This window comes from Oncorhynchus clarkii, chromosome 31 (genome assembly GCF_045791955.1).
Source record: "Oncorhynchus clarkii lewisi isolate Uvic-CL-2024 chromosome 31, UVic_Ocla_1.0, whole genome shotgun sequence".
Classification (NCBI taxonomy): Eukaryota; Metazoa; Chordata; class Actinopteri; order Salmoniformes; family Salmonidae; genus Oncorhynchus; species Oncorhynchus clarkii.
The window spans coordinates 27799099-27911132 of NC_092177.1; the positions used below are offsets into that span (position 1 = coordinate 27799099).

At 44.1% G+C, this 112034-nt stretch overlaps 8 protein-coding genes and 1 pseudogene across 12 annotated transcripts in view; 3 read left to right on the forward strand and 6 right to left on the reverse strand.

Annotated features, from left to right (window-relative positions):
* LOC139391122 (FERM and PDZ domain-containing protein 1-like) overlaps positions 1-3487 on the reverse strand; it is a 43622-nt gene extending 40135 nt beyond the window's left edge. For both annotated transcript variants that reach the window (XM_071138665.1, XM_071138664.1), the window contains exon 1: positions 3352-3487. The gene's annotated coding sequence lies outside the window, so the exon portion shown is untranslated. The remainder of the gene's footprint in view (positions 1-3351) is intronic.
* A 568-nt stretch (positions 3488-4055) lies between these two features.
* On the forward strand, positions 4056-4873 carry LOC139391036 (mitochondrial import receptor subunit TOM5 homolog). The gene is made up of 2 exons (XM_071138510.1): positions 4056-4301; positions 4628-4873. Exons 1-2 carry the CDS (start codon positions 4181-4183, stop codon positions 4660-4662), a joined length of 156 nt encoding a protein of 51 aa, XP_070994611.1. The 5' UTR covers positions 4056-4180; the 3' UTR covers positions 4663-4873.
* Positions 4874-10204: 5331 nt separating this feature from the next.
* Positions 10205-12622, forward strand: LOC139391143 (zinc finger and BTB domain-containing protein 5-like). The gene has a single exon (XM_071138702.1). It carries the CDS (start codon positions 10205-10207, stop codon positions 12323-12325), a length of 2121 nt encoding a protein of 706 aa, XP_070994803.1. The 3' UTR covers positions 12326-12622.
* A 1399-nt stretch (positions 12623-14021) lies between these two features.
* Positions 14022-32703, reverse strand: LOC139390442 (glyoxylate reductase/hydroxypyruvate reductase a). The gene is made up of 9 exons (XM_071137570.1): positions 32451-32703; positions 31820-31950; positions 20624-20696; positions 16779-16895; positions 16480-16568; positions 16231-16332; positions 15978-16113; positions 15735-15865; positions 14022-14690 (listed from the first exon to the last, which is right to left on the reverse strand). The coding sequence occupies exons 1-9, from the start codon at positions 32513-32515 to the stop codon at positions 14569-14571; spliced, it is 966 nt and encodes a 321-aa protein (XP_070993671.1). The 5' UTR covers positions 32516-32703; the 3' UTR covers positions 14022-14568.
* Positions 32704-33320: 617 nt separating this feature from the next.
* Positions 33321-55948, forward strand: LOC139390441 (protein phosphatase Slingshot homolog 3-like). The gene is made up of 17 exons (XM_071137569.1): positions 33321-33518; positions 34055-34228; positions 36006-36043; positions 36268-36454; positions 37170-37285; positions 37430-37498; positions 39363-39428; positions 41545-41727; positions 44236-44329; positions 44709-44837; positions 45380-45426; positions 45556-45702; positions 45910-46110; positions 47279-47441; positions 52213-52704; positions 52816-52914; positions 53009-55948. Exons 2-17 carry the CDS (start codon positions 34181-34183, stop codon positions 53201-53203), a joined length of 2274 nt encoding a protein of 757 aa, XP_070993670.1. The 5' UTR covers positions 33321-33518; positions 34055-34180; the 3' UTR covers positions 53204-55948.
* Positions 55949-56054: 106 nt separating this feature from the next.
* LOC139390889 (large ribosomal subunit protein uL18m-like) lies at positions 56055-57117 on the reverse strand (annotated as a pseudogene).
* Positions 57118-57486: 369 nt separating this feature from the next.
* LOC139391202 (V-type proton ATPase 116 kDa subunit a 3-like) lies at positions 57487-69466 on the reverse strand. Its single transcript, XM_071138816.1, has 20 exons — positions 69110-69466; positions 63364-63498; positions 63088-63166; positions 62680-62924; positions 62505-62569; positions 62217-62343; positions 62042-62121; positions 61828-61921; positions 61456-61668; positions 61132-61282; positions 60860-60999; positions 60607-60764; positions 60405-60495; positions 60192-60310; positions 59717-59930; positions 59374-59484; positions 59169-59255; positions 58900-59020; positions 58605-58776; positions 57487-58465 (listed from the first exon to the last, which is right to left on the reverse strand). Exons 2-20 carry the CDS (start codon positions 63478-63480, stop codon positions 58372-58374), a joined length of 2478 nt encoding a protein of 825 aa, XP_070994917.1. The 5' UTR covers positions 63481-63498; positions 69110-69466; the 3' UTR covers positions 57487-58371.
* A 6506-nt stretch (positions 69467-75972) lies between these two features.
* On the reverse strand, positions 75973-86846 carry LOC139390436 (pre-mRNA-processing factor 19-like). Of its 2 annotated transcripts, none has more exons than XM_071137559.1 (16): positions 86647-86846; positions 84831-84980; positions 84586-84662; positions 84325-84466; positions 84124-84197; positions 83936-84001; positions 83753-83794; positions 83462-83536; positions 83285-83360; positions 83085-83194; positions 82700-82855; positions 79298-79367; positions 79041-79214; positions 78667-78749; positions 78423-78528; positions 75973-78217 (listed from the first exon to the last, which is right to left on the reverse strand). In XM_071137559.1, exons 2-16 carry the CDS (start codon positions 84874-84876, stop codon positions 78120-78122), a joined length of 1395 nt encoding a protein of 464 aa, XP_070993660.1. In that variant the 5' UTR covers positions 84877-84980; positions 86647-86846; the 3' UTR covers positions 75973-78119. The 2 variants fall into 2 exon arrangements, with proteins under 2 accessions (XP_070993660.1, XP_070993659.1); XM_071137558.1 differs by lacking the exon at positions 86647-86846 and adding an exon at positions 85599-85811.
* LOC139390435 (uncharacterized) lies at positions 86647-90707 on the reverse strand. Of its 3 annotated transcripts, XM_071137554.1 has the most exons (10): positions 90578-90704; positions 89796-89850; positions 89374-89507; positions 89163-89298; positions 88700-88984; positions 88135-88470; positions 87726-87907; positions 87216-87311; positions 86979-87122; positions 86647-86889 (listed from the first exon to the last, which is right to left on the reverse strand). In XM_071137554.1, the coding sequence occupies exons 2-10, from the start codon at positions 89845-89847 to the stop codon at positions 86674-86676; spliced, it is 1581 nt and encodes a 526-aa protein (XP_070993655.1). In that variant the 5' UTR covers positions 89848-89850; positions 90578-90704; the 3' UTR covers positions 86647-86673. The 3 variants fall into 3 exon arrangements, with proteins under 3 accessions (XP_070993655.1, XP_070993657.1, XP_070993656.1); XM_071137556.1 differs by lacking the exon at positions 88135-88470 and having other exon boundaries at positions 89796-89871; positions 90578-90707; XM_071137555.1 differs by lacking the exon at positions 88135-88470.
* Positions 90708-112034: the final 21327 nt, after the last annotated feature.

The following is a 112034-nucleotide window of genomic DNA, read 5'->3' on the forward strand; positions in this document are numbered from 1 at the left end:
CAGAGCAACAGCTCTGGTGGCTGGGTGAACTCAGCTCTGGTGGCTGTGTGAACTCAGCAACAGCTCTGGTGGCTGGGTGAACTCAGGGCAACAGCTCTGTTGCAACAGCTCTGGTGGGGTGAACTCAGCTCTGGTGGCTGGGTGGAGCAACAGCTCTGGTGGCTGGGTCAGAGCAACAGCTCTGGTGAGAACTCAGGCAACAGCTCTGGTGGCTGGGTGAACTCAGAGCAACAGCTCTGGTGGCTGGGTGAACTCAGAGCAACAGCTCTGGTGGCTGGATGAACTCAGAGCAACAGCTCTGGTGACTGGGTGAACTCAGAGCAACAGCTCTGGTGGCTGTGTGAACTCAGAACAACAGCTCTGGTGGCTGGATAAACTCAGAGCAACAGCTCTGGTGGCTGTGTGAACTCAGAGCAACAGCTCTGGTGGCTGGATGAACTCAGAGCAACAGCTCTGGTGGCTGGATGAACTCAGAGCAACAGCTCTGGTGGCTGTGTGAACTCAGAGCAACAGCTCTGGTGGCTGTGTGAACTCAGAACAACAGCTCTGGTGGCTGGGTGAACTCAGAGCAACAGCTCTGGTGGCTGTGTGAACTCAGAACAACAGCTCTGGTGGCTGTGTGAACTCAGAACAACAGCTCTGGTGGCTGTGTGAACTCAGAGCAACAGCTCTGGTGGCTGGGTGAACTCAGAGCAACAGCTCTGGTGGCTGGGTGAACTCAGAGCAACAGCTCTGGTGGCTGGATGAACTCAGAGCAACAGCTCTGGTGGCTGGGTGAACTCAGAGCAACAGCTCTGGTGGGTGGATGAACTCAGAGCAACAGCTCTGGTGACTGGGTGAACTCAGAGCAACAGCTCTGGTGGCTGTGTGAACTCAGAACAACAGGTCTGGTACTGTATGAACTCAGAGCAACAGTTCTGGTGGCTGGATGAACTCAGAGCAACAGCTCTGGTGGCTGGGTGAACTCAGAGCAACAGCTCTGGTGGCTGGGTGAACTCAGAGCAACAGCTCTGGTGGCTGGATGAACTCAGGGCAACAGCTCTGGTGGCTGGATGAACTCAGAACAACAGCTCTGGTGGCTGGATGAACTCAGAGCAACAGCTCTGGTGGCTGTGTGAACTCAGAGCAACAGCTCTGGTGGCTGTGTGAACTCAGAACAACATCTCTGGTGGCTGGGTGAACTCAGAACAACAGCTCTGGTGGCTGTGTGAACTCAGAACAACAGCTCTGGTGGCTGGATGAACTAAGAACAACAGCTCTGGTGGCTGGATGAACTCAGAACAACAGCTCTGGTGGCTGGGTGAACTCAGGGCAACAGCTCTGGTGGCTGGATGAACTCAGAACAACAGCTCTGGTGGCTGGGTGAACTCAGAAAAACAGCTCTGGTGGCTGGGTGAACTCAGAACAACAGCTCTGATGGCTGGATGAACTCAGGGCAACAGCTCTGGTAGCTGGATGAACTCAGAGCAACAGCTCTGGTGGCTGTGTGAACTCAGGGCAACAGCTCTGATGGATGGGTGAACTCAGTACAACAGCTCTGGTGGCTGGATGAACTCAGGGCAACAGCTCTGGTGGCTGGGTGAACTCAGGGCAACAGCTCTGGTGGCTGGGTGAACTCAGGGCAACAGCTCTGGTGGCTGGGTGAACTCAGGGCAACAGCTCTGTTGGCTGGGTGAACTCAGGGCAACAGCTCTGTTGGCTGGGTGAACTCAGGGCAACAGCTCTGGTGGCTGGGTGAACTCAGGGCAACAGCTCTGGTGGCTGGGTGAACTCAGGGCAACAGCTCCATCACATGTTCTACCATATATCCCTAAGTCATCATGCACACTGCCTGCAGCACTGGCATAGCAGCACAGGCAAAGCACACACACACACACACACACACTTATGCTCATACAACCAAGTGTGCACACTCACAATGTGGGGCAGGTGCTCAAACTGAGAGAAAAAAAGTTACATGAGAGAAAGATAAAATAAAATTAAAGGTCATTAATTGTAAATAAAAATGCCACCATTCAAAAGGGCACCTTTTTTCATATGAGGGCAAAGGGACAGGTGCTCCAGCACCCCTCAAGCTCTATCTGGGCACGTGCCTGCAAACACATACACACAGATGGTATCGCATGCGCACAATCACACACACTGAGGAGTCACGCCCATAAGGCAGCACAAGACCAGACCGACAACCGTCCATGTGTGAGATGATGTGGGCTATGTGTGTCGGTGTGGGAGTGTAGGAACGCGGTAGTCCTACATATTTATATGTGAACATAGTAAGTTATCATTTTCTGTGACATTAAATACATACTCTCATGGGCAGCATGTACATTTTAGGTACAGAACATGTCTGGAAAATATACAATCATAATCAGTGGTCATATTAAATCATGTCATGAATTAAATAAAGGACCCAGAAAGGCTAAATGCATTGTTTCGATCTAGTTGTGTTGCGATCTTCTTGCTTGTCACCGCATTGAAAACAGAATGAACGTCGCATTTTCACAAACCTATGGAGACGCGCATGAGGAATAAGGCTGTTTCTGTGTCTCTTCACACCTCGTCGACGCCCATTGATAACAACAAGACATTGGCCATTTACTATAAAGGCGTTTTACACCACTACTAGAGACACCTGTCATCAGCGCTGGATCTACTACTCTCATTCAATTTCTACTATCGCCATTTGCATTAAGTGACAGAAATGTAATGTTGCACAGAATTCCATTGGCTGCGTATTAGCCATGCAAAATGCATGTGTTGAGTATCCTAGATGGATGAGGATTGGTTTGAACGAATGACAAAATAACTACGACCATAGCCACAAATGCATGGGGTAACAGTGGGCTGCTCAGCATGCAATAAAACGAAACACAGAATAGAATAACAATAGCCCATCGCGCAATAGCTGTCCACCTAATTCATATGCAACTTTCTCTACATCGATATACAATATTTAAATGTGTTATAACTCAGATATATCTGTGTATTATACTGTGTTGATATTTCATAGTTCACCCTCCAGGATCAACACTAACCCGAGATATAATCGGTGACAGCAGCCCTGCCAGATTAGCCCGTAAACAAAGGAAAAAAAGGTCAGTCTTTTGTACGATAGTCCTAATCCGATTAAGATCTCTCTACTCATCTCCGAAACAGGGGCACGTGGACCCACATGAGGTCCAAATCCTGCAGATAGGATAGATATTTTGTTTCTATGTGAAAAATATCGCACCAGATTCTTGCAATCAGTGCAAGGTGCACGCAGAATCATATACCCACCAGCTCCTCCAGCATCCGTCCAGACAGTTTGACAATAAAGAGGAGAATAAAATCACGAAAAAACTAACTCACCTCGTGTTCTAAAGAAAAAGACGGACCGGGGTTGTGGATCGGGAGGGTCAAATTAAGTGATTGAAGAGAGAGAGCAGACAGAATAGTTTGTCAGAATCGGTAGAATCCGTGTCCGGACGGTGTGGCGCGTGGGGGTTTAGGCTGGATGCTGTCATCGTATTGGGATTGCTCTCGACCGCTTAATCCCCGGTCCTGAGCTCAGAAATAACCCATCCCCTCCCTTCGTCTTCTCCTCCCTTTATTTTCTCAGCCTCTCCTTCACATTCATCATTGTTCGCTCCCTCTCGGTCTGTTTTGAAGACCCCCCTCACAACGCCAGTTTGATTGAAGGCGAGGGAGATCATGATTAACATTAAAACATTCAATAAATATGATATTACTGTATTAATAGAAGTGTGGGGGGGGGGGGGGGGTCGTCAACAAATTATAATTACAGTATATTGTAGTTTAATAAGCAATCATATAAAACAAACATAAAATATAATATTTAAATTTTATTGACATTATTATTCGTCTCTACATATATATTTTAAACAGACTTATACTTAGGTAAATTGGAAAGTCTTGAGTTAGTTGAAATTCCTCAGAAATAAATGTGTATAGTTTTGCCCTTCGCCTATCGTAGAGTTTGTACCTCTACGGCCATTTCATTTACAGTAATCCTTCAAGCGTAATTTCCGGTTTAAACAGTCACATTTCCGCCATCAAACACGCCGGTACTGAGAATCAACCAAAGAGCAAGCGTAACACAAATTTGCAGAGAAATCGCAGCCATAAAATCACAACCAGCGCAGGGGTTGGGTGTTAAACCTTCACAGACCACGGCGAGATGTTCAAACTCGAGGGGTTAGGGCCGAAAATGGACCCAGAGGCGATGAAGAAAAAGATGCGACAGGACGTCATCTCGTCCGTGCGCAATTTCCTAATCTATATTGCCCTTCTCAGAGCCAGTAAGTATCGGCCTTCATATTCCTCTCGGTTTGCACAGTATCTCACAATATATTGTGTAATGCATGTGTCACCCAACTGGTCAGTGCTCTGACCAGAGAATGTACACAGAATCAATGACATCACCAGACATGACCCTCCACAGATCATCCAGCAGGTAGTGACCCCCAAAATGGGTTCCCCTCGTTTGAAAGGGTGCCAACTGTGCATGCAAATGAATGGCCATTAATTTAGATAGCATCCCCGAGGTCTTCAATAGCACTTTTGACTGTAAACAATGTCTCAATCAAAAGTTAACATTTATGTATAATTTACTCTGCCTCCACAGCTCCATATTTTTTGAAGAAGTTGGACAGCATTTGAGACCATCTACCTCTACAGTATTCCCACACTCCATTTACTGCATCAAGCACAATGGACATTGCGATGACAGGGGAACAAAGGGACAAGTGTCGAGCTAAACACCATCATATGGATCCTATATGGAATACTTATTTATAGGCTTCAATGAAGACAGTGCGTTGTGTCCCACATAGCACTTGAACACTAAGTAGTTGTCAGTTATAGTTTTCAAGATGTCCTCTGTTTTTGTTTACAGTTAGTGCTCAGTAATAGAAAAACATCTGATTGCATTTTGGTTTTGAGTGATACTGTACCTCCATTTGCAATGGTCCCTATCAATAAATGAGAGTGTTGTAATTGAACGTTTGAATTTTGTTGGTCATGCGGATCACCTGCAATAAAAGGAAGACATGTTTAAATATTGATTGGATGTTCATATCATCAAGTATACCTAAATGTCTCCTGAAAAAGCAATGTCCAAACTGGCAAAAAAACCTTTAAGAACTATAATTTATGGGTTTTGATTTGAAGATATTCAGTGGATCCTAAGGTATACACTATTCTGCAAAAGGGTGGTAGAGGGCATTATGTCAAATTTGCTACACACAGATTATTACTTGCCCTCTGGACGCCACATCATAAAGATACACAGTATATATACTGAACACAAATATAAACACAACATGTAAAGAAGTGTTTGTCCCATTTTCCATGAGCTGAAATAGAAGATCTCAGATATTTTCCATACACACAAAAAGCTTATTTCTCACATTTTGTGCGCAAATTTGTTTACATCCCTGTAGGGTGAGCATTTCTCCTTTGCCAAGGCAATCCATCTATCTGAAAGGTGTGGTATATCAAGAAGCTGATTAAACAGCATGGTCATTACACAGGTGCACCTTGTGCGGGGGACAATAAAAGGCCACTCTAAAATGTGCAGTTTTGTCACACAACACAATGCCTCAGATGTCTCAAGTTTTGAGGGAGTGTGCAATTGGCATGCTGACTGCAGGAATGTCCAACCGAGCTGTTGCCAGAGAATTGAATGTTAATTTTTCTACCGTAAGCCGCCTCCAATGTCCTTTTATTGAATTTGGCAGTACATCCAACCGTTCCTCACAACCGCAGACCACGTGTAACCACGCCAGCCCAGGAACTCCACATCCAGCTTCTTCACCTGTGGGATTGTCTGAGGAGGGAGAGGGAGGGGGTGCTGAGGAGTATTTCTGCCTGTAATAAAGCCCTTTTGTGAGGAAAAACTCCTTCTGATTGGCTGGGCCTGGCTCCCAAGTGAAATGCATAAATTAGGGCCTAATTTATTTATTTAAATGGACTGATTTCCTTCTATGAAGTGTATCTTAGTAAAATCTTTGAAATTGTTGCATGTTTATATTTTTGTTCAGTATATTGCGGAAGTAAAGTCCATTACCTGAATATCCCACAATGGGGGCGCTCTTGTCCTGTTTTTGAGGAGTACATCAGCATTCTGATCATAAAGTTGACGATTTCAAATGTTTTTTGTCTTTATTCAGATAATGTGGCATAATATTGTCTGATATATATCTAATAGTTGACAGATGGGATGCATATACAAATGAAGAGTGTGGTTATATATTTTACCTCTTTGGGATGTCATTTGAAAACATAATGTTAACTTTCACTGCTATGCGGATGACACACAGCTGTACATTTCAATGAAACATGGTGAAGCCCCAAAATTGCCCTCGCTAGAAGCATGTGTTTCAGACATAAGGAAGTGGATGGCTGCAAACTTTCTACTTTTAAACTCGAACAAAACAGATGCTTGTTCTAGGTCCCAAGAAACAAAGATATCTTCTGTTGAATCTGACAATTAATCTTAATGGTTGTACAGTCGTCTCAAATAAAACTGTGAAGGACCTCGGCGTTACTCTGGACCCTGATCTCTCTTTTGAAGAACATATCAACACTGTTTCAAGGACAGTTTTTTTCCATCTACGTAACATTGCAAAAATCAGAAACTTTCTGTCCAAAAAGGATACAGAAAGATTAATCCATGCTTTTGTCACTTCTAGGTTAGACTACTGCAATGCTGTCCTTTCCGGCTACCCGGATAAAGCACTAAATAAACTTCAGTTAGTGCTAAATACGGCTGCTAAAATCCTGACTAGAACCACATTTTTTTTATCATATTACTCCAGTGCTAGCCTCCCTACACTGGCTTCCTGTCAATGCAAGGGCTGATTTCAAGGTTTTACTGCTAACCTTTACTGCTAACCTACAAAGCATTACATGGGCTTGCTCCTACCTATCTCTCTGATTTGGTCTTGCCGTACATACCTACACGTACGCTACGGTCACAAGACGCAGGCCTCCTAATTGTCCCTAGAATTTCTAAGCAAACAGCTGGAGGCAGGGCTTTCTCCTATAGAGCTCAATTTTTATGGAATGGTCTGCCTACCCATGTGAGAGACGCAAACTCGGTCTCAACCTTTAAGTCTCTACTGAAGACTCATCTCTTCAGTGGGTCATATGATTGAGTGTAGTCTGGCCCAGGGGTGTGAAGGTGAACGGAAAGGCTCTGGAGCAACCAACCGCCCTTGCTGTCTCTGCCTGGCCGGTTCCCCTCTTTCCACTGGGATTCTCTGCCTCTAACCCTATTACAGGGGCTGAGTCACTGGCTTACTAGGGCTCTTTTATACCGTCCCTAGGAGGGGTGCGTCACTTGAGTGGGTTGAGTCACTGATGTGATCTTCCTGTCTGGGTTGCCCCCCCCCCCTTGGGTTGCGCCTTGGCGGAAATCTTTGTGGGCTATACTCGGCCTTGTCTCAGGATGGTAAGTTGGTGGTTGAAGATATCCCTCTAGTTGTGTGGGGGCTGTGCTTTGGCAAAGTGGGTGGGGTTATATCCTTCCTGTTTGGCCCTATCCGGGGGTGTCATCGGATGGGGCCACAGTGTCTCCTGACCGCTCCTGTCTCAGCCTCCATTATTTATGCTGCAGTAGTTTATGTGTCGGGGGGCTAGGGTCAGTTTATTATATCTGGAGTACTTCTCCTGTCCTATCCGGTGTCCTGTGTGAATTTAAGTATGCTCTCTCTAATTCTCTCTTTCTCTCTTTCTTTCTCTCTCTCGGAGGACCTGAGCCCTAGGACCATGCCTCAGGACTACCTGACATGATGACTCCTTGCTGTCCCCAGTCCACCCGGCCGTGCTGCTGCTCCAGTTTCAACTGTTCTGCCTGTGATTATTATTATTTGACCATGCTGGTCATTTATGAACATTTGAACATCTTGGCCATGTTCTGTTATAATCTCCACCCGGCACAGCCAGAAGAGGACTGGCCACCCCACATAGCCTGGTTCCTCTCTAGGTTTCTTCCTAAGTTTTGGCCTTTCTAGGGAGTTTTTCCTAGCCACCGTGCTTCTACACCTGCAGTGCTTGCTGTTTGAGGTTTTAGGCTGGGTTTCTGTACAGCACTTTGAGATATCAGCTGATGTACGAAGGGCTATATAAATACATTTGATTTGATTTGATAGGGTTAAAATTAGTGTTATGTTTTAAGGGTAACTCTCAACCTCAATTTCAGCCTTTTCCCAATCCCTTGAAAAAAAAAAGCATTCAAATGAGAAATTGTGGGTTACTCATAAATATTCATTTTGGGGGTGGGTAAACGTAGTTGTACCTGATCCCAACACTTTCTCACTAAGGTTTACCATAAATCCACCGCCACGCTCTGATAATAAAATTATGTGCATAATGAGCAAATACGGCTCTGGACAGTTAGTTAGGTTAGTTTACAGTAGTAAGGTGCCGAGTTCCTGACATCTATTGCCACTTTGCGGGGTGCAAATTCGAACCCCCCACGGGTTGCAAAACAAATCTCACATTTATTGCGGTATTGTGATTGGAGGAAAAGTGCAATCATCACCTTGAAAATAAAGATTAGGTGCTCAATTCGGTCCGCATTGCAGTGTTTACACATTAGCTCTTTTTCCAATGGTCAAATGAACTCACAGATTGGTTTTGAGTTCTGTATAAAAACCTTCAACTGCTACCAGGGCGACTCCTCTCACAGGTATGCTTTCACTTTTCAGAATTAGAAGTGTGTAGGCACAGAATTAATTTAGTAAATAAAGGAGAGAAAATAATAATATGTATCCATGTGGGACTAGAATTCACAACCATTGGACTATGAGCCAACTGTTTTAGAGGACTGCGCCACCAATCAGTCATAAATGGTGGAAAAACTAGTTCAAATCACCATTATTGTCATCTATTGTTGCGATGGATGTAGCTACGAATGCGTAATCCTCATAGCCAACGTGTTTTTTTCTTCGTAAAAACATAGAGGTGTATGAAACACTAAGCAAAAACGTTGAATTTGGTCATATGAGGAAATGTGCCTTAACGGCCTTTAATGTGTAATGTCAGTAGTCTAGTCAAGGAAGCATCATGCGAAATACAGTATATTAGCACGTTCTATTACCAAGACCATGGCCAAGTAAGGCGCACTGTCACCTGCTTTCAGTGGTTGACTTGGCCTGAAATAGGTGCTGGTACTCATTTTGGTTGCGGTACTGTTTACATTTAGGTGCAGTAGAAAAAGCCACAGCAGTAGAAAATGTACGGTGCTGGTACTCAGCTCTGGTGAGCTCCTGGCAAAGTCAAGCACTGCCTGCTTTTATAGTAAACCTTAATGTGGTACCATGCAGCTCACAGATACCCTGCAGATATAGAAGGGTATGTATTTCATACCGAACCCCTCCCTTGAGATGACCTGTACGTCACGATTTCAATTGCAGAGTTGAACCATTAGGGGCAAAAACAGCCAGATTTACTACTAAAAGACCAACATATATTACTTTTGCAACGAACTGTCAAAATGAAGACCATAATTGACCTGTTTCACTATATCTAATCCTTAAACATCTGTTTTTTGATTATAAAAAAAAAAATCACATTTGAAGAAGATACATTTTTTAATGGGCGGGGTTTATGACTTTGTGGCTGTGGTAACTAGTGACGACCGATGAGAGCCCGCGTTCTTCCGTGTTTTTGTTAAGATTAGATGTTTGGACCCGCCTCCTCCCAGTTTACATCTTCTGCAGGCTAAAGACTATTTTCACATAAAGTAAGCCAAATATTGTAGTTTTTTTGCGTTGGTCGCTTTGTTACAATTTGAGAAGCTCGCTAGTTAGTGAATGTAGCTAACTGGGCCATTTTCATTCATTCAGCGAATGATACAAACGTAAAAGGAGGGCTGTACTGAACGAGTGTGAGCCAGCTCCTCTAATCTATATTTCAGGCACGAGCATGGGGACACTGCAAGATGATATGCCGGTTTTATTCCGTTTTTCATACTAGTAACTAATATTTGCAAGGACAAATGTGATATACAGTGTCAGACCTTTATACCAGTTAAGTTAGTCCATAGACATTACATTTGCATTATAGTTTTTTGTTACTAGCATTGAGTCTATTGTATGGACACTGGCCTGGGTGTAGTGCATTGAATGATTAGATTTTTTTTTTGTCAGCTTGATCACTCAGTTTGACTATTCCTCATGTTCATCCTCAGGCAAAGATGGACTTCCCAGGTCACTTCGAGAACATCTTCCAGCAGCTGAACCACCAGCGTGTCAGTGGTCAGCTCTGTGACTGTGTGATCGTAGTGGGGGGCCAACACTTCAGGGCCCACCGCTCTGTCCTGGCAGCCTGCAGTACACACTTCAGGGCCATTCTGAATGCAGTGGAGGGGGATGGTGGAGGAGCCAGTGTGATGGAGCTGGATCTAGAGGTAGTGACTCCTGAGGCTTTCTCCACCCTGCTGGACATGATCTACACCTCCACTCTCACTCTGGGGGTCTCTAACGTAATGGATGTGCTCCTGGCTGCCTCCCACCTGCACCTCAACACTGTGGTCAAGGCCTGCAAGCACCACCTCACCTCCCGCAGCTTCCCCACATCGCCCCCGCGTGGTTGGAGTTTGCCAGTGCAGCAGCAGCGGTTCAGCCATGCAGTGGACCAGCAGCACCTGAGGCAGTCTCCATCCCAGGCAGCAGCCATGGCCGGGGTCAACTCCAGGCAGCAAAGATCTGTCCTACTCCAGCAGCTGGGGCTCAGCCTGGTCACATCGGCCCTGGAAGGTAGCCTCGACGTTGGCGAGACTGAGTTGGATGCTAGCCAGGCTGGAGGCAGGGACGGAGGGGATGGAGCAGATGGAAGCATGGAGCAACTGGCAGCTTTCTCTGGTCGGCGTCATCACAAACGCAAGAGCTCTTCTCCCCAAATGTTTCAGGAAGAGAGGCTGAACAGCAAGCAGAGTGGGTGCAGGCTGTCTGAGGGGAATCACGGGGAGGGCTGCCCAAGGGTCTCCAGGAGTAATGGGGGTGATGAGCTTCACTCCCCTGACTCCCTGAAGACAGACGAGTGCCTCTGCCTGGAGAGGGGAAGTGCAGAGAAGCAGGAGGAGAAGTATGAAGGGACTTTACAAGAAGAGGTACAGCTGCCTAGCCAATCAGATTGTAATGTGGGAGGGACACAGGATGATGGGGGAGAGGATCACACAGAGGGTTCTCAGGTGGATGGAGGGATTGTGTTTAAAGTGAAAGTGGGAGAAGATGGAGAAGAGGAGGATCATAAGATGGATGTAGTTGTGAAGAGTGAGCAGGTGAACTCTTATCCAGACACACCAGGTGTGTCCAATTATCCTCCATTCCCATCCGAGGACACTGGTGGTCATCAGGATGAGCCAGTTAATGATGAGAAAGACATACTCAGCCCGAAGGGAAATGACCCAAGCTCATCCAACCCCCAATCTAGCTCCAATCCTCAGACAGACACACACCCACTCCAAGACAACACGGATGGAGGAGATGGGTTGTCTGATAATGAGGGCCTAGACAGAAACCAAGACCTGGGCCTTTCCTGCATTCTCAACCCCAGGAGTCAGCTTGAGGCATTAGGAGAGGACAGTCTCATTAACACCACCATCAGTGAGGCTCAGGCAGAAAGCAATGAGGCTGTTAGGTCACTTCAAAACTCAGAGGCAACAAACACCTCCTCTTCCTCCCTTATGTTCCCAGTAACCTCTGTCCCCTTCCAGCAGCTCCTCAGTAGCGAGGGGCACAGTTTCAGTGATGGATTCATCCTTCAGTCCACCCAGACTCAGGATGTTCTGGGGGGCTTCTTGAGGGGCATCAGGCCAGATGTAGGCACCTTGGGCAGCCTCAGTTTGAGCACATCACTCTCCCAATCATCCAGGGCTGAGATGACCGGAGTTGGGGGTAGCTTAGGGCTGCCAGTTTACCGTCGCATCGCTCCAAAAGTGAACCCCAACTCTGAGGGCCAGATAGATGGACAACCCCAGGATCCTTCCTCCTCCGGTCCAGCAGGGGGGGATACTGCTCCTCGCCCTGCCCTCACCAGAGCATCAGAGGACGTCCTTTCAAAGTGTAAGAAGGCAATGACGGAGCACAACGTCCTGGTAGTGGAGGGGGCAAGGAAATACGCCTGCCGGATCTGCTGTAAGACCTTCCTAAACCTGACTGACTGTAAGAAACACATCAGAGTCCACACAGGAGAAAAGCCCTACGCCTGCCTTAAGTGTGGCAAACGCTTCAGTCAGTCGTCCCATTTGTACAAACACTCCAAGACCACCTGTCTACGCTGGCAGAGCAGCCACCTGCCTGCCACGCTGCTCTGAGAGACCGGGAAATCAGGTGGAAACACTGTGAAAAACAGCCGGTGCTACCAGTCAGAAAGCTCATTGACATTTTCCATTTCAAAATGTTCTGCCATATCAGGGTTATGTTTGCCTGGTCATTGTTATAAATATTGTTGAAGTAGACACTTTAATATTGATGTGAAAACAAATGTTGACTGTGTTGATGATTTTAGAAACCACGCGCAGAATGTACTGTAGTTTGTCTAGACGACGACTACATGAAATGTGATGGTATCATCATAGAATAGAGAGAATGGAACTCTTTAAAATAATCTTTACACTACTTCTCAGTAGGATCACTATTGAACAGTGATACAAATTAAACTACATTGGAACCAAACTGATCCCTGACTATCTTTTAAATGATCTATTCTAACTTTGTTCATTTACGCATGGATCTAGAATTCTTCTTATGGGGGAAACATGTTCACACATTTCGACATACTGTACAACATTTCTACTTTATTCAACAAAGCCAGAATGACAGACCATGTTAGAGGGAGGGAGTGATCAGCTGGTTTGAAACAAACAATGATTACAGGCGAGGTGTTTTACCATAGATTAATTAGAGATAGTGTTTCTTAGAATTATGCACAAATAGACAATGGCGATCCATATCTCAATATGTTAACACAAAACTGTCATGAGAACAATAGAAAACATTACAACTACTGTTTTACACAATTCGATCAAGTGTTTCATAAGAACAAGAAGGCCAGTAATGAATTGTGTGCAGAGACATTGTAGTGCTTTTCTACGTCCTTAAAAGGAAGTCATGGCTGACCCTTAGGAGTACTGTTAAGTGTACTGAGGCATGTTCTCAAAACGCTAATACTATACACTTCCTCTTTCAAGTAACATTTTAGAAGTTAGTTATTTCTTGTAAGAGCAAGAGGCAGACGTTTACCTTCATGTTGGGAGAGCATGTTAAAGGAAACATTCACCCATTTTGAATGTTATACAGTTTTTGTGCATCTATTTGCCATTCAAGCAGGCATAAATACAGCTGAAAGGACGAATTTGACATCATACCGGCTGTATTTCTATGACACAAAAGACGTCATACCGGCTGTATTTCTATGACGCAAAAGACGTCATACCGGCTGTATTTCTATGACACTAAAGACGACATACCGGCTGTATTTCTATGACACAAAAGACGACATACCGGCTGTATTTCTATGACGCAAAAGACGTCATACTGGCTGTATTTCTATGACGCAAAAGACGACATACCGGCTGTATTTCTATGACACTAAAGACGTCATACCGGCTGTATTTCTATGACACTATAGACGTCATACCGGCTGTATTTCTATGACACTAAAGACGTCATACCGGCTGTATTTCTATGACACTAAAGACGACATACCGGCTGTATTTCTATGACACGAAAGACGACATACCGGCTGTATTTCTATGACGCAAAAGACGTCATACCGGCTGTATTTCTATGACACTAAAGACGTCATACCGGCTGTATTTCTATGACACTATAGACGTCATACCGGCTGTATTTCTATGACACTATAGACGTCATACCGGCTGTATTTCTATGACACTATAGACGTCATACCGGCTGTATTTCTATGACACTAAAGACGTCATACCCGCTGTATTTCTATGACGCAAAAGACGTCATACCCGCTGCATTTCTATGACGCAAAAGACGTCATACCCGCTGTATTTCTATGACGCAAAAGACGTCATACCGGCTGTATTTCTATGACACTAAAGACGTCATACCCGCTGTATTTCTATGACACTAAAGACGTCATACCGGCTGTATTTCTATGACACTAAAGACGTCATACCCGTTGTATTTCTATGACACAAAAGACGACATACCGGCTGTATTTCTATGACACTATAGACGTCATACCGGCTGTATTTCTATGACACTAAAGACGTCATACCCGTTGTATTTCTATGATGCAAAACATGGCATACTGGCTGTATTTCTGCATGTTTGAACAGCGAATAGCTCAGATACACATGAAAATCCCCAGGAATCGATAGAACATCGCTCAGAGATGCACAAAAATGATATAACATTCAAAATGGGTGAATCTTTCCTTTAATAGAACAGCAAAAATCTTAACACAGATTCCTTCCTGGTCACTTACGGCTTTTACCTTCCCTGGTAATGACTACTGATTGGTTGATAAAAAAATCATTCTAACAGGAGGACCGAGGCAGAATTGAGAAGTTGTAGAGCAGCACTAGAATTTGAGTTCGCTGGGCATGTCTGTGCCCTGTAGGCCTGCCAGCAGATTGTTTGCGGACAGCTCTGCCATGATGCCACGTGTGGAGTAGGTAGCACTGCCAATGTGGGGCAAGACCACTGCAGGTGGACAGAGGAGAGAAAAGTATTAGCAGGGATATGATCGGATTACACAATATACACTGAACAAAAATATAAACAACATGTAAACTGTTGGTCCCATGTTTCATGAGCAGAAATAAAAATGTCCCAGAAATGTTCGATACGCACAAAAAGCTTATTTCGCTTGTTTATATCCCTGTTAGTGAGGATTTCTCCTTTGCAAAGATAATCCATCCACCTGAAAGGTGTGGCATATCAAGATGCTGATTAAACAGCATGATCATTACACAGGTGCACCTTGTGCTGGGAACAATAAAAGGGTACTAAAATGTGCAGTTTTGTCACACAACACTGCCACAGATGTCTCAAGTTTTGAGGGAGTGTGCAATTGGCATGCTGACTGCAGGAATGTCCAACCGAGCTGTTGCCAGATAATTGAATGTTAATTTTTCTACCATAAGCCGCCTCCAACGTTGTTTTAGAGAATTTGGCAGTACGTCCAACTGGCCTCACAACCGCAGACCACGTGCATGGCGTCGTGTGGGTGAGCGGTTTGCTGATGTCAACGTTGTGAACAGAGTGCCACGTGGTGGGGGTGGGGTTATGGTATGGGGAGGTATAAGCTACGGACAACAAACACAATTGCATTTTATTGAAGGCAATTTGAATGCACAGAAATACCATGACTAGATCGTGAGGCCCATTTTTTAAAGGTATCTGTGACCAACAGATGCATATCTGTGACCAACAGATGCATATCTGTATTCCCAGTATTGTGAAAATCCATAGATTAGGGCCTAATTAATTTATTTAAATTGACTGAGTTCATTACATAAAACTGTAACTCAGTAAAATATTTGAAATTGTTACATGTTGCATTTATATTTTGTTCAGTATAAATCATCTCTGGGGAAAAGCAACTGGTTCATTTTAATGAGCAGACGTAAAAAAAAAGAGAGTATTCTTGATTCCCCTGGAAAGACCACAACAATGATTAGAGATGAATCATAGACAATAAAACAGAGTAAACTGGCTTCCATCCCTGTGTCTCCATATACTCACCACAGTTTTTGAGGGTGAGGAGGGGGTGGTCGGTGGGGAGTGGTTCTGGGGTTGTGACGTCCAGCCCAGCACAAGCTATCTGACCACTGGACAGAGCCTGGTACAGATCCTCCTGATTCACCACTGCACCCCTATAACACACACACCTCTATTTTTATAACTTTGAATGACTGTAACAGTGCTCATTTCCAAACTCAGTCAGTGTGGTTTGATTTGCACTGCTCTACGTGTTTAATGGAGTACCTGCTGGTGTTGATGAAGACAGCGGTGTTCTTCATCTTGCTGAAGAAGTCCTTGTTACACAGGCCTTGGGTCTCTGGTGTGAGGGCGCAGGACACCACGACAAAATCACTCTCAGACACCAGCATGTCCAAGGGCACTGCAACAGAGAGGAGGGGAGGAGAGAGGGTGAAGAAACAGCCAAATAAACACCTCATCTGATTCTCACCCTCTCTCTTATACTCCTGTTTTCCATAGCCCCTCCAACCCCGCTCACCATATTCTCCCTCCACCTCAGCAGCATAGGATTTGGCAGTTCTTCCAGAGTACAGGAGCCTTTTCACTCCAAACGGTTTCAGCCTCCTGGCAATGGCCATACCTGAGCGAAAACAGCATTGACTCCAGACAATCAATCAGTTAGTAAGACATTTTGTCCAGCCCTTTCAGCTACAGTATGGATTATATGGACCACAGGCCTAAAAGGCAGGAGTCCCTGAATCCAGTATCAATCAATCACTGTCACTACCTATGCGTCCCAGTCCAATGACACCGACAGTGCTGCCTGACAGACCATAACCACACAACCACAGAGGTTTCCAGGTGCTCCAGCCTCCACTGAGAGAGAAAGAGAAAGTGAGAGAAAGCGAGAGAGAGTTAAAAAGTGGGAAATGAGGACACACATTCTGTTTTGCTCATTTTAATTGTAGATAGAAATTTGGTTCAGCAACACATCCCTAAAGTATCAATGTACAACATGTCAAGAGTGATCATCTGAAACTGAAGTCTTATGTAGTAAATGCATCTGTGTTTTTATTGATCACTGACTTCTTAACCTCCACCACGCCCTCTGGTAGCCGCCGAGCTGTAGCCAGGAGCAGGGCGACGGTCAGCTCCGCTGTGGCATCAGTCAGGACGTCTGGAGTGTAGCCCACACGCACCCCTCTGCACAGAACATGGAGAAGAGGGCACAATGAGAGTTTCTGACTTAGATGTGAGGAAGGTATTTGTTCGTACAATCATTGCTTGAATTGGGCCGGAGCCGCCTGGAGCGCCATACTGGCACCTCAAATCTTTCCGAGAACTGCTTACCGGCTCCTCTATAAAACAAAGTGACCTATCAGCGGCCCAGATTCACACACAAAAGATTGATCAAAGTGGAGTGAAGGCGGGGTGAATGCTCGATCTGCATTGAATAGCAATTGAGAGTGGGGATCCATATCCTGATTCTGCTTTGTTCAAGTTTATTTTCCGCTAGTCTGTGAATCCGGTGTATGCGTGGCAGTAGACTGTTCCAGTTTGAGAATGTGCCAGCCTGAATGAGCAGGATGAAATGTTGCAAGTTGTCAAATTAGGTTTCTTAAGGTCATGAACATCCTTTTTTTTTTTTAACCCTTTTTCTCCCCAATTTCGTGGTGTCCAATTGTTGTAGTAACTACTATCTTGTCTCATCGCTACAACTCCCGTACGGGCTCGGGAGAGACGAAGGCTGAAAGTCATGCGTCCTCCGATACACAACCCAACCAAGCCGCACTGCTTCTTAACACAGCGCCATCCAACCCGGAAGCCAGCCGCACCAATGTGTCGGAGGAAACACCATGCACCCGGCAACCTTGGTTAGCGCGCACTGCGCCCAGCCCGCCACAGGAGTCGCTGGTGCGTGATGAGACAAGGATTTCCCTACTGGCCAAACCCTCCCTAACCCGGGCGACGCTAGGCCAATTGTGCGTCGCCCCACGGACCTCCCGGGTCACGGCCGGTTACGACAGAGCCTGGACGCGAACCCAGAGTCTCTGGTTGCGTAGCTGGCGCTGCAGTACAGCGCCCTTAATCACTGCACTACACCACCTTAATCACTGCAGGTAATTTAATTTTAATATTGTGATTTACTTCTCAAATATATTATAAAATCACTTAAAAATCAACATATCAGCCATACTAGAAGCTATCTCGCTAGTTAACTATATGCCCAAGAATTAAAGTTGTTGACTCATTGTTGCCTTTTCACCGACACTGTTGAGAAATAAATCTGACACCATAATTTGAAAGCTGTGATTCCTCTCTATTAAACAGTAGGCTAGCCATGTAAATACGAAAATGCAAAAAATATTTGAAGAATAGCCTAATTGACAAATAACTGATGCTGTGCATAGATCTCCCCTGAAACATGAATATTACAGATAAACATGTCTTAGTGAGCTACCTTGCTTTGAAGTAGCCTACCTTATCCGTTTTATCCCTGATTCACAGAATGAATGAGGGAATAATTTAATAAAAACATTTTTTAAAGTATTTGGTTGTAATGTTGCAATATTTTATATCGAGGGTGGCCAACAGCTACTGGGTGTGTTGGTTTTTGTTTTGAGCCCTGCTCCAAATTGTAGCCTAAACATTAGCTGCTCAACAGGAACTTGATTAGGAGACTTTGGTGCGTTTCAGGGCAGGATCAAAAACCTGCACACCCTGTAGCTCTCCAGATGGAGGGGTGACCACGTACATTTTATACAGTAGCCTAACAGTGCAGTTATTCTACTCTGTACGGGGTTAAGTGCCTTGATGAAGGGCACAACGGCAGGAAAGTGGCAAGAAAAAGTGGCAAGAAAAAGTATGTGAACCATTTGGAATTACCTGGATTTCTGCATACATTTTTACATAGATGAAGATCTGATCTTCATCTAAGTCACAACAACAGACAAACAGTGTGCTTAAACTAATAACACACAAATGGTATTGTTCTTGTCTATATTGAATGCAATATTTAAACAGTCACAGTGTAAGTTGGAAAAAGTATGTGAACTCCGAGGCTCATGACTTCTCCAAAAGCTAATTGGAGTCATGAGTCAGCTAACCTGGAGTACAATCATTGAGACAAGGTCGGAGATGTTGGTTAGAGCTGCCCTGCCCTATAAAAACACTCATAAAATATGATTTTGCTATTCACAAGAAGCATTGCCTGATGTGAACCATACCTCGAACAAAAGAGATCTCAGAAGACCTAAGATTAAGAATTGTTGACTTGCATAAAGCTGGAAAGGTTTACAAAAATATCTCTAAAGGCCTTGATGTTCATCAGTCCACGGTAAGACAAATAGTCTATAAATGGAAAAAGTTCAGCACTGTTGCTAATCTCCCTAGGCGTGGCCGTCCTGCAAAGATGACTGCAAGAGCACAGTGCAGAATGCTCAATGAGGATCCTAGAGTGTTAGCTAAAGACTTACAGAAATCTCTGGTAGATGATAACATCTTTGTTGACGAGTCTATGATACATTAAACACTAAACAAGAATGGCGTTCATGGGAGGACACAATGGAAGAAGGACACTGCTGTCTTAAAAAAAACATTGCTGCACATCTGAAGTTTGCAAAAGAGCACCTGGATGTTCCACAGTGCTACTGGCAAAATATTCTGTGGACAGATGTAACTACAGTTGAGTTGTTTGGAAGGAACACACAACACTATGCATGGAGGAAAAAAAGGCACAGCACACCAATATCAAAACCTCATCCCAACTATAAAGTATGGTGGAGGGAGCATCATGGTTTGGGGCTGCTTTGCTGCCTCAGGGCCTGGACAGCTTGCTATCGTCGACAAAAAAACTAATTCCCAAGTTTATCAAGACATTTTGCAGGAGAATGTTAGGCTATCTGTCCGCCAATAGAAGCTCAACAGAAGTTAGGTAATGCAACAGGACAACAACCCATTTGACAGATGTAAAATCAACAACAGAATGGCTTGAACAGAAGAAAATACGCCTTCTGGAGTGGCCCAGTCAGAGTCCTGACCTCAACCTGACTGACATGCTGTGGCATGACCTCAAGAGAGCGGTTCACACCTGACATCCCAAGAATATTGCTGAACTGAAACAGTTTTGTAAAGAGGAATGGTGCAAAATTCCTCCTGGCTGTTGTGCAGGTCTGATCAGCAACTACAGAAAACGTTTGTTTGAGGTTATTGATGCTAAAGGAGGGTCAACCTGTTATTAAATCCAAAGGTTCACATACTTTTCCCACCCTACACTGTGAATGTTTACACGGTGTGATCAATAAAGAGATGAAAAAGTATAATTGTTTGTGTGTTATTAGTTTAAGCAGACTGTGTTTGTCTTTTGTTGTGACCGAGATAGAGATCAGATAAAATGTTATGACAAATTTATGCAGAAATCCAGGTAATTCTAAAGGGTTCACATACTTTTTCTTCCCATTATAGTAGGCCTACATGGGCTAAGAGACCAGAAGCCTTTAATTATGCTGACTTTTTGCATGTAGGCGACAGGGCCGCAACCAATTATTGGTCATGGAAATTTGGTTAAAAGTCATGGGAAAGTAATGAAATTCCATCTGTCAAAATGTGTATGAACCCTTCCACCGCGCACAGCCAGAAGAGGACTGGCCACCTAGTTCCCTTCCTAGGTTCCTGCCTTTCTCAGGAGTTTTTCCTAGCCACCACTACATCTGCATTGCTTGCTGTTTAGTGTTTTAGGGTGGGTTTCTATACAGAACTTAGTGACATCTGCTGATGTAAAAATGGCTTTATAAATACATTTGATTAACAGATCTCTGAAGCATAATATCATTTGAGAATTTCTGTGAACATAGTCTAATGGACTGACTTAGAAAAAGACAGCTCCTGCACCTCTTTCCTCCCAAGTCAAGCTAGTTGGTAGTTAGTCTTACCGTTTCTTGATCTCATCCATGGCCATGTGGTCAAATCCGACAGACAAGGTACTTATAACCTTCAAGTTTGGACCTGAACACAAATCGATAGCTACGTGTTAGGAGAAGACAGAATGGGAACTATCATACAACACATTTACAGTATAATACATACCTAACAGCCTCAAATTACAGATTAAATTCACTTACTTATGTAGGCATATGTATGCTGCAATTCAGCTTTTAGCTGCAAATGGGTACAATTCAAAATAAACCTTAAATATACAGTACCAGTCAAAAGTTTGACACACCTACTCATTCAAGGGTTTTTCTTTATTTTTTAAAACTATTTTCTACATTGTAGAATAGTGAAGACATCAAAACTATGAAAAAACACATGGAATTATGTAGTAACCAAAAATGTGTTACACAAATCCAAATATATTTTATACTTGAGATTCTTCAAAGTAGCCAGCCTTTGCCTTGATGACAGCTTTGGACCCTCTTGGTATTCTCTCAACCAGCTTCACCTGAAATGTTTTTCCAACAGTCTTGAAGGAATTCCCACATATGCTGAGCACATGTTGGCTGCTTTTCCTCAACTCTGCGGTCCAACTCATCCCAAACCATCTCAATTGAGTTGAGGTCGGGTGATTGTGTAGGCCAGGTCATCTGATGCAGCACTCCATCACTCTCCTTCAACAGCCTGGAGGTGTTGGGTCATTGTCCTGTTGAAAAACAAATGATAGTCCCATCAGTATCACCGGCAAAGCACCTCCACACCATCACACTTCCTCCTCCATTCTTCACGGTGGGAACCACACATGCAGAGATCATCCGTTCACCTACTCTGCATCTCAAAGACAATGGCGGTTGGGACCAAAAATCTCAAATTTGGACTCAGACCAAAAGACAGATTTCCACCGGTCTGATGTCTGTTGCTCGTGTTTCTTGGCCCAAGCAAGTATCTTCTTATTATTGGTGTCCTTTAGTAGTGGTTTCTTTGCAGCAATTCGACTGTGAAGGCCTGATTCACGCAGTCTCCTCTGAACAGTTGATGTTGATATTCGTCTGTTACCTGAACGCTGTGAAGCATTTATTTGGGCTGCAATCTGAGGCGCAGTTAACTCAGAGATGGCCGCCTTGCTTCGCGTTCCTAGGAAACTATGCAGTGTTTTGTTTTTTTACGTGTTCTTTCTTACATTAGTACCCCAGGTCATCTTAGGTTTCATTACATACAGTCGAGAAGAACTACTGAATATAAGATCAGCGTCAACTCACCATCAGTACGACCAAGAATATGTTTTTCGCGACGCGGATCCTGTGTTCTGCCTTTCACCCAGGACAACGGAGTGGATCCCATGCAGCGACCCAAAAAAAACGACTCAGAAAAAGAGGGAAACGAGGCGGTCTTCTGGTCAGACTCCGGAGACGGGCACATCGTGCACCACTCCCTAGCATCCTTCTCGCCAATGTCCAGTCTCTTGACAACAAGGTTGATGAAATCCGAGCAAGGGTAGCATTCCAGAGGGACATCAGAGACTGTAACGTTCTTTGCTTCACGGAAACATGGCTCACTGGAGAGACGCTATCGGGGGCGGTGCAGCCAGCGGGTTTCTCCACGCATCGCGCCGACAGAAACAAACATCTTTCTGGTAAGAAGAGGGGCGGGGGCGTATGCCTTATGACTAACGAGACATGGTGTGATGAAAGAAACATACAGGAACTCAAATCCTTCTGTTCACCTGATTTAGAATTCCTCACAATCAAATGTAGACCACATTATCTACCAAGAGAATTCTCTTCGATTATAATCACAGCCGTATATATCCCCCCCAAGCAGACACATCGATGGCTCTGAACAAACTTTATTTGACTCTTTGCAAACTGTAATCCATTTATCCGGAGGCTGCATTCATTGTTGCTGGGGATTTTAACAAGGCTAATCTGAAAACAAGACTCCCAAAATTTTATCAGCATATCGATTGCGCAACCAGGGGTGGAAAAACCTTGGATCATTGTTACTCTAACTTCCGCAACGCATATAAGGCCCTGCCCCACCCTCCTTTCGGAAAAGCTGACCACGACTCCATTTTGTTGATCCCTGCCTACAGACAGAAACTAAAACAAGAGGCTCCCACGCTGAGGTCTGTCCAACGCTGGTCCGACCAAGCTGACTCCACACTCCAAGACTGCTTCCATCACGTGGACTGGGACATGTTTCGTATTGCGTCAGATAACAATATTGACGAATACGCTGATTCGGTGTGCGAGTTCATTAGAACGTGCGTTGAAGATGTCGTTCCCATAGCAACGATTAAAACATTCCCTAACCAGAAACCATGGATTGATGGCAGCATTCGCGTGAAACTGAAAGCGCGAACCACCGCTTTTAATCAGGGCAAGGTGACTGGTAACATGACCGAATACAAACAGTGCAGCTATTCCCTCCGCAAGGCTATCAAACAAGCTAAGCGTCAGTACAGAGACAAAGTAGAATCTCAATTCAACGGCTCAGACACAAGAGGCATGTGGCAGGGTCTACAGTCAATCACGGACTACAAGAAGGAATCCAGCCCAGTCACGGACCAGGATGTCCTGCTCCCAGGCAGACTAAATAACTTTTTTGCCCGCTTTGAGGACAATACAGTGCCACTGACACAGCCTGCAACGAAAACATGCGGACTCTCCTTCACTGCAGCCGAGGTGAGCAAGACATTTAAACGTGTTAACCCTCGCAAGGCTGCAGGCCCAGACGGCATCCCCTGCCGCGCCCTCAGAGCATGCGCAGACCAGCTGGCCGGTGTGTTTACGGACATATTCAATCAATCCCTATACCAGTCTGCTGTTCCCACATGCTTCAAGAGGGCCACCATTGTTCCTGTTCCCAAGAAAGCTAAGGTAACTGAGCTAAACGACTACCGCCCCGTAGCACTCACTTCCGTCATCATGAAGTGCTTTGAGAGACTAGTCAAAGACCATATCACCTCCACCCTACCCGACACCCTAGACCCACTCCAATTTGCTTACCGCCCAAATAGGTCCACAGACGATGCAATCTCAACCACACTGCACACTGCCCTAACCCATCTGGACAAGAGGAATACCTATGTGAGAATGCTGTTTATCGACTACAGCTCGGCATTCAACACCATAGTACCCTCCAAGCTCGTCATCAAGCTCGAGACCCTGGGTCTCGACCCCGCCCTGTGCAACTGGGTACTGGACTTCCTGACGGGCCGCCCCCAGGTGGTGAGGGTAGGCAACAACATCTCCACCCCGCTGATCCTCAACACTGGGGCCCCACAAGGGTGCGTTCTGAGCCCTCTCCTGTACTCCCAGTTCACCCACGACTGCGTGGCCACGCACGCCTCCAACTCAATCATCAAGTTTGCGGACGACACAACAGTGGTAGGCTTGATTACCAACAACGACGAGACGGCCTACAGGGAGGAGGTGAGGGCCCTCGGAGTGTGGTGTCAGGAAAATAACCTCACACTCAACGTCAACAAAACTAAGGAGATGATTGTGGACTTCAGGAAACAGCAGAGGGAACACCCCCCTATCCACATCAATGGAACAGTAGTGGAGAGGGTAGCAAGTTTTAAGTTCCTCGGCATACACATCACAGACAAACTGAATTGGTCCACTCACACAGACAGCATCGCGAAGAAGGTGCAGCAGCGCCTCTTCAACCTCAGGAGGCTGAAGAAATTCGGTTTGTCACCAAAAGCACTCACAAACTTCTACAGATGCACAATCGAGAGCATCCTGGCGGGCTGTATCACCCACCGCCTGGTACGGCAACTGCTCCGCCCACAACCGTAAGGCTCTCCAGAGGGTAGTGAGGTCTGCACAACGCATCACCGGTGGCAAACTACCTGCCCTCCAGGACACCTACACCACCCGATGTTACAGGAAGGCCATAAAGATCATCAAGGACATCAACCACCCGAGCCACTGCCTGTTCACCCCGCTATCATCCAGAAGGCGAGGTCAGTACAGGTGCATCAAAGCTGGGACCGAGAGACTGAAAAACAGCTTCTATCTCAAGGCCATCAGACTGTTAAACAGCCACCACTAACATTGAGTGGCTGCTGCCAACACACTGACACTGACACTGACCCAACTCCAGCCACTTTAATAATGGGAATTGATGGGAAATGATGTAAATATATCACTAGCCACTTTAAACAATGCTACCTTATATAATGTGACTTACCCTACATTATTCATCTCATATGCATACGTATATACTGTACTCGATCATCGACTGCATCCTTATGTAATACATGTATCACTAGCCACTTTAACTATGCCACTTTGTTTACATACTCACCTCATGTATATACTGTAGTCGATACCATCTACTGTATCCTGCCTATGCTGCTCTGTACCATCACTCATTCATATATCCTTATGTACATATTCTTTATCCCCTTACACTGTGTATAAAACAGTAGTTTTGGAATTGTTAGTTAGATTACTTGTTGGTTATTACCGCATTGTCGGAACTAGAAGCACAAGCATTTCGCTACACTCGCATTAACATCTGCTAACCATGTGTATGTGACAAATAAAATTTGATTTGATTTGATTTGAACTTCTCCTCTGCAGCAGAGGTAACTCTGGGTCTTCCTTTCCTGTGGCGGTCCTCATGAGAAGCAGTTTCATCATAGCGCTTGATGGTTTTAGCGACTGCACTTTCTAAGTTCTTGACATTGTCCGCATAGACTGACCTTCACGTCTTAAAGTAATGATGGACTGTCGCTTGTCTTTGCTTATTTGAGCTGTTCTTGCCATAATATGGACTTGATCTTTTACCAAATAGGGCTATCTTCTGTATACCACCCCTACCTTGTCACAACACAACCGATTGGCTCAAATGCATTAAGAAGGAAAGAAATAACACAAATTAACAAGGCACACCTGTTAATTGAAATGCATTCCAGGTGACTAACTCAAATCAAATTTTATTAGTCACATGCGCCAAATACAACCGGTGTAGACCTGACAGTGAAATGATTACTTACTAGTCCCTAACCAACAATGCAGTTTAAAAAAATATCGATAAGAATAAAAAATAAAAGTAACAAGTAATTAAAGAGCAGCAGTAAAATAACAATAGCGAGACTATATACAGGGGGGTACCGGTCCAGAGTCAATGTGCGGAGGCACCAGTTAGTTGAGGTAATATGTACATGTAGGTAGAGTTATTAAAGTGACTATGCATAGATGATAACCTCTTGAGAGGTTCACTGCTATGCGGATGACACACAGCTGTACATTTCAATGAAACATGGTGAAGCCCCAAAATTGCCCTCGCTAGAAGCCTGTGTTTCAGACATAAGGAAGTGGATGGCTGCAAACGTTCTACTTTTAAACACGGACAAAACAGATGCTTGTTCTAGGTCCCAAGAAACAAAGAGATCTTCTGTTGAATCTGACAATTAATCTTAATGGTTGTACAGTCGTCCCAAATAAAACTGAAGGACCTCGGCATTACTCTGGACCATGATCTCTCTTTTGACGAACATATCAAGACTGTTTCAAGGACAGCTTTTTTGCATTTACGTAACATTGCAAAAATCAGAAACTTTCTGTCCAAAAATTACACAGAAAAATTAATCCATGCTTTTGTTACTTCTAGGTTAGACTACTGCAATGCTCTACTTTCCGGCTACCCGGATAAAGCACTAAATACACTTCAGTTAGTGCTAAATACGGCTGCTAGAATCCTGACTAGAACCAAAATATGTGATCATATTACTCCAGTGCTAGCCTCCCTACACTGGCTTCCTGTTAAGGCAAGGGCTGATTTCAAGGTTTTACTGCGAACCTAAAAAGCATTACATGGGCTTGCTCCTACCTATCTTTCCGATTTGGTCCTGCCGTACATACCTACACGTATACTACGGTCACAAGACGCAGGCCTCCTAATTGTCCCTAGAATTTCTAAGCAAACAGCTGGAGGCAGGGCTTTCTCCTATAGAGCTCAATTTTTATGGAATGGTCTGCCTACCCATGTGAGAGACACAGACTCGGTCTCAACCTTTAAGTCTTTACTGAAGACTCATCTCTTCAGTGGGTCATATGATTGAGTGTAGTCTGGCCCAGGGGTGTGAAGGTGAACGGAAAGGCTCTGGAGCAACCAACCGCCCTTGCTGTCTCTGCCTGGCCGGTTCCCCTCTCTCCACTGGAATTTTCTGCCTCTAACCCTATTACAGGGGCTGAGTCACTGGCTTACTGGTGCTCTTTCATGCCGTCCTTAGGAGGGGTGCGTCACTTGAGTGGGTTGAGTCACTGACATGATCTTTCTGTCTGGGTTGGCGTCCCCCCGTGGCAGAGATCTTTGTGGGCTACACTCGGCCTTGTCTCAGGATGGTAAGTTGGTGGTTGAAGATATCCCTCTAGTGGTGTGGGGGCTGTGCTTTGGTAAAGTGGGTGGGGTTATATCCTTCCTGTTTGGCCCTGTCCGGGGGTATCATCGGATGGGGCCACAGTGTCTCCTGACCCCTCCTGTCTCAGCCTCCAGTATTTATGCTGCAGAGGTTTATGTGTCGGGGGGCTAGGGTCAGTTTGTTATATCTGGAGTACTTCTCCTGTCTTATCCAGTGTCCTGTGTGAATTTAAGTATGCTCTCTCTAATTCTCTCTTTCTTTCTCTCTCTCTGTCTCGGAGGACCTGAGCCCTAGGACCATGCCTCAGGACTACCTGGCATGATGACTCCTTGCTGTCCCCAGTCCACCTGGCCGTGCTGCTGCTCCAGTTTCAACTGTTCTGCCTGCTGCTATGGAATCCTGACCTGTTCACCGGACGTGCTACCTGTCCCAGACCAGACATTTACTCCTGAGGTGCTGACTTGCTGCACCCTCGACAACTACTGTGATTATTATTTGACCATGTTGGTCATTTATGAACATTTGAACATCTTGGCCATGTTCTGTTATAATCTCCACCAGGCACAGCCAGAAGAGGACTGGCCAGCCCTCATAGCCTGGTTCCTCTCTAGGTTTCTTCCTAGGTTTTGGCCTTTCTAGGGAGTTTTTCCTAACCATCGTGCTTCTACACCTGCATTTCTTGCTGTTTGGGGTTTTAGGCTGGGTTTCTGTACAGCACTTTGAGATATCAGCTGATGTAAGAAGGGCTGTATAAATAAATGTGATTTGAGACTAGGGGGCAGTATTTTGATGTTTGGATGAAAAACATACCCAAATTAAACTGCCTATTTCACAGGCCCAGATGCTAGAATATGCATATAATTGGCAGATTCGGATAGAAAACACTCTAAAGTTTCCATAACTGTCAAAATATTGTCTGTGAGTATAACAGAACTGATATTGCAGGTGAAAACCTGAGAAAAATCCAACCAGGAAATGCAGTTATTTTGAAACCTCTCTTTTCCACTGCACGCCTGTCCTCCATTTAAAAGGATATCAACCAGATTCCTTTCCCTATAGCTTCCACAAGGTGTGAACAGTCTTTAGACATAGTTTCAGGCTTTTATTCTGAAAAATTAGCGAGACTGATCACATCTTGTCAGTGGATAGCTGTGTGTCCCCAGAGTTTTGCATGCGAGAGCAGCTTGGAGCAGACCTTTTCTCCCTCTCTCTCCTATTGAAAAGTCTACCGCCCAGTTGAAATATTATTGTAAAAACAACCTGTGGATTGATTATAAAAAACGTTTGACATGTTTCTACAAACTTTACAGATACTATTTGGAATTTTCATCTGCCCGTCGTGACCTGCACGAGCCTGTCGATTACTCAACAAAACACGCCAACCAAATGGAGGTTTTTGGATATAAAAATCATCTTTATCGAACAAAACAAACATTTATTGTGTAACTGGGAGTCTCGTGAGTGCAAACATCCGAAGATCAAAGGTAAGCGATTAATTTGATTGCTTTTCTGACTTTCGTGACCAATCTACTTTGCTGCTAGCTGTTTGTAATGTTTTGTCTGCTGAGAGAGCTGTCCTAACATAAACGCTTGGTTTGCTTTCGCTGTAAAGCTTTTTTGAAATCTGACACGCCAGGTGGATTAACAACAAGCTAAGCTGTGTTTTGCTATATTGCACTTGTGATTTCATGAAAATTAAATATTTTTTGTAATTTAATTTGAATTTGGAGCTCTGCAATTCAGCGGATGTTGACGAAAATGATCCCGCTAAAGGGATCGGTGCGCCAAGAGGATAACAACAGAGAGTAGCAGCGGTATAAAAGAGGGGGAGGGAGGAGGTGGGGCAATACAAATAGTCTGGGTAGCCATTTAATTAGATGTTCAGGAGTCTTATGGCTTGGGGGTAGAAGCTGTTTAGAAGCCTCTTGGACCTAGACTTGGCGCTCCAGTACCGCTTGCCGTGCGGTAGCAGAGAGAACAGTCTATGACTAAGGTGGCTGGAGTCTTTGACAATTTTAAGGGCCTTCCCCTGACACCGCCTGGTATAGAGGTAATGGATGGCAGGAAGCTTGGCCCCAGTGATGTACTGGGCCGTTCGCACTAGCCTCTGTAGTGCATTGCGGTCGGAAGCCGAGCAGTTGCCATGCCAGGTGGTGACGCAAACAGTCAGGATGCTCTCGATGGTGCAGCTGTAGAACCTTTTGAGGATCTGAGGACCCATGGCACATCTTTTCAGTTTACTGAAGGGGAATAGGTTTTGTCGTGACCTCTTCACGACTGCCTTGGTGTGCTTGGACCATGTTAGTTTGTTGGTGATGTGGACACCAAGGAACTTGAAGCTCTCAACCTGCTCCACTGCAGCCCCGTCAATCTCCTTTGTCTTGATCACGTTGAGGGAGAGGTTGTTGTCTTGGCACCAAACGGCCAGGCCTCTAAACTCCTCCCTATAGGCTGTCTCGTCGTTGTCGGTGATCAGGCCTACCAATGTTGTGTCATAGGCAAACAATGATGGTGTTGGAGTCGTGCCTGACCGTGCAGTCATGAGTGAACAAGGAGTACAGCACGCACCCCTGTGGGGCCCGTGTTGAGAATCAGCATGGTGGATGTGTTGTTACCTACCCTTACCACCCGGGGCGGCCCGTCAGGACGTCCAGGATCCAGTTGCAGAGGGAGGTGTCTAGTCCCAGGGTCCTTAGCTTATTGAGGAGCTTTGAGGGCACTATGGTGTTGAACACTGCCCTTTCCCACCTTTGGTCCAGGTGGGAAAGGGCAGTGTGGAGTGCAATAGAGATTGCATCATCTGTGAATCTGTTGGGGCGGTATGTAAATTGGAGTGGGTCTAGTGTTTCTGGGATAAAGGTGTTGATGTGAGCCATGACCAGCCTTTCAAAGCACTTCATGGCTACAGACGTAAGTGCTATGGGTCAATAGTCATTTAGGCAGGTTACCTTAAGTGTTCGTGGGCACATGCATTCTTAAAACATGTTGGTATTACAGAATGGGACAGGAGAGGTTGAACATGTCAGTGAAGACACTTGCCAGTTGGCCAGCGCATGCTCTCAGTACACGTCCTGGTAATCCGTCTGGCCCTGCGGCCTTGTGAACGTTGACTTGTTTAAAGGTCTTACTCACATCGGCTGTGGAGAGCATGATCACACAGTCTTCACGGAACAGCTGGTGCTCTCATGCATGTTTCAGTGTTATTTGCCTCAAGCAAGCTTATGAGTAGTTTAGCTCGCCTGGGAGGCTCATGTCACTGGGCAGCTCTCGGCTGTGCTTCCTTTTGTAATGTTTTGCAAACCCTGCCACATCCGATGGTTCGTCTGAGGGCATAGCAGGATTTCTTAGAAGCTTCCGGGTTAGAGTCCCACTCCTTGAAAGCAGCAGCTCTAGCATTTAGCTCAGTGCGGATGTTGCCTGTAATTCATGGCTTCTGGTTGGGGTATGTACAGTCACTTTGGGGATGACGTCATCAATGACTGATGTGGTGTACTCCTCAATGCCATCGAAGGAATCCCGGAACATATTCCAGTCTGTGCTAGCAAAACAGTCCTGTAGCTTAGCATCTGCTTCATCTTACCACTTTTGTATTGATCTAGTCACTTTTATTGATCTAGTCACCTGCTTTCATTTCTGCTTGTAAGTAGGAATCAGGAGGATAGAATTATGGTCAGATTTGCAAAATGGAGGGCGAGGAAGAGCTTTGTGTGTGGAGTATAGGTGGTCCAGAGTGTTTTCCCCCTCTGGTTGCACATTTAACATGCTGATAGAAATTTGGTAAAACAAATTTACGTTTCCCTGCATTAAAGTCCCCGGCTACGAGGAGCGCCGCCTCTGGGTGAGCGTTTTCTTGTTTGCTTATGGCGGAATACAACTCATTCAATGCTGTCTTAGTGTCAGCCTCAGTCTGTGGTGGTATGTAGACAGCTACAAAATATACAGATAAACTCTCTATGTAGATAGTGTGGTCTACAGCTTATCATGAGGTACTCAGGTGAGCAATAGTTTGAGATTTCCTTAGATATCATGCACCAGCTGTTATTTACAAAAAAACATAGTCCGCCGTCCCCTTGTCTTACCAGACGCCGCTGTTCTGTCCTTCCGGTACAGTGTATAACCACTACTCCATGAAGCATAAGATATTACAGTTTTGAATGTCCCGTTGGTAGTTTAATCTTCTGCGTAGGTCATCGATTTTATTCTCCAAAGATTTTACATTTTCTAGCAAAACGGAAGGAAGTGGAGGTTAATTTGATCACCTACAAATTCTCAGAAGGCAGCCCGCCCTCTGGACCATTTTTCTCTGCCTCCTCTTCACGCAAATCACAGGGATCTGGGCCTGTTCCCGAGGAAGCAGTATAAAATTCACGTCAGACTCGTTAAGAGGAAAAAAGGATTCTGCCAGTCCGTGATGAGTAATCGCAGTCCTGATGTTCAGAAGTTATTTTCGGTCATAAGAGAGGTAGCAGCAACATTATGTACAAAATAAGTTAAAAACTAAGTTACAAACAAATAAAGCTCATGAAGCTGGTTGAGAGAATGTCAAGAGTGTGCAAAGCTGTCATGAAGGCAAAGGGTGGCTACTTTGAAGAATCTCAAATATATTTTGATTTGTTTAACTTTTTGTTACTACATGATTCCATGTGTTATTTCATAGTTTTGATGTCTTCACTATTATTCTACAATGTAGAAAATAGTAAAAATAAAGAAAAACCCTTGAATGAGTAGGTGTGTCCAAACTTTTGACTGGTACTGTATTGGAAAATACTCAGAAGTGCTGTTTGAGTTAATCTGGTCCAGATTATCTCCAGTGTACCTGCTGCTTCCAGAACCTCTGTGTCGATCTTGTCCGACAGGAGGCACAGCAGCCCATGGGCCCCCTCCACGCCCTTCAGAAGCTCTGCCCTCGGAACAGGCTCATCAGAGTCCCACAGTGACACTTTACATCTGTTTCCATGGAAACAGGGAGATGACCAGATTCAAATGAGAGACCAAGACAATTTACAACATTTACTTAATTGTACAGTACTCTCCACATATTCTGCATTGTCTGTGTGCTTTTTTTTCCAAGGTCTGTTTCCCCCCCATACCTTCCCCTACCTTTAATATTTATTATACCTCATTACCTAAACCAAATGTTACATAGACGTTTGTAAGTGTTACAAAAACGCCTTCAGAGAACCCGCTATAATGTGTGACCTGGAATAAAGGTCATAAACAACTCCAATGAACTTTCACTTTTAGAACAAGGTGTAACATTACCCTCCACTTCCTGTGTGTCCAATGAATTTATACAGCAAGAAGTAGACTAGCACTAGAATTAAGTAACACAATTATAACACTACTGGCATGTCATGCATTATAGATTAAAAGTGCCAGCGCATGAGCTACTCATTAGGCTAGCTACCAAGCTGATCATAGCAAACTATAAAGTGAAACCTGCATACACTCCAGCCTGTGACAGAATCTTCATTCCCTCCTGTGGGATGCGTCTTGTTATGAAAACCTTCATGATCTCTGTGCGTCCTCCGATTGACGGAAAAAGTCAGAAGTACTGCTTGAAATAACGACCCGAATCCTATAACAGATGTAGCTAAATTTGCGGATTGTTTAGTGTTCACGATGACATTTCAACGTGTGCACACGCTGTTGAACCAGGAAGTATGTTGGGGTCAGACAACATTGCACATGCGTAGTACTGCAATCGATTATAGACGGAGATGCTTCGCTCAATTGTTGATTTTGTTTTTGCATAATGTCAGGACGATATTCCTTGTTGTTGACCTATCTATCCTTTCACTGCCTTCACGTATTTCTGGACATCCAACGTCAAATGGATGAATAAATAGATAATCATAATAAAATGATCAATATGGAATAAATAAAAGTGAGTTGGAATTTACATTTTTTTATTTGTTTAATTTAAGAAGGCAAGTCAGTTAATAACAAGTTCTTAATTACAATTATGGCCTACTGGGGAACAGTGGTTTAACTGCCTTGTTCAGCGGCAGAAGGACAGATTTTTAACTTTCCAGCTCGGGGATTCGATCCAGGAACCTTTCGGTTACTGGCCCAACCACTAGGCTGCCCCAAATAAATGTATCAATATAGTTTGCTAAAGGCATACATCAGTTATACAACAATTAATATGGTTCTGGATAGTAGCCTACACTAGAAAAAAAAACCAGAATAACCGGATTGATGCAGATAATTCACACAAGTAAAACAACATCATTTTGAGATCGATTAGGATATTCTTTATAATATAGATCTTGTCCTTTCCCCTTTAAGATAACCATTCCTCCATGCCCCTCCTTGTAAGGACATGTTTACTTTTCCGTGCCGATATGTTTCTTCCTGGTTCCATTAAATAGTAAACTCTCCTTTAATTTGGATATCAGAGTGGAGCAACTTTTGCCAAAGCGAATGATTAAAAATAGCTGTCTATCGAAGCTGACTGCGTGTGAGGGAGAAGAGTCCAAATACAAAATAAGTAGGCATTTTGTCGGAAGCAGGTAATAGATGAACTCTTGCTCGGTCGTTCTCATCACTTTCACGCTTGTTTTTAGCTAGCTAGCATATGGATCAGTTGCCTATCGACTGTAAGTTACGTCCTGACTAGCTTGTTAGCTAGCACAGCTTGTTGATTTGTAGTCGATCAACAGCACTGTCAACTCAAACAATTGATGCCTTCCATATGACATGAACTTCATGTTCTAGCTTCTCAAATGTTGGTATGTTTCAGACACGACTAGTTAGCTATCTATTGTTTAATTGTAACTAATATATATATACACAATGTTTTGGGGAGGATCTTTGCGTGTGATGTGCACTCGAGCGCAGTACAGCCCACGATAATGTTATAACCATACGTGGACATTGTGAAGGAATGCTTGGCGTGTCACTACAATGGCTATCTTCCATGTGATGCCTAACTATAACGTTACGTTTTAAATGTCCATGTACGTCTCCTCCACTATCTAGGTTGTCTGCAGAGCATACTGTATCTTTAGAAACAGGTATTTGATAATCCGCTCCAACTACGTTCCAGATTTGTGATTACATCCTCGCCACCCACCACGCCCACCCTCCCACATATTTGAGGAACCCCCCCCCCCCCTGCCCGCGTCTCGCAAGGCGCTTGTGAAGAACCTGCGAACCGAGCCGTGTTTTTTCTATGGCTCTGCTGACCCTGCACCGTCCCCCGTCCATCTCCACGGCTCCGGTGAGTCCCCTTTCCCGCGCACATCTCAATGTAGAAATACTATACTTTTTATTTTCCATGATATTGCCTTCACATCATAACAGTGTGCGATTTGATGCACTGGCTAAGCCTGCTATTGCCTATTCATCCAGAATATATTTTATTTGATTTAATGAACAACAATCATTGCCTGAAGCTGTCCAGTGTCCTGCTTGATGTATGTATTATATTCTCGATGTCATCATGGCATTGTACCCTGTGGATGTCAAGGATCTTTGATGCTCCCTGGTAGAGAAGATGGCATAGCCTCTGGAAGTAGGAATACTGAGGGTGCTTCAGCACCCCCTGATAAATCACCATAAATTTAAAAAATACGATTTTTTTGTTATTTAAAATTGTTTCATATATTGTTCCACAATATTAGTGCTTTATTACTCCTGTATGAGCGGAGAAAACTACTCGTCAGCAGACGGAGAGATATTTCGTACCCCCCCGCCCCACCAAAATATTTCCTCTGCACCCCCCAGACAAATGTCAGCACCCCCACTTCAAAATATCGGCCATGTAGTGATAAATCAGATAACTAGAGGGCACAACATGCCATATATCAGTTCTTCCCAACCCTCTCCTCGTGGACCACCCAACATTTCATATATGTGTCGTAGCCCTGAACTGGCAAACCTGATTCAATTAGTCAAGGGCTTGGTGATAGTTGACTAATTGAATCAGGTGTGATTACGGTCAAGGTACATCATGTCACAGTGTATCCTTATTTGTGGGTGACTACAGTAGTCAAATCTACTCCTGCTGCCTAACCCTTGATACCACCACACAGACAGTGTTCCAAATGATAACACTCATCCTCCTTATGTCCTTATCATTTCTCCCCTCACTCTTTCTGTATTTCTCTTTCACTTCTCTTTAAACATTTTAGAGCAACTTTAACAGGCTCATTTAAACGCTGTTAATTCCATGGCCTCTTTGGTATGTTACGAGTGTGCCAATACATCAGGCACCAGTTTCACTTTTCTGTTCCCAGCTCCCCCAGGCTGGCGGACATAACTTTGCCCCTCTCCCCCCTGCATTCCACTGTCATTGAGTCTTAAATCTCTACTACTGTTAATTCATTTTTTTCTCCTTCTCTCCTCCTTTCAAACCCACAACGCTCCTCTCCTGTCCTCTCCTGTCCTCCTTGTCTCCAGCACCACTCTACTCTTTTTGTTGTGTCTGTCTAGACATGTCAGTTGCATAACAGGTAATGTTACTGTCTCAAGTTTCACTCACTCACACTGCTAAACCCCACTCCCTCATGCATTCTGTTCTTACTCTTTTTTCCCCCCTCTCTGTTTTGTCTTTTCTATTCCTCTGTTTCTTATCCCCATCTCCCTCCTTTCTCTGTGTCCCTCGGTCTTTAACTTCCGTAGTTGTTTCCTCTGCCTCTTATCTTTGTAGCTGCACATTTTACAAGTGATCCTGCTCATTCTTTCAGGACACGCCACTTTAGATTTCTCCTGTAATCAATGGAATGACTCTATAATTAAAGAGGTTTGTCACTCTGTAATCAGCAGACTTCATCATGTAACAAAAGATGACATATTTATCAGATTGTAGATTTTCACCGTGAAGACTTTATAGCCTGGTCCCGGATCTGTTTGTGTTCTTGCCAACTCCATTGTGGTCATTGTCAAGTGAAGTTTGGCATGGCAATGATTGACAGGGAGTTTGCATGATAGCCCAAACGGACTGGCACTGGCTAAAGGTTTAGTGAATTAATCATCTTTCAAATAATTTCTTGAAGGATGAAAGCATTCCAAGACGAGGGAGACTTCAGAAAAGGTATGCTTTTTGTTGTTGTTGGTCTTTTGGTTGTGAATTAAATGTTTCTATAGTTTGGATAAAATAACTACAGTTGTGATATGTATGTTGTGAACATTTGAACTTGCAGAGAAAATGTTTTTAATATATAAATATATTTTTACAACCATTCCTACACAATAACATAATATACAATTGCACAGTAATTAATAAAACAGAAATAATAATTAAATCCCCCATAACAGGGAGAGCTTTGCTCTGGTCAAGGGGGCCGTCCTTCTCTTGGAAGGAGAGAGGGAGGAGCCTCATGAAGAGACATCACCCAATCACTTTCCTTCACCCCTGAAGCTGGGGGGCGGAGCTTCAGACACACAGCACAGACATCTGCATGCCATGGTGTCATTACTGAGACCAGAGGACACTATCAAACTGGTGAGACCCATCAGATGTCACATGTCCACCGATAGAATAAGCATACAATGGATAGGACCGGCATTGTGTGACGGTTTAAACTTGGGTCATCTGTAGTCTACATACCACAACAATGTGCTAGTGCTTAGATAATGCCTGGGCATCAGCTTATGGGGATAATGCAAGTCTTCAGCTCTCTCATCAGCCAGGGTTACTCATCACTGTTACGTGCTTCACCAAACCACCTCTGTGACAATTGCATGACAATAACAGGCGCGATGCACTGAGTAATGTCACGTTAAAAGCATCTACTAACGGGTCACATTCATGTAATGCTTTTCACTAGGTCTCAAAGCTCCTTACATTATAGCAAGGATGGTATCTCATCCTATACATACCCTATACTCGCCACCAACATGTAACGTCATAGATCTGGTCCCAGATCTGTTGGTGCTCTTGCCAACTCCATTGCTCGTTGTCAAGCCCAAACATGTTTGGCATAACAAGGAGTTGGCGTGATGGCACACACAGACTGGCACTCATCCACTAGTAACATCCACCTACACATTCATAAATGCCCTTTACCTCTCTCTCACCCCTTATTATGCTTAACTGTTCGCTTATCTCACTGTTCTTCCCTCTCCTTCCTACCTCCCTCTCTCTTTCCTACCTACCTCCCTCTCACCTCCCCCCTCCCTCTCTTCTCCTACCTCCCCCTCCCTCCCTGTCCTTGCAGGCGGTGAGGTTGGAGTCAGTGAGTCCAGTCAGAGTGAGGTATCTGATCGTGGTCTCCACCCTCGGTAACAAACAGGAGAGCATTCTCCTGGGCATGGACTTCCCTGACACAGACAGGTGTGTTCCATGCTGTAACCATTAGCATGTTTCCATGGATACATCAGATGGGTCTAGACTAGAGAACGGCGTGTGTTAAAAATAAATCTAGTATATGTTGCCAAAACCGAGGGATGAAAACAGTCTGTCCTCTGTATGTTTCAGTGATCAGTGTACCATCGGTATGGTTGTGCCCATATGGAGTGCCACACAAGTGTACCTGGACGGAGATGGGTAAGAAGCAGGAGAAAACCCACTGCCATTAGAAACAGAGAGAAAAAATGCAGGAGTCAAATGAGGAAACTAGGAAATGGCTAGCTGAGCCTGTTCCACGGTTGGCCTGGCATCTTGGAGGCTGGCCAGACATAATAATACCAATGAGTAATCTGTCTCTGTTTATGTACCTGAATTACATCTGTTTCTGTCACTATGTCACCCCTTATGTCGACACTTTTAACATCTGCATTCATCACATACAGTGCATTCGGAAAGTATTCAGACCCCTTGACTTTTTCCACGTTTTGTTACAGCCTTGTTCTAAAATGGATTAAATCAAATTCTCATCAATCTTCACACAATACCCCATAATGACAAAGCAAAAATAGGTTTTAGAAATGTTTGCCAAAAAAAAGAAGGAAATATCACATTTGCATAAGATTTCAGACCCTTTCCTCAGCACTTTGTTGAGGCACCTTTGGCAGCTATTTGTCTTCTTGGGTATGACACTACAAGCTTGGCACACCTGTATTTGGGGAGTTTCTCTCATTCTCTGCAGATCCTTTCAAGCTCTGTCAGGTTGGATGGGAAGCGTCGCTGCACAGTTATTTTCAGGTCTCCAGAGATGTTCGATCGGGTTCATGTCCGGGCTCTGGCTGGGCCGCTCAAGGACATTCAGAGACTTGTCCCGAAGCCACTCCTGCGTTGTCTTGGCTGTGTGCTTAGGGTTGTTGCCCTGTTGGAAGGTGACCCTTCGCCCCAGTCTGAGGTCCTGAGCGCTCAAGGATGATCAATGGAAACAGGATGCACCTGAGCTCAATTTTGAGTCTTATAGCAAAAGGTCTGAATACTTATGTAAATAAATTTTCAAAAATGTCTAAACCTGTTTTCGCTTTGTCATTATGGGGTATTGTGTGTAGATTGATGAGGAAAATGTTTTATTTAATCCATTTTAGAATAAGGCTGTAATGTAACAAAATGTTGTAAAAGTCATTGGCTTTGAATAATTTCCAAATGCACTGTAAGTACTTTATAAAGGTTTGCTAACAATGTGTTGACTGTAAAGTTTATATAGTGCTTTTTTTGGCTGTTCTGGGATGTGGTCAGGATTGTGTTGCTCATTAACCTGAGTGTGCAGGAGTGTCGGCTCAAGCAAGAAGTTTCCTTTTACCACAGATCTAGGATCAGATTACTCCACCTCTGATCTTAACTAGGAGTATGAAAGAGCTTTTGAGGACATGTTCAGATCTGGAGCTAAATACCCCCCCCCAAACAGCGTTAAGAGTTTTGATTTTGTAGCCCTGCCTGTTCTGTGTAGTTGTAATGTAGAGATAATACGTAGGGTTGGGCTCTATCCAGAATTTCATACCGTTTCTGTACTATACTTGGGAGTACGGTATTACCATAAGTGTATACAAGGGGCGCTAATTAGTAAATTATAATAATAATGACACATATTTGACTCAACACAATTTAGGCAACAGGAAATGTAATGTCTCTGCTGTAACCAAGAAGCTTGATCTTGACACCTAGACACTTAGCTAGCAAGTTAGCAAACCAAATGCATAGCAGGAGCTCTGAACTGGATCAAATTTATTTGACACATCTTAGACTTCTTATTGTTTTTACTCAACTTTGTATTTTTTTTATCGGTATTGAAAATTATACCCGCTGTATTTTGAAATAGCCCGTTAAATGGTATATTCGGCCAAGCCTAGTAATAGGGCTCACATGATGTGTGTCTGTTTGGTACAAGACTGTCTTTGATCTGACACTCACAGACCGGTTTTCTGCCATCAGCAGGCTCACACAGTTAACGGTGTTCTCATTCTCACACCATCCATCTGTCTTGCACACGTTCTCTCTCAATCTCCCTCCTCAGTGGGTTCAGTGTCACGTCAGCAGAAGAGACAAGAATCTTCAAGCCTGTTTCCATCCAGACCATGTGGTAGGTTTTATTCAAGCCTGTTTCCATCCAGACCATGTGGTAGGTTTTATTCAAGCCTGTTTCCATCCAGACCATGTGGTAGGTTTTATTCAAGCCTGTTTCCATCCAGACCATGTGATGGGTTTTATTCAAGCCTGTTTCCATCCAGACTATGTGGTAGGTTTTATTCAAGCCTGTTTCCATCCAGACCATGTGGTAGGTTTTATTCAAGCCTGTTTCCATCCAGACCATGTGGTAGGTTTTATTCAAGCCTGTTTCCATCCAGACCATGTGATGGGTTTTATTCAAGCCTGTTTCCATCCAGACCATGTGGTAGGTTTTATTCAAGCCTGTTTTCATCCAGACCATGTGGTAGGTTTTATTCAAGCCTGTTTCCATCCAGACCATGTGGTAGGTTTTATTCAAGCCTGTTTCCATCCAGACCATGTGGTAGGTTTTATTCAAGCCTGTTTCCATCCAGACCATGTGATGGGTTTTATTCAAGCCTGTTTCCATCCAGACTATGTGGTAGGTTTTATTCAAGCCTGTTTCCATCCAGACCATGTGGTAGGTTTTATTCAAGCCTGTTTCCATCCAGACCATGTGGTAGGTTTTATTCAAGCCTGTTTCCATCCAGACCATGTGATGGGTTTTATTCAAGCCTGTTTCCATCCAGACCATGTGGTAGGTTTTATTCAAGCCTGTTTTCATCCAGACCATGTGGTAGGTTTTATTCAAGCCTGTTTCCATCCAGACCATGTGGTAGGTTTTATTCAAGCCTGTTTCCATCCAGACCATGTGGTAGGTTTTATTCAAGCCTGTTTCCATCCAGACCATGTGGTAGGTTTTATTCAAGCCTGTTTCCATCCAGACCATGTGATGGGTTTTATTCAAGCCTGTTTCCATCCAGACCATGTGGTAGGTTTTATTCAAGCCTGTTTCCATACAGACTTTTATTCTGTTTCCATAAAGTAAACACACTCACAGTATTATTTTTCAGCACTGTAATAGAATGACCTAGAACCTCTACGCTTTCACCTGTCATGGCTTTGCCTCTTCCCCTGTGTAGATCCTGCAGGGGTGGGCAACTCCAGTCGTCGAGGGCCTTATTGGTATCACACTTTTCAGTGGTGTAAAGTACTTAAATAAACATACTTGAAAGTACAATTTAAGTAGTTTTTTGGGGTAACTGTACTTTTATATTTTTGACTACTTTTACAGAACTACATTCCTAAAGAAAATTATGAATTTTTTACTCCAAACATTTTCCATGATACTCAAAAGTACTTGTTACATTTTGAATGGTTAGCAGGACAGAAAAGTTGTCTAATTCACACACTTAATCAAGAAAACACCCCAGGTTATCACTACATCCTCTGATCTGGCAGACTCACTAAACACATGCTTCGTTTGTAAATGATGTCTGAGTGTTGGAGTGTGCCCCTAGCTATCGGTAAAAAAAATATATAAGAAAATGGTGCCGTCTGATGCCAATTTTTCTCCCCAGTTTTGTGATATCCAATTGGTAGTTAGTCTTGTCCCATCATCGGAGGAAACGCCGTAAAAAACTGGCGACCATGTCAGCGTGCATGCGTCCGGCACAGGAGTTGCTAGAGTGGCCAAACCCTCCCCTAACCCGGACAACGCGGGGCCAATTTTGTACCACCTCATGGATCTCCGGGTTGCGGCCGGCTGTGACACAGACCGGGATCGAATCCGGATCTGTAGTGACGCCTCTAGCGCGGCGATGCAGTGCCTTAGACCGCTGTGCCATTCAGGAGGCCTACTTTTGATACTGAAGTACATTTTAGCAATTACATTTACATTTGATACTTAAGTATACTTAAAACAAAATACTTTTAGACTTTTACTCAAGTAGTATTTTACTGGGTGACTTTTACTTGAGTCATTTTCTATTAAGATATCTTAACTTTTACTCAAGTATGACAATTGTGCACTTTTTCTCCATCCCTAGCCAACACAGTTGATTAACGAAATTGCATTCTAAACTGAAGATCGTGATTAGGTGATTATTGGAGTCAGGTGTGTTAGCTGGGGCAAAACTGTGACTACAATCAGGCCCTCAAGGACTGGAATTGCCCACCCCTGCGCCTAATGTGTCTGTCGCTGTCCCCAGGTCAGTGCTGCAGGCGCTGCATGGCTGCTGTGAGCGGGCGGTGAAGGGTGCAGTGATTCCAGGCTGTGGGCTAGACTGGGCCCAACACTACTATGGGCATGTGGAGTCTACCCGCCTCTGTCTAAACGAGTGGGGCGCTATGACAGGCCTGGAGTCAATCAGGAGGGACAGCGCCGGACAGAGGTGTGTGCACGTGCCTCTATTTATGTTTGACACCCTAGGGGGCGCGGCAATGTTGCCTGACCCTGAGCTCACCTGCGTGAATTGTTTGTTTATATTGTTTTGTTTTTATAGTTATATCGTTACATTTTTGTTTTGTTTTATCGACATCTAAGTGCGTCGCAGGTTTAACAGTGTATTGTTCTTGGCATCTGTGACGACCTTAATCCTAATCGCTGTAATATGCGGAAAACTCTACAATCACTACCGGAGGTTGTAGAGATTCCGTGAGTAAATCATCCACCGTCACGTACTCTCATGAGTTTATGCTCACACTCCAAAACAGCATTGACTTGGTTGTTCTACAAAGTCAAAAAGGGGAGCTAAGAGCCGAGGCTCAAGAGGTGGAATCGGGAACACCGTATGGAGGCGGGGAAGCCGTCACCCGCTCTCGAGAAAGCTCAAACTCAAACAGCATTACCTTGCCCGATGATAGTTCTACAAAGTAAAAAAGGGAACTAAGAAGAAGCAAGGCTCAAGAGGTGGTATCAGGAACAGAGTACGGAGGAGGGAAAGCCAACACCTGCTCCCTGTTCCTGATACCACCTCTTGAGCCCTGTGCAATGTGCGGTCATTAAATAACAAACTGGATGAGTTAGCGGCAAGGGCTACGTTTGAAGAGGACTTTACAGAAACGTGGCTCAAGCAGGACCAGGCTGTATCACGACCGGTCGTGATTGGGAGTCCCATAGGGCGGCGCACAATTGGCACAGCGTCGTCCGGGTTTGACCGGTGCAGGCCGTCATTGTAAATAAGAATTTGTTTTTAACTGACTTGCCTAGTTAAATGTGAACCTTGATGGATACACTGTCTATAGAGCAGATCGAGACAAAACGTCACAAATAAATGTATTTTTGTAGATAATACTTGGGTCACGCTGTGTAATGTGATTGGACAAGTGTGCACCAGGGACCCATCGGGAACATTCTATCTACCGCATGAGTTTGGACAAATTACCATTATTCTGGTCTGTGCCTGGACCTAGGATAAAGTGGAGCAGCGGTCCTGTACAGGCAAGACAAGCATGGGGAGGGCTTAATGCAATAATGGGAAGAAAATTGAGAACAATAATATGGCAGACTGTTCATCCTTTGTAAATTACCTAAACTGGTTTTGTTAGAGACGAATGTAAACAAATATGTGCAAGTATCCCCAAATCCTCTCCTGTCCAGATAAGAGAACGAGGTGGCCTCATGCTTGTTAAATATTAAGCCACACAAAGCACAGGGCCCAGACGGACCATGGGGCAAAGTACTGTAGGTATGCGCCGACCGGCTCAAGGGAGTGCTCACACGACTGTTTCACCTCCTAATGAGCACCTGTACAGTGCCAAAGTCCTGGACGGTTTTGACCATTGTACCGGTGCCTAAGAAGTCAGGGGCCAAATGACTTTCGACCTGTGGCCCTCACACCACTTTTGGACAAATGCATGGAAAGGGTTGTTAGTAAGCACCTTAACCTTTCCATAGCAGATCAACTGGACCTGTTACAGTTTGCCTATAAGGCACAGAGGGGGACTGAGGATGCTACCCTGACCTTGGTGAACATCATGGCTAGTAACCTTCAACATGCACATTTTTTATTTTTTATTTTAGTTCAGCTTTTAATACAATGCAAATACACACTGCTGAAACGACTACTGGACCTGAATGTCAACGGAGGCCTCGCAGGTTGGATGAATAGGGCCCCCGCTATTGAACTGACCCTGAACACAGGGGTGCCCCAGGGGTGTGTCCTTTCACTGTTCTCTATCTACACTAATGAGCTGAAGATCCAAGGAAGCAATGTGAGCCTTTTCAAGTATGAGGATGACATGGCTCTGGTAGAATGGCTCTTTTTTTTTTTTTTTTTTAAGCAAGGTAATGCCTGTTCTTAATCAGTAAATTAAAGGGGTTTGGGGTCAGCCAGGATGTACAGCAGCTTGGTGCATCCTCACGTTCAATATGACCGCCTGGTAATCTGAGCGTGAGGAGCAAAAGCAAATTGACCAGAATAGTGAACACAGCCAGCAAAGTAATTGGTTGATCACAAGCACATTTGAGCATTCTGTTCCACAAGGCAACCAAAAAGAAGGCACCGGCTGTCGTTGGCGACCCCTCCCACCCTCAGTTTGAGAGGCTTCGCTCTGTCCGGCACTTCGTCATGGCCACGAAGAATGTGTCCAAACATTAATTTGTTCCTTGTGCTGTTGGAATACTAAATGCAAAGTAAATTGTATATGTACTGATCTATCCAGTGCAGTTGGGACAGCGGGCGGTTGTGTGTGAATGTATTAATGTCCTCAGTGTACAACATGATGGACTTACTGGTTTAAATGTGTATGATGTGAGAATGTATGTGATTATTTTAATGGAAAGTGATGCCAAAGTAAAATGTCCATCCTGGATAGACAAAGTTTTATTCTGTCTGTGCGTTTGTGTGTTGGTGAACTGTGTAAGGGGAAGTGGGTAGTGATACTCTGTCTCTGCACAGCTCGACGGAGAGGGTGTCTGTGGAGAGGCAGATCAAAGAGGAACTCCGAGACATCATGAGAACAGAGGACCTGGAGAACATCACCTCCAAACAGGTACCACAGAGAAGGACAAGACGATGGGATGTTCTATATTGGAACAAGCCCCAAAGTATGCAAGAAGACCAATACTTGTCAAGGTCACGGACAAACAATGGCTGACATAGCTGTCTGTAATACAAGTAGAAGTAAATAAATTGTCTGGTAATATAGAGGCAGTCTGTCTACAGTCTGTGACCTAAATTAATGACTTGAAGAGTCTTGTGTCCGGATCTATGACACCTCACTTGTAACACAAGCCATTTGAACCAGCCAAGTCACAACCAGAGCTCAACTGCCCCTTATAACCTTGGGGATGGATTGAATTCTCAGAGGGAGCAAACATGGTGTTGTGCTGTTGATCAGTTGGCCATCCTCTTCCTGTTTCCTTCCCCAGGTCCGCAGTGCCCTGGAGGCCAGGATAGGCATGGATATGAAGAATTACAAGGAATACATCGACAATGAAATGATGGTCACCATGGCGCAGATGGACAAGCCCTCCAAAATATTTGACTATTTGTTCCTGGTGAGTCCCATCTGTCACATTTGACCTTTGGCTTATGCCACTCAGCAGTAGCCCCTAACCACATCTCTGGAATCAGATGCCACTCAGCAGTAGCCCCTAACCACAGCTCTGGAATCAGATGCCACTCAGCAGTAGCCCCTAACCTTAATCATGAGGAGGTTGTAAAGAGTATATGACACTGGACCAGTTAAGTTGTAAGGAAATCTCCTCAGGGCTGATCATGACAGGAAGTACATTTTTAAATGTTTACATTTGAGCCATTTAGCAGACGCTATTTTCCAGAGTGACTTCCAGTAGTGAGTGCGTAGAGTTCATACATTTTGGTACTGGTCCCCCTGTGAGAATCAAACCTACAACCCTGGCATTGTATGTGCAATGCTCTATCAACTGAGCCACAGGGGAAGTGTGCTGCAACCAAGAGTATGTCGCATGACTTGAACTTCCCTTTTCAGAGCCTAGTGTTTACAGTTGTTGAATATAAAGCTCTGGCCCTCTAGTGTCCTCGTCTTCTGTGAATAAGGCTCTGTCTCTCTCTCTTTTAGGGGTCTGAGTGGAATGCTGCCAACTTTGAGGAGCTACAGAAAAACAAGTAAACCTTTCATTTACTGTGTTGGTGTGCGTGTGCTCTTGTTATTGACTTGTATCAGGTGCGTGTGCAAACGAGCAAGCCAAAGTGATGTGTGGTTGCTGGGTAACTAAGTTTCTGCTGATGTTTCAGTGTGGGATACATCCTGAACATTACGCGGGAGATCGATAACTTCTTCCCAGAGTCCTTCAGCTACATGAACATTAGGGTGTACGACGTGGAGGCTACAGACCTGCTGTCTCACTGGAAAGACACATACACCTTCATCAACACAGCCAGGTAGTCCCACCCTCCTCCCCTCTCGCTCCTATACGTTCTCCCTGCATTGTAATGTAACGATATGGCTTTGACACAGATTCGTTTTTTCTGTTTGAATGTTTTCTAACGTTGTGCCCCCCTGGATAAACCAGCGACAGTCTCACAAATTATGACACTCCATCGTAGTCGCACAATGATGACACAACACCTCTCTCTCCCCCTATACAGGCAGAGTGGCAAGGCGGTGCTGGTGCATTGTAAAATGGGCGTGTCTCGCTCTGGGTCCACAGTGGTGGCCTACGCCATGAAGCAGCAGCGCTGGCCCCTTGAGGTGGCTCTGTCCTACGTCAGGGACCGCAGGCCCATCGTCCAGCCCAACGTCGGCTTCATGAAGCAACTCCACACCTACAGTGGCATCCTTAATGCCAGGTCAGCATATTCATTTATCGTGTGTTTGGTTTGTGTGTGTGGCGTTTTTATTTCACCTTTATTTAATCCGGTAGGCTAGTTGAGAACAAGTTCTCATTTACAACTGTGACCAGGCCAAGATAAGGCACAGCAGATTGACACATACAACAATACATGGAATAATCAAACATACAGTAGAAAAAATAAGAGTCTATATACAGTGTGTAAATGAGGTAAGATAAGGTGGGGCTTTACCTAGCAAAGACTTATAGATGACCTGGAGCCAGTGTGTTTGGTGATGAATATGAAGCGAGGGCCAGCCAACGAGAGTGTACAGGTCGCGGTGGTGGGTAGTATATGGGGCTTTGGTGTCAAAACGGATGGCACTGTGATAGACTGCATCCAATTTGTTGAGTAGAGTGTTGGAGGCTATTTTATAAATGACATCGCCGAAGTCGAGGATCGGGTAGGATAGTCAGTTTTACGAGGGTATGTTTGGCAGCATGAGTGAATGATGCTTTGTTGCGAAATAGGAAGCCCATTCTCAATTTAATTTTGGTTTGGAGATGTTTAATGTGAGTCTGGAATGAGAGTTTACAGTCTAACCAGACACCTAGGTATTTGTAGTTGTCCACATATTCTAAGTCAGAACTGTCCAGAGTAGTGATGCTGGCAGGTGCGGGGAGTTATCGGTTGAAGCGCATGCATTTTGTTTTACTTGCATTTAAGAGCAGTTGGAGGCCATGGAAGGAGAGTTGTATGGCATTGAAGCTCGTCTGGAGGTTAGTTAACCGTGTCCAAAGAGGGGCCAGAAGTATACAGAATGGTATTGTCTGCATAGAGGTGGATCAGAGAATCACTAGCAGCAAGAGCGACATCATTGATGTATACAGAGAAGAGTCAGCCTGAGAATTGAACCCTGTGGCACCCCATAGAGACTGCCAGAGGTCCGGACAACAGGCCCTCCGATTTGACACACTGAACTCTATCAGAGAAGTAGTTGGTGAACCAGGCGAGGCAGTCATTTGAGAAACCAAGGCTGTTGAGTCTGCCAATAAGAGTGTGGTGATTGACAGAGTTGAAAGCCTTGGCCAGGTCGACGAATACAGCTGCACAGTAATGTCTCTTATCGGAGGCGGTTATGATATCGTCGACATCACCTGTATGTTCACTGTACTCTCCATTCCAGTCAGCAGCGCCACAGCGCTCTCTGGAGGCGGATGTCACGAGAGAAGAGAAAGAGGTCTGCTGCTTCACACAGCAACAAAGAAGAAGAAGAGGAGGAGGAGAGTGACGAGGAGGATGAAGAAGAGACGGAGAGTCCGGATGAAGTTGATGAGGCAGATAAAGAGGTAAAAGTTACACAATGTTTATGGTTAGGATTAGTGCTGTGGTGATCATTCCATTGTGTCAGTCAGTAACTGTCATGCGAATGACTGCCGGTCTCATGGTAATTGACCTCTAATTAACATAGACACGTTAAGCATCTCCAAAGTTTACAAACCGCTGATGCTCGCCTTTAGAACATCTACATTTTTTAAAGTCTAATAAATCCATTTAATATACACCATCACAGTAAATCCATTTAATATACACCATCACAGTAAATCCATTTAATATACACCATCACAGTAAATCCATTTAATATACACCATCACAGTAAATCCATTATTTTAGGCAGGCTGCCCAAACTGCTCCATATACCCTGACTCTGCTTGCACAGAATACAAGAGAAGTGACACAATTTCCCTTGTCAAAAGAAATTCATGTTAGCAGGCAATATTAACTAAATATGTAGGTTTAAAAATATATACTTGGGTATTGATTTTAAGAAAGGCATTGATGTTTATGGTTAGGTACACATTGGTGCAAGGACAGTGCTTTTTCCACGAATGCGCTTGTTAAATCATCACCCATTTGGCTACGCAGGCTGTGATTCGATAAATTAACAGGCACCTAATCGATTAAATGCAACGAGTAAATTAACAGGCACTGTATCGATTAAATGCAACAAGTTAGATAAACTAGTAATATCATCAACCATGTGTAGTTAACTAGTGATTATGTTAAGATTGATTGTTTTTTATAAGATATGTTTTTAATGCTAGCTAGCAACTTACCTTGGCTCCTTGCTGCACTCATATAACAGGTATTCAGCCTGCCACGTCTCCTCGTGGATCGCAATGTAATTGGCCATAATCGGTGTCCAAAAATGCCGATTTACCAATTGTTATGAAAATGTGAAATTGTCCCTAATTGAGCGGCCATTCCGATTGAATCAGCTTACCTCTAATTGCAACCTCTGCAGATTGCATCTGTCAGTGGTTAGAGGGAAAATAGAATGCAGAGTGCCAGGCCATTAGCGACTTAACGACCATTAGTAGCCTACGAAACCTGCTAACGCCCATCAGCACCTTTCATTTATAGACAACTGTTTTGGAGCCTAGTTACCTTGACTTAATGGTCACGTGGGATTTGACTGTGGTCATGTTTTATTTAACCTTTTATTTTTATTTTACTAGTCAGTTAAGAACAAATTCTTATTTACAATGACGGCCAACCAAAAGGCTTCATGCTGGGACAAAAAATATAGGACAAAACACACATGACGACAACACTACAGAGACCTAAGACGACAACATAGCATGGCAGCAACACAACGACAATATGGTAGCAACATGGCAGCAGCACAAAACATGGTACAGACATTATTGGGCACAGACAACATCACAAAGGTCAAGAAGTTAGACATCAATGCATCACGCAAAGCAGCCACAACTGTCAGTACGTGTTCATGATTGAGTCTTTGAATGAAGAGATTGAGATAAAACTGTCCAGTTTGAGTGTTTGTTACAAGTCGTTCCAGTCGCTAGCTGCAGCGAACTGAAAAGAGGAGCGACCCAGGGATGTGTGAGATTTGGGGACCTTTAACATAATGTGACTGGCAGAACGGGTGTCGTATGTGGAGGATGAGGGCTGCAGTAGATATCTCAGATGGAGAGGGATGAGGCCTAAGAGGGTTTTATAAATGAGCATCAACCAGTGGGTGTTGCGACGGGTATACAGAGATGACCAGTTTCCAGATAAGTATAGAGTGATGTTTCCTATAAGGAGCATCGGTGGCAAATCTGATGGCCCAATGGTAAAGAACATCTAGCTGCTCGAGCACCCTTACCTGCCGATCTAGAAATTACTTCTCCATAATCTAGCATGGTTAGGCTGGTCATATGAATCAGGGTTCGTTTGGCAGCTGGGGTGAAAGAGTGATTACGATAGAGGAAACCAAGTCTAGATATTAATTTAGCCTGCAGCTTTGATATGTGCTGAGAGAAGAACAGTGCCATCTAGCCATACTCCCAAGTACTTGTACCTCAAGTTCTAAACCCTCAGAGGTAGTAATCACACCTGTGGGGAGAGGGGCATTCTTGTTATCAAACCACATGACCTTTGTTTTGGAGGTGTTCAGAACAAGGTTAAGGGCAGAGAAAGCTTTGTTGTCGAGCGTTTAACACAAAATCCGGGGAGGGCCAGCTGAGTATAAGACTGTATCATCTGCAAAAAAATGGATGGGAGAGCTTCCTACTGCCTGAGCTATGTTGTTGATGTAAATTGAGAAGAGCGTGGTGCCTAGGATTGAGCCTTGGGGCACACCCTTGGTGACAGGCCGTGGCTGAGATAGCAGATGTTCTGACTTTAACACTGCACTCTTTGAGAGAGGTAGTTGGCAAACCAAGCCAAAGACCCCTCCGAGACACCAATACTTTTTAGCCGACCCACAAGAATGGAATGGTCTACCGCAGGTATCTCCAAACTGGGGAATGCCGTCGGGGGTACGCCAAATTTAAAATATATAAATATATTATTATTAAAATGTTTGTTTTTTTCACATTTTCAAACAGTACATTTCATATTTTCCAACGGGGCTATACATTTTGGTTTAGTTTCTCTTTTTTTTTTCTACTCGCCTGAGTAGCCTCGTTCCACTGCCAAAAAAATAAAATTAAACCATCTAGTGTTCAGCGAATTAACACAATGTCAAATAACATCCAATCACATGAACTGTTACTCTCTCGCGGGAAACGTTCACTCTTGCGCAGACATTTAGAAACGAAACATGACAATTTACAAAATAAGCCACGGGAGGTTTTTGAGTGAGAATAAAGACGACTTTTGAGTAGTAAGACATGTATAAAAGCAACAGATGCCATTTAATAAGAAGGGGCTGGAAGCGACTTACATTGTGAGCTACTGAGTGGCTAGGACAGGCAAGCCCCATACTATTGTGGAAGACTTAATTCTTCCTGTTGCTGTGGATATGGCTGGGACAATGCTGGGGGAAAAGGCCCAAAAAACTATACAGACAATGTCTTCATCAAACACTGTTTCACAATGCATGAGATGTTTTTAAACAATTACTGCTTCTTATACAAGCCATTGAATTATATGCGTTACAGCTGGATGAGTCAACAGATGTGGTGGGCCTGGTACAGCTCCTGGTATATGTCCGTTACATTTATGGGGGGTCAATTAAGGAAGACATCCTCTTCTGGAAACCAGGACAATATGAGAGGTTATTTTTAAAGTACTGGACAGCTTTGTGACATTAAATGGACTTTGGTGGTCAAGATGTGTTGGTATCTGTACTGATGGCGCAAAAGCCATGACAGGGAGACATAGTGGAGTGGTAACGCGCGTGCAAGCAGTTGCTCCCAATGCCACTTGGGTACACTGCAGCATCCACCGAGAGGCTCTTGCTGCCATGGGAATGCCTGACAGCTTGATAGACGTTTTGGACACTAGTGAAAATGGTTAACTTTGTTAAAGCAAGGCCTCTGGACACATGCATTTTCTGCATTATGCAATGATATGGGCAGCGACCATGTAACGCTTTTACAACATACAGAAGTGCGCTGGTTATCAAGGGACAAAGTATTGATTTTTGAAAGTTTTTTTTTTCGATGCGCATAGTTTTGTTTACTTGTCTGACTGCTTGCATGATGAGTTTCTCACACGACTGGCCTATCTGGGTGGGGTTTTTTCTCACCTGAGTTATCTGAATCTAGGATTACAGGGACTCTCCACAACTATATTCAATGTGCGTGACAAAATTGAGGCTATGATTAAGAAGTTGGATCTCTTTTCTGTCTGAATTAACAAAAAACGACAAGACAGGCCTTTCCATCATAGTATGTTTTTTTTTTTGTGTGTGCAAATGAACTCAAGCTTACGGACAATGTCAAATGTGATATAGCGATGCACCTGAGTGAGCTGGATGCACAATTACGCAGGTGCTTTCCCGAAATGGACAACACAAACTGGATTCGTTATCCCTTTCATGCCCTGCCTCCATACCTGAAAGAGCCTCGTCAAAATTGCAGCAAGCAGTTCTGTGAAAATTGAATCGGAAGCCACTGCCAGGTTTCTGGATTGGGCTGTGCTCAGTTTCATCGTGCCAAGTACTGATGCAACCACGTACTTATGTGAGATTGGCTTCTCGGCCCTCACTAGCATTAAAACAACTAAATACAGGCACAGACTGTGTGTGGAAAATGATGTAAGACTGAGACTCTCTCCAATACAAACCAACATTGCAGAGTTGTGCATCCTTTCAAGCACACCCTTCTCATTAACCTGTGATGAACAAATAAGGTTTTATATGTAAGATGGCTAAATAAAGAGCACAATTATTAGTGCCCTGGTCCTATAAGAGCTCTTTGTCACAACCCGGCTCGTGGGAAGTGACAAACTCACACTCAATCTTATGTTTAATAAATGTATTGTTTGTGTGTGGGGGGCAGGCTTACAATGATGGCAAAAAACATTTGAGAGTGCGCTGACCCTGGTGCTAGAGGGGGAACGCAGCTGGAGGTTGAATGTTTGAAAGGGTACGGGACTATAAACATTTTAGGAACCATTGGTCTACCATATCAAAAGCTTTGGCCAAGTCAATAAAAATAGCAGCACAACATTGCTTAGAATCAAGGGCAATGGTGACCTCATTAAGGGCGTTACTCGTGACCGTCACCGTAACAGCCCTAGTTAGGATGATATTGTCAAGATCCGGATTATTTGTATTTTGAGGTGCAATCAAAAGACTTCTCTCTCAATCTCTGTCTTGACTAGGTATTTGAAGAGCCTGCCCCCAAGGTTGAGACTGACGCAGAAGCTTCACTCACGGAACTGGCCTCCCCACTCACGGAACTGGCCTCCCCACTCACGGAACTGGCCTCCCCACTCACGGAACCGGCCTCCCCACTCACGGAACCGGCCTCCCCACTCACGGAACCGGCCTCCCCACTCACGGAACCGGCCTCCCCACTCACGGAACCGGCCTCCCCACTCACGGAACCGGCCTCCCCACCGGCCTCCCCACTCACGGAACCGGCCTCCCCACCGGCCTCCCCACTCACGGAACCGGCCTCCCCACTCACGGAACCGGCCTCCCCACTCACGGAACCGGCCGCCCCACCCACGGAACCGGCCGCCCCACCCACGGAACCGGCCACCCCACCCACGGAACCGGCCGCCCCACCCGCCCCACCCACGGAACCGGCCGCCCCACCCACGGAACCGTCTACAGCTAATCCCCTTATCACTGTACACGACAGTGACAAGGTAGGCAACCTCTCTTACAAGTGACATGACAAAACCTTCTCAAAAATGTATATTACATTGAACCAATGTCAAAACCAACCTGTTTATCCATCTTTAATATCCTCCCTCTAGGTGTCCTCTCAGAGCCCCAGTCGCAGTGGCAGGATGAACCTCTTCTCTCTCATGCAGTCCATCAACGAACTGGACGATGAGGATCTAAGGAATGAACAGGTAAGAGGAGGAAAAGATGGAGAAGAGGTGAAAGAGAAAAGAAAGCAACCATTTTTCTCACCCTTTCTTACCTTTTTATTATTCGGTGATGTAGATTGCCAACAGTCACCGGCGGTCTCCAGGGCAGCGGAGGCGGAGTCATGGACGGAAGGGCCTCATGCATCAGAGGGCCCATGTGGACGGTTCACCTGAGCCAAGCAGCCTATCAGGTCCCAGAAAATGTGAAGGGGCGGGGCCAAGTAAACCTGAGTCCAGGGAAGGAGATACCAAGACGATGGAAGGACGGTAGAGTGAGAGAAGGGGAGAATGGATGGAGAAAGAGAAGCCTAGAGTAGACACTAATAGGAAGAGATGAAATGTTCTGCCTTCTTTCAAGCTATAAACATGAAAGTATCACCCAAAGATATTTATATACATCATACTACTTAAGCCTTGTTCACACTGCAGGCCTTAAAAGCTAAAATCAGTCTTTTTCAATTCTGTTTTGGAATACTGACTGTCCAAACAGCAAGTTACAAGTAACCAAATCAGATTTGTTTGTTCAGACAGCAGTCATTTGCTTACATGGCTACACTAGTTGTCATAGCAATGATGGGTGTGTGCGAGCAGTGGTGTAGGCTGATTCACTAATTTGTTTGTAAACAATTAACAAGCTTGTTAGCTACCACATTCTTGTCAAACTGTCAGTGGCTAGCAAGCAACAAGATATGCCAAATAAGTCTAAAAACCATTTGCAGGCAAATAAATCCGATTTGACCGTTCAGACACAAGTTGCATGGCCAGGAATCCGATTAATACCTGATTTCAACCCATCTACGAAGGTGTTTTGAAATGTGGCTTGAAATATGTTTGTCTGTTCATACTGCAGGAAAAAGAACAGATTTGAATCGTATATGCATTTCTTTTAGTTACTTCAAACTGCCAATGTGAACAAGGCTTTAGACTCCCAACTAGCATAGTGTTACACACGGAGTATACAAAACATTCATCTGGGCATGGACACTACAAGCTGTCAAGCGTTCCACAGGGATGCTGGCAAATGTTGACTTCAATCCTCGCCACAGCTGTGTCAAGTTGAGTGTGAAAAACCCAGCAGCATTGCAGTTCTTGACACACTCAAACTGGTGCACATTACACAGTTCAAATGCACTCAAATATTTTGTTTTGCTGATTTCACCCACTGAATGACACACACACACAATCCTCGTCTCAAAGCTTAAAAATCCTTCTTTAACCAGTCTCCTCCCCATCATCTACACTGATTGAAGTGGTGACATCAATAAGGGATCATAACTTTCTCCTGGATTCACCTAGTCAGTCTACCATGGAAAGAGGTGTTCCTAATGTTTTGTGCACTCAGTGTATAATTTGATTAAGTGTCATTCCTTTTGCACAATATTTCATTTTAGGTTATTTTAATGTATCACAAACTGTTCCCCAACACATTTACTCCATTGGTAGTGATGGCTCACTTTTTTTATGTCACTGCAGTATTACGACACCAATAATTATGTGTATGACCAAAGCTTAGTATTTCTGGTTAGCCTTACCTACTGTCACTGAAGTTGGAATGTATGTACATTATCATACCGCATGTGTAGTGTGCCCTCCTTCTCTCCTCATGACCTATGACCTCTATGCAATAATGAATTTGTCTTGTCTGAATTTGAGGCTGCCAGTTCAGGTTGTGTATTTTAAGTGCCCTTATTTTATGGGTTTTCTTTTTTACAAACGCACATACAAGCTAGATCTTTTTAGAGTTGATGAAAATGGCATGCTGTCTCAATGATCCAAAACTTGAATTTTCTCACTGATGTTTCAAAATAGTAATATTGAGTGACTGTTTTAAGCTGTGTTGTTATTCTGGACCAATGCATGACCAATCCAAGGGCACCAGACTGTTTGCCAATTGTGTTCCTCTGTGCCAATGAACTTTCTGTCCTTGAGTTTTAGGGCCCAATTCAATCAGATCTGCTTCAGCAGACAGCCGCGTAGCTAATGTTTTGACGGTGTTGGAGGTGGAACTGCGTTAGAGCTGTCAAATTCACAAGTGGCTCCCAGCATGCAGTCGCATTAAGGAAAAACCCATGCAGACTTGTTTACGAGTTGGAACACTGGAATGTGAGATGTAATCCACACCTCCATTATGCTGATTAGAAATCCTCATTTATTTTGTTAAATGATTTTTCAATTTGAGCGTAATTATTTCTCTATAGCCTTCACGTTGTCATTCTGAACTTCCTCCGTGAGTGCAGCGGATTTTGTTACAATGATCGAGCAGCTGCTCACTGGTTTGACAGTTCCACTCACCTGCGACACCACCAAAACATCCGCTAAGCGGTTGCCTGCTGTCGCCGGTTAACGCTTGAACTGATTGAATGTAAGCCTTTGAGGATCATTAGAAAACTCGTACCCTTTTTTTTATTTTTAATCTTGGGTGTTAAATCCCTTTAAGTTATTGGAGATGTTTTTATTTCTTTTTTTAAATATTTCACTGTCGTTCCACAAATAGCCTTGCTGTAGGAGTGCCTTGGACGTGGGACCCAAATAACCAAGTTATTTCCCGAATACACAGACCCTGATTTAAAGTATTTATAATATCTACGGTATATTGCTTTTTCTCCGAGCTGGTGGCTTTTTTTCATATTGTTTTAACGGTTTGTCTTCATGACCAGCGTGCATGTTAGCATGATTTTGTTCAGGTTACGGTTTTTGTGTCTTTTGGACTTTTGAGGTAGTTTTGGCATTATGGTGAAAGTTTCTGAACTTTCCTCAGTTAAACTGAATGGTTCTTCATCGATCCATTTTTTTAAGTCTTCAGCTGGCTGTGTTTTTATATTCATAATTGAAACAAGTTTCCACATCATCATCATCCCATTGACACTGCCTGAGCCGACCTCTGCTGTACTGCAATCAAATCCATCAATGACCTGTATCTGTCATTGTTCTGGATAAGTGTTATCTCCCCCACTGTTTTCAGCACATTTGTTTACAGCTATACTGTATGAGTGAATAAATGTTTCAGAGTAATCAATGTCATGTTCAGTTGTCTGCCTTTTTTTTAATTGAATTATACAATGTTTTCTGTGTACTTGTCAACACGATACAACAAACAGGAAAAAAAGGGATATTTTGTTGGCTTGACTTAGAACCTTTAGTTATTTTGGTATTTACATAATACTAGTTTAATGGAAACTTTTGGCCCCTAAAGTCAGGTCCCGATGACTTTTTGTTGTGGTTCACTGAGTAACTCCTCCCTCTTTCATCGCTGTCTGAAATGACTGAACCTGAAGGGGAAAACAAGTGATTTAAGGAGATATATTAAACACAACCTCAAACAAACAAATGCCTGTTGTCACATACACACATGGATGACTTGACAGTCCTTTGGTCAAAATCCCTATACCATTTGATACTGCCTCTGTATGTACTGCATCAGGACTACTGCAACATGGACTGTCTCAAACATATGCCTGTATTTACAGCATCAGAGCAGTACTGCCAGGGGTTGTGTCTGTACACCATCTTAATGATGCCAGTCTAAAGACACCTCTGTGCCAGCACCTCGCCCACAGCCTGGCTGGCTGCCACATAACGGGTGGAACCAAGCTTGCACTTCAAGGCACACTCTTTGGTGGAACACAACAGCACAGGGACTGGATCACTGTTGGCAAACACCTCTGCTGTCACGTGGTGCTGGGAGCACCAACCTGAAGGAAATTTGGGGGGGGGGGTAGACCGATGTAGAGAAGAGGGGGGAAAAGGCAAGAGGAATTAAAGTACATCTGTCCAAGTATGAACGGGCACAGAGGTAGCCACACCTATGGTAACTTTTGAGAGGGCCAAGTTGTTCTCCAGCCCCTGTCCTTCAACGCTAAAGCCATCTGCTCCAGGTTCCGCGGGTTTCTGTTCAGGAACGTTGGCTTCATTATCTACAGTGGGCTCGGGTTGGGGCGCCGCCTGGCTCATACAACGGACTGCAGAGAGAAGAGGGGGATTAAAATAAGAGCATGGAGTATAGAGCAGCTTTAGGAACATGCTAATCAAAATTGTATTTTCATTACATTAGGATTTACAACACATTTGGCATCAACGGAGTATTTTCTTACCCGATTTGAGATAATGGTTGATTACAGAACTACTCAACTATCATCTTTGAATTTGAATTAATATCCGCACATTTCGACTTAATTCACCCAACATCGTTCCGTATGTGGTCATATGATTAAAGTTCAGACTATACTTGATCATCCACTGTAGCGACTCATAAAATATAAAAATATTCAATAAACATTCGCCTTGACATGTGTGCCGCCATCTTTTACACTTTACATTGACCAATTCCTTTTTCATCATTGCCATCCGGTTCAGTGTCCCCTCTCGCCACAGTGAGGCACTGTTGCGTTTCACACGCATTTACACCACAACTCACTTAGATGGAAGTGAGAATTCAATAAAGTCAAATTAAACCAATAATCAGTTCATGTCCATAATTTAGAAAATGGCCTCTTCGACTCATTTCTACAATAGGAATACCAAGTCACGAAGTAAAACGTACACCCACACAAGAACTGTAAGAAAAAAAACAGCTTTAATTTTATTTCAGCCAGAGTTTATCACACTGATGGTAAAAACAAAGACATCATGATGTGAACCAGGATACAGAGAACGCGGTAGACTAACAGTTGTTCCTAAAGGCTTGAATATGTTCCATGAGCAGTCTCAGTGACTAATGAACAGATAAGGCCTGATTACAAACATAAAAAATAGATGGGCTCAAAGGCACACAAATCAAGTTTCTTTGGAAAAACATTGATCTTCATTCAGATGGTTCTCTGCACATATCAGACATAATGTGAATGACATAGTTGAGAAGTTTCCTTTCCATAATCATTAACCGTGTCCAAATGGACATAAGAAACTGGAGGTGTTGAGTACCATGAAGGGTCCCTCACATGACCAATAACAAAAGCAGAGCAACCATCATGTCTACTTTGATTCTCTTTCAGACCAGATGTGTTAAGACAACCGGTGTCCTTTATCTTTAGACTTTGAGATCACTTTCATCATGTGTGAAAGTCAATAGCAACCATTTCCTGAGTTATTCAAACAAACACTATGAAGAAATTACAACAGTTTTCAAATCATGCTTAGAATGATAAACTAAAAGAATTTGAATGATAAAAAACATGTATTATCTAAATGTACATTACTGGAAGCAACACATGGTCAGTCCATAGAAGGAACAACATAGATATTCTGATCACACAACATGCATGCTGAAATGGGCACATAAACAATCAATAACATTGCAAAGTCCTCAATGCATTCTTGGACATTGAACAAGTTCTTCAAACACCAAGCTTTCAATAAAAGAGAGCAATCATTCTCAAATGTGCGGGGGAGCGATCGGTGCAGAGCAAGTGACTGAATAATTAACAACCATCAATAAATTGATCACATAGAGGACGAGGCGTGGATTAGGGAAGAGAAGGCGAAAGGGTTCAGCTTGTAGCCTGTTCCGCTGTAGAACTTATTCTGGAACTCCACCCTAGGAGACAAACAAAGAAAAATCAACAGACAATATTGCACATAATATATTAACTCCAATCTTCTTCACACACTCCTCTCGTTCACTCATTCTGTCTTTCCCCCCCCCAACCATCTCCCTCCATCCCCCAATCTCTTACCAGTGTAGACGTAAGGCATGCAGGAAGGCAGACAGGCCCTCCATGACCAGGAGGATGGAGACTGTCAGCACAGCGAAGAAGGAAAAGACTACAAACAGGACCACAGATCCCACGTAGCCCTGCCCGTTTAGGGCGATACGCATCACCATCACCCAGAGCACCTCTGACAGCTCTGGAGGGACGGAGGGGAACATACGAAATAGGAGCTACAGCGAGTTAGTACTATTTAAAAATATGAGTCAGTTTGCGGTGAGTCACTACAGATCAGTGGAGAACGAGGGTGTGTGTGACTCACGTGCATGTGCAAGACTCAGGGCCCACAGTCGTAGGTAAGAGGCCGTGTTGGAGATGCAGCCTAGACAGTACTCTATGGTGTGGATGGCCTGGTGCATGAACACATCAGCAGCATCAAACTCCTACAGACACAAAGAATGTGCTATTTATTATTTTTTTTTAAGGAGGGGGGGGGTGAAAAGTTGGCTGACTGAGTGTCACTAGCTAAGCCTCTGCGAACACAGGAATAAAGCTAGCATAGGTAACAGTGTGATAACGCCCCCTTTCCACCTCCTCTCTGTGACTCCCGGTCTCCACCTCTCCCTGATGAGCGTTGATGGAATTGTTCTCGGCTAACAGGGGGCGGCTCTCTCCTGCCTGGAGGACACAGAATCACACCAGACCAACTCACATACAGAAGAAACAAAGTGATGCTAGATACTTACAATAAAATCAATACACTTAGCAAAAGCTCAGCCAGAGTCAAGTTGCTCACCATGTGCCAGCGGTTCCTCTTGTGTGTGATGTATTGATGGATGGGTTTCCCCAGCAGTAGGACTGGAACAGAACACAGCGCCAGTATCACCAGGACCTTCTGCACCACCATCTACAGTGCAGAGAGCGGGAGTTAGAACATCACCACATAGTGGCAGGTTGTACTCAGGGGTGAGCATGCTACCATACCATTGTTTTCCGAAATATTATGTTTTCAAGGACTCAGCAAACATTAAGCATACTTTAAAACAAGTATCTTGTAGTGAGCCCGTTGTGTGCCCTTCCATACATATACTGTAATCGTCCCAAACAGTGGGAGGTTTCCCTACAAAACACACACACACCTGTCCTTTGTAGAGGGGCGGGTTTTCCTTGTTCACTGTGAATAGGAACATGTCTATGAAGTGGATGAGGATGCTGGGGGTGAAGTTAGAGTGGGCCGTGTCAAAGGCCAGCCACTTGAAGATGACCATGAAGACCAGGTAACCAAACAGACACAGCATGAAGAACAGCTCTGGGATCAGTACCAGGAATACACTGCTCAATTGGTTGAAATGTCTGGAGCGAGAGAGAGAAAGAGGGATGGGGGAGAGAAGGATGGGTAGAGAGAAAGAGATGAAAAGAGAGCCAAAGAGGAGGTGGGTGGGTAGAGGGAATCATAGGTTTAAGGGAAAGGAATGCATAGGCAAAGGTATTGATTTGAGTAGAGAGAGAGTAGGGATAGCAGGAGAGGGACGGTGAGAAAATTAGTAGATTACAGCAATAGTCCCTTGCATTTCAATACACACACACACACAAACTAACGCAATGTTCCTTCACTTGTAGTTGAAGAAGGACAGACAGACTCCGAAGGTCATGTGGATCACCCCGATGATGACGGACATCTTCATCTTGTAGGAGTTAAGGAATGTCAGGTGGTTGTTGGACAGACCCCAGATCTGAGGACATCACAGCACAGTTACTCATTATAACTGAGTCATGGAAACAATCACAGGAAGGAGAGAGCGAGAGCAGTGTGGTGGATTTCCATACCGGGTCGATACCAAAAGGATAGGGTCCTGTAAAAACCCCAGTGATGTTCGGGTCCAGGGACAGGAAGTTGTTCCCTTTAAGAGTTGTTGAACTGAGCGAAAGAGAGATACAGAACTCAAATATTTTAAAAACATACCGGACAATCAGAAAAAGGATTGTGGAGCTGTTACGCAGGTGTGAGTGATGCGGCATGTGTCCTTACCTCCACTCTCCGCTATCGAACATGGGTCGTACGTGCCAGCCGGAGCTGAAGGGGCTGAGTCCTCTGCTGAAACACTCGTTGTAGATGGCCCCAGTGTAGACAGAGAACAGTCCCATCAACAGGATCAGATAGCGTCCTCCAAACATCATCCGCCAGATCTAAACCACACAGAGACATTATATTAGGACTGTTCCTCTCAATCAGTAGAATTGTCACTGTGTATGAAAGAGTGTGACGCATGTGTGTGCGCAACCTCATTGGTGTTGTTCCGGAGTTTGGGGTCCTTCTCCTCCAGGACCATCCAGAGGGCAGCCAGGAACATTAGCAGGCCGTGACCAACGTCCCCAAACATCACCGCAAACAGGAAGGGGAACGTGATGATGGTGTACACGGCTATGGAGAACGGGAAGAGGGTTGAGCGAGAGAACGAGAGATAATATTACTGATCATTTACATATACTAGAGGTGGTTCTTCCCTGGGTTGGTCTGTTGGCGGTTTGAAGTGATACATGTATTGATTGTTACCTGGGTTAACCTCACGGTAACTGGCCACTCCATAAGCCTCTACGATGCTCTGAAAGCCGGCCGTGAAGGAGTTGGTAGGGAACAGGGTGGGAGGAGGGGTGGAGCATGGGAGGCGGTTGTAGAACGAGTCCATCCCACTGCCACTCTTCCTCTGATAGGGGGAGAGCCAGAGAGAAAATGAAGGGGCTTAAAGTCACACTTTTGGGGTACGTTGAAAATGACATCCATTCCTCAGTTTAAAACAGCATGACCAAAGACAACCCTCTCTTGTTGCCTTGCATACTCAATCTCCCCTTCTCCCTCTCTCTCTTTCCCCTCCCTCACCCCTCCTTCTCTCAGGGCACTCTGTAGTTCAGGCAGCTTGCTGACGGGACACCAGGCTTCAGCAATCAGACACTTGTCGGTGACGGAGGGGCTGCAGAGGTTCAGCACAGCCTGGACAGCCTTAGACTTCTGGACCCGCACCTTCCACTGGGGCAGCACAGCTACAGCACGCACCAACAGCTGCTGAAGGTAGTGCTCTGTCTGGGACAGGACCTGGGGTGGGAGGGAGGACAAGGGATGGATTAGAGAGGCAACTTTAAAAGTAAATGTTCGCTCACTGTTTGCTGTTCCCAATGTGATTCTTATCGAAGTTGGAGATACAGCCACACAGATGAAGATTAATGCATTTTATACAGTGGTAGTCTGCCTTACAGATTTCATGTCTTCAATTCTGCCCTGCAATCCCTGGAGAATCTCCTCTCTCTCCGTGGGGCTGTCGGGGTACACAAATGTCTGTGTGTGGAAGCTGGGAATGAAAGTTATTGAGGAGGTGCAAGAAAGACATGGGTCATTAAACAAGCATAAACATGAACCACTGCAATGTGTCAAATATCACAACGAAGGAGAAGTGGACAGGTTTACTCACCAATCACAGATCTTCTTGACCTTCTGTCCGATCTGATCTCCCCAGTAGGATATGAGGAACACCGTCCACTGCATCTCCCCCTGCCATCACATATTAGAAGCGTTGACTCACTGACCATCTTACTTGCTACTCTACTTTTACTATAGAGCTCCTCTTCCTTTCTTCCTCGCCTCACCGTGACAGGATTCTCTAGTTGCTCCTCCATCTCTCTGAAGTCCACGATGATGTAACCACGGCACGCTCGCCATAGCAATCGCTCGAACGAAGGGACTTTCCAGGGGTGGACCACACCGGCCACAAAACTGCAAACGAGAGAGGGATGGGAGAAATAAAAAAAACAAGGTAAGTTGGCATAAAGAGTATGTTGACCAATTGGAATATTGAAATCAGTCATTGTCCAGAGCCAATGTAAAAAAAAATAAGTGGAAAGACACTGGCAATCGCTTTGACCAATGAGGTTTACCTGAGGTGGACATCCTGTCGGTTAGGCTCCAATATGCCTACTGTTTCCAGTGGAGGCGGTGGACCCTGTGAGAGGGAACAATAAAAATAGTCATGAGATTGTAGTGCTCCACTTTAATACATCCAAACAGTAGTTGTAGTTATAAGGGGGTGGGTCTGGGTGGTGTAGTTCTGACCTGTGAGGAGGTGAGGGAGTGGGTCTGGGTGAGAACCCCTTTGTATTGGCTGAGCTGGGTCATCTGGGCTCTGAGACTGTCTCTGTTCCTGGACACCTCTTTGAGCTCCCTGGCCAGCCTCTCACTCTCTTCCTCAATGGTGAGTAGGTCTCTGGGCTGGGGGGCTGAGGGTGTCGGGCAGGGGGAAGGGAGGGGGCCATGGAGGGGGGGCCACAGAGACCGATTGATCTCCTGCTCCAGGAACGCTGAGTGGAGAGAAGGATGAAAAGAGAGAGATGGAGGGAAAGATGTAAGGAGAGAAAGTCAAATGCATAGGAGACAAGTGTCAAACATCATTTTCTTGTATTAGGATAGCTTTATTGGGAGGCCTTGTTTTAGGAGCCGATAGTGAGGGATCTAGATACTTACAGAAGGTTTTCTCCAGTTCCTCACATCGTCTCACCTCCCCCACAAACTTCCTCTGGAAGGAGTTGACGTTGGGGTTCAACTGATTCACCAGAGGGAAGAGTACAACAGACAGTTAGTTACTCATAAGTTACTCACACGAGGCTTCACTTCACGTCAGCTAATGTCGCTAATTTCAAACTTAACAGCAAGATGGTAGAGACATTAGTTACAGTTTCTGAGACAGTCATTCTTAGTGAAGATCCTTGACCTCGTTTGTCTTGTGAGAACAGAACTCACATCTCTGAACTCAACCAGGCCCAGTTCTCCCAGTTCACTGACACAGTTGTAGGCTGAACCAGACTGGAGGAAGAGCTGCACCAGGCACACCTCCTCACTGCGGAACATAGAACCCATCGCCACCTAGAGATAGGCCTAGAGGGAGAGGGAAAAGGGGGGAGAGTAAGAAGGTAAAGAGACAGGGAGATGAAAAGGAGATAGAAGCAGTGAATAGATAAAAGTAGTGAAGGATGAGGTGAGAGAGAAATGGTATTAGTGTATGGCGGTTGCTTCAAAAATCAGGTGACCGCTGACAGTTGCAGATAAGGGAAAGACAAAGTGCATTCTTCCCCCTATGACTAACTGAAAAAGTCACATGAATTGCGACAGTGGAATTTCCACTCAAGCTACACTTCACAACGAATTAAATTCTGACCACAAGTCAGTGCAAAGGCGTCAATACACCACACTTGATGTGGGTCACTAAAATAGGTTAAACCATATCGACATTTAGACTGGGGAGAGACTGAACCAAGATAATCCGTGTACATTTTGGCCAATTGATTATTTATTTTAAAAAAATGTTTGTTCCAGTTTTTGGCATGTAAACACTTGATATTTAGAATTTCACAAGTGGGTTGGGTTAAATGTGGAATGTCTGTCACTAGCCAAATGCAAACAAACACTTCCTGTTCCTTCAAAATAGCAGTTCACCCGTAACCTAATTTTATTAAATCTAAAGTAATCTATTAATACATCTATCAATCCTGATAGGTATATTTCTCAATTTCTATTAAAGATAGTCACAACAATTTAATTCATACTTTTGTATCACTACGCTTTGTTTAAGGTTACATTGCATTTTACCCACCAACCAGCAGTCAAATCCTTGCTTCCTCTGTCTTCATTTCACAGGGTACCAGTACAGAGTCGATGTGCAGGGGTACAAGGTAATTGTGGTTGATATGTACAGTTAAAGTCGAAAGTTTACATACACCTTAGCCAAATACATTTATACTCAGTTTCACAATTCCTGACATTTAATCCTAGTAAAAATTCCCGGTCTTCGGTCAGTTGGGATCCCCACTTTATTTTAAGAATGTGAAATGTCAGAATAATAGTAGAGAAAATGATTTATTTCAGCTTTTATTTCTTTCATCAAATTCCCAGTGGGGCAGAAGTTTGCATACACTCAATTAGTATTTGGTAGCATTGCCTTTAAATTGATTGACTTGGGTCAAACGTTTTGGGTAGCCTTCCACAAGCTTCCCACAATAAGTTGTGAATTTTGGCCCATTCCTCCTGACAGAGCTGGTGTAACTGAGTCAGGTTTGTATGCCTCCTTGCTCGCACATGCTTTTTCAGTTCTGCCCACTAATTTTATATAGGATTGAGGTCAGGGCTTTGTGATGGCCACTCCAATACCTTGACGTTGTTGTCCATTTTGCCACAACTTTGGAAGTATGCTTGGGGTCATTGTCCATTTGGAAGACCTATTTGCGACCAAGCTTTAACTTCCTGACTGATGTCTTAAGATGTTGCTATCCACATAATTGTCCTACCTCATGATGCCATCTCTTTTGTGAAGTGCACTAGTCCCTCCTGCAGCAAAGCACCCCCACAACATGATGCTGCCACCCTGAGCTTCACGGTTGAAGGTGTTCTTTGGCTTGCAAGCCTCCCCTTTTTTCCTCCAAACATAACGATGGTCATTATGGCCAAACAGTTCTATTTTTGTTTCATCAGACCAGAGGACATTTCTCCAAAAAGTATGATCTTTGTCCCCATGTGCAGTTGCAAACCGTAGTCTGGCTTTTTTATGGCAGTTTTGGAGCAATGGCTTCTTCCTTGCCTTTCAGGTTGTGTCGATATAGGACTCATTTTACTGTGGATATAGATACTTTTGACCCCGTTTCCTCCAGCATCTTCACGAGGTCCTTTGCTGTTGTTCTGGGATGGATTTGCACTTTTCACACCAAAGTGCATTCATCTCTAGGAGACAGAATGTGTCTCCTTCCTGAGCGGTATGACGGCTGCGTGTTCCCATGTTGTTTATACTTGCGTACTATTGTTTGTATAGACGAACGTGGTACCTTCAGGCGTTTGGAAATTGCTCCCAAGGATGAACCAGACTTGTGGAGGTCTACAATTTTTTTTCCTGAGGTCTTGGCTGATTTCTTTTTGATTTTCTCATGATGTCAAGCAAAGAGGCACTGAGTTTGAAGGTAGGCCTTGAAATACATCCACAGGTACACCTCCAATTGACTCAAATTATGTCAATTAGCCTATCAGAAGCTACTAAAGCCATGACATCCTTTTCTGGAATTTTCCAAGCTGTTAAAAGGCACAGTCAACTTAGTGTATGTAAACTTCTGACCCACTGGAATTGTAATACAGTGAATTATAAGTGAAATAATCTGTAAACAATTGTTGGAAAAATTACTTGTGTCATGCACACAGTAGATGTCCTAACCGACTTGCCAAAACTATAGTTTGTTAAGAAAAACGAGTTTTAATGACTCCAACCTAAGTGTATGCATATTTCCGACTTCAACTGTACATGCAGGAATGTACTGACTAAAAACTTTACTAGCCGTCAAATCCTCTTTCCTTGTTTCCTTCATTCCTCACCATCTCAAAGCACATTGGGTGCGAGGATTGAAGGTTCCTCCCCTCGGGCCTCCTTCTCCTCCGATGTGCTTTGAAAGAGGCGAGGGATGGAGGAAACAAGGACGGAGGAAACAAGGATTTGACTGCTAGTGGGCAGGTCTGTAAAATACAATATGACCATGAAGAAAGAATGGTAATAAAAATAGTCTGTGTGTCACTCCTACTTATCATCTGCCATTTCAACGCTGTAAATACCAACAGGGTTCCAATTGAGTCCAGGATTAATAGCTACTCATTAAGAACCCCCAGAATCATTGTTAATATCCATTAAAGCACACATCTGATTGTCAATACAGATGAGTTTTAGGTCTTCATATGTGAGAGTGTTTAAAAGATTGGACATTTCTAAAATAATTTGTGTTCACTGTGGCACAACAAACTGGTGTGAGGAGTCTAAATCAGATGACAGGGTCTGTGTCCCTTGATAGGACAGAGGGAAGAGACCCGTGCACTTGTCTCATGAAAACACTGATTGCACAACGTGATATACAGGCTACGATCCATGATATTCCCGATAAGAAAATACACTGACACAACAATTCAATACAAAGATAAATAATCTCCAAAATGATTTATTCAAATGAGCCTTTTCCTATAAAACCATTCAAAATAGGCTACTAAAGCATTATTTGGCCACAGTGGATCATCAGCTTCCTTAAAGAAAATAAGTTATGGATTGTTTTAAAATCGCATTGCTGAAAGTCGTAAGGAAAGGCAACGCACGCAGCAAAGACCAAATACATGATTGTTGAGTTGCGTTCAGTCAACAGTAGAGGACCAGCCAGGCATATCGCAATATGCAAATGGTTATTGCTGTAAAGAGAAGAAAATGAAAAGAATATTCTGTATTTTAGATGTAAAAATTCTCAATTTAACCGAGCGAACAACAGTATAGTCTATTTTATTGGCACCAACAGAGAGCATCAGCAATTTCCCCAACCACTCTTTATCATTGTTGGGTCAGTACCACTTAAAAGTTTGTTTTTGGACAACTTCCCCAACCACTCTTTATCATTGTTGGGTCAGTACCACTTAAAAGTTTGTTTTTGGACAACTTCCCCAACCACTCTTTATCATTGTTGGGTCAGTACCACTTAAAAGTTTGTTTTTGGACAACTTCCCCAACCACTCTTTATCATTGTTGGGTCAGTACCACTTAAAAGTTTGTTTTTGGACAACTTCCTCCTCCAGTTTAGATGGATGAAATATTCCATTTGTCTTCCCTTGTCGTATTGTATGTTTATATTGATCCATTTGTCTTCCCTTGTCGTATTGTATGTTTATATTGATCCATTTGTCTTCCCTTGTCGTATTGTATGTTTATATTGATCCATTTGTCTTCCCTTGTCGTATTGTATGTTTATATTGATCCATTTGTCTTCCCTTGTCGTATTGTATGTTTATATTGATCCATTTGTCAGGTTCAGCATCCCTATAATTCGTCAGATTAAAAAAAGATTCTGCTAATGCCTCTAGTCATATAATTGCATGAAATGTATTTATAAAAATAACTATCTTAACATTGATAGACAAACTACTAGCTATTAATAGATGACTAAATAGATAGTAGATGAATAGAAGCTTCAATGGCCTCCAACTGCACTTAAACGCAGGGGAAACTAAATGCATGCTATTCAACTGATCATTGCCCGCACCTGCTCGCCTGACCAGCATCACTACTCTGGACGGCTCCGACTTAGAAAACGTGGACAACTACCTAGGTGTCTGGTTAGACTGGAAACTCTCCTTCCAGACTCACATCAAACATCTCCAATCCAAAGTTAAATCTAGAATTGGCTTCCTATAATCGCAACAAAGCATCCTTCACTCATGCTGCCAAACATGCCCTCGTAAAACTGACCATCCTACCGATCTTCGACTTCAGTGATGTCATCTATAAAAATAGCCTCCAACACTCTACTCAACAATCTGGATGCAGTCTATCACAGTGCCATCCGTTTTGTCACCAAATACACAACCCACCATTGCGACCTGTACGCTCTTGTTGGTTGGCCCTCGCTTCGCCAAACCCACTGGCTACAGGTTATCTACAAGTCTCTGCTAGGTAAAGCCCCACCTTATCTCAGCTCACTGGTCACCATAGCAGCACCCACTGGTAGCACGCGCTCCAGCAGGTATATCTCACTGGTCACCCACAAAGCCAATTCCTCCTTTGGTCATCTTTCCTTCCAGTTCTCTGCTGCCAATGACTGGAACGAACTGCAAAAATCTCTAAAGCTGGAGACTCATATCTCCCTCACTAGCTTTAAGCACCAGCTGTCAGAGCAGCTCACAGATCACTGCACATAGCCCATCTATCTACCTACCTCATATAGTATTTATTTATTTATCTTGCTACTTTGCACCCCAGTATCTCTACTTGCACATTCAGCTTCTGCACATCTACCATTCCAGTATTGTAATTACTTCGCCACAATGGCCTATTTATTGCCTTAACTCCCTTATCTTACCTCATTTGCACTCACTGTATATAGACTTTTTGTTTTCTTTTGTTCTACTGTATTATTGACTATGTTTTGTTTATTCCATGTGTAACTGTTGTTGCATGTGTCGAATTGCTTTGCTTTATCTTGGCCAGGTGGCAGTTGCAAATGAGAACTTGTTCTCAACTAGCCTACCTGGTTAAATAAAGGTGAAAAACAAAATGTTAGAACGGTGATAGGTTTGGTTTCGCTTTGCCAGAAAAGGCTCACAAAATCAAAAAGCCGCAAATTCGTCCAGCGTCAATCAAATTAAAATGTATTAATTTCGCTGGGAGAGTTGCATATGTAATCACGAGACATTGTTGTTTGCAACACTGTATCTTATCTGTCCAAGTTGGCAAACGTTGCCCACCCGTCTCTTGTCTGTCAAAAACTAAAAAAGCCGATCCCGTTTTGCCACAACGTTTCCATGCAAGTTACCACAGAAACAATATAAAACTCAATTAACATATAAGGCTAGATATTTCCAATGTCAGCAACTCAAATAGCCCACTAAACTACAGAATGTCCAACTTTGTAGATAGAAAAATATGTTGACCAACCACACACGAATCTATCCTTTGTGAAAGCAGGTAGGAAATATACGATTTTACCTGTTTCCTTCAATCTGTCCAGCTCAATCGAAAACTTTTGTGTTGGCCGCTTGTGAGAGTTGGCTCAAGGCGACAGACCAGAACAAACAGCGTCGAACTAATTTTCACCGGGAAGTCACAAAGTTCCTAAACATACCGTACTGGAGCGTATTCATTTCGCCAATTCTGTTGCAAAACGTTTCTTAAACAGAATCAAATGGGGCGGGATCTATGAGAATGTGTCCAATAGAAACTCACGTTTTCGTTGCTTAACTTTTTCCGTTTGCTATGGTCTTAACAAATGATTACAACCCCCCCTGTCTTTGGTGAAATTATTTGGGTAGTACTGAGAGCACTTCCCATTCGGTGGCTTTATGTCACGTTACTTGTTCTCACGTGACGGTAGATACATTTTGAGTGTCAAATAACCTTCCCCCCAGACTTTATTTGCATAGGGGAAGATAGGTCAGAGGCCTGTGGACAGTTGACAAATATAAATGTAAAAACATTTAGGATTTTCTGCCCTGCATGCAAGTATAGTATAAAACGTCTATATTATTCCCCTATCACCTCAGCCCAAATTTCAGTGCCTTCAGAAAGTATTCACACCACTTGACATTTTCCAAATTTTGTTGTGTTACAAAATGGGATTATCATGGATTTGTCCTTTTTTCAACAATCTGCACAAAATCCTCTGTCAAAACGAACATTTGTAAAAAATAAAAAAATATATTTTTTAAAAGTGATAAAAAATAAAACACTAATATATCTTGATTAGATAAGTATTCAACCGCCTGAATTTGGGCTCTCCTCCCAGAGTAAGACATTTAAGTGTGTTAACCCTCGCAAGGCTGTTGGCCCAGACTGTATCCCTAGCCGCGTCCTCAGAGCGCGTCCTCAAACCCGTTCCTTTTACTCTCGGTTCCGAACGTACTAGAAGACCAGTTCTTATAACCTTTAGCCGTACCCTTATCCTACTCCTCCTCTGGTGATGTAGATGTTAATCCAGTCCCTGCAGTGCCTAGCTCCACTCCCATTCCCCAGGTGCTCTCATTTGTTGACTTCTGTAACCATAAAAGCCTTGGTTTCATGCATGTTAACATTAGAAGCCTCCTCCCTAAGTTTGTTTTATTCACTGCTTTAGCACACTCTGCCAACAGCGATGTCCTCGCTGTGTCTGAATCCTGGCATAGGAAGACCACCAAAAACCCTGAAATTTCTATCCCAACTACAACATTTTCCAACAAGCTAGAACTGCCAAAGGGGGCGGAGCTGCAATCTACTGCAGAGATAGCCTGCAGAGTTCTGTCTTACTATCCAGGTCTGTACCCAAACAATTCGAGCTTCTACTTCTAAAAATTCACCTTTCCATAAACAAGTCTCTCACTGTTGCCGCTTGCTATAGACCACCCTCTGCCCCCAGCTGTGCCCTGAACACCATATGTGAATTGATTGCCCACCATCTATCTTCAGAGCTCATGCTGCTAGGTGACCTAAACTGGGACATGGTTAACACCCCAGCCATCCTACAATCTAAACTTGATGCCCTCAATCTCACACAAATTATCAATGAACATAACAGGTACAACCCTAAATCCGTAAACACGGGCACCCTCATAGATATCATCCTAACCAACTTGCCCTCCAAATACACCTCTGCTGTCTTCAACCAAGATCTCAGTGATCACTGCCTCATTGCCTGCATCCGTAATGGGTCTACGGTCAAACGACCATCCCTCATCACTGTCAAACGCTCCCTAAAAAACTTCAGCGATCAGGCCTTTCTAAATGACTTGGCCCGGGTATCCTGGAAGGATATTGACCTCATGGCGTCAGTAGAGGATGCCTGGATATTCTTTTAAAGTGCCTTCCTCACCATCTTAAATAAGCATGCCCCATTCCAAAAAATTAGAACCAGGAACAGATATAGCCTTTGGTTCACTCCAGACCTGACTGCCCTTGACCAGCACAAAAACATCCTGTGGCGTACTGCATTAGCATCGAATAGCCCCTGTCATATGCAACTTTTCAGGGAAGTTAGGAACCAATATACACAGGCAGTTAGGAAAGCAAAGGCTAGGTTTTTCAAACATAAATTTGCATCCTTTAGCACAAACTCAAAAAAGATCTGGGACACTGTAAAGTCCATGGAGAATAAGAGCACCTCCTCTCAGCTGCCAACTGCACTGAGGCTAGGAAACATGGTCACCACCAATAAATCCAAGATAATTGAGAATTTCAATTAAAAAAAATATACAAATTCTGGACCCTCTCTCTAAAATTATCATCCAAAAATGTTGCAACCCATCATCTGACATTCCCAAAGATTGGTAAACTGCCACAGTCATCCCCCTCTTCAAAAGGGGGAGACACTCTAGACCCAAAACTGCTACAGACATATCTATCCTACACTGCCTTTCTAAGGTCTTCGATAGCCAAGTTAACAAAGATTACCAACCATTTCGAATCCTACCGTACCTTCTCTGCTATGCAATCTGGTTTCAGAGCTAGTCATGGGTGCACCTCAACCACGCTCAAGGTCCTAAACGATATCATAATCGCCATCGATAAGAGACATTACTGCGCAGCCGTATTCGTCGACCTGGCCAAGGCTTTCGACTCTGTCAATCACCACATTCTTATCGGCAGACTCAACAGCCTTGGTTTCTCAAATGACTGCCTCGCCTGGTTCACCAACTACTTCTCTGATAGAGTTCAGTGTGCCAAATCGGAGGGCCTGTTGTCCGGACATCTGGCAGGCTCTATGGGGGTGCCACAGGGTTCAATTCTCGAGCTGACTCTCTTCTCTGTATATATCAAGGATGTCGCTCTTGCTGCTAGTGATTCTCTGATCCACCTCTATGCAGACGACACAATTCTGTATACTTCTGGCCCTTCTTTGGATACTGTGTTAACTAACATCCAGACGAGCTTCAATGCCATACAACTCTCCTTCTGTGGCCTCCAACTGCTCTTAAATGCAAGTAAAACTATAAAACGAAATGCATGCTCTCCAACCGATCGCTGCCCGCACCTGCCCGCCCGTCCAGCATCACTACTCTGGACAGTTCTGACTTAGAATATGTGGACAACTACAAATACCTAGGTGTCTGGTTAGACTGTAAACTCTCCTTCCAAACTCACATTAAGCTTCTCCAATCCTAAATTAAATCTAGACCCGGCTTCCTATTTCGCAACAAAGCATCCTTTACTCACGCTGCCAAACATACCCTCGTATAACACTGACTATCCTACCGATCCTCGACTTCGGCGATGTCATTTACAAAATAGCATCCAACACTCTACTCAGCAAATTGGATGCAGTCTATCACAGTGCTATCCGTTTTGTCACCAAAGCCCCATATACTACCCACCACTGCGACCTGTACACTCTCGTTGGCTGGCCCTCACTTCATACTCGTCGTCAAACCCACTGACTCCAGGTCATCTACAAGTCTTTGCTAGGTAAAGCCCCACCTTATCTCAGCTCACTGGCCACCATAGCAGCACCCACCCGTAGCACGCACTCCAGCAGCTAAATTTCACGGGTCACCCCTGAAGCCAATTCCTCCTTTGGCCGCCTTTCCTTCCAGTTCTCTGCTGCCAATGACTGGAACGAATTGCAAAAATCACTGAAGCTGGAGACTCATATCTTCCTCACTAACTTTAAGCACCAGCTGTCAGAGCAGCTCACAGATCACTGCACCTGTGATTTTTTTGCTCCTTTGCACCCCAGTATCTCTATTTGCACATTCATCTTCTGCACATCTATCACTCCAGTGTTTAATTGCTATATTGTAATTACTTCACCACTATGGCCTATTTAAATAAAGGTGATATAAAAAATAAATAAATAAAAATGTGCAGACCAGCTGGCTGGACTGTTTACGGATATACTCAATGTCTCCCTATCCCAGTCTGCTGTTCCCACTTGCTTCAAGATGTCCACCATTGTTCCTGTACCCAAGAAAACAAAGGTAACTGAACTAAATTACTATCAACCAAAAGCACTAACTGCTTTGAGAGGCTAGTTAAGGATCATATCTCCTCCACCTTACCTGACATCCTAGACCCACTTCAATTTGCATACCGCCCTAATATATCCACAGATGGAGTCGCCGTCGCACTGCCCTATCTCAAATGGACAATAGGAATACCTATGTAAGAATGCTGGCTCCCAAGTGGCGCAGCGCTCTAAGGCACTACATCTCAGTGCTAGAGGCATCACTACAGACCCTGGTTCGATTCCAGGCTGTATCACAACCGGCTTTGATTGGGAGTCCCATAGGGCGGCGCACAATTGGCCCAGCGTCATCCTTGTTAGGGTTTGGTCCGGGTAGGCCTAAGAATTTGTTCTTAACTGACTTGCCTAGTTAAATAAAGGTTAAATAAAAACAAATTAAGCTCGTAGCCCTGGGTCTGAACCCTGCCCTGTGCAATTGGGTCTTGGACTTCCTGACGGGCCTCCCCCAGGTGGTGAAGGTAGGAAACCACACCTCCACTACGCTTATCCTCAACACTGGGGCCCCACAAGGGCGTGCTCAGCCCCTCCTGTACTCCCTGTTCCTCCATGACTGAGTGTCCACGCTCACCTCCTACACAATCATCAAGTTTGCAGACGACACAACAGTAGTAGGCCTCATTAAGATAACTCCAATTTGCATACCGCCCCAACAGATCCACAGATGATGCAATCTCTACTGCACTCCACACTGCCCTTTCACACCTGGACAAAAGGAGATGTGAGAATGCTATTCATTGACTACAGCTCAGTGTTCAACACCATAGTGCCCTCAAAGCTCATCAATAAGCTAAGGACCCTGGGACTAAACACCTCCCTCTGCAACTGGATCCTGGACTTCCTGACGGGCCACCCCTGGGTGGTAAGGGTAGGTAACAACACATCCGCCACACTGATCCTCAACACAGGGGCCCTTCAGGGGTGCATGCTCAGTCCCCCCTTGTACTCCCTGTTCACTCATGACAGCATGGACAGGCTCGACTACAAAACCATCCTTAAATTTGCCAATGACAACAGTGATCATCTGATGATCGCCGACAACGAGACAGCCTTTAGGGAGGAGGTCAGAGACCTGGCCGTGTGGTGCCAGGACAACAACCTCACCCTCAACATGATCAAGACAAAGGAGATGATTGTGGACTACAGGAAAAAGAGGACTGAGCACACCCCCATTCTCCTCGACAGGGCTGCAGTGGAGCAGGTTGAGAGCTTCAAGTTCCTTGGTGTCCACATCACCAACAAACTAACATGGTCCAAGCATACCATGACAGTCGTTAAGCGGACACGACAAAACCTATCCCCCCTCGGGAGACTGAAAAGATTTGGCATGGGTCTACAGATCCTCAAAAAGTTCTATAGTTGCACCAGAGAGCATCCTGACTGTTTGCATCACTGCCTGGTATGGCAATTGCTCGGCCTCCGACTGCAAGGCACTACAGAGGGTAGTGCGAACGGCCCAGTACATCACTGGGGCCAAGCTTCCTGCCATCCAGGACCTCTATACCAGGCGGTGTCAGAGGAAGGCTATAAAAATTGTCAAAGACTCCAGCCACCCTAGTCAAAGACTGTTTTCTCTGTTGCCGCACGGCAAGCAGTACCGGAGCGCCAAATCTAGGTCCAAGAGGCTTCTAAAACAGCTTCTACCCCAAGCCATAAGACTCCTGAACATATAGTCAAATGGCTACTCAGACTACTTGCATTGCCCCCCCCCCCTCCCCACTGCCAATCTGTTTTCATCTATGCATAGTCACTTTAACTCTACCTACATGTACATACTACCTCAACTAACCAGTGCCCTCGCCCATTGACTCTGTACCGGCACACCCCTATATATATTGTCATTTTTCCACTGCTGCCCTGTAATTACTTGTTCCTTTTATCTCTTATTCTTATCAGTATTTTTTTTAACTGAACTGTTAGGGGCTTGTAAGTAAGCATTTCACTGTAAGGTCTACCTGTTGTATTCGGCGCATGTGACTAATACAATTTGATTACCAATGATAACAGGACAGCCGACATGGAGGTGAGGGCCCTGGTGTAGTGCCAGGAAAATAACCTCTAAACGTCAACAAGACAAAGAAACTGATCGTGGACTTCAGGAGACAGTAGAGGAAGCCCACATCGACGGGGCCGCAGTGGAGAAGGTGAAAAGCTTCAAGTTCCTCAAGAGTACACGTCACTGACAATTTTAAATGGTCCACCCACACACAGTGTGGTGAAGGCGGTGCAACAGCGCCTCTTCAACCTTTGGAAATTTGGCTTGGCCTCTAAGACCCTTACACACTTTTACAGATGCAGCATTGAGAGCGTCCTGTCAGGCTGTATCATCACTTGGTACGGCAACTACACCACCCGCAACCGCTGGGGTCTCCAGAGGGTGGTGCGGTCTGCCCAGTTCATCACCAGGAGCACACTGCTTGCCCTCCAGGACACCTTCTGCACCCGATGTCACAGGAAGGCCAAAAATATCTGAGGACATCAACCACCCGAGCAACAGCCTGTTCACCCCGCTATCATCCAGAAGGCGAGATCAGTACAAGTGCATTAAAGCTGGGAACGAGACTGAAAAACAGCTTCTACCTCAAGGCCATCATACTGTTAAATAGCCATCACTAGCCATCCACCCAGTAAATAGCCATCCACCCAGTACCCTGCCCTGAACTTAGTGACCGTCACTAGCCGGTTACCACCCGGTTGCTCAACACTGCACGTTAGAGGCTGCTGCCCTATGTACAGTGCATTCGGAAAGTATTCAGACCCCTTCCCCTTTTCCACATTTTCTTAAGTTACAGCCTTATTCTAAAATTGATAACACCACCCCCCGCCCTCCCTCAATACCCCATAATGACAAAGGGATAACAGGTTTTTAGAACTGTTTGCACATTTATTAAAAATAAAAACAGATACCTTATTTGCATAAGTATTCAGACCCTTTGCTATGAGACTCAAAAGGTGCACTCTGTTTCTAGGTGATCATCCTTGAGGTGTTTCTACAACTTGGAGTCCACTTGTGGTACATTTAATTGATTGGACATGATTTGGAAAGGCACACTCCTGTTTATATAAGGTCCCACAGTTGACAGTGCATTTCAGAGCAAGAACCAAGCCATAGAGGTCGAAGGGATTGTCCGTAGAACTCCGAAACAGGATTGTGTCGAGGCACAGACCTGGGGAAGGGTACCAAAACATATATGTAGCATTGAAAGTCCCCAAGAACACAGAGCCCTCCGTCATTCTTAAATGGAAGAAGTTAGGAACCACCAAGACTCATCCTAGAGCTGGCCACCCAGGCAAACTGAGCAATTGGAGAAGGGCCTTGGTCAGGAGGGGTGACCAAGAACCCGATGGTCACTCTGACAGAACTCCAGAGTTCCGCTGTGCAAATGGGAGAACCTTCCAGAAGGACAACCATCTCTGCAGCATTCCCCCATTCAGGATTTTATGGCAGAGTAGCCAGACGGAAGTCACTACCCAGTAAAAGACCCATGATCAGCCCGCTTGGAGTTTGCCAAAAGGCACATAAAGGACTCAGACCATGAGAAACAAGATTCTCTGGTCTGACGAAACCAAGATTTAACTCTGTATGCCAAGAGATATTCATGGGTTGCTTTTTAAATTTTTGCCCGTCTACTAATAGCTGCCCTTCATTGCGAGGCATTGGAAAACCTCCCTGGTCTGTGGTTGAATCTTTTTGAAATTCACTGCTCAACTGTGTGGGATACAGTAGAGATTACGCAGTCATTTAAAAAAAATCATGTTAAGCACTTATTGCACACCGAGTCCATCCAACTACTTCTGAACTTATTTAGGCTTGCCATAAAAGGGTTGAATACTTATTGACTCAAGAAATTTCAGCTTTTAATATATATATAAAATTCTTAAATCTTTAAAACTATGATCCACTTTGACATTATTGGGTATTGTGTCGGCCAATGACAAAAACAATATAAATGTAATCCATTTTAAATTCGGTCTGTAATAACTAAAATGTAGAAAAAGTCAAGGGGTGTGAATAATTTCCAAATGCACTGTACAGAGCACACTGAATCTTTGTGATCAAAGTCATATTGGTGCCTCTGACAGGCTGAATCGACAACTGGAGGCATATACAATACATTCCATTGATCAAGCAAATAGCTGGCTGTTTTTACATAAAACACTTCATTTATTGAGGTGTAAAAAGTGTGGAAGATAATTCAAGGGATTAAGTAGCCAGTAGATCTGACCTGCTTGTTTACAGCTGTACTAGGGTCAGACAGCATTTCTGTGTTGTTTAAGACACTGCGGAGCAGGTGCCAGATATGGGCTCGGAAAACATCTCAATCCAGGGATGAGAAATGCATTGTACTCTGAATTGTCCCATTATCCCGACTGCTACTTCTTCCGGAAAACTGTCCTTTCCGTCCTCATGCTAGGTAGCAGAAGTTACAGCAGCCATTTTGGAATGGCAGTGTTAGCCAATCAGCTCCTTTGTTGTTCAACATGAAATACCATTCCAAAATGGCTGCTGTGGCTTCTGCTACTAAAACTAGCAGTGTTCAATCTCTGTGGTGTCTTAATTTACACAAGAATGCTGTCCAACCCTGTAAGCAAGCTGGTCAGATCGCCTGGCTAAGAATGAACACAATACACAGAATTGGCATATACAATGTGACAGAGCTTAGTTAAAACAAAAATACAATTTCAACAGAAGATTACTGTTGGTCTAACCAGCAAAGGAGAACAGAGATTTGGGGAGTTATTTACGGAGAATAAATGAAGGGGAAACCTAAATACTTCAGCACCTGTTCCTCCACCCACCCGGGGATCCTAAATAACTATAGATCAACAAATGTTTTTTTAAATGCTAAGACCATCAACTGCTGGTAAATGTGACTGCCTAGGCCAGTCAACCCACTACATTCGGATCACTGGTCCATATTTCTCAAACCCCAAACCCGACTGCAGCCGAGTCAAATTTGTCGCACTAGACCTTATCCCATCTTCCACTATCTGTTTGTCTGTACTAATTTACAGGCTGTAGAACTTAAGGCTTCTGTCCATTCCCGCGGAGGAAAGGAACTGAGCATTGTCTCCAAACGCCACGCCGGTCACAAGGCCAGAGTGATCTGGAAAACGAGGGAAGACAGACATGATTAAAGATGGAAAAAGAGCGACATGAAGGTGACTACTGTAAAATGTGGCATGCCCATATGACACAGCTTTTCCTAACCATGTGTACATATGAATGAGTTGTTATCACTGGTGAGCAATCAAGGTCAGGTGAAGGTTGAATGTGGATATAAAATGTAAGAGGCTATGAATGTTTCTTACCGCTGAAGTTTAGGACCTCCGACCACTGCTTGCAGATGTACACCCTGATGTCAGATCCACCCACAGCCAAGTATGTACCACTCTGATCAAACACCAGAGACTTAACCTGAGAGAGAGAGAGAAAGGTTCCACTGAAAAACTCCACAAGAAATAACTATGTTATTCGCAGTAAATTAATTAGCCATATCTGGCCGACAGATGGGGAATACTGTGGCTAGCAGACTGCACGGTCGCTCATTCTCACTTCGTAGTTGTTGTCCAGGGCGATGGTCTTGAAGTTCTTCAGTTTCCTCAGATCCCACAACTTCACAGAGCTGTCCTGGGCACCTGGAGCAGAGAGAGAAAGACTGGGTCAGGTCATGAGAAATACATCACACTGTTTTGTCATTACATTTTAGATTGAATTGATAAACAAAGGGCTTTATTGGCATGGGAAACATGTTTACATTGCCAAAGCAAGTGAAATAGATAAGTGAAATGAACTAATCAGAAATTAACAGCAGACATTACACCTACAAGTTTAAAAGGAATAGAGACATTATGGCTGTGTACAGTGTTGTAACAATGTGCAAATAGTTAAGAGTACAATCTATTGGCTCGGTGGTTGGAGAGACTGACCTGTGGCCAGGTAGTATCCGTTCTCAGAGAAGGCGATAGAGGTGACGGGACCAGAGTGGCCGGGGAAGTTGGCCACGTTGGTGCGCTCCTTCAGATCCCAGATCTTGATTTGGGAGTCAGCTGTTCCCGTCCCAAAAATCAGACCGTCTGGGTGGAACTGAGCACAAGTCAGAGCTGGGGAGAAGGGGGGATAAATATGTGACACAGGGAAAACCGGAACACAGTTTCCGTATTGTGTCGAGCACAAACACACTTACCAACACCAGCAGCCTCATCAGTGACTTTGGTAAGGACTCGGCCAGTTTGGATGTCAGAGAAGGCCCAGTACTGAGAGAGAGAGAGAGAGAGAGAGAGAGAGAAAGAGTATTAACGCACACCCAGACGTGCCAACTTTTTAGAGTACCAGACGCATGCGGCAAATTGGAAATTCAAATCGCACGCCTAGCAAGTGCCGAATTGGGGTTCTTTCCCTAGCACAAATTGTGCGCGCACTGTTTGTGTGTCTGATCACAATTATAATCAACACTAAAAGCAAAATCATTTTGAAAATAAAAACAAATGATCGGGTCGACACAGACCGCAAACTGGCTACACAAAGCTTAAGTAGTAGGCCACGGCAAAGGGAATCTGACCGCGGTTCGCTAGGCCACGGCAAAGGGAATCTGACCGCGGTTCGCTAGGCCACGGCAAAGGGAATCTGACCGCGGTTCGCTAGGTCACGGCAAAGGGAATCTGACGTGCCAACTTTTTGGAGTACCAGACGTTAGAGTACAATCTATTGGCTCGGTGGTTGGAGAGACTGACCTGTGGCCAGGTAGTATCCGTTCTCAGAGAAGGCGATGGAGGTGACGGTTCACTAGGCCACGGCAAAGGGAATCTGACGTGCCAACTTTTTGGAGTACCAGACGTTAGAGTACAATCTATTGGCTCGGTGGTTGGAGAGACTGACCTGTGGCCAGGTAGTATCCGTTCTCAGAGAAGGCGATGGAGGTGACGGTTCACTAGGCCACGGCAAAGGGAATCTGAACGCTGTTCGCTACAAGAGTCCTCGGTTTCAGCCATTGGATTTCTTTGCAGCGCATAGATCATTTCAGATTTTCGAAATTGATAAAATCTCAAATCTAGTGCCAAGGCATTGTAGAAGCATTGCCTCTATAGCCAACACCACACCTTCATTGTGCAGTCTTCTAAACTCTCCACTCCATCTATCTATCTATCTCTCTCTCTCTCTCTATATATATTTTTTTTGCCCTTTTTATCCCCAATTTCGTGGTATCCAATTGTTTTTAGTAGCTACTATCTTGTCTCATCGCCACAACTCCCGTACGGGCTCGGGAGAGACGAAGGTTAAAATTCATGCGTCCTCCGATACACAACCCAACCATGCCGCACTGCTTCTTAACCTCTTGAAACTCTGGGGGCAGTATTTCATTTTTGGATGAAAAACGCTCCCGTTTTAAACAAGATATTTTGTCATGAAAAGATGCTCGACTATGCATATAATTGACAGCTTTGGAAAGAAAACACTGACGTTTCCAAAACTGCAAAGATATTGTCTGTGAGTGCCACAGAACTAATGCTACAGGCGAAACCAAGATGAAATTTCATACAGGAAGTGCGCCAGATTTTGAATGCGCTGTGTTCCAATGTCTCCTTATATGGCTGTGAATGTGCCAGGAATGAGCCTACACTTTCTGTCGTTTCCCCAAAGTGTCTACAGCATTGTGACGTATTTGTAGGCATATCATTGGAAAATTGACCATTAGAGACTACATTTACCAGGTGTCCGCTCTGTGTCCTCCGTTGAAACTATTGCGTAATCTCCAGGTGCGTGCATTTTTCCATTTGGTTCAGAGGAGAAACCAAACTGCCACGAGTGATTTATCATCGAATAGATATGTGAAAAACACCTTGAGGATTGATTCTAAACAACGTTTGCCATGTTTCTGTCGATATTATGGAGTTAATTTGGAAAAAAGTTTGGCGTTGTAATGACTGAATTTTCGTTTTTTTTCCTTAGCCAAACGTGATGAACAAAACGGAGCGATTTCTCCTACACAAATAATCTTTTTGGAAAAACTGAACATTTGCTATCTAACTGAGAGTCTCCTCATTGAAAACATCCGAAGTTCTTCAAAGGTAAATGATTTTATTTGAATGCTTTTCTTGTTTTTGTGAAAATGTTGCCTGCTGAATGCTAGGCTTAATGCTATGCTAGCTATCAATACTCTTACACAAATGCTTGTGTAGTGTGAAAAGCATTTTTTGAAAATCTGAGATGACCGTGTTGTTAACAAAAGGCTAAGCTTGTGAGCCAATATATTTATTTCATTTGCGATTTTCATGAATAGTTAACGTTGCGTTATGGTAATGAGCTTGAGGCTATAATTACGCTCCCGGATACGGGATTGCTCGTCGCAACAGGTACACAGCGCGCATCCAACCCGGAAGCCAGTCAGGGTTGGAAACAGGAAACATCATGCACCTGGGAACCTTGGTTAGCACGCACTGAGCCCGGCCCAACACAGGAGTCGCCGGTGCGCGATGAGACAAGATTATCCCTACCGGCCAAACCCTCCCTAACCCGGACGATGCTAGGTTACGACAGAGCCTGGAACCCAGAGTCTCTGATGGCACAGCCGGCGCTGCAGTACAGCGCCCTTAACCACTGCGCCACCCGGGAGGCCCCAGATGTTTATATTCGATTATACTTTTGTAATGCTTTTTGTGGAGCGGATCATAATTACAGTCACAGTCTCAGGTTGCGTGATCCTCGCAATGTTAGGTGGAAAATACAACTAATGAGACGCAGAATGAAATGTGTATCACAAATGAGACCAGTTATTTTTCGTATTTGCATTTAATTTCTTTCACTAGCAAATGCGAGTGAACTGCTGGCACTTTAGAGCCCACTGAATGCCCATCTTAGGGTCGCTAACGTTAGCTTGAAACAATTAGTGTTTACCTTTCTGCAACACACAGTCGAAAATAGATTTGTCCATGTGTTTATGTACAGCTGACAGTCGGCAAACTCAACATCACAACAAACAGGAAGATGGGCAGACATGTCCAATAATGATGTATTAATCATCATGTCCGTTGACACAAACTCCGTACATGTCTGTGTGTTGCATCTCGAGAATCAGGATGTTAGATTTACTTTATTACAATGTAAAAAATAGCAATAATAAACAGGAACTATTAATTTCTGCGTACTTTTAACTCTGATCTTGTACATGGACAGAGAATTGCGTTGGTACGCAAAACGCGTGCATGTTGGCCGGTCTGCACATCCACCAACAGAGGTGCCATCATTTACTATTGACAACAGTACAGCTGGTGCATTCAATACGGTGGGGTCGGGTGCTGGGACATTCAATACGGTGGGGTCGGGTGCTGGGACATTCAATACGGTGGGGTCGGGTGCTGGGACATTCAATACGGTGGGGTCGGGTGCTGGGACATTCAATACGGTGGGGTCGGGTGCTGGGACATTCAATACGGTGGGGTCGGGTGCTGGGACATTCAATACAGTGGGGTCGGGTGCTGGGACATTCAATACGGTGGGGTCGGGTGCTGGGAAATTCAATACGGTGGGGTCGGGTGCTGGGACATTCAATACGGTGGGGTCGGGTGCTGGGGCAATACGGGGGACTGACCTGGTCCTCGGAGGAGCTAAGCAGGTAGTCTCCGGTGGCGTGAAGTGACAGCCCGGTCACGCTCGCCTCGTGAGCTCTCACCACCTGGACACAGTTGCCCCCGGTAACAGACCACACCCGGATGGTGCTGTCTGGAGAGGCAGAGAACACCACCGACTAGAGAGGAAAGAAAGACAGAAAATGTAAATAAATTAAATAGTGTGGAAGGAAATTAGGCAAGTTAGTTGGTGCAGGTTACAAACTAGAACACAGCACATGTTCAACCAGGTACACCGATCAAGTAAACTCCTTTACTTAGAATTTCACTGTATGCCCAATGAGGTTCTCTTAGATCCTATGTTCTAGAAGTTCCACCCAAGACAGGTGTATAGACATATATTGTTACCTGGGAGGGGTGGTAGATGACAGAGGTGACCTTCTTGGTGTGACCCTTGAGGGTGGCGATGATCTGCTCCTCCTTCTTATCAAACACAACCACGTTCTTATCAGCCCCTCCTGGCAACACAGAATACAGTCATCATGTACACTGTTTAGATATGCAAGAGGGGGGAATTCAAAATATATATTTTTAAAGAGGGTGTTTACCAGTGAGTACTTTGTTAGTATCTGAAGGACAGAGGTCCATACACAGGATTCCTGGGACACTGGCACTATGAAGACCCTGAGAGATTCAAAAGAACAGACAGTTCAGGGCAACCTTGGATAGTACTCAGCAGCTCAGTCAGTCCAACTACAGGTTATTAGACAGACAGTAGTACTCACAGCGTGGGAAGCCACTTGTCGGTACTTGCTCAGATCCTCAGCCCTGACCAGTTCCTCTGGCACAGTCTTGCCTCTCTGGTTAGGGAGTGAGAAGGGAGGAGTGAGCAAACAAAGGACTACAGGAGAGGGTATATTAAAAAAGGACTACAGGAGAGGGTATATTAAAATATTGAGAACAAATCTGGTTTGAACAGGCATCACCCATCTGACTTGCCTGGTTAAATAAAGGTAAAATAAAAAAAATAAAAAATCCTACAACGCATGAGACAACTTCCTGAATTAAAATCTGACCTTCTTTCGCTCTGTGGTAAGGACGGTGGCCTTATCTTGGAGCTGAAAACAGAGCAGCAGAGAAGCAAGAAAGATGTTAATAATCACAATTCAATGAATAACAAATCCATTCCCTTATTGGGAGGGTCACAGTGATGAGAACACAAATCACAGGGGATTAGGAGAGGGGTAAAAATATCTTACCTTCTGGATGATCTCTGGGTTCATTCCCACCTGCTCACTAACCTCCATGGGCTCCCCACCTGCACCCTGCGAGAGGCAAACCAACACAGAGAAGACGAGTTAGAAAAGAGAAAGAGACAGCATGTATCCTCAGTCTCTGATGGACAGGAATCCTGTTTGATGGATGGGAATCTTGGTCAATCACTCACCCCAGTGGCTGGCTGAGAGGCAGGCATAGCCTGAGGGGCGACCAATCCGGCTTGGGGCTTCAGTGTGGCCAGGGCTGTAGAATGGGAGAATGGGAACAGAGTAAGCATTGACCTTCACAGGTCAGTGAAGAAGAGAATATGCGGGAGAAAAATAACTTCAGCCTATAGAGAACCCCACCAAGGCTCCCGTGGCTCTCTTACCCTCTCTGGCTGCAGTGACTTCCTTGGTGAGACGGGCGATGACTCTGCAGGCTGCGTCATGCTGGTAGAGGGCGTGAGAGAGCTCCTGGCGAGTCGTCTGCAGCTGCTGCCGCAGAGTGAAACTGTGGAGCATCACCGCATCCTTGAAAGAGAGAGAGGGGGAAGACATTGAGGGAGAGACTCAACACGACTGAGGAACAGTACTTGGCTGTAACACTGTCCACAGTCAGACCACAAACTCCAGACGATCTAGACACTCACCCACTCATCTTGCAGAGACTTGAGTATAGCAGGAATACTGGTAGCGGAGGCAGCCTTTGGTCGGATAGGATGAGACACTGGGCACAGAAGGGCAGCAAAAACAATGATTTCAAATTTTAAAAAAACTCAATATTTGAAAACACAACCAACTTAGTTATCCTTGGGCCTAAACTAAAATCAGTACACGTTTGATGTGATTGACCCTACACGATTACGTTAACCGTCTACTCCTGCCCTCTGTTTACCTTTAATATCGATAAGTTGCTCCTCGGACAGTGGTTGGCCGTTCATGGGGTCAACGCCATTCTCCGCGATGAACTTCTCGATCAGTCGGCGCTCGAACACCTGGTTGGACACCGGGGACACGCAGGGATGCTCCGGGACCTCATTGGAAACTGAGTAGGGGAGGAAGATTAAATCAACGTGGCCTCAGAGCATTCCATATTATTCCGTACACTCAAATGTATACGTTAAGTATCGTAGTTTCAAAACGTAATGTTACCAATTTGCAAAACGTAGGATATGTTACGATGTACCTTACGCTAGCTAGGCAGCTAATGCTAACGTTAGCTAGCTCTAGGGGTTAAGATTAAAGGGTTAGCTAACATAGTAAGTAGTTGCAAAATAGATAAACAGTAGTAAGTTGCTAAAATGTTTAAGTTGTCCGTGATGAGATTCGAAAACACAACATTTTGGTTGCTTAATTAACGTTTGCGTATTCAAATTTCAAAACTAACATAACATAACTAATTTGAGAGTCCCGGATGTACGTTTACTATTTCACGTCTAGTCTATGAGACTAATCTGAGTAAGTGGATAGTACAGTTTTAATTTCATGAATAGATCCAATACTTTTACGGTTAACTAATATAGCTAAATAGTAAGCCACCATGAATGATACCATGTTGTGACAGATTAATCAGCTACAAGCAAACGTTAGCTTCATAGCGTTGCACACTGTTAGCTAGCCAATGCTAACGTTAGCCATTTATCGACAAGCATGTTCAACTTACTTGCGCAAACCAAAGACATATTTCAAGTGCACGTCCCTCCACAGCCAAGCACGAACCGTTGGTGTTACTTTGATGGCAAACTATCTTGAAATGTTTTGCCTAAAAGGCAACTAACGTTATTGTGCCTACTTTATTTTTGGTCCAATGTTGCACGCTGGCGTTTCATTGCCGCTTCAAAAACATTGCATGCTGGGATAGTATCAGTTCTCCAACGCGGGCTCTTCATCGTTTTGTTTTCAGCTCATTCAAACAGTAATATAAAATCACCGCCCCCTACCGTCATTAAACTCGTTTTATTTTCTTCGTCAACATAACATTATTTGACTCACATACAAATGATACGTTAATAATACACAAGAAAACATTGGGAAAGTAGGATGTGAAAATCATATGTTGACACACTTTCAGATTGATGCCAATAAAGAATAAATACAATGTAAATACCTGGTGAAAATAAGTCATATATGGATGCCATTTTATAGAAATCACTCAGTTTCTTACTTAACGATATGTTATCTAAAAAATATAAATTGGTTATTATTGTGTTCATTCATTGAATTTAATAGTAGGTAACACATGCAGTTAGCTATGCTTTTAGATTGAGGCCATTCCCTTATCAATCTACTACAAAATCTTCCAATTCCTTCTCTTCTTTAATCTTGCCTACCATCCTAATGTAACAATATAATTACACACATTACAGTAAATATACAGACATCTATGGTTAAAATGTGTCATCCTGAGGGTTCGAGGTAGGTAGCAGCAAAGTAATTGTCGGGTTGAGTTCTAGGAAGATTAACTGTCCAGGTGTACAAATTAATGATATTCCAAATGCAGGATATTGCTCATCTCATGCTTAAAAAGAACAATAATGAAATGATCATACATACATCATATGAAGTAATACTCAATACTCAAACAGGAAGGCACTTTTTGAGTATTGAGTATTAGGCACTATAGTGACAAAATTCAGCCATGAACAGTAATATATATATATATATATATGATCATATCTCCCTCCACTATTTTCAATCCTCTCTTTCTTTACCTGTGTTCACTCTTCTTCTCTGTGCTTTTATAAGAAGTTGAGTTTGTCAGAAGTATAGATGCTGCAAGTCTCCGAGGTATCCGTGTCCAGTGGAAGTGTGGAGAAGTAGTCTTCTGCTTTCCTCCATCTCTCCTCGACTCCCTCTTTCTTGATCCGGAACTGAAAACAGTCTTCAGATGAGTGGAGGCAGTCAGAGGCGCCTGCGACAGAAAAGGAGATCACCCTCTCACTGCCAGCAGTCTCCTGAGGAGAGAGAGTCAATGATAAAAATAAAGAATATAATATACCTGTCTATTGTGAGACAGAATATAGAAATCACAGAATGTATTTACCTCTCTACTGGGATAGTGAGTAGTGGCAGTCTCAACACTAAGTCTGTCTGTCTCCTGTTGTCTCCCAGTCCTCACTGGCTCAGGGGAGGGCTGTGGTGCACTGTCCACTACAAGTGGTGCGCTGTCCACAACAGGAGTGTAACCCTGAAACAGACACACGTAACATAGAAATTAAGAAAAGGTAAAAAAGAAAAACATAAGACTGAGCCTACATTTACAACTTCACCGTCTACCTACAGAATGTGTAGGTCTGGGGCTCCATATTTTTGGCGTTCCAATCTGCTGTGAATGACCGTAAAAACCATAGGGCTGGGGGCTGGGCGGACTGTAGTCCTGCAGGCGACATAAATAAAACAACTATGTAAATATCACAACCACTACACTGAGTATTCCAAACTTTAGGAACACATTCCTAATATTGAGTTGTATTTTCAGCATAGACACACAGGGGAACACACAGGAAGACAAACATAAACCATCCACAGATAAGCTGTATGTGACCCTTGACCCAATTTAAATATGGAAGGAACTGATGCCTGAGGAAATTGAGACTGGCGCAAAGGACTGGATCTATTTTTACTGACACTCACTTCAGAATGCGATAAGATCATACAGTTGAAATAGATGGACAACATAGTACCATGACAACAGGCTCACAGCATTGCGCACACACAAACCCTGGAATAACCCCACCATATTGCTTCTACCTTCCAAGCTCACACATAACTCTCACTCTCCAGCGGTCACCTGGACATTGCCTCTTGGCGGGTTAGCTGCGGGTGTGTGGTGACCTCTTAGGCCATTGATGATCATAGTGAGGCTGCAGTTAGGGTAGCGCTTCATAAACAGGATGAAACCAGCCAAAGTCACAAACATGCCAGAAGGGACGCTGATGGACTTGAGGACCGCTCTCCATCTAGCAGTCTTATCTGGAGAAAAAAAATAAAGAATTGGTAGATCCATAGATACAAAGGGTGTGTGAAAGAAAATAAATTAAGGGAAAGGGGGATACCTAGCCAGTTGCACATCTGAATGCATTCAACCGAAATGTGACTTCCGCATTTAACCCAACCCCTCTGAATCAGAGAGGAAGAGCTCTGCATCACGTAAAGGGAAAAGCTGTTGCTCACACACACACACGATCTCTGTCTCTCACCGACCACATGGAGAACAGTAGACGACACCAGGTTGCCGTCCTGATCTCGAATCTCATACATCCCATCATGCTTTGCACTCAGCCTGGTGATGACCACCTCGTTGACAGTCCTATTTCTCCCCAGAGAGATGAGGCCCCAGTACCGGGAGTCCTGATCCACAATATGCCCGTCCCTGATCAGCTGCACGGGGCGGGAGTACCGGGAGTCAAGGGGAACATTGGAGGGGTTGGACGGGTGCAGGGAGGGGGTAAAAATGAGGTGGACATGAGGGACAGGGAGAAACAGGGGAAGGTTTAGCGACTCCTTGAAGTAGCGGGTGACATTGAAGGTGTGCCCTGCACCCACACAGGTGATAATGAGGAGCGAGAAAGAGAGTATGGGAAAGAGTGGAGAGGAATGAAGATGGTGAGGGACATCCAGATGAAAGAAAGAATCAGATAGATACAAGCATTAAGTGTCAGTTTGGACAATTTATCAGACTGCTCTAAAAACTGATATCGCTTTCTCATCTCCATCGCTCTCTTAACCCTCCGTCTAGATATTTTTGATATTTCCAGTGCTCACCATTGACAGTGAGTTTGCTGCGGGAGATTACTTTCCCATTCTCGTCTCTGAGGGTGTAGTTTCCCTGGTCTGCCTGGGTCACCCTCTCTGCCACCCAGACCCTCCCGTCCGACCCCAGCCTCCCCCGGCCCGCCTCACTGGTCTCGAGGTCTGTCCGGTTCCACAGTACCACCGGCTGGGAATCAGGGGGGGAGCCCCGGGGTGAAAACTCCAGCAGGGAGCCATCTTTAGGGATGTTGTGCTGAAAAGTCTCCCCATAGCCCCGTCTGAAAGTTTTTATACATTCTGAGAAAGGGAGAGAGAGAGAGAGATGACATTGAGTTATAAAATGTTTCAAATGTCATACAATCAATTTCCACAGATAGAATTAATCATTATATAGTATTATAGAGAAAGAAACATGCAGTAGAAAAAAATTGAGAGAAAAAGGTGGAGAGCGGTAGTCCCTGAGGCTGAGTAGTACCTGAGACAGTGAGGCGAACGGTCTCATCTGTGAATCCAGAGGACAGCTTGATAGAGTAGAGTCCCTGGTCACCGTGTGTGACGTCCTTCAACAGCAATGTCCTATCTTTGGTCCACTCAAACCGCGGGTCCTTTAACTACAAGACACAATAGCAATGCTTAGCATACAGGAACCCGCTGTACACATGCTGTACACACACTACTGTACCTACATTGTTATTCTCCAGGAGCACTCTTCTTGGTCCTGGAGGGTAGCTGGGGGTAAAGGTCACAATCCTTGACCCTGAGTAGACCGGCAGGCGGAACTCTTGTCCAGAACACACTATCTGGAAGTCTTCATTCCAGCCTGAAAAAGAGAGGAACAAATAGAGGGAGGCAGAATGACATGTAGCACATTGATAGGAAATGAAATGATCAAAATAAAAAAACGTGAATTTTTACAAATCCATGTGTGACTTTGAGGTTTGAAAAACAACCACAGCGATACTGACAAAGAAAAGCTACGGGGAGAGAGAGAGATGGGAAACCAATTCTTCCAACATATTACTACTGTAAAGTAAATCACTGGTTGAACAGCCATCTACGACTGGAACCAACAGCTATAATACTAAAATGTCAACAACAAACAACTCACCCAAAGAGACAGGGATGCTGAGAAGGGCACTCAGTAGGATAGAGAGGTGCATTTTCTGAGGACAGACACAAGACAGCTGTAGAGACACACCCACTGGGTCAGAGTTTAACTGTATAGCAGGTTCTAATTACATCTCACTTCTATCCTTCAAAAAACAGCCTACTTCATAATCTATGGAAGATTTGTTATACATATTTTAACATAGTAGAATATGTGTTAGACATATAGATGTTAGAAAGTGGACAGAAAATTCGTTGTGCAATACAATAGGCTAACAGTACGGTATTCCAACAATGAATCTAGTGCATGATGAACATTTACAACTAGGCTACAGAAAACAAGAATAGGATTGTCCATGATTCATGGCCCATGAAACATTGTTTCATCGCTGCTCTCCTTTTCGACAGTGGAGTTTATCGAAGAACATCACCAAGGTGACTTGCTCCACAGAGATAGTAGACTACTGTACAGTCAGTTGAACACTACAATTGTCATTCACCCCACTCCTCACAATTACCGAGCCAGCAAACACCGTTCACCATCAATCAACTACACAAGGGGGTGCTAAAAGTCATTCTTTAGAATGTTGCACTGCTAATTTCACACGACCTGTGATGCTGATATTTTTCGCTGATTATTGGCAAAGTATTAGGCTATTATCGACTACATTAAACTAATGCACTACGACAAAATATTTTCCAGTAAGCTACTTATTGGAGCAATTTCTTAGAATCAACATTGAATAAAATGCAGATGTATTAGATGCCTATATTTGCACTCACCTATGCACGACGGCAAAATATACAGTGCTAATATTTAATATTATTGTTTTGCAAGCCCATGTAGTGAATGAGCCAAGCAGCGTAAACCTAATTAACTGCGTATTCTTTGGAGAGGTTCTTCTTCTCTGGTATCATGGCATTTGCAACAAATGGTGGATATGCATGTCGCCACCTACTGTACGCCTGGATAATACGATCCCTAAAAATGGAAAATGCGGTGTAAAAATATTCATACCAACGATCAAAAATCAAATGAAACTAATCAAAATCAATCTGCTTTACTCCCTACACAGCCTCAAAAGGAGCCTGGGAGGTCGTGAGTGAGGTTGTTTCCTATGCTGCTACTTGTTCTTAGGTTAGCGTTCCAGGTCGTCTTTTTAAAATCAGATTTCACACAAGGACTGGAATGTTGCAGTGGGCACTCATTAATCGCAATCTTCTAATGCGCAGTGCAACTAGAAAATTATGACCTGGAACGCGATCAAGGTGCTGCGCAGATTATCATAAATCACCCCAATTTGCAGATAGTGGGTTTATGAAATTATATACAGCACAGGCAGGAATGTAGCCAACCGGAATGTCTCTACTAGGCTACAGTCTAGGGAAGTTTCAAGGCTCTGTCGACTTTCTGGGCCTTTTCTAATTTGGGAAAAAAGTCGGTCCTCCGCTCTTTCTCCTCTATCCTCTCTCCCCCTGACCCAGAAACAGATGAGTGATCGAGGTCGAGCCTCACCCTCTTCAACATATATATCAACAAATTGGAGAGGGCACTAGAACAGTCTGCAGCACCTGGCCTCACCCTACTAGAATCTGAAGTCAAATGTCTACTGTTTGCTGATGATCTGGTGCTTCTGTCCCCAACCAAGGAGGTCCTACAGCAGAACCTAGATCTTCTACACAGATTATGTCAGACCTGGGCCCTGACAGTATTTTTTTTTTTTTTTAAGTCCAGTTGCCAGGACCACAAATACAAATTCCATCTATACACCGTTGCCCTAGAGCACACAAAAACCTATACATACTGTACCACGGCCTAAACATCAGCGCCACAGGTAAACTTCCACAAAGCTGTGAACGATCTGCTATTCCCTAACCTTCCATAACAAAGCCATCCTACAGAGAAATGAACCTGGAGAAGAGCCCTCTAAGCAAGCTGGTCCTGGGGCACTGTTCACAAACACAAACAGACCTATCTTTTGGGTGAAATACCACAATGTGCAATCACAGCAGCAATTTGTGACCGTTTGCCACAATAAAAGGGCAACGAGTGAAGAACAAACACCATGGTAAATACAACCTAAGTTTTATTTTCCCTTTTGTGCTATAACTATTTGCACATCATTACAACATTGTATATAGACATAATATAACATTTGAAATGTCTTTATTCTTTTGGAACTTTTGTGAGTGTAATGTTTACTGTTAATGTTTTTGTTTAATTCACGTTTGTTTATTATCTATTTCACTTGCTTTGGCAATGTAAACATATGTTTCCCATGCCAATAAAGCCATTTAAATAGAAATTGAAATTGAGTGTCAATTTGTAGGTAAGTGAATGGAAGAGTGTCCTCCCCTCCTCCATAGCCACCTTTCAACGAGGATAGTCATGTGGATCCTATACCTGAGTCCTTTGCGGAAGAGTTTTGAAATATCAGCTTTTGTTTTGTCGGAAGACAAACGTATGCACACTTTTAAAAACAATATGCTATTTATCTTTTTATCTATACAATGTCTTGCACAACTAATTTAATGATATACTATGCAGAAATCTCTCTAATTAATGATATACTATGCAGAAATCGCTCTGCCATTTCCTGGTTGCTAAAATATGAATAGTTTATTTGACAAAACAAGCAAGTATAGTATGTTATAAAGCAGGTGCGTCAAACTCATTCCATTGAGGGCCTCGTGTCCGCGGGTTTTTTAGTTTTTCCTTTCAATTAAGACCTAGACACACAGGTGAGGGGAGTTAGATACTAATTAGTGACCTTAATTAATCAAGTACAAGAGAGGAGCGAAAACCTGCAAACACTCGGCCCTTCGTGGAATAAATTGGACAGATGGTGTGGAGAATCTTTGTATCATCTAAATCACTGTGAACTATATTTCCACAACCAAAAATATTGTATTTTCAGCTGTATGAAGCTGGCATACAAATCTAAAAGACACAAATGAAACTTAAGAACAGGAAGCATAGAAACTTCGCACATAAAACAGATGTACCGCTTCTTAGACTTGCTTTAAATTACACTGACAGATCTATAACTTACATTTATATGGGAATTTTGTTGGATCGCCAAAAAGTTACATACTACAGCTTTAACTCGTTTTTATTTTTTATTTTTGTATTACTGTCTGGTCCAGCAATGGTGGGTTTGTGCCCATAGGCAGCGTTGTTGCCGGTGATGTCTGGTGAGGACCTGCCTTACAACAGGCCTACAAGCCCTCAGTCAAGCCTCTCTCAGCCTATTGCGGACAGTCTGAGCACTGATGGAGGGATTGTGCATTCCTGGTGTAACTCGAACAGTTGTTGCCATCCTGTACCTGTCCCGCAGGTGTGATGTTCGGATGTACCGATCCTTTGCAGGTGTTGTTACACGTGGTCTGCCACTGCGAGGACGATCAGCTGTCCATCCTGTCTCCCTGTAGCGCTGTCTTAGGCATCTCTTAGGCATTGCAATTTATTGCCCTGGCCACATCTGCAGGCCTCATGCCTCCTTGCAGCATGCCTAAGGCACATTCACGCAGATGAGCAGAGACCCTGGGCATCTTTTGGTGTTTTTCAGAGTCAATAGAAAGGCCTCTTTAGTGTCCTAAGTTTTCATAACCTTGACCTTAATTGCCAACCGTCTGTAAGCTGTTAGTGTCTTAACGACCGCTTCACAGGTGCATGTTCATTAATTGTTTATGGTTCATTGAACAAGCATGGCAAACCGTGTTAAAGCCTTTACAATGAAGATCTATGAAGTTATTTGGATTTTTACGAATTATCTTTGAAAGACAGGGTCCTAAAAAAGGGATGTTTCTTTATTTTTTTTGCTGAGTTTATTACTGAGTGCCTTATTTATTTATGGATGAGTATAGTTCTGTCTGTACATCATCTCTCTCTCTTTCAAATACACATGCACAACTACTACTACTACACAACTACTAACTACTATCACCCCCCCACCACCACCCTCTCTCCTGTCTCTGCTCTCATAACTACTGTCACCACCACCCTCTCTCCTGTCTCTGCTCTCATAACTACTGTCACCACCACCCTCTCTCCTGTCTCTGCTCTCTGATTGCTCTGATAGGGTATGCCATAATTATGGGGAGAAGTACACCCTGCTGGACTTTACTACCCGGGGCTCTACCTCTCAGCCGGTGGTCCAGTGGAACCACACAAACCCAGGGACCTTCAATGGGGAGTGTGGAGGGTAGAATGTGGGTGTTACGGGATCTCACTCAGGCCACTATGCCCTCCAAGGCAGTGACAGGAGGTTGATATCGAGAACGATGCTTAACGTCACAGCTGAGGGAAGATCCTTTTTAGTGGGTCTGGATAGGTGTGATGTATTTGATGTTTTTTTGTATGGCGTTGTTGTTTGTATGTGTATGTTTTGTATTGTTTCTGAAATAAAATATATTTTTAAATGCAGGTGTTCCATTTTCCACTAGCTGTATAGCAGTGGGAGGAGCTATAGGAGGACGGGCTCATTGTAATGGCTGGTATGGAATATATGTAGCTGAGTCAAACAGGAGGTTTCCATGTTTTTGATGCGGTTCTATTCATTCCATTCCAGATATTACACTGAGCCTGTCCTCCTATAGCTCCTCCCACCAGCCTCCACTGCTGTACATGTCTTAAGATCTTTTAAGGAAGAGTTTTTGTCCTCATCTCCAGCTGAAGTACCCACGCTAAGTATCCCCTATATCTCCTTGACTGTACCAGATGTGACAGAAAGGGGCAAGGGGATTTTTTCCATCATGTTAAATGATCCTCAAACTTTATCTTCAAGGTTTTCAGCAGTACACTCTAAAAAATGATGGGCTGTTTTGGATGACCCAATTGCTAAGGCGCAGGCATTGGATTACTTAGTTGGGTTGTTTTCTACAAAGCGCATTGTTGGGTTATTGATGCTGGGTTATATAGGTCATTCCAGTCCATCTAGGTCAGGTGCCTGCGCAGTTACTTCTACTTTAAATGGAGCACATTTTGTTATCGTGTATTACATCATATCAAATAATGTCCTTCAAATGATTTGACTCCCCCACATACTGTAAGTATACCTAGAGGTACGTGTATCTACTTCGAAACATTCTCTTTGTTTTGACTAATGCCTACGACTAATTGCTTCAAACATGGCATGTGGTAAATGCATGAAATAAGATATCTTCAAACTAGAAAGTAAACTTGAAATGCAATCACTGAAACCTGAAACTCATGTACCAAATCCCTAAACCAAGTCTGCAAAATTGCAAGCACAATTCCTGCTTTACACTCAGTTTTCAATTCTATATACCACTTTTTGCAAAACACTACACACAGTTCTTTACATTAGGCACAACATTCAAAATTAAATGAGTACTGTAGCTGGAAATGACTTTTTTATGGAATATCTACATTTATCAGCAACCATCACTCCTGTGTTCCAATGGCACGTTGTTAGCTAATCCAAGTTTATCATTTTAAAAGGCTAGTTGATCATTAGAAAACCCTTAAGCAATTCTATTAGCACAGTTGAAAACTGTGCTCATTAAAGAAGCAATAAATCTGGCCTTCTTTAGACTAGTTGAGTTTCTGGAGCATCAGCATTTGTGGGTTCGATTACAGGCTCAAAATGGCCAGAATCAAAGAACTTTCTTCTGAAACTCGTCAGTCTATTCTTGTTCTGAGAAATGAAGGCTATTCCATGCGAGGAAATTGCCAATAAACTGAAGATCTCACAATGGTGAATCATGGTAAATCATAATATTCTACGTTAAAACATTCTAAAAGGCTGATTTCAGCCTCACTCCTCTCCAACACAACTAGAAATATTTACACAATCAACTAACAGGACTGGAGACAACATTCAATCCTCTAGACCACGCTGGGTAAATCATAATATTCTACGTTAACATTCTAAAAGGCTGATTTCAGCCTCACTCCTCTCCAACACAACTAGAAATATTTACACAATCAACTAACAGGACTGGAGACGACATTCAATCCTCTAGACCACGCTGGGTAAATCATAATATTCTACGTTAAAACATTCTAAAAGGCTGATTTCAGCCTCACTCCTCTCCAACACAACTAGAAATATTCACACAATCAGCTAACAGGACTGGAGACGACATTCAAGCCTCTAGACCACGCTGGGCAGTACTCCCTTCACAGAACAGTGCAAACTGGCTCTAACCAGAATAGAAAGAGTGGGAGGCCCCGGTACACAACTGGGCAAGAGGACAAGTACTAGTTTGAGAAACAGACGCATCACAAGTCCCCAACTGATAGCTTCATTAAATAGTACCCTCAAAACACCAGTCTCAACGTCAACAGTGAAGAGGCGACTCCGGGATGGTGGCCTTCTAGGCAGAGTTCCTCAGTCCAGTGTCTGTTCTTTTGCCCATCTTAATCTGTTATTTTTATTGGCCAGTCTGAGATATGGCCAGCATCCCGGAGTCGCCTCTTCACTGTTGACGTTGAGGCTGGTGTTTTGCGTGTGTAGTGCTTTCGGTTACTGTGTTCATTGTCTTTGCTGTTGTGGCTGCATGCTGCTGTGTGAAGTGTTGCTGCAAGAAGGATACCCCCAATCCAGACAGCTCTGTCCCTATATAAATGCATTATTACACATGTGCGCACACACGTAACATTCTACCAATCTTGCTCAACTCTTAGGGAAATACACACTGAGTGTATGACAGACTGACCAGGTGACTTCAAGAGAAAGCTATGATCCCTTATTGATGTCACCTGTTAAATCCACTTCAGTGTATATGAAATGGAGGAGACAGGTTAAAAAAGGGTTTTTGAGCCTAGACCCAATTGAGACACGGATTGTGAATGTGTGCCATTCAGAAAGTGAATGGGAAAGACAAAATATGTAAGTTCCTTGAACGGGGTATGCTAGTAGGTGCCGGGTGTACCGGTTTGAGTGTGTCAAGAATTGCAACTCTGTTGGGTTTCTCACACTCAACAGTTTCCGGTGTGTATCAAGAATGGTCCACCACCCAAAGGAAATCCAGCCGACTTCGGCACACAACTGTGGGAAGCATTGGTCAACATGGACCAGCGGTTCTGAGGGCAAAAGGGGGTGCAACTCAATATTAGGAAGGTGTTCTAAATGTTTTGTACACTCAGTGCATATCCATTGTTTTTGTCGAAATTGCTCAATTTGTTGGGAATCATTGATGAACATCAATACATATCAAAACTTGTCTTTGATTTTCAAACAGATTTAAGACCGAGTCTGGACAATTCAGGGACACCCACAACCTTTCAGAAAGCCATTCTGGTGTGTCTTTGGTGTGTAATTGTCCCTCTGAAAAATACAACTTCATCACAGGGTTAGGTTTTCAGAACAATACGGCAGGTTTTCCTTTAACTTGTTATCTGGGCTTTGCTCCTTTCATATGTCTTTTGATCCTGGCAAACTCCCCAGTCCCTGCCGGTGACAAGCATACCCATAACATGATGCTGCCACCACAATACTTGAAAATACAGACGGTTTGACTGTCTTGGGTTGTGACTACTATCACCCCCCCACCACCACCCTCTCTCCTGTCTCTGCTCTCATAACTACTGTCACCACCACCCTCTCTCCTGTCTCTGCTCTCATAACTACTGTCACCACCACCCTCTCTCCTGTCTCTGCTCTCTGATTGCTCTGATAGGGTATGCCATAATTATGGGGAGAAGTACACCCTGCTGGACTTTACTACCCGGGGCTCTACCTCTCAGCCGGTGGTCCAGTGGAACCACACAAACCCAGGGACCTTCAATGGGGAGTGTGGAGGGTAGAATGTGGGTGTTACGGGATCTCACTCAGGCCACTATGCCCTCCAAGGCAGTGACAGGAGGTTGATATCGAGAACGATGCTTAACGTCACAGCTGAGGGAAGATCCTTTTTAGTGGGTCTGGATAGGTGTGATGTATTTGATGTTTGTTTGTATGGCGTTGTTGTTTGTATGTGTATGTTTTGTATTGTTTCTGAAATAAAATATATTTTTAAATGCAGGTGTTCCATTTTCCACTAGCTGTATAGCAGTGGGAGGAGCTATAGGAGGACGGGCTCATTGTAATGGCTGGTATGGAATATATGTAGCTGAGTCAAACAGGAGGTTTCCATGTTTTTGATGCGGTTCTATTCATTCCATTCCAGATATTACACTGAGCCTGTCCTCCTATAGCTCCTCCCACCAGCCTCCACTGCTGTACATGTCTTAAGATCTTTTAAGGAAGAGTTTTTGTCCTCATCTCCAGCTGAAGTACCCACGCTAAGTATCCCCTATATCTCCTTGACTGTACCAGATGTGACAGAAAGGGGCAAGGGGATTTTTTCCATCATGTTAAATGATCCTCAAACTTTATCTTCAAGGTTTTCAGCAGTACACTCTAAAAAATGATGGGCTGTTTTGGATGACCCAATTGCTAAGGCGCAGGCATTGGATTACTTAGTTGGGTTGTTTTCTACAAAGCGCATTGTTGGGTTATTGATGCTGGGTTATATAGGTCATTCCAGTCCATCTAGGTCAGGTGCCTGCGCAGTTACTTCTACTTTAAATGGAGCACATTTTGTTATCGTGTATTACATCATATCAAATAATGTCCTTCAAATGATTTGACTCCCCCACATACTGTAAGTATACCTAGAGGTACGTGTATCTACTTCGAAACATTCTCTTTGTTTTGACTAATGCCTACGACTAATTGCTTCAAACATGGCATGTGGTAAATGCATGAAATAAGATATCTTCAAACTAGAAAGTAAACTTGAAATGCAATCACTGAAACCTGAAACTCATGTACCAAATCCCTAAACCAAGTCTGCAAAATTGCAAGCACAATTCCTGCTTTACACTCAGTTTTCAATTCTATATACCACTTTTTGCAAAACACTACACACAGTTCTTTACATTAGGCACAACATTCAAAATTAAATGAGTACTGTAGCTGGAAATGACTTTTTTATGGAATATCTACATTTATCAGCAACCATCACTCCTGTGTTCCAATGGCACGTTGTTAGCTAATCCAAGTTTATCATTTTAAAAGGCTAGTTGATCATTAGAAAACCCTTAAGCAATTCTATTAGCACAGTTGAAAACTGTGCTCATTAAAGAAGCAATAAATCTGGCCTTCTTTAGACTAGTTGAGTTTCTGGAGCATCAGCATTTGTGGGTTCGATTACAGGCTCAAAATGGCCAGAATCAAAGAACTTTCTTCTGAAACTCGTCAGTCTATTCTTGTTCTGAGAAATGAAGGCTATTCCATGCGAGGAAATTGCCAATAAACTGAAGATCTCACAATGGTGAATCATGGTAAATCATAATATTCTACGTTAAAACATTCTAAAAGGCTGATTTCAGCCTCACTCCTCTCCAACACAACTAGAAATATTTACACAATCAACTAACAGGACTGGAGACAACATTCAATCCTCTAGACCACGCTGGGTAAATCATAATATTCTACGTTAACATTCTAAAAGGCTGATTTCAGCCTCACTCCTCTCCAACACAACTAGAAATATTTACACAATCAACTAACAGGACTGGAGACGACATTCAATCCTCTAGACCACGCTGGGTAAATCATAATATTCTACGTTAAAACATTCTAAAAGGCTGATTTCAGCCTCACTCCTCTCCAACACAACTAGAAATATTCACACAATCAGCTAACAGGACTGGAGACGACATTCAAGCCTCTAGACCACGCTGGGCAGTACTCCCTTCACAGAACAGTGCAAACTGGCTCTAACCAGAATAGAAAGAGTGGGAGGCCCCGGTACACAACTGGGCAAGAGGACAAGTACTAGTTTGAGAAACAGACGCATCACAAGTCCCCAACTGATAGCTTCATTAAATAGTACCCTCAAAACACCAGTCTCAACGTCAACAGTGAAGAGGCGACTCCGGGATGGTGGCCTTCTAGGCAGAGTTCCTCAGTCCAGTGTCTGTTCTTTTGCCCATCTTAATCTGTTATTTTTATTGGCCAGTCTGAGATATGGCCAGCATCCCGGAGTCGCCTCTTCACTGTTGACGTTGAGGCTGGTGTTTTGCGTGTGTAGTGCTTTCGGTTACTGTGTTCATTGTCTTTGCTGTTGTGGCTGCATGCTGCTGTGTGAAGTGTTGCTGCAAGAAGGATACCCCCAATCCAGACAGCTCTGTCCCTATATAAATGCATTATTACACATGTGCGCACACACGTAACATTCTACCAATCTTGCTCAACTCTTAGGGAAATACACACTGAGTGTATGACAGACTGACCAGGTGACTTCAAGAGAAAGCTATGATCCCTTATTGATGTCACCTGTTAAATCCACTTCAGTGTATATGAAATGGAGGAGACAGGTTAAAAAAGGGTTTTTGAGCCTAGACCCAATTGAGACACGGATTGTGAATGTGTGCCATTCAGAAAGTGAATGGGAAAGACAAAATATGTAAGTTCCTTGAACGGGGTATGCTAGTAGGTGCCGGGTGTACCGGTTTGAGTGTGTCAAGAATTGCAACTCTGTTGGGTTTCTCACACTCAACAGTTTCCGGTGTGTATCAAGAATGGTCCACCACCCAAAGGAAATCCAGCCGACTTCGGCACACAACTGTGGGAAGCATTGGTCAACATGGACCAGCGGTTCTGAGGGCAAAAGGGGGTGCAACTCAATATTAGGAAGGTGTTCTAAATGTTTTGTACACTCAGTGCATATCCATTGTTTTTGTCGAAATTGCTCAATTTGTTGGGAATCATTGATGAACATCAATACATATCAAAACTTGTCTTTGATTTTCAAACAGATTTAAGACCGAGTCTGGACAATTCAGGGACACCCACAACCTTTCAGAAAGCCATTCTGGTGTGTCTTTGGTGTGTAATTGTCCCTCTGAAAAATACAACTTCATCACAGGGTTAGGTTTTCAGAACAATACGGCAGGTTTTCCTTTAACTTGTTATCTGGGCTTTGCTCCTTTCATATGTCTTTTGATCCTGGCAAACTCCCCAGTCCCTGCCGGTGACAAGCATACCCATAACATGATGCTGCCACCACAATACTTGAAAATACAGACGGTTTGACTGTCTTGGGTTGTGACTACTATCACCCCCCCACCACCACCCTCTCTCCTGTCTCTGCTCTCATAACTACTGTCACCACCACCCTCTCTCCTGTCTCTGCTCTCATAACTACTGTCACCACCACCCTCTCTCCTGTCTCTGCTCTCTGATTGCTCTGATAGGGTATGCCATAATTATGGGGAGAAGTACACCCTGCTGGACTTTACTACCCGGGGCTCTACCTCTCAGCCGGTGGTCCAGTGGAACCACACAAACCCAGGGACCTTCAATGGGGAGTGTGGAGGGTAGAATGTGGGTGTTACGGGATCTCACTCAGGCCACTATGCCCTCCAAGGCAGTGACAGGAGGTTGATATCGAGAACGATGCTTAACGTCACAGCTGAGGGAAGATCCTTTTTAGTGGGTCTGGATAGGTGTGATGTATTTGATGTTTTTTTGTATGGCGTTGTTGTTTGTATGTGTATGTTTTGTATTGTTTCTGAAATAAAATATATTTTTAAATGCAGGTGTTCCATTTTCCACTAGCTGTATAGCAGTGGGAGGAGCTATAGGAGGACGGGCTCATTGTAATGGCTGGTATGGAATATATGTAGCTGAGTCAAACAGGAGGTTTCCATGTTTTTGATGCGGTTCTATTCATTCCATTCCAGATATTACACTGAGCCTGTCCTCCTATAGCTCCTCCCACCAGCCTCCACTGCTGTACATGTCTTAAGATCTTTTAAGGAAGAGTTTTTGTCCTCATCTCCAGCTGAAGTACCCACGCTAAGTATCCCCTATATCTCCTTGACTGTACCAGATGTGACAGAAAGGGGCAAGGGGATTTTTTCCATCATGTTAAATGATCCTCAAACTTTATCTTCAAGGTTTTCAGCAGTACACTCTAAAAAATGATGGGCTGTTTTGGATGACCCAATTGCTAAGGCGCAGGCATTGGATTACTTAGTTGGGTTGTTTTCTACAAAGCGCATTGTTGGGTTATTGATGCTGGGTTATATAGGTCATTCCAGTCCATCTAGGTCAGGTGCCTGCGCAGTTACTTCTACTTTAAATGGAGCACATTTTGTTATCGTGTATTACATCATATCAAATAATGTCCTTCAAATGATTTGACTCCCCCACATACTGTAAGTATACCTAGAGGTACGTGTATCTACTTCGAAACATTCTCTTTGTTTTGACTAATGCCTACGACTAATTGCTTCAAACATGGCATGTGGTAAATGCATGAAATAAGATATCTTCAAACTAGAAAGTAAACTTGAAATGCAATCACTGAAACCTGAAACTCATGTACCAAATCCCTAAACCAAGTCTGCAAAATTGCAAGCACAATTCCTGCTTTACACTCAGTTTTCAATTCTATATACCACTTTTTGCAAAACACTACACACAGTTCTTTACATTAGGCACAACATTCAAAATTAAATGAGTACTGTAGCTGGAAATGACTTTTTTATGGAATATCTACATTTATCAGCAACCATCACTCCTGTGTTCCAATGGCACGTTGTTAGCTAATCCAAGTTTATCATTTTAAAAGGCTAGTTGATCATTAGAAAACCCTTAAGCAATTCTATTAGCACAGTTGAAAACTGTGCTCATTAAAGAAGCAATAAATCTGGCCTTCTTTAGACTAGTTGAGTTTCTGGAGCATCAGCATTTGTGGGTTCGATTACAGGCTCAAAATGGCCAGAATCAAAGAACTTTCTTCTGAAACTCGTCAGTCTATTCTTGTTCTGAGAAATGAAGGCTATTCCATGCGAGGAAATTGCCAATAAACTGAAGATCTCACAATGGTGAATCATGGTAAATCATAATATTCTACGTTAAAACATTCTAAAAGGCTGATTTCAGCCTCACTCCTCTCCAACACAACTAGAAATATTTACACAATCAACTAACAGGACTGGAGACAACATTCAATCCTCTAGACCACGCTGGGTAAATCATAATATTCTACGTTAACATTCTAAAAGGCTGATTTCAGCCTCACTCCTCTCCAACACAACTAGAAATATTTACACAATCAACTAACAGGACTGGAGACGACATTCAATCCTCTAGACCACGCTGGGTAAATCATAATATTCTACGTTAAAACATTCTAAAAGGCTGATTTCAGCCTCACTCCTCTCCAACACAACTAGAAATATTCACACAATCAGCTAACAGGACTGGAGACGACATTCAAGCCTCTAGACCACGCTGGGCAGTACTCCCTTCACAGAACAGTGCAAACTGGCTCTAACCAGAATAGAAAGAGTGGGAGGCCCCGGTACACAACTGGGCAAGAGGACAAGTACTAGTTTGAGAAACAGACGCATCACAAGTCCCCAACTGATAGCTTCATTAAATAGTACCCTCAAAACACCAGTCTCAACGTCAACAGTGAAGAGGCGACTCCGGGATGGTGGCCTTCTAGGCAGAGTTCCTCAGTCCAGTGTCTGTTCTTTTGCCCATCTTAATCTGTTATTTTTATTGGCCAGTCTGAGATATGGCCAGCATCCCGGAGTCGCCTCTTCACTGTTGACGTTGAGGCTGGTGTTTTGCGTGTGTAGTGCTTTCGGTTACTGTGTTCATTGTCTTTGCTGTTGTGGCTGCATGCTGCTGTGTGAAGTGTTGCTGCAAGAAGGATACCCCCAATCCAGACAGCTCTGTCCCTATATAAATGCATTATTACACATGTGCGCACACACGTAACATTCTACCAATCTTGCTCAACTCTTAGGGAAATACACACTGAGTGTATGACAGACTGACCAGGTGACTTCAAGAGAAAGCTATGATCCCTTATTGATGTCACCTGTTAAATCCACTTCAGTGTATATGAAATGGAGGAGACAGGTTAAAAAAGGGTTTTTGAGCCTAGACCCAATTGAGACACGGATTGTGAATGTGTGCCATTCAGAAAGTGAATGGGAAAGACAAAATATGTAAGTTCCTTGAACGGGGTATGCTAGTAGGTGCCGGGTGTACCGGTTTGAGTGTGTCAAGAATTGCAACTCTGTTGGGTTTCTCACACTCAACAGTTTCCGGTGTGTATCAAGAATGGTCCACCACCCAAAGGAAATCCAGCCGACTTCGGCACACAACTGTGGGAAGCATTGGTCAACATGGACCAGCGGTTCTGAGGGCAAAAGGGGGTGCAACTCAATATTAGGAAGGTGTTCTAAATGTTTTGTACACTCAGTGCATATCCATTGTTTTTGTCGAAATTGCTCAATTTGTTGGGAATCATTGATGAACATCAATACATATCAAAACTTGTCTTTGATTTTCAAACAGATTTAAGACCGAGTCTGGACAATTCAGGGACACCCACAACCTTTCAGAAAGCCATTCTGGTGTGTCTTTGGTGTGTAATTGTCCCTCTGAAAAATACAACTTCATCACAGGGTTAGGTTTTCAGAACAATACGGCAGGTTTTCCTTTAACTTGTTATCTGGGCTTTGCTCCTTTCATATGTCTTTTGATCCTGGCAAACTCCCCAGTCCCTGCCGGTGACAAGCATACCCATAACATGATGCTGCCACCACAATACTTGAAAATACAGACGGTTTGACTGTCTTGGGTTGTGACTTTGATTTGACGGCATGCACATGCGCAGTTGGCCGCAAGATGACCGTTAGACCAGATGGCGTGTTGCTGTGCATTAGCTTAACTAGCCAACATCGCCATGACATCACATACAAGCGTGATCGGGGATTTCTATTGGAGAAGCAGTTTCTACATATCATCATACAAAACCATCTTTGCTATAATTCAGATTTCTCAAACGGATCGATGATTGTAGTTCCCGGATACTGTTTTTTTAAAATGTTCCCAGAAGTTTCAGCCACACTTACACGTCAGGGAATCCCATTGGTTGGCTGTCTTGTTAATCATCCACTGCTGGGTGTGGTTAGGCGAGCATAAACAAAGATGGTCCACCTATTTCTAGTCCGGACTGCATATTTGTATGGAATTACATACATGAATGTTAGAGCTGCAATGTGATTTTGTTACATTTAATAAAGCCCTTGTTGATTTAAAACTTGTACTTAATGCAGGCAAAACTAAATATATATTATTTTCTAATTCACAGAAACATTTCTCACATGGGCTACATATTCACTCATTGGATGGTTCTCTCATTGAGCGGGTTCCGCTTATAAACATCTGGGCGTTTTGGATTGATAAAGATCTAACGTTTAAAAAACATACTGATGAGCTAGTTAAAAAGCTAAGATTTAAGGTGAACATCTTTTTTTAAATAAAGGTTCAATTTTTAAAAAATGCTAAAAATGATTGTACAGTCAACTTTCCTTCTATGGTGAGACCATTTATCAGAATGCAGCAGCAACTACTCTTAAACCTTTGTATGTCGTCTACCATAGCGCCCTTTGCTTTATCACAGGTGATCGTTTCAATACTCATCAGTGCATCCTGTATCAAAAGTCCCATAGATCACTTCATTACTCCCTTTTTGTTTAGAAAGCTCTAGGTACTTACTATACAAGCTTCCGATTTACCTCACTTCGTTGTTAAAGATGTACTATGCAGAAATCGCTCCGCCATTTCCTGGTTGCTAAAATTCTAATAGTTTGCCTATTTTCAGTTTATGTGACAAAACAAGCAAGTATAGTGTAGAAAATCATTTTGATATCTTAACCGCTGTAAAATACATTTTCCATAACAAAAAATATTGTATTTTCAGCAGTTTGAAGCTGGTGCACAAAAATGTAAGTAAAAGATGCAACAACTAAACTTAAGCACAGGAAGCATAAAAATACTGCACATACCGCTTCTTGCTTCAATGAGAATAGCAGATCTATTTCTATGTGAATTTGGTCAGGTCACCCAAAAAATTACATATTGATGTATAAAAACATGAGATACTAACTCTTGAGATTCCTCGTGTCTCCACTGAACTAGGTACATTTTTTATTTTAACGCTCCACACTTGGAATCACTTTCATAATTCATTAGATTTGGATTCCCTGGTGCAACTAGGTCAGTTTAAAACCCTGATGATGAGTTCACGGAGGTGTGCAATTGTTTTGACTGATTGTTTATGATGGCTGTGATGTTTGTGATGTTCAAAAGTAATGTACCTGTTATTCTATCTTGAATCTTGTAGTTGTATATTTTATTTTATGTCCCCTATTGAAAATGACAACCTGGTCCCAGATTAAATAAAAGTGAATAATAATCTGGTGCCCGACTGTACAGTCCATGACCTACCCGACCATTGGATGATGCATGCAATGCCTGAGCAGGGGAACATGTCCTATATTGTTACGATCGTCGTAGTGAGGAGACCAAAGCGCAGCGTGGTGTGAATACATACTTTTAATGAATGACGAAAAAACACGAAGTACACTAAACAAACAAACAAAATAACAAAACGAATGTGACCGCTATCGAAACTTAGTGCTAACATGCAACATCACATAGACAATAACCCACGAACCACAATACAAAACAGGCTACCTAAATATGGTTCCCAATCAGAGACAACGACAAACACCTGCCACTGATTGAGAACCATATCAGGCCAAAACACATAGAAATAGACAAACTAGACATACAACATAGAATGCCCACTCATATCACACCCTGACCAAACAAAACATAGAAACAAACAACGCAAATCTTGGTCAGAGTGTGACAGTACCCCCCCCCCCCTAAGGTGCAGACTCCGGCCGCAAAACCTAAACCTATAGGGGAGGGTCTGGGTGGGCATCTGGCCACTCCACCATAGTCATTTCCCTCTTCAAGGGCCTCTTTAGAGAGACGACCCTCGCCTCCGACCTTGGGCCTAAGACCCTAATTAAAGGCCCCACTGGACTGAGGAGCGCCTCTAGACTGAGGGACAGCTCCGGACTGAGGGGCAGCTCCAAACTGAGGGTCAGCTCCGGACTGAGGGGCAGCTCCGGACTGAGGGGCAGGCTGGCTGGCTGATGGCTCTGGCAGCTCCTGGCTGGCTGACGGCTCTGGCAGCTCTTGGCTGGCTGACGGCTCTGGCAGCTCCTGGCTGACTGATGGCTCTGGCAGCTCCTGGCGGCTCTGGCGGCTCAGGACAGACTGGCCGCTCTGGCGGCTCAGGACAGACTGACGGCTCTGGCGGCTCAGGACAGACTGGCGGCTCTGGTGGCTCAGGACAGACTGGCTGCTCTGGCGGCTCAGGACAGACTGGCGGCTCTGGCGGCTCAGGACAGACTGGCGGCCCTGGAGGCTCAGGACAGACTGGCAGCTCAGGACAGACGGGAGACTCTGGCGGCTCAGGGCAGACGGGAGACTCTGGCGGCTCAGGGCAGACGGGAGACTCTGGCGGCTCAGGACAGACGGGAGACTGGCAGCTCAGGACAGACGGGAGACTCTGGCGGCGCTGGGCAGGAGGAAGGCTCTGGCGGCGCTGGGCAGGAGGAAGGCTCTGGCAGCGCTGGACAGGCGGGAGCACCTGTAGGGATGAGACGGAGAGACAGCCTGGTGCGGGGGGCTGCCACCGGTGGGACGAGTATGGAGAGCTGACCCAGGTGACATCAAATCCCCGACACTCTCCGTCGGGCGGATGTCGTGCCTCAGGCACCAACACAACACCTCCCTCATAACTCTCTCCTCCAATCTCCCCATTAACTCATTCACTGTCTCTGCTTCGCTTCGCTCACCTCCAATACAGCCCTGACAAAATAACAAAAAATAGACAAACTAGACATACAACATAGAATGCCCACTCATATCACACCCTGACCAAACAAAACATAGAAACAAACAACACAAATCATGGTCAGAGTGTGACATATATCTTGTCCAGTTGTTATCCTACATTAAACAGGAAGACGGATATACAGGGACCCAGTAAGGGCTCTCTGTATGTTTATCGAAAGGACTTCCCCCACATTAAAGGCCATTTTACACAACGTTTTATTAAGCATAAGTATCAAACTGAATTCTGAAGATGACTTGTGTGACTATCTAATCTGGTGAACGTTTCTTTGTGCCCTAATTCAGTCCTCGCGTGACCTGGACCGACACTACTCATGGTGCACTAGCATCTAGATTCTATACTGAACAAAAATATAAACACAACATGCAACAATTTCAAAGATTTTACAGAGTTACAGTTCATATAATTTTAAAGTGGTCTTTTATTGTACCCACCACAAGGCGCACCTGTGTAATGATTATGAGGTTTAATCAGCTTTTTGATATGCCACACCTGTCAAGTGGATGGAGACAACATTTTGCTCTTTTTTGCCATGACTTATGCAGTGTTCTTATGCAATCTGAATGACTCAAACATAACAAAATCAAGCCCCGTGTCATGAAATTTTCAGAATTTTGTATTCTCCCTTGACTGTCAACTTTTTATTTGGTGGTTGTTACTTGAACTTCTGACGATCTTATACATATAAAGCCCCATTATATTTTCTAGTTTAACTTGTAAAAAAATATAGCATACCTAAAATGATTTTCATTAATATAATTTTTTAATCATATTGTTTGAAGTGGCGACAACGATTATGCAGTCGCGGCACTCTGCTGCTCAATTAATATAGGGGAAACTGACGGTAGGTAACATCTACCTGCATAGTAAATGTCTGTGTCAAATAAATGTAATACCCTGATTTAATTGACATTGAATACTGCTTCAAGTCACAGCTCCTCACCGTCAGTGAATGCAATCTCCACCTCATCTCTCTCTTTCTCTCGCTCCCCTGTCTCTGTCCATCTTGCTGTTTCCCTTCTGTGTGTCTCCCTTTAAATGTCCTGCTTTTTCTTCAGGCTTGGCTCAGCTCATCACGGCTGATGTGTGCTGGGGTGATACCTATGAGATGACACAGGATATTTACAGTGGTCTTTACCAAACCAAACTCTTCTTCACCCCAATTCACCACCCGGAACACAGGAGACTTGTGGTGAGCAGTTTTAAATTAACTATCGTATGTGAACTGGGCCCCCCATTCCCCAATGCTATTGACTCCAGGCTACTATGTGGTGTGTGTGTGTGTGTGTGTGTGTGTGTGTGTGTGTGTGTGTGTGACTTTAGCCAAAGGTCCAAATTAAATGGTTGGAGCCTGATTAGTTTCCATTCAGCACTTTCCATCTCACTCAAATCACCAAGGAACCCACCAGGTACAACCCTAACTCTGTAAACAAGGGCACCCTCATAGACGTCATCCTGACCAACTGGCCCTCCAAATACACCTCCGCTGTCTTCAACCAGGATCTCAGCGATCACTGCCTCATTGCCTGTATCCGCTACGGAGCCGCAGTCAAACGACCACCCCTCATCACTGTCAAACGCTCCCTAAAACACTTCTGTGAGCAGGCCTTTCTAATCGACCTGGCCCGGGTATCCTGGAAGGACATTGACCTCATCCCGTCAGTTGAGGATGCCTGGTCTTTCTTTAAAAGTAACTTCCTCACCATTTTAGATAAGCATGCTCCGTTCAAAAAATGCAGAACTAAGAACAGATATAGCCCCTGGTTCACTCCAGACCTGACTGCCCTCGACCAGCACAAAAACATCCTGTGGCGGACTGCACTAACATCGAATAGTCCCCGCGATATGCAACTGTTCAGGGAAGTCAGGAACCAATACACACAGTCAGTCAGGAAAGCTAAAGCCAACTTCTTCAGGCAGAAGTTTGCATCCTGTAGCTCCAACTCCAAAAAGTTCTGGGACACTGTGAAGTCCATGGAGAACAAGAGCACCTCCTCCCAGCTGCCCACTGCACTGAGGCTAGGTAACACGGTCACCACCGATAAATCCATGATTATCGAAAACTTCAACAAGCATTTCTCAACGGCTGGCCATGCCTTCCGCCTGGCTACTCCAACCTCGGCCAACAGCTCCCCCCCCCCCGCAGCTACTCGCCCAAGCCTCTCCAGGTTCTCCTTTACCCAAATCCAGATAGCAGATGTTCTGAAAGAGCTGCAAAACCTGGACCCGTACAAATCAGCTGGGCTTGACAATCTGGACCCTCTATTCCTGAAACTATCCACCGCCATTGTCGCAACCCCTATTACCAGCCTGTTCAACCTCTCTTTCATATCGTCTGAGATCCCCAAGGATTGGAAAGCTGCCGCAGTCATCCCCCTCTTCAAAGGGGGCGACACCCTGGACCCAAACTGTTACAGACCTATATCCATCCTGCCCTGCCTATCTAAGGTCTTCGAAAGCCAAGTCAACAAACAGGTCACTGACCATCTCGAATCCCACCGTACCTTCTCCGCTGTGCAATCTGGTTTCCGAGCCGGTCACGGGTGTACCTCAGCCACGCTCAAGGTACTAAATGATATCATAACCGCCATCGATAAAAGACAGTACTGTGCAGCCGTCTTCATAGACCTTGCCAAGGCTTTCGACTCTGTCAATCACCGTATTCTTATCGGGAGACTCAGTAGCCTCGGTTTTTCGGATGACTGCCTTGCCTGGTTCACCAATTACTTTGCAGACAGAGTTCAGTGTGTCAAATCGGAGGGCATGCTGTCCGGTCCTCTGGCAGTCTCTATGGGGGTGCCACAGGGTTCAATTCTCGGGCCGACTCTTTTCTCTGTATATATCAATGATGTTTCTCATGCTGCGGGCGATTCCCTGATCCATCCCTCTGATCTTCAGCTGAAGGACCCATGGTACACAACCACCAAGATCTTTGAGGTGCCAGATGTGACAGAGAAGGATGAGAGTATGTTTTCTCTCATGTTTAACAATGGCAAGACCAGGGACATCCTTAGAATATCTACCCTTCACTATATTGGCCCTCTTATCCAGATATAGTCTTACCCATCCTGCCTTTCAGAATGGGTGGAGGAATACAATAAACTTGAGGGCAAGGACCTCAAGATGAACTTCCCATTGGACCCCACCCTGTGTAGCATCACCTTCACACCTGGACTCCAAGGTTCCGATGGTGTACCTTGAGATCAGGATTCTAGCACGCTATGAATCAGGCATGTTTGAGCTGACAGACCAGTATAGCAACCTTGCCCTGGTGGTGAGGCTGAGGAGTGGTGGTGAGTGAGAGTCTTGCTCTGTATCAATTTAGATTGGCAATGGACATTATTTCTTTGTGACCAATACTTCAGACAAATACACATTGTCTTTGATGGGGTATCTGATGTGGGTTGTAAACGTGTAATAAGGATGTAAGCTTCTTGAAGTGAACAAATTCTCTCTCTCCGTCTGTCTGTCTCTCACTCATTTCGTCTCACACCTATGCCTGTATGGGTTTATATGAGTGTTTTCTGCTTATTCTCTGCTGTGGTGGCTGTATGTTGTTGTTATGTGAAGAAGTGTTGCTATAAGAAGCAGGCAGCCAAACCTGACAGCTCTGCTGCCACACCATGACAGGCCGTGGATCAACAGGCACCCCCTTTGGTTTACTATCATGACGTACATGCAAATACAAAGCCTCATCTCTATGGTTGTCTGTGGCAAGTTCTGAAAGGATTTTAATGTATCTGAAGGATTGATTTAATACGTGATTTACTGAACCCTAGTCAACCCAATCAAACTGCTGCTTTAAGTTACCTCAGTCAACCTGCTGCTTCAAGTTATCCCAGTCAACCTGCTGCTTCAAGTTACCTCAACCAACCCAGTCAACCTGCTGCTTCATGTTACCTCAACCAACCCAGTCAACCTGCTGCTTCAAGTTACCTCAACCAACCCAGTCAACCTGCTGCTTCATGTTACCTCAACCAACCCAGTCAACCTGCTGCTTCAAGTTACCTCAACCAACCCAGTCAACCTGCTGCTTCAAGTTACCTCAACCAACCCAGTCAACCTGCTGCTTCATGTTACCTCAACCAACCCAGTCAACCTGCTGCTTCATGTTACCTCAACCAACCCAGTGAACCTACTGCGCCCGTGTTTGTGAGTCCTCCTTTAGGTGTATTTTCTGCTCTATTTAATGTTGCTTACTTCATTGTGCAAAGAGTGTTTGGGATCTTGGAAGATACTATATAAATGTATGTTGGACACACACACACACACACACGCACACACACACGCACAGTAACTCTCGTCTTCTCTGTGTCCTGGTTTCTGCTTCAGGGAGACGGCTCTGTTCATCTCTCAGGGTTCAAAACCTCTCTCCTCTGACTTTGGGCCCCCAGTTTTAGCTGCCCACTTTCTTCGGGAATCCCCTATCAAGGACAGGATGAGTTAATACTCCCATTGGGTTAAAAAGTTAGCAAAG

Bases quoted from the DNA above. Each gene is read 5' to 3' on its own strand.
- LOC139391143 (XM_071138702.1), top strand. From the start codon at position 10,205: ATGGACTTCCCAGGTCACTTCGAGAACATCTTCCAGCAGCTGAACCAC.
- LOC139390436 (XM_071137558.1), bottom strand. The intron at 83,795-83,935 runs GTAAGATATTTT...CTCTGTTTTCAG, and splicing joins ACCCAGAGATCATCCAGAAG to CTCCAAGATAAGGCCACCGT. The intron at 78,218-78,422 runs GTAAGAAACATT...CTCGTTTTCCAG, and splicing joins GGAGGTCCTAAACTTCAGCG to ATCACTCTGGCCTTGTGACC.
- LOC139390441 (XM_071137569.1), top strand. From the start codon at position 34,181: ATGGCTCTGCTGACCCTGCACCGTCCCCCGTCCATCTCCACGGCTCCG. The intron at 34,229-36,005 runs GTGAGTCCCCTT...AATTTCTTGAAG, and splicing joins CGTCCATCTCCACGGCTCCG to GATGAAAGCATTCCAAGACG. The intron at 36,044-36,267 runs GTATGCTTTTTG...CCCCCATAACAG, and splicing joins CGAGGGAGACTTCAGAAAAG to GGAGAGCTTTGCTCTGGTCA.
- LOC139391202 (XM_071138816.1), bottom strand. From the start codon at position 63,480: ATGGGTTCTATGTTCCGCAGTGAGGAGGTGTGCCTGGTGCAGCTCTTC. The intron at 60,496-60,606 runs GTAAGGACACAT...TCTTTCGCTCAG, and splicing joins TTCGATAGCGGAGAGTGGAG to TTCAACAACTCTTAAAGGGA. The intron at 58,777-58,899 runs GTGAGTCACACA...CCGTCCCTCCAG, and splicing joins CCTGAGTCTTGCACATGCAC to AGCTGTCAGAGGTGCTCTGG.
- LOC139390442 (XM_071137570.1), bottom strand. From the start codon at position 32,515: ATGAAGGTTTTCATAACAAGACGCATCCCACAGGAGGGAATGAAGATT. The intron at 20,697-31,819 runs GTACACTGGAGA...ATTTGTGTTCAG, and splicing joins AGAGGTTCTGGAAGCAGCAG to GTCCAAACTTGAAGGTTATA. The intron at 16,333-16,479 runs GTAGTGACAGTG...GTTTTCGCTCAG, and splicing joins CATTGGACTGGGACGCATAG to GTATGGCCATTGCCAGGAGG.
- LOC139390435 (XM_071137554.1), bottom strand. From the start codon at position 89,847: ATGCACCTCTCTATCCTACTGAGTGCCCTTCTCAGCATCCCTGTCTCT. The intron at 89,508-89,795 runs GTGAGTTGTTTG...TCTCTTTTTCAG, and splicing joins CAGCATCCCTGTCTCTTTGG to GCTGGAATGAAGACTTCCAG. The intron at 86,890-86,978 runs GTAAATACATTC...CTCTCTCCTCAG, and splicing joins CTCACTATCCCAGTAGAGAG to GAGACTGCTGGCAGTGAGAG.
- LOC139391036 (XM_071138510.1), top strand. From the start codon at position 4,181: ATGTTCAAACTCGAGGGGTTAGGGCCGAAAATGGACCCAGAGGCGATG. The intron at 4,302-4,627 runs GTAAGTATCGGC...CTGCCTCCACAG, and splicing joins TATTGCCCTTCTCAGAGCCA to CTCCATATTTTTTGAAGAAG.